This window comes from Topomyia yanbarensis, chromosome 2 (assembly GCF_030247195.1).
Source record: "Topomyia yanbarensis strain Yona2022 chromosome 2, ASM3024719v1, whole genome shotgun sequence".
Lineage (NCBI taxonomy): Eukaryota > Metazoa > Arthropoda > Insecta > Diptera > Culicidae > Topomyia > Topomyia yanbarensis.
In genome coordinates, this window is record NC_080671.1 from 322,672,462 (window position 1) to 322,816,640 (window position 144,179).

The window sequence follows — 144,179 nt, forward strand, 5'->3', positions numbered from 1 at the left end:
CATTATTTATCTGCGTTGAGGATAAGTTTGAGTATTCCAACACTGTTTATTGGACATTTAACAAAAATGTGCACTGTTGGGGTAAGACCGACAGTTTTAGGAGGGGTAAGATCGACACGCTATTTATTTTTGGTTGAGTTAATTTTTGATTCAATGCGAACGACTTAGAGTTCTATGCTATATTTCACCCTAAGGAGGAAAATTTGGTAAAAACCAAAATTTCTCAATAGGGTGAAAATTTGTTGGTAAAAACCAGTCTTTGTACAGGAGGGCACAAATCCTTATTTCATACTATGTTGCGTTTCGGCTTCGCCTCATCAGAAACCGACACTAACACATTGTCGGAATAGATTAGCGCCGGCTTGACGCAAATCCCTTAAAACTAAAACACACTATGTGTTTCAATCAAACGACTGATCAAACGTGATGTCCCGTTCGAGCAGAAGTTCTGTTTATGCCGATGAGACACAAGTGAAGCCGAAACTTGTCTTGGCTTAGCAGGCGTATGCGAAAGCACTATGCTATATTTCACCCTAAGGAGGAAAATTTGGTAAAAACCAAAATTTCTCAATAGGGTGAACATTTGTTGGTAAAAACCAGTCTTTGTACAGGAGGGCACAAATCCTTATTTCATACTATGTTGCGTTTCGGCTTCGCCTCATCAGAAACCGACACTAACACATTGTCGGAATAGATTAGCGCCGGCTTGACGCAAATCCCTTAAAACTAAAACACACTATGTGTTTCAATCAAACGACTGATCAAACGTGATGTCCCGTTCGAGCAGAAGTTCTGTTTATGCCGATGAGACACAAGTGAAGCCGAAACTTGTCTTGTGTTAGTGTCGGTTTCTGATGAGGCGAAGCCGAAACGCAACATAGTATGAAATAAGGATTTGTGCCCTCCTGTACAAAGCCTGGTTTTTACCAACAAATTTTCACCCTATTGAGAAATTTTGGTTTTTACCAAATTTTCCTCCTTAGGGTGAAATATAGCATAGTGCTTTCGCATAGGCCTGCTAAGCCAAGACAAGTTTCGGCTTCACTTGTGTCTCATCGGCATAAACAGAACTTCTGCTCGAACGGGACATCACGTTTGATCAGTCGTTTGATTGAAACACATAGTGTGTTTTAGTTTTAAGGGATTTGCGTCAAGCCGGCGCTAATCTATTCCGACAATGTGTTAGTGTCGGTTTCTGATGAGGCGAAGCCGAAACGCAACATAGTATGAAATAAGGATTTGTGCCCTCCTGTACAAAGACTGGTTTTTACCAACAAATTTTCACCCTATTGAGAAATTTTGGTTTTTACCAAATTTTCCTCCTTAGGGTGAAATATAGCATAGTGCTTTCGCATAGGCCTGCTAAGCCAAGACAAGTTTCGGCTTCACTTGTGTCTCATCGGCATAAACAGAACTTCTGCTCGAACGGGACATCACGTTTGATCAGTCGTTTGATTGAAACACATAGTGTGTTTTAGTTTTAAGGGACTTGCGTCAAGCCGGCGCTAATCTATTCCGACAATGTGTTAGTGTCGGTTTCTGATGAGGCGAAGCCGAAACGCAACATAGTATGACTTAGAGTTGTTTACGGTATTCTACTTTTATAACATCATGTTAATATTCGAAATATACGGAAACTCTGGTATTTGCATTTATTCCTTGTCAGTATTGTCTCAAGCCGACCAAAAAATTAAAAATCAAATTGAGCGCGAGTCATAGTTTGATTATAAAACGAATGGAAAAAGGATAATCTAATATGAGATTCTAAAATGATATTGAAGAACAATTTCCATCGACTGCCGGATTGTTGATCAACAGAGTTCCGAAAAATCATAACACGAATAGGATAGCTTACTACAAAAGCGTATGTTACTTCTAAGTGAATGATTCTTAGTAACAGGGGATATATTCTTCTTGCAGAACTGATCCTACTTCTTAGAATGGTTTCACAAGCGTTAGTAAAGCTTGAAATGATTAAGAGGGAAAATCTTTACCATAATACAAACCAAGTGTTGAACATTATTTATTCACACCACACATTCGAATGCTTTTCCTCTTGCTAAGCGATGAAATTCCAGAAAGCATGCATTTGCATCACATATACTCATATACACATAGTTACACTTTATCACACATACACAACACATTTTTAATGAAAAAAATTGGACAAAAAGAAAGCTAACAAGGGTGTTGCTCTTGCCACTTCGGGGGTCGGTCTAACCCGCAGCTTTTTTAAAATGTTATTTTTCTCCATTTTTTTGGCAACCAATAATTTTTAATGAATACAATTTTTTGAAACACTTAAAAAATTTTATCTTGTTAAGAACCATCTAAACAAGGATTACGCAAAGAATATACAATTTTTGGAGCTTTGTGGTATTTTAGAAAAATGATTGCGCTTAAGGTGTCGGACTTGCCCCCAGTTCCCCTAACCTTAAATACATAACACTGTTTTAAAACAACAATGCGAAAAACATCTCAAAATTATCGCAGTAATGTATTGAAGCTATGAGACAATTTTCACAATATTAAAAAAAATTGATTTGCACCTATGGGTTAATATGACTCCCATGCTTGGAAATGGATGTCAAATGTGATATAAATGTGGAAATGTAGTCAAATGTGATATAAATTGATACAAAAAAATATCTTTTGCACATTTCTAAAAGACTTGTTAGGACCAACAAAAATGTTGCCAAAAACGGAACCCATTTGTTGCCAAAATCGGAGTGTGCCAAAAAGGGAGCATGCCAAAAACGGAACGTGCCAAAAACGGAATCTTACTGTAGTTCATTTTTAAAGTTAACACTGTTAATGAATCATTTTATAAAATAGGTGATAAGGGATGCGGACGAAAATAGCTGACGACCGCCTTGGGAGAATACCGCATCACTTTGAACTGACTAACCTTTGTAAACTGACAAAACAAATTCCAAGAAAAGCTGAACTGATGAAAAATGTTTGCACACTTGATAGGTTTTGACTTTATAACCAAATGTAATTCAGGCTGCAAACTATATGACTTCTACCGTCCTAACGCAATGCTACGAGATGATGAAATAGTATAGTGCCAACCTTTAGGCATACGATATGAAAGAGTACGAATTCGAGCCTAGATAGGATTATTATCGTGTAACGACTCAACAAAGCTGTTCTACATTTCGGGCGTTGGTTTTACATTCCGTCTTGCATTAGTCTTACATTTACGCTTAATTCTATTACTTTTTGTCAAAGGCCAAAGTGCAGTGTTGCAAGGGATTCGTGCATTACACTGGTACTCTTTTGCTCCTAGTTAAATTTGAGTGTACAGATTCTACAGCTATCACGATATTTGTATTTTGGAATTACGAGCCAACGAATTTTTATATTGCAGAGCTAACAGGTTACAGAATTTGGCTTCATCATTGGTTAAAATTCATCCATTTTAGAGATAATTATTGCCACGTGCGAGGGGTACTCCAATTATGGTTAGAAAATCCGGCAAATGCTGCGGTTGCGAGTTCAACGATTTTCCCATCTTGCCGCAACATTGTGTATGGCCTTTAATTTCTAATGTGAGTGTGATTTATCGAGCCAAAAAAAATGTTTCAAAGCTAACAAAAAAAATTAATCACAACAGTCATCAGAGAAGCAATCTAAACGACATCTTTTTCAATAAAACCGTTGTTCAATGAAATCAATTTTGCCGAACGTGCTTTTAGTATGAACAAGCCATGCTATAGAGAAGTTTATCACACCGAAAGTGGTGTGACTGACTAGAATGTTAGCTGAAATAATCTTCGATAGAAGAGTAATCTCACGTTCTAAACTTCATGTTTTTCAATCTTGCTTTTTCGAGTTGAATTTTGTCCTTGATGGCACTATCAATTGCAAATGAAAAATTTCATAATTGGAATATCTATTGCATTGTTGCGTTCAGATGAATGAAGGATTGTAAGTGTCAGTATGATCGTAACACTACCCCGCAAGTGTCGTTGATACGACAGGCCTCAATCCCGCAAAGGAATTGCGCTAGATAGGGGCGAAGGGGGCAGCCGCCCCAAGCGGCAAAATTTTGGGCTGGCATTTTTCCTCAACAAATTTCACTTTAATTTTTTAATAATTGTTTAAAGTTCAGTAATTGCTATAAAAGTCAAATGCGAAAGAAACTTTTGAATTTATATTATTTGGGCGTCTGTTGAAAATTAAAGAGGGGGTTCCGATCCGACGGTTGTGACGAAGTTCAAAACAAATTTCGAATGATGTGTCGTCTCTGGAATTATATACCGGAACATGTTGAACTGAGATGAGTTACCGAACGCACTCGTAGTAGTGGGAATATGCAAACTAATTTGTTTGAATTAAACAAGCGAGCTTAAAAATGGTCTCCTGTTTTAATCCACCTAGTGATGCAATTGTGCCTTTTACATTTGTCCTAACTATGATTCCATAGCTGGTAATGTTCAGTACAATGGTGGAAATGTATATTACATATTCAGTACGATTTTCACATAGTACATACAATGGATCGACTGCCACGATTTTGAGATACTATGTGTTGACACTGAAACATCGCTTAAAACCAACGGCGGATCAAGGAAGAAGATCCGTTAAGAAATTTAAACTAGTTATAATATTAAAGTAGCAACCCCTTACTGTATACTCCTACCTAAGCCAATACAAGCCAAAAAAATTAGGTTTTAGGTTTTTAGAGCGATTGCATAACCTTTCTATATGAGAAAGGCAAAAATGTGCCAAAGTCAAAAAAGTCAATTTTCGCCAAAAAAATTTTTTTTCGAGGTTGCATCAAATCTCAACGTTTCATGCATTTTAAAGTCATTTGGCATCCAAAATACAAATTCTATTTTGAAATTTTCCCTTACTCCCCCCTTTGAGATTGTTTCATTTCCGTTTATATGGGAATTTACTGTGTGGTCGCACTCTTCAACCCCTAATTCCGGAACCAGAAGTCCAATCAACACAAAATTCAATAGCAGCCGATGGGAAGGTTGTACCTTTCATTTGAGACTAAGTTTGTGCAAATCGGTCCAGCCATCTCTGAGAAACAGAAGTGACATTTTTTTTCTACATACACACAGACATTTTCCGATCTCGACGAACTGAGTCGAATAGCATATGACATTCGGCCCTCCGGGCCGGGATTAGGTTGACGGTTTTTAGAGCGATTGCATAACCTTTCTATATAAGAAAGGCAAAAAACGATTTCTAGGAAACATCAAAATATGACGAGCTATAGCAATATAGAGTCTATTTAGCAAAAAAATTTGAGAAAGCTATTTCCAAAACTTTGCTCAGATGTCGTCTATTCTATACTTTTCTTTCTCTCACTGAAATAAAACCTTCTCTATTTTCATAATTGCACATTTTTCTTGTAGATTTATATTAAAGAAGTATATAGAAAGATCAGCTCATGTTAAAAAAGGAACATAACCACAGAACATTGAATAACTACAAAGATTGCCAATACAAGAATAAATAACCAGTATTCGATTCATGACAAAAATTAGATTCATCTATGGATTTCTCTAGTATGTTAATTCAGATAAATAGAATAGCATTCGGCCTAATTACTCATTCAGCTAAACTGCGTTCGGCCAATCGGCATTCGGCTAAAAGGCACCTGTTCATCATAGTTGTTGCATATGAAAATATGGGAAATAGTTCGATCTTTTGATACATTCGCCGCCACTGAGCTTAATCTCACTATTTAGTTCAGTTATTATTATGTTCATATTAATTCAAACCTAGAAGAAAAAATCACAATACATTTCAACTTCGAGTCAATAATTTGAGATACCTTCGTCAATTACGGTTTGTTAGATTGTGGCAAGTTTGGAATTACGTCAATGATAAAATTCAGATTTTTTTGGTGTGTAAATAATGTGGAAAACAAAATTCGGATATTACTATCCTTCTATAGTTGAATCAATTGAATAGAAACAATGATAAACACAACGTTTCATTGAAAATAATATTTTTGGAGCAGAAAACAAATGTAATTTAATTTTTTATTTGTCGAGTAATTATTTTATACATTTTCTTTTCATCTTAGAAATTTAACTGCAGGTACAATAGAATAATAATATTTTAATATCCTGTTTTTCACTGCTCGTCTTGATGTGCTCCGATTTTAATGAAACTTTCAGCGTTTGATTTTCCATATGTGTAATGAACTTTGTCCAAATATCAGTTTAGTACTTAAACAGGAAGTGGTGCAAAACGGGTATTGAAAATTAGTCCGAAGAAACAGGTCGAAATTTTAATATCTCTCTAATTCTGGTTCAACTTGATGAAATTTAATTCTATTTAGTTTTTTTATCAAGAGATAACTCTTTGCCACATCCTAATTGAGATTAGGTTTGCATGGATTAATTTTGGAGTAGACTTATGGCTACAAGCTTGTAGTATTAACTTTTTTGGGTGTATTGAAATCCGCAAAATATTGCATTTAAAAAAAACTTTATATTTTCAAAACATATTTTACTCAAGGTTCCTTTCCAACACATTTTTCATGTAAAATTTTAAATTTTCCGATTCCTAATACTACATTAATTTCATGTATATTGGTCTTATATTTAATCGAAAAATATTAGGTTTAGTGCGATTGAAAAACTTCCATTAGAAAAACTTATCAGAGCAGCTCTTATTCAATGAAAGAGATTTTTATTCAATAAATTACGTTTAATCGAAAAACTTGTTCATTCTATCTCTTTATTGTTTCCGAAAGTATTGTTAAGTAAAACAATACTTTCGAAGACTATAAACAAAATACAATGTATAAAAATAATTCATTGATTAAATTTTAATCACTACTGGACTACGAGCACGGCTGCGTTTTTCAAAGGGAAGTCTTTCGATCGTGCTAAATCTATGGTTTGTCACTGAAATATAGGACATTATACACGTATATCAAAGTGGATTGGAATTGTCTAAGGAAATCCATAATTCGAAACAAGGTCGATTCGATAGAATTTAAATCTAAATCGAGATGCGGAATTGCCTCACTGCTTTACATCATCGCCTATGTTTATTCCAAACTTTGCGTCAGGAAGTGTGGTGCACAAAACCGAAAACACTGAATATTGTCGTTATTACAGCTAAAAAATGGTGCATTGTTTACTATTGATCTTGCATGTTCAGCAATATAGCGTCAACGTCGGCTCCCAATGCAAATTAAAATATTCCCAACAAATTGCGCTTCAACCCAATTTCCGCTGAAGACCAACGTCGAATATTTCTAATTCCCCATTGGTGAGAAAACGACATAATTAATGTTTTAGATAATTGTTATTAATGCTGTTGGATGCCGCAGGCCAGGTTTTCAAACGCAGGTGATGCGCCGGGTTGTACAGCAGCGATGAATCTTGCTCAATGCTGGTAGCATCAAAACCATCCCGAAAAACCAAACCTAATTCACCTAAACGTAAAATTATGCCTTTCTCATATTGGCTGTCCACCGAGAAAATGATATTGCAATCAAAATGGTCATGTTTGATAATGATAACAGGCGATTTTCTTTTTCATTAAAAAATCGTGTATTTATGTTTACTAATATTTTCAAACGATACCATTTTTTGTGGGAACCACTGCAGCAGTTTTCAAATCTACTGTGGTAAAAAATATAAAATGATTGATATTAAGGGGGGCGTCTAGTGTAATGTGTTCAAACCGAAAGTTATTTTGTTTTACGATTCTGAAGGCAAGGCAACAATGGATTTTGTGTATTATGATTTATCTATACATTCATTGTGCATGAAAAAAATATTTTCAGTCACACACACGATCACTGAAAAAAATCCAAACGTTAATTCTATTTGCTTAAAACCGCTTAAAATTCATATGAAGAAGAAATGCTATTGTTATCACGCGCACACATACCTTCTATATGTCAACTGTATAAACTATGTATGCACACACATAAGTTATATATGCATATTGTTATAGAATGAGGTTTTATGTGCCCAATAGTTATGAAATGTGAATGTAAGATTAATATTTCTTGTAAATACACACATTAGGTTTATGTGCCAGCAAATAGTGTCTATATGCCTCCGTTAATTGCAAAAATCTATGTGTAAAATCAATAGGCATAACGTTTACTTTTTTTTGAGTGATCGTTCCAAGAGTAGACGCTCAACCATTTCCAGGTCGAGGAACGCCGCGGCGAACACGGTAACTCTTGATAAAATTGTCTGGCACAGAAAATTCTATAAAATTTGTAAAGCTTCGACTTGTAGTTACTCGATGAACCAAAAAAAATTAAAAAAAAAATCGAGTTTCGGAAAATATATTTAACTGCAAAATTCGCTTACTTTTCTTCAAAATAATAGGGGGAAATCTTTTTTATTCAGTTTTCTGTGGTTCATCGAAAAGCTACACATATTGTGCATTCTCATAATAAATCTAGTCAATACGTTGATTGGCTTTGAATTCTCGTCTTCACCAATTTGAAAAACGCGGATAGATTGAAATCTGCATGCAAATAGGCACGAGGAATGCATAGCTGTTTAAAACAAAAGAAGTCCAGCATGGCCACCTAGATTTCGAGAGACTATTCTAGAGGTTCAACACTAACAATTAAGCGAATAAAAAATAAATCGATTTTTTGCCTTACACCTGACGCCCCCCTCAAATTACGACCACTTTCTCGGAGGAATTGGAAATGTTTGATAATTTAGCCATCTATACCTATTTGAATTTTTCCACTGCCTCCATAGCTCACAAAACCATCTGTAGTGAGCTCGCAATACTGGTAAGGTTTGAATCATCTAGATATCACGGAGATGCCGATTTTTACGGGAATTATATTTGTAGTTGCACTTATCAACTCATATTTCCGAGTAGAACCATCAACTTCATTCAAAATATCACATATTTTAATGCCAAAGGTCGTGAAAATGCGAACAGCCTTGCCTAAGAAAAGGATCGTTTTGGACATATGGAAGGATCTTGCCTAAGAAAAGGATCGTTTTGGACATATCAACTGTGTCGAGTCGAGTCGAATAATGCCTATAACACATACATTTTTGAACCTTTATAAAAAGTCATGTTTGAAATGATTAAGTACATCGCCTTTCTTGTACGAGAACAACAAAAAGGTTTTCACTTTCACCTACCGGCACCGGCTGAATTGGCTTCCCGAGCCCAAGGAGCGAAAAGTACTCGCTCAGGTATGGTATGATGGTGTTTACGCCTCCGTCACATTTCATTCAAGATTAATTAAACACTCATGCTGTGTGTGTGCGTGAACCAAATTCGAAAACAAATGGAACGTCTAGGTGGTTAAATGTAAAGGTATAAACCCCTGGAAGAAACTCCAGCTGGGCGCATAGCCAAAAGTTTATGAATTTATAATTTATATATTCGGAGCCATTTATATCCATTTACCAGTGTTTTGTAGCGGTACCCACTAATTAAAATGCTCTGTAGAGACGGGAATGGAAGCGTAGTACTTTGCTTGCTTCCGCATTGGATGTGAGATAAATAAATTGAGAAAAATGCATTGTTATGGATATCGAGAGCGACGTAACTCGACATAACCTCCGGAGATATGATCAAAATTCTCGTCAGAGAAGACCAATTTTGACATTAAAAATGTCTTACTCCACTATCTGGGGCTGGGTGTCATTCTAAAATCTAAACTATCTCCCATGTAACGAAACTATGTAAGGTTTGCACGCTTATAACTCCGATATTACTAGATGAATTTTAATCATTCATACACCAACCGATTCAGAAACACCTAACTTAAATATTGGTAATAATTTAATATCTTCCCAATAAAAGTAGACTTTTGGGAATTGGTAAAATTAAAAAGTTCACGAAAAACGGGAAAATTACCATTCGTGAGGCAGATTTCTCAGACACAGCCGTCAAGAGAGGGCAGCTTAGTTGCTCAATGAAACACGAAAAGTCATAAATAGAAGCAACGCATGTCCGTTTAAATCAGTTGTTGCTCTTATCCCATACGAGCAACATCGTCTCCAGGCGATGCAATAAGCGGTAACGATTTTCGGTAACGTTGGCATTTGCACACACTCGCACCTAAGTGACTAAACCATATACGGTTAGTTTATAAATAGAGGTGACGCGTACCCGTTTGAATCAGTTTTTGTTCTTATGTCGAACGGGTAAGATCATGGCTGAAGCGTCTGGGCACTTCAATAAGCGGTAGACGCTATGCATTTTCGGCAGCGGTGGCCGTCTGCGGATTTTTCTGGTAGGGTAAAAGGGTATAATACGCCCCACTGGGGCTAAATGCCCCTCTTCGATTCCCAGGATTCCTGAATTATCTAAAAAGTAAAAATGACTGATAACAGTATCGTTTCATGAAATCAACGTACTAAGTTAATTTGGCATTTTTAATATGTTGCAAAACAACAATATACACAAAAGTTTCAAAAGAGCTACTTTTATGTAAGCTTCCACTTTTTACAATAGCATTACAACCAATTAGAAATAATCGGATTCGATAGAACTATTTCAAGTAGCTTACTAGAAGGTTATAGTTACTATCTTAGTTTATAGCTTGGCTTAAAACTATGTGTGTGTGTAGAATTATTCATGTATTCACAACAGCTCATCACCGGCCAAAACGCCCCACCCATTATTGTGGGGCATACTCACCGATTGCTGTGGGGCATACCGTCCTCTTGTTGTGGGGCATATTACACTTTCACTGGGGGCATTTTGCCCTGGGTGAAAGAAAAAACTAAAATTTAGGCATCTTTGAAAAATGTTTAACTGTACTTGTATCGGGATGTTTTTAATAAAAAATGAAACTGGTACTAATTTCTAACTAATATTAGTTAGTGAGAAGATCATACCGTCGAATGGTGAAATATAGCTATTTTTGCTTAAGGGGGGCGTATTAGACCTGTTTACCCTACCAGCACGGTGTCACAGAATGATTTGCAAAGTGGGTGGGCGGGGTGGTTTGGATTTAATTCAATTAAAAAAATAAAATAAAATTTAATTCACCGTATTATACGGTGTGTGCTGCTTAAGAGTGTTGCGTTTGAAAAAAATATATTTATTTTTATGCATGCGTGTGCGTTGTAACTTGTTAATCCATGTTTACGGCGCTTTGTAGCTGCGTAGGGTAAAGAGCCTATTGGTTTTCATGTTTCATATTTCGGTTATATGTTTTTATCAGTAAGGCATCTGACAACGTGCTTCTGTAGTTATTGCACTGTTCAGCAGCGTAGTATTTTATATAGGAGAGTACACTCAGGTTTTTTACGCGGGTTTTGAAATTTACGCGGTTTTCATCAACGCGTTTTTTTTAATTTACGCGGTTTTAATTTACACGGCCTGTATCCCCTGCGTGAAAAATCTGAGTGTAATTGCATCGGAAACAATCACATTCCCAGCAGAACATTTTGTTTTCTAATTTCAAACACTTTTGTTTCGTACTGCACACAACGGAAAATTTTAAAACAGAACTTACCGTCCCAGCAGCAGTTTAAGCGGGTGTCCTTTTTCGATTCAAATTCAAGCCATGTCTTAAGCGTTACTGGACTTAAAATTGTTTTCACAGTTTATCCAGTCAGAATATCTATCCTACCCTATGTATTTAAAACACAGTTCTAATTGCGTTTTAAAGTATACAACAAATAGAACGGTTGAGTATACTAATTTAAATTTTAAAATAAATCTCTTTTAAATTATGAAACAAACCGCTGTACTGAAAATATAATTATGTCAGTCCTATTACCACATAGAACACCTATATAACGTTTTAACTGGTAGTGCGAACGTTGCATAACAATGTAATTTATCAAATAATTTCATTTTTTCCACCACTAATCGATCAAGAAATACTTAAACTTAAGATTGTTTACTTAAGTTCATTAGTACATTATTGAAAATTTAAATGGAAAATGAAATTTCATATTTCATGGAGAATCTGTATATTTCCGTTGGCGGGCGTGGGCTTCCTCATCACAGCTCTCAATATGGAACTTTTCTTTTGAACATATTTTCTGGACAGACCAGCCTATTTTTACTAGATGGATCAGCTAAATAATGCCAATCACCTAGTGAGATACTTGATTAATTAATAGATTACCGTTAAAAGACCTTCAATAATTTTTTTTTGATTGGGAGGGTATATAGCAAATTGTAACATATGAAAACAGGCGAGTGAACAAGAACGTGAGTCGATATGTGTGATAGATAAAATTCATTTGCACGCTCTTGAAAAAAGCTACATTTTTAATGTCACCGTGGTCGTGTCCTGTACACAACCCTTTAATTTTTTTCGACTCATTAGATGGTAACGAGGATTGAATGCACTGATTAAAAGTATAACTTTCAGTGAAAAAGCATCTTAATAATTAAATCACTCCCGGTAGCAGCTAACAGGAAAAGATGCACTTTTTCAGATTTGGCCTATTCTGAGTAGCTTAGCCCTAGAATGTTGCACTGGGGTACAAATGTACCCCACGCCTTCTTTGAAGCCATGTAAAAACGAGAATTCGGCATTTGCCGACCTGGGACCCTAACCATAATTCAATTTAGAGTTCCTAGTAAGAGTAGGAAAAGGTGGTATAGCCAGTTTGCTTATAGCCTTTGTAGAAGCAGGTGTCAAAGCTGGCGTGGGGTACATTTGTACCCCAGTGTACGGTTGCCGTTAGTATTTCGTGCTGTCACTGACTAGGTTTTTCAAGCAAAACTACTCTGAACATAGTTCTTACTGTCCATGTAAGTTTGAAAACGCAAAACATGACGACATTTAACACAAACTGGCCTCTACAGAGCAGATGACAGCTTTGGTTGGTGAATGAAAAAGCATCAATTTGAAATGAAGACGACCGATTCAGTTATGAAAATCCCGCCAACTTGAAAGTGAATGATTGAGGGAGGCTTTGAATTTGAATCATGGTTGGGTTTGATTGAACTGAAAGTTGGCATTTGAAAATGAAAATTTGCACCACTGGCTGTCAGTGGAAATGTGATTCGTGACAATACCAGTTTAAATACTGGTTGTTTTACTACGTAAGTAACAATTAGTATTATATAATTGTTTTTAATCATTTATTCAATTAATTTAAATTAATTTTGAAGCGGAACAAAAAATCGCTCTCATTTTTGGTGATTTTTATTGTTGTGTTGTTTATTTTTATAGTTTTTCAAAGCAATGGCTCACAAGTATAATTTGCGCACAATTACTGCTGTAACAGTAGCGTTGCGTGTTACCAACGTATTACTGTCCAGAAATATTTTTTTCATTTCAATTTCAACCCCATTTCGTGGTATTTTCCAAAACCCGATTAAACATTCACTCTTCCAAATAATTGCACTTTTTTAAAAATATCGAAATTCCATTTCATAGCGTTTTAAGACCATTCTCTCAACTGTTAGAATCATTTGATTTTTTTCAAATCGGTTGAAAATTCGCAAAGTTATAGTAATGTTTATGAAAAAAGTCAAAAGCGCGATTTATTCAATTTTTATTTTGTTCAAGCCAATTTATGTATCATTGATTCAATAAATTCCGTACATTCACTTACACAGCTGTTTTCGCAATTAAAAAAAAAACGAAGAAATTGATGTATTATACATTTCTTTTGTTAGCAATTTTACCTGTGAAAATTGCGATCAAACGCGTGGGGTACATTTTTACCCCAGTGCAACGTTCTAGGGTTAGTCATCCTGTCGTAAAGTAATAAGTCAAATACCGTCATCAGGGGTTACTTTACAACAAAAATAGGACTGTTTGTACATTACACTCCAGAACTACGTTCACGATCACGCAACTTCAAATGTTTGATGTTTTGCATATGGCAGAAGTACCTCCAAACATAGCGAAAAGAACCTTTGGAAAATCAAGATTGAACATGAGATATAAAGAAATACAAATTGGCGTAAAGTCGATTTTTTGTCCAAAATCATGTTAACTTCTTGATTTATTGCTAAGAAATATACTCCTTATTTATGTGTGAGTGCAAATAAATGTCGTGCTCGGAAAAATAAAAGGGTATGTTCAAAAACTGCGTAACACACATCCAGTAACTTTGTTCTAGAGAGTCTATAAGTCCTTTGTTGAAAACAGCAAGCAGAGAAAAAAGGCTGCTCCAGATATACTTTTTCATTGAGCCTTATGAATTAGACAACCATGTTTTAATATTTTTCTAAAAGTGGTTTTAATTGTGTTCCGGAGTGCGAAGGCATTCTCGACAAAAGTTCGAATGGAACACATTTAATGGAAGGGTTAGTTCATCCATCTTTGATGAGATATCCGTTTCCAATATACTGAAAAGCTTTTATGTTTATTATGGTTTTAACCATAAGGTCATTCGCCTACACTGTAGAACTATTCCCCGCTGCTCTTTCTGTCATTCCACAACGAATAAACATAGTTTAAACACTTCTTAGAAACGATAGCGTTTTTATATTTTTGCACAATGGCAACTACACTACTCAACTTGCAAATTTGATCTAAAATTTACTCTTATTTTGGGATATTTTTCTAATTTAAAGCAGACTTTTATTAGCGTACTAGTTTGACAGTTTTGAAAATAAAAAGCGATCGATCACAGTTTTTTTTAAAGCTGTCAAACTAGTACGCTAATAAAAATTTGCTATGAATTAGAATCAAATCCTAAAATAAGAGTAACTTTTAGATCAAATATGCAGATTGTGTAATATAGACTTCAGAAAGTTCTACGATCAGCCTGCCTCAGAGCTAGACGTAGGATGCAAAGAGCCCGCACCAAGGATGCAAGAGAGAACCGCCGTGAAGTGTTTCGAGCAGCAAAATTGGCCCTTAACAAGGCCAATAAAAGCAGCAAGAGAGCGTGTTTCGACAACCTGTGTGAGAGTGGCAACGCGAATCCGTGGGGTGACGCCTACAGAATCGTGATGGCCAAGACCGAAGGGGGCTCTGTACCCCCAGAACGGTCTTCGGACCGGTTGGCCACGATTATCGAAGCACTCTTCCCGTCTCGAGCCACCTGCACTACGAGACAGTACGGGCACGGCCGAAATGGTGGCTCCGGTGACGAATGAAGAACTACTCGCAGTGGCTAATTCCCTAGCAATGAACAAAGCTCCAGGGCCGGATGGAGTTCCAAACAGCGCTCTCAAGGCAGCGATCATAACGAACCCGAACATGTTCAGGCTAGCTATGCAGAGATGCCTTGACGAGTGCCGCTTCCCCGATAGATGAAAAAGGCAGACATTGGTGTTGTTGCCGAAGCCCGGGAAGCCGCCAGGCGACCCATCGGCGTACAGAGCAATCTGTCTGATCGACACGACTGGCAAATTGCTTAAGAGGATCATCCTCAACAGGCTATCCCCGTACGCAGAAGGTACGGACGGCCTGTCAAGTAACCAATTTGGCTTTCGGAAGGGTAAGTCCACGGTGGACGCTATCAACTCAGTGATAAAGACTGCCGAGATAGCGATCCAACGAAAAAGGCGAGGAATTCGATACTGTGCGTTAGTGACACTTGACGCGAAGAACGCATTCAACAGCGCAAGCTGGGAGGCCATCGCGCTCTCGTTACACCGGCTTAGTCTTCCGGTGGGTCTGTACCGGATCCTGGAAAGCTACTTCCAGAACCGCGTACAGCTTTACGAGACCGATGCCGTTCAGAAAAGGGTTCCGATTACCGCCGGAGTCCCACAGGGCTCGATCCTAGGCCCGGTGCTATGGAACCTCATGTATGACGGGGTTCTGAGACTGAAGTTCCCTCCTGGGGTTAAGATCGTCGGCTTTGCCGACGACGTAACATTGGAGGTATATGGGGAGTCAATCCCTGAGGTAGAACTAACTGCAGAGCACGCGATCAACACGGTCGAGGAATGGATGAGCGCGAGAAGCCTAGAGCTCGCTCAGCATAAGACGGAGGTAGTTATCGTCAACAACCGCAAGTCGGCACAACATGCAGTTATTCATGTGGGAGAAGTCGTGATCACCTCACAGCGAAGTCTAAAGTCTCTCGGAGTCATTATACACGACAAGCTGACCTTCGGCAGCCACGTCGACTATACACGCAAGAGAGTGTCGACTGCTCTTGCGGCTCTATCGAGGGTGATATCCAACAGCTCAAAGGTGTGCGCCAGTAGAAGTAGGCTACTGGCAGGCGTTGCCGTATCTACCCTCAGGTACGGCGGCCCGTCATGGTCAAGAGCACTGTAGGTAACCAGTTACCTACAAAAACTGGAGAGCACCTACCGCGTGATGTGTCTCAGAGTGCCTACCGCACGGTATCACACGATGCATCCTTCGTGATAGCGAGCATGATGCCAGTCAGGCTGGTCATCCGGGAAGATGAGTAGTGCTTCAAGCTACGTGGAAATAGAGGAACCCGCGAGCGCACTAGGGTGACCTCGGTCGCCAGATGGCAGCGTGAGTGGGATAACTCCTCGAAAGGTAGGTGTACCCACTGGCTGATACCCAACATATCGAGCTGGGTGGGAAGACCCGATGGGGAAGTTCACTTCCATCTGACACCATTCCGTCAGGCCATGGCTGCTTCCGACAGTACCTCCATAGGTTCGGGCACGCGGTGACCCCCACCTGCTCTGACTGCCCAGGTGTAGACGAAACTGCCGAACACATGATGTTCGTATGTCCTCGTTTCGACGTCGAAAGAAGAGCAATGCTTGACGTCTGCGGCTGGGACACAACCCCTGATACCCTTAGTCAGCGGATGTGTCAATCGGTGGAGAAGTGGAACGCAGTCTCGACTGCAACCACCCAGATTGCCTGTAGGCTACAGGGAATCTGGCGCACCGAGCAACAAACGACGGGAACGACTAACTAGTGATTGGTTAGTTGGAGCGAAAAAGGCCGAGCGCAGAAAATTGAGTGAATGGTCTGTTTATGCTGAGGCAGGTTTGGCGCAGCGACTGGCAACCGCGTAACGGGTAAACCCAGCCACTCCGAAGCAAGACAGAAGAGCGAGTGTATAGGTCTTTATGTGGACTGCCTCATGCCAAGATGGGAGGGTCGTAGCTTAGTATGTTGGGACTTAGCTATCGATGCCTCGTGGCGTGGGGGAGGAGCGAAAGGGTGAGTATCCAAGTCAGTCTCACACGGTATGTTAAGGGTGAGCCCAAAAGTCAGCCTCACATGGTATGTTAGAGGTGAGCACCAAAGTCAGCCTCACAAGGTATGAAAACGGTGAGCACCCAAGTAAGCCTCACATGGTATGTCAGAGATGGGGCCTAAGAAAAATTTCCCACATGGGATACCAGAGGGAGCGACAGGGGTGTAATAGAGTGGTACGATTGAGAGTGAACCAGGTGATAGGGTGAGCATCCAAGTCAGCCTCACATGGTATGTTAGAGACTAGCACAAAAGTAATACCGAGAGGTAGTCCCAGGGGGGGAACAATGGCGGAGCCCAATGGAGTTTAGTCGGTATTAATGGCGGCGTCACTATGAGAGCCCGACACACCCCCAGTACACCCCGTGTGGTAGCTTGGCATCTACTACTAGCATATGTACTTGGTTAGTACGTAAATTTATTCTCCATTGTGAAAAAAAAGACTTCAGTAAAGCTTGGCGTAAAGAAGTCACATTTTTAAATAAAATGGACATATAGTCACCAATTATCAAACAATCAAAAATACGGGCAAGAACTACTAACACAAATAATTACATTGCCAGGATAATTTTCATCGTGGCGTAAACTAGTTTTCGAAAACACAAATGGTTTCAAGAATATGAGATTTATTATTCATAATTTTTCGTAAACGGTAAAGTTTACGAAATCGTAGTTTTTCATGAATTTTTTAACAGATTTTGCTGGTCTAGTATGATACGGACTCCATACAATGGACAGAGATTCCAGACATTGTCCGCTTTGTTTTAGGAATTTGGCCGTCGATATGTATAGAATAATATTGTATACTTGGGCGAATGGCCCATCGAGTTTAAGGTAACATACCTTTTTGTGCGAAAAATGTCAAGTAAGTTTGAATTTACCTGAAGACATGAAGCAATAATTTCATAACATCAAGTACTTTAGTAGTACATTTTTCAGTGAAAAAACACAAGCATAAGTTTATAAAAATATGTTGATAATTGGCAGGGTTATGGCTTTTCCCCGAAGCTCTTTTTTAATTAGGAAGTTTGCGGTGATCACGATTAACTAAATTCCCAAAACTCAAAAAAATCAATTAGTACATGAGTATTTCTCGTATCTTTATTTATTTACCTTAACGATTAGTCGAATAAATAATAATTTTTCCTGCATTTGTGAACGTTTTTCCTTAAAAAACCGCTGTTTTAAGCTCTAAAAATTGTATTAAAGAATTCTCGTCTGCGAAACAAAAATTTATGCATAAAAAGGAATCGTTAAGGCACGAGAAAAATTAATTACGATCAATCTAGAAAAATGGAAGAAAATCGGTTGAGTGGTTTTTCGGGTATTGTGATCACGGAAAACCTGGTCTCTATAAAAATTTGGGAAAATATTCTCAAGGAGTTGTACTTTGAGATAAAGTAATAAAAAAATCGATCTTTTGAAAAATAAAGGGTATGTAACCCCTTAAGGCCCTAATAAACAATACATAAAAATATTGTATGCTTATGTTGTTGATGTTTCACGATTTTTGTTCAAGATTAATGCAATCATCGCATTAGGGGACAACGCAAAATGAACTTAAACTGTAGCACAGAAAATCTTGTCTCCTAACGCGGATAAAGTGTTTGTTGAGGTTCATACAATGCGATTTTGTAGTAAAAGTACTAGATATAAGAAAACTATTTAAACTGGAACGTCATTATGCATTTGATAAGGTTCAGTGTATATCCAGAAGAAAACGAAAACAGCACTGAGCGCCAAATCACATTGCAAAGCACAAATCGCGTTCGTGAAATTAATCACAAAACAAGATACTGCGAATTGTTCACACTTTCATGATCTAGTTCATATTGATACGTTACTCCAAGTAAAATATCCAATAGTAACCAAAAAATACCATAACAATAACACGAAGTGAAATTACGAATATTTCGATAAAATCTTTCATATCACGAGCATGAGTCACATTATTCCACGTGTCAAATTCAATATCAAGAAAGGTAAAAGGTGACCATATCGAGTGAACGTGAATTGATTCTGAATTTTTGATTATCTTCACACATTCCGTACTTTGAAGTGAAAAAAAAAATATTCCAAACCGAATTTATGACCTTTTTAATAGGTTACACTTCGAGTGCCGGGCCCTGTAAATATCTATAGACAAAAGTATTTCACAGATTCAGATTCAAAAATATTTCAAATTCAAAATCTATAAAACAAGCACCAACAGAAATTGATTTTCCAGATTATCGTTACTATTCGGAAGCACCACGTGCTTTTCTAAGCTATGTCAGATTTTCTGCAACAATCCCCAATCAATACGAATAGGCGCAATGTGTCAATCAGTGAGACATCGCAAAACCTCCCTCCAGCTATTTTGTCCGTTGAAATATTCAAATTTTTCCAGTCATCAATCGACATTTTTCCCTCAAGCGAAATGAAATCTCTTCCGATTTCCATCATGTTACGCGGATGCTCGGCCCGATATTTGCCCTCCTAAATATTCCATTCTCAAGTCAATGCCGCAAAGCATCACCGCCGTGTCTCACATATTTTTCGACAGCACCAACGGAACAAAACATTCAATTGCTCCGAAAATCGTGGAAATTGATTTTATTCAAATCCGTTTCCCGCTGACTATGTTAGCAAAAAGTTTCCAGATTGATTTTTACCGATGGTTTAGATATGTATATTCGTACGCCGAGCTAACGTTATCTTTGTTCCGAAAAATATTGCATCTAAATTTTGTCAAATTGTGTTACTGTGCTGGGCCCGTAACTGTTCAGATTGAATAAAATATCATTAAAATTTAGCTTGCCGTAACACTTGCTCCATATTGTATATCTAAATTGACGTAGGATATTGTTTGGTTTTCGTATTCGTTATTATTCGTTATATATACAAAAGAAAGAATTGGAATAAATTAGTGGATGCGTAAGCAGTCGCACCTTTTACCATAACCAATCCATTTCAAAGTAGCAAGCAGACAAACCGACGATGCTTAAGCCGATTATTGATTAAATTACTCATTTATCATAGTACGCACTGATATCACACAAATCGCATTTTAACGGATTTCGAAGATCGACAACTTTTTCTAACGTGTTTCTGTTCTTGTTCATAGGGATCAGCTCAATCTCTGCAGCTGACACGATGCATATCGAAATCCGATAAAAATAGAAACAAAGTTTTCCCATGTACCGATTCCCACAAGAGAAAACAAACTCCGGATGGCTGCCTACCTACTCTACTTTTCAACCACACAACATCGTAGAAAAAGTCCACAAGCACTCGCGAAGAACTGCTACGGGTGGAAATTTATCGAAAGTAAGGAAAGAAAAGACAACAGATAGTGAGGTTCTCACAACACAAGTAGACGAAAAGTGGTTATATTTATGGAAAAACTTCTGGCTACAGTATCACTCTCGAAAATCGAATAAAAGTTTTATAAACTTCCCAAACTCCTGTGGCTGTAGTGAGGAATGAAATAAGTTCCTTCCAGAATATGGAGTATAGATGGTACTTTCTATTGATTGTTTTCTGTTCTTCGGGATAAATGAGTGTTAAATTTGCTCTGGTATTTTGGGCAGAGCACTGAATTAGCGCAATAGTTTTGTGGTTTTTTCGTCAATTTATCACCCAAACTGTTTCACAGTTTGCTAATGTGATATTCAGAGGTGATATATGGGTCATTCCACGCGAAGAGATAAAAAAAAGATGCAAACTTGACATCGAACTTCACGGATTTGAGCCAAATTTGGAGAAATTGTTCATCAAGGGTCAATATATAAAAACCCAAATTTTTGTGTCAATTCAACCACCCCTCGGGTCATGGGAGCTCCCCCTGCTTTGGCAAATTGCCAAAACCCTTGATTTTCTTTTGATCTTATTTCCGGTTCTATTTCAGGAATCAGAATATATTGGCTTAAATGGCACGTACCCCGTATTTAGTCGGGGATTTGTGCCTTGCCGTGTGTTTTCATCATTTCCTGAGCGGAAGGAAGGGACAAAAAGGTGTGGGGAAGTAGAATTGGAAGGGTGGGAAAAATAACAGCACAAAAACAAAACCAAACAGCAGATAAGTTAATCTCACAAGTAGTTCAACTTGCCTGCGAGTAAGTCTAAAGCTCTTTACCACATTGGATAAGAAACTTTAGTATGTTTCTGAGATTCAGTCGTCCAAACATGGTGTCGTCTATGTAAAGACGGCCGAAAACTCGAAATCGCAATTGCGCTACCGCTGGACAGTTGCATATCAGATGATATGAGGTTCCGTAGTCCGATTCACAAAGATCACATGAAAAAGACTCAGCGCGCTGAATAGTTGCCATGTGATAATTGAGTTTGCACTGGCCGGTTAAAGCCCTGGTCAGCATGCCGCAGTGGAGCTTCGAAAAATGTCAGAGATTTTTCGAAATCACTGGGCACGGTTGATCTAGAAACGCCTTTGTTTGGCGACACGTTTGTAGATTTCTCCAATAATTGCGGTGCTCGGACAAAGCCCAGGACCGTATTTTTTCCTTAACCAACTTGTCGAAATTGGCTGCCCGGGCTCAAGACCAACGAAGTCAATCGCTGAACCTACCCTGGCTAATTCGTCAGCCCATTCATTTCCAGTAATACCGGAATGTCAGGGCACCCAGACAAGGTAGATAGTGTTGAAAATGCTTAGTTCTTTGATTTGGTTCGACACGCGACCACTAGCTTAGACCGTGATTTGTTTCATCTAAGGGCCTTGATTGCAGCCTGACTATCGGAGCAGAAGTTTATAACTTGGCTGAACAAGCTCAATTGAAGGGCCGATTGTACCTCGCACATATTCGCAAAGATTTCTGCTTGGAATGCAGTACAGTATCTATCTAGTGAGTAAGATTGTTCCAATCTCATTTCACGGCAGTAGACACCAGCACCAGCACGCCCATCCATTAGAGAATTGTTAATGTAACAAACCACTTGCGTTTGTTGTTGTCTTTCCATATAGCCAGACAACCACTCTTCTCGAAAGGGGATCTTCACTAGAGGTGTGCGCCGATGCATTTTTAATCGGCGGCGGCGTAAGCGACATATTTGGCCGGCGGCGGCGGCGTTAGCGGCGTCACGCCGTTGGACCCTATCGGCGGCAGCGCGTGTCGGCGTGACGAATATTGACGCCAACGTAACTAAAAAAAATTCTTGGCAGTACAATTCCTTTCCCAAATTTTCGGTTTCTCTTGTAACAGACTTTGCAGCACATACAAACCGACGTTACAGCTTGAAGAAAATTCTAAAAAAATCATCGCATACGATGTACTACCGACATCTGCTTTTTTCAACTGAAGCTCCAAAAGTGCACACCCTGCTTGCCAAATGCAAGATAATAAATAAAAGGTGCAACTATTTTTACAGTTGTAAAATTTGAAGAACGAAATTGAATACTTGTCGATGTCGCATACTACGACTTCGCATGAAATAATGATTGCAATGGAAAAAATTGAAGAATGCAAAGTAACGACTGTATTTCAATGACCCATAATAATTACTTATTGTTCTATATTAAAACGGTAAAAGCTTTTGCTTTGTTTGAGGAAATTAATTCTTGTTGTCGTTTCATTGTTTTTTGTTTCTATTTAGTCTTCTTCACCGTCGCTCTTTTAGAATCCCGCATTACTGCGCAGAAATGTCACTTTTAATGATAGTGTAAGGGCACCTTTCAAGATAGACACATTACTTTATTTTCCAGGCTGACGTTTACTTTTACTTCGCGTAAGCACAAAATCGCCGCGATGATAAGGCATACGATTCCGTGGCACTACATTTTCCTTTCAACGTAAGATTTGCTTCTATTTTGAGTGCAAAGTATGCTCGATGTATTGGAATCATACAGATCTACACCCTGACGAAACCTTAATATACAATTACTATCATTCCTAAGAATTCCACGACTTGATGTTTTAGCTCCTGTGGGGTTGAAACTGATCACTAAATAAGCCTGATTGAAACTGATCTGAGCGTATCTCTAGTTTTCATAGCACCTACACCCCTCTGATTTCTCCAGCAGTTCCGGAGACCAATAAATTCTAATCCATTGCATACATCTAGTTAGATTCGATGCACCGAATCAATTAAATTACTAACATCCTATTATGTGCTGACTCACCGATCGTCATCGTGTTGTAACTTAAGAAATGATTGTGAACAACTCCTGCCTTGGGCACTTCGACAAGAATAAATTTCAAATTTTCGGCCCATTTTCTTTGTTTTGGTTTGCATAAGATTAAAAAGACGGTAACGTTTTCGGGTGGGTGCGGAAATTAAGTAACGCATTTAGCTCTGTGTCAAATTCTATTCACTAACGCCACGCTCGCTGATATGGCGCTTTTTTGTAATTTAAATCGACCGTTTTTCCACGAGTGATGAAAATTCATCTCTTGTTGCGTCTTCTTTGTCTGTGATACCGGGCTGATGCAACTGACACTGAAAATCTTTCCTGAGTAGGGCTAGATCACACGATAAATAATTTATGAGACCAGAAATCTTACCCTCTCTTTTTTTTTTTACAATGGAGAAGACCTTTATGTCCTAGCCCAGTACACGTGCTAACGGTAGGGTCCAATCTACCACACGGGGTGCACTGGGGGCGTGTCGGACTCGAATGGTGACCAGCCATTAATACCGACTAAACTCCATTGGGCTCCGCCATCATTCCTCCCAGGAACTACCTCTCGGTATTACTTCTGGGGGGATGGCTGTACTAAGTGTACTCATTCACTCTCACTCACGCGATCATACATCCTGTATGAGGCTTACTTGGGTGCTCTCTCAATCGCACTTTGATTCACTCTCAAACACTCCCACATGAGGCTGACTTTTGTGCTCACCTTTTACGTTCCATGCGAGGCTGACTTGTGTGCTCACCTTACTCATTCCTTGCTAGGCTTACTTTTGTGCTCGCCCTACCCATCCATGTGAGGCTGACTTGGGTGCTCACCCTATCACCTGATTCACTCTCAATCGTGCCACTCTATTGTACCTTTGTCACTCCCTCTGGCATCCCATGTGGGACATTTTTCTTAGGCCCCACTTCTGACATACCATGCGAGGCTGACTTTTGTGCTCACCTTTTTCATTCCTTGCTAGGCTGACTTTTATGCTCACCCTTAACATGCAGTGTGAGACTGACTTGGATGCTCACCCTTTCACTCCTCTGCCACGCCATGAGGCATCGATAGCTTAGTTCCAAAATACTACGCTACGACCCTCCCGTCTTGGCATGAGGCAGTCCACTTATACGCCTATACACTCACTCTTCTGTCTTGCTTCGGGGTGGCTGGGTTTACCCCTTACGCGGTTGCCATTCGCTGCGCCAACCTACCTCGGCATGAACAGACCATTCACTCTCTTATTTTGCGCTTGGCCTTTTTCGCTCCAGCTAACCAATCACTAGTTAGCCGTGCCCGCCGTCTGTTGCTCGGTTCGCCAGATTACCTGTAGCCTACTGGCAATCTGGATGGTAGCAGCCGAGACTGCGTTCCACTTCTCCACCGTTTGACACATCCGCTGAATAAGGGTATCCGGGGTTGTGTCCCAGCCACAGACGTCAAGCATTGCTCTTCTTTCGACGTCGAACCGATGACATACGAACAGTATGTGTTCGGCAGTTTCATCTACACCTGGGCAGTCCGGGCAGACTGGGACCTCCGCGTGCCCGAACCTGTGGAGGTACTGACGGAAACAGCCATGGCCTGACAGGAATTGTGTCAGGTGGAAGTGAACTTCCCCATGGGGTCTTCCCACCCAGCTCGATATGCTAGGTATCAGCCGGTGGGTCCACCTACTTTTCGAGGAGTTGTCCCACTCACGCTGCCATCTGGCGACCGAGGTCACCCTGGTGCGCTCGCGGGCTCCCCTATTTCCACGTAGCTCAAAGCACTCCTCATCTTCCCGAATGACCAGCCCGACTGGCATCATACTCGCTATCACGAAGGATGCATCGTGTGATACCGTGCGGTAGGCAGATATCACTCTGAGGCACATCACGCGGTAGGTGCTCTCCAGTTTCTGTAGGTAACTGGTTACCCTCAGTGCTCTTGACCATGACGGGCCGCCGTACCTGAGGATAGATACGGCAACGCCTGCCAGTAACCTACGTCTACTGGCGCACACCTTTGAGCTGTTGGACATCATTCTCGATAGTGCCGCAACAGCAGTCGACGCTCTCTTGCACGTATAGTCGACATGGCTGCCGAAGGTCAGCTTGTCGTCTATGATGACTCCGAGAGACTTCAGACTTCGCTGTGAAGTGATCGCGACTTCTCCCACATGGATAACTGCATGTTGTGCCGACTTGCGGTTGTTGACGATAACTACCTCCGTCTTATGATGAGCGAGCTCCAGGCCTCTCGCGCTCATCCATTCCTCCACCGTGCTAATCGCGTGTTCTGCGGTTAGTTCTACCTCAGGGATTGACTCCCCGTAGACCTCCAAGGTTACGTCGTCAGCAAAGCCGACGATCTTGACCCCAGGAGGGAACTTCAGTCTCAGAACCCCGTCATACATGAGGTTCCATAGCACCGGGCCTAGGATCGAGCCCTGCGGGACTCCGGCGGTAATCGGAACCCTTTTCTGACCGGCATCGGTCTCGTATATCAGTACGCGGTTTTGGAAGTAATTTTCCAGGATCCGGTACAGACCCACCGGTAGGCTAAGCCGGTGTAACGAGAGCGCGATGGCATCCCAGCTTGCGCTGATAAATGCGTTCTTCACGTCAAGTGTCACTAACGCACAGTATCGAATACCTCGCCTTTTTCGTTGGATCGCTATCTCGGCAGTATTTATCACTGAGTTGAGAGCGTCCACTGTGGACTTACCCTTCCGAAAGCCAAACTGGTTGCTTGACAGACCGTCCGTACCTTCCGCGTACGGGGTGAGCCTGTTGAGGATGATCCTCTCAAGCAGTTTGCCAGTCGTGTCTATCAGACAGATTGGTCTGTACGCCGATGGGTCGCCTGGCGGCTTCCCGGGCTTCGGCAACAGCACCAGTTTCTGCCTTTTCCATCTATCGGGGAAACGGCACTCGTCAAGGCTTCTCTGCATAGCTAGCCTGAACATGTTCGGGTTCGCTATGATCGCTGCCTTGAGAGCGTTGTTCGAAACTCCATCCGGCCCTGGAGCTTTGTTCATTGTTAGGGATTTAGCCACTGCGAGTAGTTCTTCGTTCGTCACTGGAGCCACCATTTCGACCGTGCCCGCACTGTTTCGTAGTGCAGGTGGCCAGGGGCTTGTGGCTCGAGACGGGAAGAGTACTTCGATAATCGTTGCCAACCGGTCCGGAGACCGTTCTGGGGGTGAGGAGCCCCCTTTGGTCTTGGCCATCACAATCCGGTAGGCGTCACCCCACGGATTCGCGTTGGCACTCTCACACAGGTTGTCGAAACGCGCTCTCTTGCTGCTTTTAATAGCCTTGTTAAGGGCTAATTTCGCAGCTCGAAACACTTCACGGCGGTTCTCTCTTGCATCCTCGGTGCGAGCTCTTTGCATCCTACGTCTAGCTCTGAGACAGGCTGACCGTAGAGCTGCAATCTCGGCACTCCACCAGTATACCGGGCATCTACCGTTTCTTGGCAGTGTTTTTCTCGGCATAGTGGCGTCGCACGCGCGTGATAGAACAGCTACCAGCGCATCCCCGCTTAGACTGTCGGTGTTGGCCTCCAGTCCCAGGGCCGCGGTGAAAGCTTCGCTGTCGAAGTGATTGGACTTCCACCCGCGTACCTGACAGGGATCTCCTGCCCTCGGATGCTGCACACCATAGTTGATCTTAAAGCGGATTGCTAAATGATCGCTATGGGTGTAGCCTTCGTCTACCCTCCATTCCATGCCTGGAGCCAGACTCGGGCTGGCAAAGGTCAAATCAATCCACGCCTCCACTCCGTTTCTACGGAATGTACTAGCGGAGCCATCATTAGCTAGCACAGTATCGAGTTTCGCAAACGCTTCCATTAGCGCTTGACCCCTGCTATTTGTACAACGGCTGCCCCACTCCACTGCCCAAGCGTTGAAGTCTCCCGCTATTACTACCGGTTTCCGGCCCACGAGGTCCGACGAGAGCCTGTCGATCATCTGGTAGAACTGTTCTATTGGCCACCTTGGTGGGGCGTAGCAGCTGCAATAGAACACACCATTGATCTTGGCAATCGCCACACCCTCGGCGGAGGGGTGTATTACCTCTTGAACCGGGAACCTTCCCGTTGTACAGATTGCCACCATTCCAGACCCGTCCGACACCCAATTGCCGTTGCCGGCAGGGATGCTGTACGGGTCTGATAAGAGGGCGACATCTGTCCTCGACTCCGAGACCGACTGCCACAGCAGCTGTTGGGCTGCTGCACAATGGTTAAGATTTAGCTGTGTGACTCTCACGGCTTCTTCTTATTTAACTCGCCGAAGGGACACGAAGGTCCGCCCATAGCATGTTTATGGGCTTGCTTCTTAGCGGTGCAGATAAGGCACTTATATACCTTAGTGCACCCCCGCTCTTTATGCCCCTCCTCGCCGCAGCGACGACATAGCTTGCTCCTATCTATGCCTTTGCATTCGTATGCTTTATGGCCGGATTCTAGGCACCGATAGCACCTGTCCACTGAAGGCGGCTGGGGTATACTAATAGGGCATACCGACCAGCCGATCTTCAGCTTCCCTTTCTCGGTTACCTTTTTGGCATCCGCATTCAGTAGCCTGAGGTAGGCTACTTGGGTGCCAGAGGGTCCGTCCCTCAATCGCACAGAGGCCCGCTCGATTGTGACGCCGCAGTGCTCCTTGACGGCTGCGACGACGTCTTCTGCGGTCGCGAACTCGTCCAAGTGCTTGCACTGGAGAGTTGTTTCCGCACCTAGCGACCTGATTTGGGCGCCCTCACCAAGGACCTCTTGGGCCAAGGCCTTATATACTGCACTTGATTGTGCGCCTCGCTTCAGCACCAGGAGCATCTCTCCCGTGTTGGTGCGTCTTACGCTACGCACATCCTGCCCAAGGGCCGAGAGACTTTCGGCCGCCTTCATCGATTTAAGGACATCGGCGTATTTGTCCTTGTCGGTTTTTAACCACAAGGCTTCGCCTCTGTCCTTGGCCTTCCTCGCAGGCCGCGGTACCTCCGGTTTCGGTGCCGGCTTTTTCTTGGTAACCAGCGTCCAGGGGTTTGAGCCCCCCTGCCCCGGTCGTGCCGGGTTGCTGGTACCATCGCTCTCCACAGCGAGGTCACTCTCGCCCTCGCTTACCTCACCCAGGCGGCGTTTGACCTTGACGGTTGCACGCCGAGTGGTGTCGGTTTTGGCACCCTCGCCTGGCGACTTCCTAGGGCGCTTCGCATTCGATGCCGTCTTGTGATTGCCCTTTCCTTTTCCCTTCGAGGGGAACTCAGTCGCCGCTCCGATCGACGTGGCTGCTCCGTAGAAGGTAAAGGCCACTGTCTGTGAACCTCTATCGACCTTCTCTCTTTCCTCCCTATTGGAGGCCACTGTCTGGGTTTCTCTGTCGGGCCTCTCCCGACATTCCACCCTCTCAACATAGGCCTGCTGTTCCTGTCTTGCGACACGAACAGCTTTCCGGAGCTCCAGAAGGCTCAACTTCAACTCCTTGGCTATGTTCTGCTTTGCGCTAGCGAAGTCGATTATAGAATCGAGTTGCTTCGCTACTTTGCGCATCGCAGCTATTGGCCCCTCCGATGCATTGGTAGGGTTATTGCCTACCGCCGCTGGGGGGTCACTGGTGCTTTCGGATGCAGCACTCATCGCTCCACTACTCTCCCCACGGGGGGGAGACCTCGCCAAACCACCTCTTGCGAAGGGGTTTGGCACATCCGTCTGTTTGTTTTTATTTTTATTTACCTCCATGTATAGTCCCACGAGTAGCGCGAGAAATATATGTCCGCCACGCCAGAGCTCCGCATTAGCGTGGTAAGGGACGCTTACTGTGGGGGTTGCCCAGGTACCCCACAGGCTCCGTTAACGATCGAGCATCTTTTTCACCCCCTCGATCACTCATCCCTCGGCACGGGTCGCTTCACGCCTTGGAATTGGGGTTATGCCCTACCTTGCTTTACGTGGTGATCTCGGCCCGGATCATCACAACCATCCTCCTTTACCAGGGCTTTGGACCTGTAGCTCTGGTTCTCAATAGTTCCATGTACGTATGTTATTACAGACATGCTACTATTGGGATCCGTCATTCGCTAGCGGAGTTAAATCTTACCCTCTTTTTTTTTTTTTTTTTTTTTTACAATGGAGAAGACCTTTATGTCCTAGCCCAGTACACGTGCTAACGGTAGGGTCCAATCTACCACACGGGGTGCACTGGGGGCGTGTCGGACTCGAATGGTGACCAGCCATTAATACCGACTAAACTCCATTGGGCTCCGCCATCATTCCTCCCAGGAACTACCTCTCGGTATTACTTCTGGGGGGATGGCTGTACTCAATGTACTCATTCACTCTCACTCGCGCGATCATACATCCTGTATGAGGCTTACTTGGGTGCTCTCTCAATCACTTTGATTCACTCTCAAACACTCCCACATGAGGCTGACTTTTGTGCTCACCTTTTACGTTCCATGCGAGGCTGACTTGTGTGCTCACCTTACTCATTCCTTGCTAGGCTTACTTTTGTGCTCGCCCTACCCATACATGTGAGGCTGACTTGGGTGCTCACCCTATCACCTGATTCACTCTCAATCGTGCCACTCTATTGTACCTTTGTCACTCCCTCTGGCATCCCATGTGGGACATTTTTCTTAGGCCCCACTTCTGACATACCATGCGAGGCTGACTTTTGTGCTCACCTTTTTCATTCCTTGCTTGCTACCAACCTGTGAGGCTGACTTTTATGCTCACCCTTAACATGCAGTGTGAGACTGACTTGGATGCTCACCCTTTCACTCCTCTGCCACGCCATGAGGCATCGATAGCTTAGTTCCAACATACTACGCTACGACCCTCCCGTCTTGGCATGAGGCAGTCCACTTATACGCCTATACACTCACTCTTCTGTCTTGCTTCGGGGTGGCTGGGTTTACCCCTTACGCGGTTGCCATTCGCTGCGCCAACCTACCTCGGCATGAACAGACCATTCACTCTCTTATTTTGCGCTTGGCCTTTTTCGCTCCAACTAACCAATCACTAGTTAGCCGTGCCCGCCGTCTGTTGCTCGGTTCGCCAGATTACCTGTAGCCTACTGGCAATCTGGATGGTAGCAGCCGAGACTGCGTTCCACTTCTCCACCGTTTGACACATCTGCTGAATAAGGGTATCCGGGGTTGTGTCCCAGCCACAGACGTCAAGCATTGCTCTTCTTTCGACGTCGAACCGATGACATACGAACAGTATGTGTTCGGCAGTTTCGTCTACACCTGGGCAGTCCGGGCAGACTGGGACCTCCGCGTGTCCGAACCTGTGGAGGTACTGACGGAAACAGCCATGGCCTGACAGGAATTGTGTCAGGTGGAAGTGAACTTCCCCATGGGGTCTTCCCACCCAGCTCGATATGCTAGGTATCAGCCGGTGGGTCCACCTACCTTTCGAGGAGTTGTCCCACTCACGCTGCCATCTGGCGACCGAGGTCACCCTGGTGCGCTCGCGGGCTCCCCTATTTCCACGTAGCTCAAAGCACTCCTCATCTTCCCGAATGACCAGCCCGACTGGCATCATGCTCGCTATCACGCAGGATGCATCGTGTGATACCGTGCGGTAGGCAGATATCACTCTGAGGCACATCACGCGGTAGGTGCTCTCCAGTTTCTGTAGGTAACTGGTTACCCTCAGTGCTCTTGACCATGACGGGCCGCCGTACCTGAGGATAGATACGGCAACGCCTGCCAGTAACCTACGTCTACTGGCGCACACCTTTGAGCTGTTGGACATCATTCTCGATAGTGCCGCAACAGCAGTCGACGCTCTCTTGCACGTATAGTCGACATGGCTGCCGAAGGTCAGCTTGTCGTCTATAATGACTCCGAGAGACTTCAGACTTCGCTGTGAAGTGATCGCGACTTCTCCCACATGGATAACTGCATGTTGTGCCGACTTGCGGTTGTTGACGATAACTACCTCCGTCTTATGATGAGCGAGCTCCAGGCCTCTCGCGCTCATCCATTCCATCTTACCCTCTGCATCGCCACATCAGTACACCAGTATCGCGAAAAGTCAAGATCACTCTGGCCAACTATTCTTCGAGAAAAAAATTCAAAATAGGTCACTAGTCAATCAATGATAAATAAACCTCGTATTGAAAATAATTTTTGTGTTTTCACAAACCTAGTTCACGTAAAAAAAGATGGCATTATACTCAAATGTTTAGTAGGTGGTTGTGTCTGAATACCTATGTTTAATATTTTTATGATTCTAGTTCATAACTTGATGGTACATTGATTTGTATTAACTTTATTGACTAAAAAAAGGCAAGAATTGAACGATGTGCAAAAATTTTCGTAAATTCTCGTCGTGTTATCGTGATGTATTAGTCTTGAGTCTTATAGTTTTCTTAGTTATTTCACGGACATGTATTGTGGCTAGGTAATGTATTTTTGGTGCTCAGCGCAGTTTCATTTAATTCCGAACATTACACTGAATCTTAACAAAAGAATAACAATCCCACATAACTCTCCGAGCTCTCGATCGAAGCAGTTCGTTTTCTGGTGCTGTGCATAAAGTGAACAAGAATAAATTGTCAGTGAAGGTCAACCATTGTTCGAGGCAGTCTTTGTTCGCCGGTGCCCAGGCTGGTGAAGTGAATACCAGAATAGCCGGAATCGCCGCTATATAAGCTAAGTATTTTTTTTCTTTCATTTCCCTTTCCCCGATCGGTCTCTACTTCTGCCCTTTCCCCTGAATATAAGTTTCATCTCTCGTTTACACCACGTGTTATCCTCGTGCCTAAATGGCCGAGGGCGAAGTAACATTGGATGGGAATGATATTCCCATGGATATACCGGATAAACCCGAAATTACTCCCTCCCCTGATTCCCCCAGTCCTCCCCGTATTAAAACATACCCAGCCAGTTCGACTGGACCCTGGGTGGTGTATTTCCGGCCCAACACGAAATCGCCCAATATTCTAGAAATCTCACGGGAGCTGACTGCCAACTACCCGTCCGTGGCTCAGATAACACGTGTTCGAGCTAATAAGATACGCGTTATAGTAAATGACCTCGACCAGGCAAACCAGATTGCTCGCAGCGAGCGTTTTACGAAGCAATTCAAAGTGTATGTGCCTTGTAGAGTTGTGGAGATCGATGGGGTCGTCGCCGAACCGGGTCTAAAGTGCGAAGACCTGTTGAAGTACGGGGTTGGCTGCTTTAAGGACCCTTCACTTCAAAAGGTGAAAATTCTGGAATGCAAGCAATTGTATTCCGCAAAAACTGAAGATGATAAGACAACTTATTCTCCGTCAGACTCGATTCGGGTGACTTTCTCCGGATCTGCTCTTCCCAACTATGTCCTCCTGGATAAGGTTCGCCTACCTGTTCGCCTATTTGTACCGCGGGTAATGAACTGCAGCAATTGCAAGCAACTGGGCCACACAGCCACTTATTGTGGCAATAAAAAACGGTGCGGCAAATGCGAGGGAGAGCATGAGGATGACGCTTGCGGTGGAGAAACTGAGAAGTGTATTTACTGCGGGGGCCCTCCGCATGCTCTTAAGTCATGCCCGGCGTACAAGCAGCGCGGGGATAAAATTAAGCGCTCCCTTAAGGATCGCTCGAGGCACTCTTATGCAGAAATGCTAAAAAATGCTTCGCCATCTGTCGCTTCCGAAAATTCCTTTGCTCTTTTGGCTGGCGTTGAGCAAGAATCTGACGACCCACAAGAGGGAACATCATTGGTTAACCCAGGGGAATCCAGGAAGAGGAGAAATCCAGCCTCCCCTACATTGCCTCGTAAGGGTGCCAAGGTGTCGTCCACTCAGAGTGCGCCAACCGCAATCAATAAATCCAACGGAAGTGATGCACAAAAGCCGAAGCAATTTGCTCCAGGACTTGGAAATATTAATTCTAACAAGGAGTACCCACCACTTCCAGGGACACCAAAAACCCCAAGTGTCCCCTTTTTTCAAACAGATACTCAGTCCAGTAGCGGACTAATGAAATTTTCTGACATAGTGGACTTAATTTTCACAGCTTTCAATGTTACTGATCCTCTTAAAAGCCTTCTGATACGTTTTCTCCCTATAGTGCAAACATTTTTGAAGCAGTTGACTACTAAATGGCCCCTCCTTGCAGCGATCGTATCCTTCGATGGCTAAGTCATCGAACGAGGTCACCGATTCGATCACTGTTCTACAGTGGAACAGCAGAAGTATCCTCCCGAAAATCGATTCCTTTAAATTTTTACTAAATAGTTTAAAATGTGATGCTTTCGCATTATGTGAAACTTGGTTAACTTCCGATATAAATCTCAACTTCCACGACTTTAATATAATTCGTCTGGATCGAGAAAACCCCTATGGAGGAGTACTTTTGGGGATCAAAAAGTGCTATTCTTTCAACCGAATTAACCTCCCTTCGACACCAGGCATTGAAATTGTCGCTTGTCAAGTTTTAATCAAAGGTAAAGACCTTTGCATTGCTTCCATCTACATTCCTCCTAGAGCCTCGATAGGGCACCGAACGCTTTGTAATATCACGGAATCCTTACCGGCACCGCGGCTAGTTCTGGGAGACTTTAACTCGCACGGTACGGTATGGGGCTGCCTTCATGATGATAATAGATCAACATTAATCCAAGATCTTTGCGATAATTTCAACATGACCATCTTAAACACGGGAGAAATGACGCGGATTCCTACACCACCAGCACGCGCAAGCGCGTTGGATTTATCTCTATGCTCGACTTCGCTACAGTTAGATTGCATGTGGAAGGTGATCCCTGATCCCCACGGTAGCGACCATTTGCCTATCGTGATTTCAATTGCTAACGGTTCAAGACCATCGGAAACAATCAATGTATCGTATGACCTCACACGGAACATTGATTGGAAGAGTTACGCGACCGCGATATCCGTTAAAATCGAATCCACTCAAGAACTTCCTCCGGAGGAAGAGTACAGGTTTTTGGCTGGCTTGATTCTCGACAGTGCGAATCAAGCTCAGACTAAACCAGTACCCAGCGCGAATACCCATGGACGGTCTCCCACCCTGTGGTGGGATAAAGAGTGCTCAGAGCTGTACGCGGAAAAGTCCACTGCATATAAGGCCTTCCGGGAAGACGGGTTACCCGCTAGCTATCTACAGTACGCGTCGTTAGAAAGGCGAATGAAGAGTCTAATGAAAGCCAAAAAACGTAGTTATTGGCGCCGGTTCGTCGACGGGTTAACGAGAGAAACAGCGATGAGCACTCTTTGGGGTACGGCTCGACGTACGCGTAACCGTAATAGTACCAACGAGAACGTGGAATATTCAAACCGTTGGATATTTGCTTTCGCCAAGAAGATCTGTCCGGACTCTGTCCCGGTACAGAAAACGTACCGCGCCGCGTCTCCTCACGATACCGCGAACGAAACACCGTTTTCGATGGTGGAGTTTTCACTTGCTCTCTTATCATGCAACAATAACGCCCCAGGGTTAGACAGAATCAAATTCAACTTGCTGAAGAATCTACCTGACACTGCAAAAAGGCGCTTGTTGAATTTATTTAACAAGTTTCTTGAGGGTAACATTGTCCCTCATGACTGGAGGCAAGTGAAGGTCATCGCCATCCAAAAACCAGGAAAACCAGCCTCCGACCACAACTCATATCGGCCGATTGCAATGCTGTCCTGTATTCGGAAGTTGTTCGAGAAAATGATCTTGTTTCGCCTCGACAATTGGGTTGAAGCAAATGGCTTACTGTCAGATACACAATTTGGCTTCCGCAAAGGCAAAGGGACGAACGATTGCCTTGCGTTGCTTTCTACAGAAATCCAAATAGCCTATGCTAACAAAGAGCAGATGGCATCAGTCTTCTTGGATATTAAGGGGGCTTTTGACTCAGTTTCTATCAACATTCTGTCAGAGAAGCTGCACCAGCATGGTCTTTCGCCAATTTTAAATAACTTTTTGCTAAACCTGTTGTCTGAAAAGCACATGCACTTTTCGCATGGCGATTTAACAACATCGCGATTTAGCTACATGGGTCTTCCCCAGGGCTCATGTCTAAGTCCCCTGCTCTACAATTTCTACGCGAATGACATTGACGATTGTCTTGCCAATTCATGCACGCTAAGGCAACTTGCAGACGACGGCGTGGTCTCTGTTACAGGGCCCAAAGCTGCCGACTTGCAAGGACCATTACAAAATACCTTGGACAATTTGTCTGCTTGGGCTCTTCAGCTGGGTATTGAGTTCTCCACGGAGAAAACTGAGTTGGTTGTTTTTTCTAGGAAGCGTGAGCCGGCGCAACTCCAGCTTCTATTAATGGGTGCAACGATCAACCAGGTTTTCACATTTAAATATCTCGGGGTCTGGTTCGACTCTAAAGGTACCTGGGGATGTCACATTAGGTATCTGAAACAGAAATGCCAACAAAGGATCAATTTTCTCCGAACAATAACTGGAACATGGTGGGGTGCTCACCCAGGAGACCTGATCAGGTTATACCAAACAACGATATTGTCGGTGATGGAGTACGGGTGTTTCTGTTTCCGCTCCGCTGCGAACATACACTTCATCAAACTGGAGAGAATCCAGTATCGTTGCTTGCGCGTTGCCTTGGGTTGCATGCACTCGACCCATACGATGAGTCTCGAAGTGCTGGCGGGCGTTCTTCCGCTAAAAAATCGATTTTGGGAACTCTCATATCGATTGCTCATCCGATGCGACATTCTGAACCCGTTGGTGATTGAAAACTTCGAGAGGCTCGTCGAGCTTAATTCTCAAACCCGATTTATGGCCTTGTACTTCGACTACATGGCACAGAGCATTAATCCTTCTTCATATACTCCCAGCCGTGTTCGTTTCCTAGATACTTCTGATTCTACTGTATTCTTCGACACATCCATGAAGGAAGAGATTCGTGGAATCCCGGACCATATACGCCCGCAAGTGATCCCCAATATATTTTATAATAAATTCCGAGAAGTCGACTGTGACAAAATGTTCTACACTGACGGATCAAATCTCGATGGGTCCACTGGCTTCGGTATCTTCAACAATACTATCACCGCTTCATTCAAGCTCAATGATCCCGCTTCAGTTTACGTCGCAGAGTTAGCTGCAATTCAGTACACCCTTGGGATCATCGACACTCTGCCCACAGATCACTACTTCATCATTTCGGACAGCCTCAGCTCCATCGAGGCTCTTCGTGCGATGAAGCCCAAAAAGCAATTCCCATATTTCCTGGGGAAGATACGGGAGTCCTTGTGTACGTTATCTGAAAAATCTTATCAAATTACCTTTGTTTGGGTCCCCTCTCATTGTTCTATCCCGGGCAATGAAAAGGCCGACTCATTAGCAAAGGTGGGCGCATTAAATGGTGACATATACGAAAGACCAATCTGCTTCAACGAATTTTTTAGTATTTGTCGTCAGAGGACACTCAACAGTTGGCAAACCTCGTGGAGCAATGGTGAACTTGGACGATGGCTACATTCCATTATCCCAAAGGTATCAACGAAGCCTTGGTTCAGGGGGATGGATGTGGGTCGGGATTTTATTCGTGTAATGTCCCGACTTATGTCCAACCACTACACCTTGGATGCGCATCTGCGGCGTATTGGGCTTGCGGAGAGTAGTCTGTGCGCTTGTGACGAGGGCTATCACGACATCGAGCACGTTGTCTGGGTATGCGCCGGGTACTTGGACGCCAGGTCTCAGTTAAAGGATTCCCTTCGGGCCCGAGGTAGACCACCCAATGTCCCAGTCCGAGATATACTGGCAAATCGTGATTTCCCCTATATGTCCCTTATTTATACTTTCATAAAAACGACAAATATCCCAATTTAGCCCCTCTCTTTTTATTTCTCGTTTTAGAAGCTTTCTCTTGCCTTGTGGGACCGATCAGCTCCAGACTGCAACTATGTAACCGCCGTCGCACTTACCACTACGGAAACTGAAGCGAGAGCGACTCAAGGTCCGATGACTTTTGAAGGATTCCCCGCGGGTCCGAAGAATACCATCCGCCAATCCGACCTACTAGACTGAGGCGGTAATCTTTCGCTGATCTCCCGTTTGAGCGAAAGTTGCAAGTTTTGCTCTTCTCTCCCGGTCACCATCTACGCTTTCTCTCCCCTGTCCTTGATACAACTGCTTCTACAGCCCCCCTCTGAATATCTTGACCAAGCATAAGTCTCCGCTAAAAAAGTTCAAATTTGTATTCTGTATTCCTAGTTTTAAGATAGTTGTAATTTTACCTCTTTGTTAAAACTATTGTCCCCCATCTTGTAAATAGAATTGTATCCCTAGTCTTAAAACACATGCGAATTTTCTCATAAATATTTGTTCCCCCTTTTGTGTACCAAACTATATTGTTAGTTTTAAGATAAGTGTAAATATTTCCTAAAAATTATTACTATTGAATTCCTTGTTTTAAAATTTTTTCATAAAAAAAATCTTTCGCCCCCTCTCTTGTATATAGAATCTTATTTCTAGTCTTAAGATAGCTGTAAAATTTTTCTTTTTTAAAAAAATATTTCAACATTGTAACCTCCTAGTTTTAAAATATACAAAATGTAAAAACAAAAGAATTTGGCACCGCCAAGCTAACGCATTTGTGCCTATCAAATAAACGAAATGAAAAAAAAAAAAAAAAAAGAATAACAGGGTTACAGGTCCTAGTAGTTTCCTTGTATCTAATGCTTGCGCCTATGAGACTGGTTGCTAGCAGTTGTACACAATAGCTCACATAGAAATTTCAAAACCAAAGTGCAGAGCGAATAATCCATTAATAATAGTCTGCGTTCCTTGTAATTGTTTTCGTAAGTATATAAGGATTATGTGGAAAATAATTACTTCATGAACTATATCATGAACAGTTTCTCGAGCTCGACTGGTGAATCGTGTCTAGTACACGAGCTCGAGTGTCATGAATCAGTTAAAAAATCGATGAATAATAAACTACGTTCCAGTGAAATTGATTACGTGCAAAGATTAGTATCAGGCACATAATCGTAAATTTCATTAACTATATCTTGAAAGTGGAAGTGTTTTTTTGAATTTGTGGACCATTCCACGCGCACGAATGGTGAATTGTAACTTATATGCTGGCAACTATAACCAGTTGACGAAGCAAGAATGGATCCATGAATTATATTCTGAGTGTCGTGTAATGCTTTTTGAGAAAATATCAAGACTTTGTTATTATTGTGATCTAATGCATAACCAATAAAAATCAATATGTGATAAATCATGAAACAGTTAATGTCGTATATGTTGTTAATGTTCCTAGATTTGTGGCTAAAATTATGAGTCAACAATTTTCGAGTTCGCGAATTGTCGGCGTATGAAAAAGGCGTCGGCGGCGCGCCGCCGGTCTACCTTTCGGCGTCGGCGTTTGTTAAAATTTACCGGCGGCGGCGGCGTGGCGTGGCGGCGCACAGGTCTAATCTTCACATGGAACGCCATGTAAGGAAAACTACACAATCGCGTATGACTGGTAGTAAGATCAACATGATTACTGTTCCAAAGCCCAGTAACCTGCATTCTGTACGCAAATGATAGTGCTTCTTGTTTGAGGTGTATGTGTAATGGTTTGATATTTAGAAGTGCCTCAAGAGCAGCAGTCGGAGTTGTGCTGAAAGCACTAGTCAACGCCATGAGCGCCATTCTCTGCAGATGGTTTAACTATGACTAGACTGTCATCACCTCTCCCCTCTGCCACCACACAAGGAATCCGTATGACAGTATTGAACGTACAATTGTCGTGTAAATCCAATAGATGTATTTAGGATTGAGACCCCAGGTCTTTCCAAAAGCTCGTCTACAATGCCCGAAGACCATGCACGCCTTCTTGACTCTGATCTCAGTGTGAGCAGACCAATTCAGTTTGGAATCCAATATAACTTCAACGTATTTGACTTGATCTGCACACAGTAGCTCAGAATCAAAGAATTGCAAGGGACGTGCCCCGGTTGTCATTCATGGAAGTTTTGCTTGGGTTAACTGATAATTTAACTTGTCGATACCACTGTTCGACAGCTTTTAATGCTTGTTGCATTAAGTCAAAGATTGTTCCGATGCAAAGCTCAGTAATTATTATTTGGTAATCATCAGCAAACCCGTAAGTTGGAAATCCAAGTTCATTGAGTTTCTTCAAGAAGCCGTCGGCAACCAAATTCCATAACAAAGGTGACAGAACGCCACCCTGAGGACAACTGAAAATACTCAACTTCCGTATCTCAGCCTGTCGTAGTGACGAGCAAAGAATGCGGTTACTAAGCATTGCGTTTATCCAACCCGAGATACATGCAGATATCTCACGACCGCGCGTCGCTTCCAGAATAGACTGGAAGAGCACATTGTCAAAAGCACCCTCAATATCTAGGAATACATCCAAGCTAGATTGCTTAAGTTAGAAAGCTTTCTCAATGTTGTAAACAACATCGTGAAGCAGAGTGATCGTGGATTTGCCACACTGACATGGAAGTATTTTGTACAGTGGATATTCAACTAAACTAACGTTCCTGGTGTGATGATCGATTATGCGTTCCAAAGCTTTCAGAAGAAAAGAATTTAAGCTGATATGCCTAAAACTCTTGGCTTTTTCATAGCTTGAGCGCCCCCTTTGGGAATAAATCTAACAGTTACTTCAGTTATTTGCTTTCGGGATATGCCCGGTAGCAAGACTGGAAAGCAAAATCTTTTTCAAGACATGTTTAAAAATATCAAATACCTTTTGCAGTAGCACGGGAAGTATTCCATCTTTTCCGAGAGATTTGTATGGGGCAAAACTGTCAACTGCCCACTTGACCGATTCAGTAGTAACCAATGTGCGTGCTAACGCCCACGAGTCCGAATCACCAGAATGAGATCTGTGAACATTGTTCAGCTCCGGATCGATACAACCTGGAAAGTGTACGTTGAAGAGACAATTAAGAACATCTCTTTCGTCCGTCACATAAACACCATCTCTGGTTTTTAATGAGTTCATCTGAAAATCTTTCGATTTCGAGAGAGTTTTATTTAACCTGCTAGCCTCGTTCAGACTCGAGACGTTACTGCACAGGTTTCGCCAGCCAGACCGCTCTGCAGATCTAAGACATTTCTTATATTATTTACAATTTAGGAAGTTCATGACCCGCGGTTGGCATTAAACTTATTTCATAGAACATTGAATGAAATGGTTTTAGTTTCTTTCTTCTTTTATTTGACACTACATACCAACTGGAACGTGACCTTCAACTTAATTTAGATTAATTATATTCTTCTTCTCTATTCAATCTAAATCCGTGATGTCCCTTTCCATATCAAGAAGTCATCTACAGCTCAATAGCAGTTTGTCGCCAGCATCTCAGGACACGGAAACTTCTCAGGGCTCCTGCAACTCAGTCCATCCACCATTCTCGCTGCACACCTCTCCTCCATGTAGCGGAAACCGTGGTGAGTTGAAACAGACGAGATTTCAAACAAAACTCATTGCTAACAAAACCATAACGTTAGGGATTTTGCAACAGTACTTGCCATTAAGGCTCAAGTTACTTCAAGGCTTGGTAGTGTGCGTAAGAAAAATTGTGCTCAGCTTTGCCATCAGATTATCTCGGATAAAATACTATTTTTTTGGGTTGTATATTAATCAGGCAAAAAATCTTTCCAAATAATCTAGCAACTATTGAAGAAACTGGGTATATGATATAAAACCACAGAGAATAGACATATAAGGTAGAACAAACTTTCGTGGAAAACCTGCCTAAACATTTAAATGAAAATACATACGTTGAAAATCACTATCGCATACAGGTTCGCATGCATGTATCAGCGTTGTATCCATGTTTGCATGCCACGCCCGTATAGCGTTTGCTGGCCGATCGTAGTGCCGGTTAAGGTTCAAGTTACCTTTTTTGAGCATGTGTTAGTTTTGAACGCTGGGTAGTATGGGTAGGAAAAATTGTGTTCAGCTTTGCCACCGCATTATCCATTAAAACCTTTTCAAAACTCTAAAAGAAGAATATCAGTCGATTTATTAGATCATCACGATTCAATTCATGCAAAATAGCTGCTGGAAAAACCATCGGCTTAGCTGAATGGTGCTTTTGAAAAAGTGGCTGTGGTTCTTTCATTGCGCTGTTGTATTGTCTACCCCAGCACGGTGTGGTAGTGTGACAAAAAATCTCAGCCACTTTTTCAAAAGCACCATTTAGCGAAACCGATAGTTTTTCCAGCAGCTATTTTGTATGATTTGAATCGTTGTGATATGATAAATCGGCTGATATTCTTCTTTTAGAGTTTTGAAAAGGTTTTAATGGATAATCCGGTGGCAAAGCTGAACACAATTTTTCCTACCCATACTACCCAGCGTTCAAAACTAACACATGCTCAAAAAAGGTAACTTGAACCTTACCCGGCACTACGATCGGCCAGCAAACGCTATACGGGCGTGACATGCAAACATGGATACAACGCTGATACATGCATGCGAACCTGTACGCGATAGCGATTTTCAACGTATGTATTTTCATTTAAATGTTTAGGCAGGTTTTCCACGAAAGTTTGTTCTACCTTATATGTCTGTTCTCTGTGGTTTTATATCATGTACACAGTTTCGTCAATAGTTGCTAGATTATTTGGAAAGATTTTTTGCCTGATTAATATACAACCCGAAAAAATAGTATTTTATCCGAGACACTCTCATGCTCATATAAATACCTCACCTAGTTTAGTCGCGTGTCTGATAGTGTAAAAAGTAAAACGCTTTCAGCAAATCATCTATGCCACCAATTCATTTAGCTGCACTTTTACCATGAGTGCATTTTATACCACTATACATATATCGACTTCGATGGTTTCGGGTGCATCACTGCTGTTGGATGCTATGGTGGATTTTTGTCATATACATACCCGTCCACGGCTGGAAGCATGCTTCACGAACGATAAAAAAGGATATAGCAGCATGTTCCACCAAAACTGATTTATTCAATTTGGCCGATAATAGCACCTGAAGCAATTTGCACCAAACCGGCATCGGCTTGGCGTACGTAAAACGTGACGTTCTCCATAATATGCATTGTTTGGAGAAGCTACAGTTATGGATTTTGCCGAATTCATGAGCGCTGCTTCAGTTATCTACAAAACAAGTGAAATTCTATGTGATGTGTATGAAGGGGAGAAATACGAATAGATTATCCAAATTGTTTGAAATTTGCGCGGATATAAAAAGTTGAATATTGTCAACTACCAATTACGCATGAACAGATAAGTTGAAGTATGCAGATGACGTGACGCGTTCCCAAACAAACCATGCACAATAACCGCTGGAGAAAAATACAACACATGAAGCTATCTACAATACCATCATCTGAACTACAAACAATTGCCAACTTTGTAACTGCGTCCAGTGCCTCCAAAATCACAGTCAGCGCCGTCAACGAGGAAGCAAATTCAAAAGACGACGAGTTCACATTGGCGACCCGGAAGTTATTACGCTAACGCCTAATCAAATTAGAATAAAACTGGTTCAATTGCTTTTACGAATATTTCATGTTGTTGATTTTCTGGTGTCGGTATATCTTCTCCCGAATATGTCGTGATGTTCACCAAGAAGTCGTCTTCAGTTAACACGGTGCATGGCTGTTTGTTGCCAGCCTCTCTGAGCTCAAAGTCTTGTCAGATCCCCTATAACTTGAGCGATCCACCTAGTTCACCGTGGACTTCTCCTTATTGTATCTTCGGGCAAGGATCAAGAACCTCTGCATTAGAGTGGCTTGTCAGATTCCATTTCGCAGCATTTTTTTTAGTTCCTTCTGTAGTCTGTAATGACAATGTACATTTTGGAGGCGATTGATTGCTCTTCGGATTTGGGCATCTTCGAGCCTTGCTATCTAGCGGGGAAATTAAAATAGACCAAATGTGATGAGCAGCGTGGACGGTTGTGTGTGATCTCGCCCTAGAGGCAGTAGTACGATCACTGTCGCCAATGCGATAATCATGTGTTTTTCCTGGAACGTCATCATAGCACAGGGATATCATACACTGATAAAGTAAAGTACCCATTAATGCGTAGAAAACTACCCATTTTCAATAAAAATGGATAACCCATTTAATGGTTGTACGTCAACCTGGGTACGTTTCATCCATTACTTTTCGCAGAATAGTTATAAGAAAATGCGTAAAAAATACCCATTAATAAAAATCGCTCGAGAATGAAAAATGCTGAAAATAGAATTATTTGCGAATTTAATAAAAACCATGAAACATCCATTTCACGTTTGTTCTCTCACATAAAAGCATACGAATCTCGATAGGGATCCTATTCTAAAATCACAAAACCAAATAAAACCTGTCGCTGGTTAGAATATTTTGTTAGCTTCCAAAGCAGTCAAAATTTCGGAATTGGCGGATATTTGCAACATTCTCAGTAGTTTAGGGATCATCCATAAATGACGTAGCATTATATGGGGGAGGGGGGAGTTTTGTATTTTGTGATGATGTGTGACGACAGGGGGTAGGGGGTCATGTCATGCTCCGTAGCTTTTTTAAAGGGGAATAACTAACATCGCTTTTTAATTTTTTTTAAATTTAGCGGTGACAAGGGGGGGGGAGAATTACCGTCAAGCTACGTAATTACCAGGGGGAGGGTATTTAGAGGTTTGTGACGAAATGCTACGATGGCGGAGGGGGTGTTAAAAATCACTCAAAAATGCTACGTCATTTATGGATCGTCCCTTAAACTACCGTCGTTTACGGAGCATTGCCGAAATGTTCCGATTCCGCCACCGGTTCCGCTACGAGCCGATAATTTGCCGGTTCCGCTACGATCAATAGTTTACAGGTTAACTCGCTTGAAATTATTCTTAAAAGATTTTTCACCCATTATTAGGTTCAATATACTCATTGACATTACCTCATCGAGTGATTGTAAAATGGATAAAAAGCACTCATTGTTAGAAACAAAAAGTACCCATTTTTTGGCAGCTCGAACAATTTCCGAAAACGGGCAAATTGAATTCATAAAATGGGTAATGTTTTTTTACAGTGTAAGGGTTAGAGAATTTAACCAGATACCCAAAAGTTGGTGGTTCAAATCCTGTACCTGGGGTGGGCGTAAATTTTACTTATTTAGTGTACATTGCACAAATGTTATTGTTGATAACGACATTATTTTTCGTGAGTGAACCGAAATGATACGTTTATTTTAATAAATGTTTGTGTATATTACTAACGATTTCGTTGTCCGCACGAATTCATTTCGTTCATCTTAGGGCAGTTTACGTATTTAATAGCATATTGTTTTGATATTGCTCCGGCAGAATATGGAACGAGCTCTGTTTCTTTGTGAATTATCCCGGAAGAGAGAAAAACTTAAACTTATTCATACAAAACCAACGAACAGTTCGCGATGGCTCAACTGAATCCGTGCTGCTCCGGATTCTGGATCAACTGGAAGCGAAAGAGGTTCAGGAAATCTTGCTGAAACCGGCGAACACGGATACACGGTTACTAAAAGTCAGACCGAGACAGTCGTGATGATCAACAATTATCTGACGTATAACAACAAGGACACCATTTTCAACCACTATTGAAGCTCTTTTGACGTTGACGGATTGACGAATGGTGCTCGTAAATATTATAAAGACTTTCGTATATAGCAGCGAACGATTCGTTTGCCTAATGAAGCCCTTTTGTAATAAACCAACGAAAGTCGTTTCGTGGTTTTTACAAAAAATTCATAATAAAAACTAAAAGTGTTCCAATAGAACTACGAATTATTCATCATATGTTCGAAAAATTCTTATATTTTATGAAAGTTTTCTGTACGAAACTAATTCGATAACTAACGATTTACGAATATATTCTATCAGTGTGCCATACAAGTAGTCTATTGGAAATAGTAAACATTGGAAAGTTCACGAAAAAATGGAAAATTCCCATCTATGCTGTGTGTAAAGCTTATCGTGAGCTCTTCACCCTGCTGAGCGACTTGAAACTTTTCATACTCGAACAACTATGTAAAATGCGATGGGTTCGAATCATATGTACGCATTGGTTTGCAATGTACTCGAGTGGAGTGAGTTCAACATTGCAGGATGTGACGTGCGTGTGCTGCTTGTGAGTATGCATTGGGATCAATTGATTTATTGTAATACTTGTGTGTGCGTTGGGTTGACGAGACGGATGGAATTCTCGTGTCAAAATGTTTTTTTCAGCGGTTAGCAGGTAGTTAGGGTAAAGAGCCTACTTAGCTAGTTACGTTTCATTGGCACACTCTCGACAATTTGGAGGACAATTTGGGCGGCAAACTACAGACTGTTTAACTTACGGAGCCCTTCGACTACCTTGTGCTATCTAGTACAACTTCCTCTTTTAGCTCCCGACTTGTTCGCGAACTACTCGGTCTAGTCTCCAACGATGGACCTTAATTCGACGGGGAATTTCCCCGCGAGAGAAGTTCTCCAGAAACCGAGCCAACCAGCCAGGTGCTGAGGTCAGTTCTGTGATTCCGGTGGGCGTCCGAACCGCTGGTTCCCCGACGACTCGTGTCTGGTGGTGTCTCGTCGTAGTATACTCAGTCTAATCCCCGGCGGTGAATCTAGCTTACGCCGACGGAGAGTTTCCCGGCGAAAGAAGTTCTCCCGATACCGATTCTTCTTTAGTATTCGCTATATTTCTATCGGGCCAACCAATAGGGTGCCGCGGTCGGTGCGACGATTCCTGATGGAATGTGGCCTCCGGTTCGCTGGCGCCCCGATGACCTATACGCGGTACTCTGTCGCAATCTACTCGACTAGTCCCCGGCGGTAGATGTAGCCTACTCCGTCGTAGAGTTTTCCGGCGATGATAGCACTCCGGGTACGATGATGATGTTGCATGTCCGAACCGATGAAGATACTTCCTGAAGCAGACGTAGCCCGACAGGAGCTGTACTCACCATGCTTTCTATTGACTCACGTCCACAGATTTGGGATGAGCCGGTAGGTTCATCCGGTTTCTTCGTATTGTCCCATTCCTGCTGCCACCTCGCCATCGAATCGATTCTCACCATCTTCCTCACGTTTCTGAAGTTTCTCCAATTGTAGCACTCGATATCCTCCGCCAGGGTGATGTAGATGGGAGTCATCGTACGGCCATCAATCGGAACATCCTGTTCAGCTTTTCCCATGTCCGCTTGGTTTTCAGCAGCCTTTTCGGGTCGCCGAAGTTTGGCATAATCCTCGCTATAGCGTTCGTCGCCTTCGCCAAATTGCTTCAGTGCATGCTTTGTTTCAGTGCATGCTTCGATGCGATCACGTGCCCTCCGATGTCGATCTGCATCCACTGAACCGATTTGTAGTTGCTGACTAACAACACCTACATCTTGATGATAGCTGTTTAACCCGTTCATCCAGTTATCGATCGTGTCTATTGACTCTGTCACAGACACCTTCACTTCTTCAAATGTCTCCCCATCACCGTTACTGACACGTCGTCCGCGAAACCCACGATTTTCACTTCCCTGGGCAGCCGCAGTGTCAAGTCCCCATGATATATCCCGTTCCAAAGAGTTAAACCGAGAATGGAGCAATGAGGAATGCCTGTTGTCACTCGCATCTACTTCTGCCCTTCGTTCGTTTGATAGAGCAGCACTCAGCTCTGGAAGTAGCTTTTCAGGATCCGGACCAGATAGTCGGAGGCCGTCATGCTGTGCACCGCTGCGGCGATGGCTCCTTAGCTGACGGTCTTAAATGGCTTCTTCACATCTATCGTGACCACAGCGCAGGATCGATCTCCTCGTCGCATCCATTTATATGCCTTCTCCGCACTCTCGTGCGCTGTCCGAATTGCATCCACTGTCGATGTTTTTTTGTGAAATCCGAACTGCATCTTGAATAGTCAGCGCTCGTCTTCCGTGCAATTTGTCAGCCTGTCATGAATGATTCTTTCCAGAAGTTTTCGAAGTTTGTCCTGCAAAAATATAGGCCTATACGAGGCCGGATCACCCGGTGGCTTCCTTGGCTTTGGTATCATCACCAGCTTCTGTACCTTCAGCATTTCGGGACAGTTGACTTCATCTAGACACTTCTGCAACACCATCCTTAACATGTTTGGGTATGTAAAGATCGCAGCTTTTAGCACCACATTTGGTATTCCATCCGGACCGGGGGCTTTTTTGATTTCAGTCGCTTCAATGCTTGTGGGAGCTCATCGTATGTCACTTGCCGATTGTATGAGTTTGCTCCCTCTCTTGCGCCGTACGGTGTCGGTGACCAGGTAGTTGGATCGTGCTTCGGGAAGAAGCACTCAACACTTCAGCTTACCCGGGGGCATATCACGGCTGGTGTCGACATTCCCTTCATTTTTGCCATCACGACTCTGTACGCATCGCCCCAGGGGGTGGTATCTACTTCTCGGTACAGCTCCTCGTGTACCAACCCTCGATCGATTACGTTGATGTGACTATTGAGGTGCCATTTCATGCACACATACCGGGTTTGACTGTTCCGACTGTGGCTTTTATATTTCATCGATCATCAGTTTCATCGAATTTCTCGTTGACTATAGGTTGTCCTGCTTGCTCCGTAGTTTTACCATTCTTCCACCTCCGACATTCCCTCCATCTTCCTCCCATCACCACCGTTCTTTCCAAATCCTTCCTTGTCGAACGCGTTGTGTAGTGCTCGTGACTACCTTCTCCATAGGGCACACACTACTCCAGACTTCTGCTCCAACTTTATACAAAATCTCCTATGTTTAGCAATTATTATTTTCGTCATTATGCGTTATTTGCTTATTTGATCTACGGTTTTGATAAGTTGATTGCTATAAATTATTATTGTATCATAAAAAACTTATTTAATGTGTTGTGTAATCTTCATTTTTCACCTGCAGTTTACTACATTTATTTAACTATTTCAAGTATAATTTTCATTTATTTACCATTATTTTCTGTCCTTTAAAATTTGTTGTTATATGTAAAATTGCACTTCTAAGTGCATTCATCGACTCGCATTATTACTTTAGTGTGTAGTTTATTTTAAAATGAAAACCGACTCGATTGGCATTCTTCCTAATCTTCTCTTGTCGTTTATATATTTCAAGCAAAACAAGAGTTTTAGTTGTTAGTAAATTTTCCCCAATTCTTTCTTTTTCCCCATATGTTTCTTTTTTCAACATAATTTTTTTCTCATAATTGTGATTTTTTTGTTTTTATAATAGTTTTAAACTCAAGATCTTTTGGATAATGTATTTTTTGTGTTGCTCAAGTTGTTTTTATTCATAATTGTATTCATTTCATAATAATTTTTTTCATTATATTTTTTTTCCTTCATAGTATTTTTTTTCAAAAATGTCTTGTAAAAAGCGAGTGTGTCAAAACAGTGGCTTAGCTTAAGGCTAAGTCTTTATGATGTAAATACCTCATGGAATCAAGCATCCATGGTGATGGCAAAATGATTGAATTTTACCGGGATTGAAACCGGAGAAAATTGGGGATTTTTCAGGATATTTCAGCCGATCAACTACTCGATTAACTGTTCCAGCATTAGGATGAACTGCTCCACTGTCCATCTTGGAGGAGTGTAACAGGTGCACACGAAAACGCTGTTGACTTTGGTTATCACAAAACCTTCGTATGAGCGTTCTACCACTTCCTGTGAGGGGAATTTGCCCATATCTTGTATAGTAGTCATTCCCGAACTATCCGCCACCCAGTTATCGTTACCATGGGGACTTGATACGGCTCTACAATGAAAGTGGCGTTACACATGGTTTCTGTCGTAGACTGCCACAACAATTGCTGTACGCTATCATAGTGATTCAGATTTGTCTGGGTTATCTCCATTCGTCTGTATGTGTCAATGTGTCAAAAATGTAAATAACGTTTCTTGGAGATGGCTGGACCGATTTGCACAAACTTAGTCTCAAATGGAAAGTACAACCTTCCCATCGGCTGCTACTGAATTTTGTGCCTATCGGAATTCCGCTTCCGGAGTTAAGGGTTGGCACAGCAATTTTCCATATAAATTGGTACAACTATGATATCAAGATGATGCAAAACTGTTTTAAATGGGCGCAAAATTACTTGGATTTGTCAGTCTAGATCATTAATGGTATTTCTGTCCACGTAGTGCTATATGAACGACCCCTTTACGGATCGTTCGAAATTGGATGGAGTGGATGTAAGTGATATTGGATTGGAGCTGATCTCGTACTCCGCCAGACATCATAATCCTCTGATTCTTTATTCGGCGACGTGGCTGCAATCATCGTGGTCCTCGCAAAAGAACCACCTATGTACTTTTTTGCCACCGGTTATGAATGTAATCAAGTCAAGGAAATCTAGGCCTATCTATATACAAGAAATTGAAACGACTTCTGACAAGCTCACCCTCAAATTAGGAAAAATGTTGGAACCACCTTTATCATACACTGTAGCAGGTCATCCCACAAAGGTTAAAAATTCTTAATAAATGAATAATAAAACATCACTTACTATCGCATCGAAAAACAGATTCTTTCTCATTACTTTCAAACACTGAAAAATGTTATGTCGATAATGGCTATATGCAACATTTATTCCAACTAACTAGATAGTAGGTGTTTATTAATAATAATTAATGCATTTTTCTTTATGGTAATAGAATCATTTTCTGACCCAAAAATGCTTTCGAATAGTAATGGTTAACCAAAAGCAGTAACTCAAAACAATCCGCGAAAAACTGATAAGGGAAAGCTAGATTTTTTTACCTTCCCACAGACGGAATCGATTTGAAGCCATTCAATTTAGCACTTGCCACCATCATTAAGCGGCGGATTATCATTTTCAATAACGTCCGATGCGGGTGGTCACATACACTCACTTTGTATATTGATAAAATTCAATAATACGCCCTGCGGGGATTATTCTGAACACACAAAAGAAAAGAGAAAATGTGCATTAACTAATGTTCATTCAGACGAAAACAAACATATTGGGTTTGAGCCAACTACAGAGAGTGTCTATACAACCAACCAACTTACCAGTGGATTCGGCCGAAATCGATAAGCAAGCATCATGCGCTTGCGGTAGGCATCGTACTCGTTATCATCCACCTCGGGATTATCTGACTGTGCTACTCCCAAACCTTGATTATTATCGCGCTGCGATGCCCTGTAAAAGAAAATAGAATTCTATCGATGTTTGCCGCGAAAATACGCGCGCGATGAAATTTACTTGTTAATAGGATCAACGATACCGCTGCCGTCCGTTCCGAGTCCCTGTCCCTCTTTCCAGCCCAGTTTTTGCAACATCTGGAATCCAACGTTATCCTCTGTTAGCTTGTATTCTTTGTAATCGCTGATATTCGGCAGGCGATTGTTCTTTTGTGCGTCATATTTTTCCATAAACTTTCGAAGCTCTTCAGGTGGCAGAAAATCTCCAATATGGTGCTTTCCTTCAGATTTTATAGTGAGCTCATTTGCCCACAATTGCGTTGCTTCCATCTCCTGCGACCGAAGTTTATGTTCCCACGTTCCTCCCGTCGTATCTTCATCGGAATCATACTCGTACTTAAACTTCCCACTGGAAGCCAATCTGTCGATTTCCTGTCGCTTTCTCAACATATCCTGATACAAGAGATTTATCTTGTAATGATCTTCCGCTTTCTTCCAATCCTCTTCCGATAGGACTGTTGTTCCGAAATTCTGTCGAACGTAAGCCAGCAGGGCTGGATCCGTGCGCCCTACGGTGCTAAGTTTTGGTGCATTGTATTTCGAGGACGACGGACCACCAGCTGGTACTGCCGGAGTAGTTGCTGCAGGAGCCTGGTGGACCGATTGCTTTTCAACTTGATCACCCCAGCGGCTTTTACGTCGTTTAGCGTTCTTTTCGCTATCGTCCAAAGCAAAACTTGATTGCTCAAGTTCATCCATGTTTTCTACGGCACTATTTTTCACTCCAACGAAATCCGAATCAGTAGAACTGTATTCTCCGCGAGAATTAGTTGAAACGATTTTTGCTTGCTCTAGCTTGAATTTCTTGTAATCTTCAAAATTCGGTTGGCGATCGGTAATTTTACGGAATTTATCTATAAAACTTTCATATTCATCTCGCAAGAGAAACTCTTCAAGGTTGGCCGCCCCGAAGCGATCGTAAAACGTTGTAATCTCGTTGATCCATAGCAAAACAGCCTTCATTTTGTCCGAATTCAAACGTAGATCTTCTTCTGCATCCATCTGTCCGCCACCGACACTGCGCATCAGACGATTGCTCGTGAATCGCTCGTGGATTTGAATCTTGTTCGACATATCCTCGTACAGCAGTCGAATTCTGAAATGCTCCTCAGCCTGCTTCCAGCTTTCCGGACTGACATCCACAGTACCAAAACACTGAAATACAAACTGCAACAATCCTGGGTTCAGTCGGGAATTTGGATGCTGCGGTTGTGCGCCGTATGAACTGGAAGGTAGCTCAGAATTTGCCGTGGTGCTGTTATGAGAAGCATCAGCAGAACCCTTGCTATCGTCAATCAAATCGTTACCCTCTGTGCTATCAACATTGTCACCCCACCGCGTCTTTTTCTTGTGCTTCTGACGAGCAGTCTTACCCCCGTTAGAATTTGCCCCCTTTTCACTATTTGCATCCTGTTTACCCTCCGAAGATTCGCCAAAATCATCATCCGTATCGGTGGTGCTATCCTCTCGCACATTACCAGCATTCATAGTCTTACGCTTCAGATTCTTCAAGTTTCTCTTGCGAGCCTCTCGTACATATTCTGTATCGGAATCAGTCTCCGTTGTAGATTTATCATCATAGAAATGTTGCTCGTCGCCATAGTAATTAGGCCGCATCTGAATCGGCTCGTCATTCTGCTGTTCCTTCTGGTCAACCAGGACATTTGGATCATCTTCCATGTTGGTATCATCCAGAACGTCTTCCGGATCGTACTTGGAATCATCCACGGCAGTTTCAGGCTCAATAAATGGTTGCGGAGGCGGCAGAGCATGCTCTATGCCAGCCGTTTTGAACAGCCTAGCTACAATCATATGCCGGTAGTTTCTGTAGGCCTCTGACTGTTTGTCAAACAAGAACCTACGCAATGAGAAGAAGGTGTAATATAGCATGAAAACAAAAAAAGGGAATTTAACACTATATACATTCAACTTTTAGTAAATTACAGAACATACTGACTAGACGGGCAAGTTTCGATCGTTTTCATTTTTGTGATCATCTTGTAATAAAATCGGCTGTCTGAATTAAATAAGAATAATAATACTTGACATCGTTTTAAAACAACTGTCTTACGTCCGTTTGGACGTTTAATTTCGATGGATTAAATTTTGTTTTGGAAACTTAATTTGAAAAACATACAACTTTACATTCAATACTTTCCATGAATTATTCAATGCAAACACCTGACTCATTGGGCTGGCAAAATCAGCAAAATAAATAGGGCGACTGTTTACTAATTTTCCTTAGCCTCTGTATTGTCACAATCTATTGGAATATGCTAGCTAGAGTAGCCCATCACTTTTCAACACACTGGTGCTGCGATAAAAAGAAGGGTACTCGATTCGATCTTTTACCTCTCTCAAGGAATCAGAATATATTGGCTTCAATGGCACGTTCCCCGTATGTAGTCGGGAATTTGTGCCTCTCTCAAACACTAGTACTTAAAAAAATTATCCCAGTAACTTTATTGAATATAAAAAAGATATTTATACCACTTTAAGCGCAATTAATTGATAGTAGGTACAATCGTCAATCAAAATAGTGATTTATAGGAGACAAAGGGACACATTTGGTACCTTTGAAATCCATGGATCGAAGCAATTCAATTCAAAATTCAGATTTATCACATAGAATGTCCACAATGCATAAAGAGAAGAATGATTATTCAATTTTCGTTTTTGGCATTACACTAGACTAGTGTAATTGGTGCTACACTCATTCAAACTAATAGCGTTTTCGGTTTTTATCTGGCGCAAAAATAGATAGACTGATTACACCCAACTTTGAATGAGTGTAGTACCACCTACACCGCTGTACTGCCCAGAAACGCATAAGAGTCCCATGTGGATTTTGGTCGAAAATGAGTTATCCATTGGATTGTATTCTGTATCACCACTGAATCACACTGCACAAATAAGATTACCGAGTTTGTTCAGAAAATGTAAAAAAAATACCAAAACATGGTTATCCCATCCATTTGGCTCAATGGATGGGACAATCTTGAACAGCGTTTTTCTCGGCTTGCTGTTTTTCAACATGGGACTCTTATGCTGTTATAGGCAGTGTAGTGCACTGTCAAAAACAAAAATGCCATTAGATGTAATGCTGATTACACCCATCATGCAAAACTTTTTTACAATACTTCGGTGTAGCACAGTGTAAAAACGAAAAGACGTGAGAAAGACACGTACTTTTTTTCAACATTATTTGATATTATTTGGAAAAGATAGCCTACAAATAGAAATGCGCAAAATACGGTACGAAGCAGAAATAGAGGTACATGCAGTAAACCAAATCAATGCTATTTTGGTTTGATATTTGAGAAAATCCTCGCGAAAATTTTGCAATTAATCTGCCAAAAGGTGTTACTGCATTAGAAACGACCGTTCAGCCAAATACTTATATGCCAAATACACCACAATCGGAACAAAAAACAATCGAAACAGTTGCCGTCGTTCTGCTAAACCGTATATATGATCCTATGTGGGTCAGCGCTGATGGCTTCTTTCGTTTGTGCGCTGCTGCTCCCGTGCGTGCTTACAGTCGGTTGTAGATACTTGTTGTAGGGAAGTAAATACATATGAATAATTGGAAAAATTACCAAAGCGATGGATGCAATTCATTTTTACGTGAACTTAATTTTTCTTCATAAACATCACCGATATCGGCAACCAATTCAACCAACTCTTCAACTGTTGTTGGTAATTTATCATTCTCTGAAAATACTATACAAAAATTATAACTAAAAGAACAGCAACCTGTCATTTTCAACAGTGACAGAACTAGATGGTGGAGTGGGCAAATTGTAAAATAAACAGATGCGACAACATATTACCCAGATTCGAAGTGGTTAAATTATTTTTCCGGAAAACAAATCATTCTAACAAAGTCAACTAGCTCATTCCACCATGATCCTATCACGATAAACACTAGTATTACTAACCTTTACAGTTGGCTCCCACCTCCGGTACTTGTTCTAAAACAGGTGGCTGCACCGTCTCGACTATATCCATGGTCGGTTCTATCAGTGGGGCAGTATCTGCGATGGTATCTGGAATCGTCGGTGGCGGCAACGGTGCCGATTGCATCAGAGTCATCATTGGCGGAGGTTGCGTGATATTGTAATACGCAGCATAGGCAACCTCCACCGGTATCGACGGTACGGTAGGTGGAATAGGCGGCGCTGGTGGTGGCGGAGGTGGAGGTATAGTTACAAGAACTTCTTCCGTTTTCAACTTTTTTTCACTGAAATTCGCAGGAAAACAATCTTGAGGTTATACAGACAAAATGATTCAGCAAATGAGGTACCTGTTAGACGCATCATCTTCAGCCGCTCGTTTATTTTGATCCTCGGTAGTTTTGGCTATTTTTTCGCTAAGTTTCTTGAAGTTCTCCAGAAAAGATCCATCGTTACTAAAAGGTATCTTTAATCCGCCAGGTTTGTCTGGTTCAGTTTCCTCAGCGCTGGAGCAAAAGAGAGACATATTATGTAAGGCACTACTACTTTGCAAATAACTGTAGATTGTCCACAAAAATATTAATTTTGCTCACCCAGCATTATTCTTACTGGCTTCAGCTACAATTTGTTTAGCCATTTGCAACGTTCGCTGTTTTTCCAAAATTTGCTGGCGCTTCTGAGCGATGAGCTGTTCTTGTTGAGACATCTGCGCTATTCGATCAGTTCTGGTAAAATTGACTCGAGGCATTTTGCAACTTTGTCGTCTATTTTTCTTCGAATTCAATCATAAACACATTCACTTATCGACTCCGGATTGAAACTATTATTATCTAATACGTTAAGCCACGGCAGGAAGTGATTAATTCTAACTGTTTATTACAAGAAATTAACTGGAGAAAACTTTTCAGCACAATTTAAAAATGAAAATTAACCAGCGCACAGAAAGATCAAAAGCATTTATTTTCTGACGTATTGGCAAAGATAACTTTGACAGTTAATGATCAACAAGTTTGTAGAGGGATAGGTAAATGTAAAAATTACATATACGGTAAATCTAGACTACCCATTTTATGACTATATTTGACACATTTTTGAGAATATTAATTATGCGTCAAAAAGTAGATTTTAGTTACGAACGAAGAGTATGTTTTACGCATTTTTGAGAATGTCAACGACAAAGAAAAATGCGAAAAAAGTATATCTCACAAAGAAAAGAAAATTTACGCTTCGACGTGATGTTGTTTGTGTGAATGTGATTTTCATCGGAAGCACCATTGGCGTATAGTGTTTTTCAGCCGACAATGCTTTGCACTGATAAAATAAAGTGCCCATTAATGCGTAGAAAACTACGCATTTTTAATAAAAGTGGAATAACCCATGAAATGGGTAAAGAGTTTGTACCCATAAATAAGTACAGACCTTATACGTCAACCTGGGTATGTTTTACCCATTATTTTTCGCAGAACTGTTACAACAAAATGCGTAAAAAGCACCCATCGAAAATCTTGCCAGAATGAAAAATACTGTCATTTCTGAATTTAAAAACAAAAACATAAAATAACATTCATTTCACATTATAATCTCTTATAAAAATATAGAAAATATGGCCTGTTTGTAACCACAAACCGTTTAGTTGAACTTCAAATTAGTAAAATGCAGAGTTTGCCTATTTTCATTTCAGTCTCGTTTATTCTGCTGTGATTTTTATGCATTCAAGACCGAAAACGTCCAATGCATAAAATTTGCAGCAGAAAAAACGAAAGGCAAACAGAAAAATGGGTCTCAGCGCGAGAAAAAAACACTTCCTTGCAATTTTTGTTTAAACTTTGGGTAAAGCGAATTGATCAAAACTATTGTGAATTATAGTATATCATTTTAATAACATTCTGTAATTTTTTCATGTAAAAATATCGACATTAATGAGTATAGACTTTGAACGTCAACCTAAAAGAGATTATAACTACTAGAGGTCGCGTGCCACTGTTAACACTAATGGTTTATTATCTTGCACTTACATATGGTAGGCCCATTACTTTGAAACATATTGCCATGTCAAAGTTATGGGATACAATATGCTAGAGTGAGACTCCATGTTTCAGTCTGTGATGGAAGCAGTAGTGCTTTGCTCCCTCTAATGGTTATAATCTCTTTTGTCATCCTGGCTATTTTTAGCAGAACAGGTACAACAAAATGCTATGTTGGCTTCTAAAGCAATCAAAATTGCGGAACTGGCTGATACTTGCAACATCCTCAGTAGTTTAAACTGCCGTTGTTTCCGGAACATTGCCCTAATGTTCCGATTCCGCCACGGTTTCGGCTACGAGCCGATAATTTGCAGGTTCCACTATGATCCATAGTTTGCAGGTTACCCTAATAAACATCGTATGATTCAAGAGCCTAACAACCTGTTCAGGGTACCATCAAAACAATATGTGAAATCGTTGCACTATATGAATAGACCTTTCTTGTCAAAAATTTTTATTCGCGGAAATGGTTCCATTTTTACTCCTGAATCGATTCTGCGTATTGCCACGATGGTTTGGAGACTCTAACTATTGAAAAAATCGAAAATGCTGCGAACTGCCCATTACACCCCACATTCTCATGACTTATCTTACCTCGTTTCCCCATATATCTACATCATTTGGATGAATTTCAAGTGGGGAACATACCATATATGTTCATTTAAACCTGTCAAAAACCATTGCTTAGATTTGAATGAATGTTCACCGAAAGCAGGACAAAACAAGATGTCGCTAACTGCTGCGTTCCAAAAGTGAAACTAGTTATGCATAAATTTTTACTTCGGCGATGTTTATTAACATGAAATATTCCGCACACAACGACTGGGCCACCGTCAATCTGGCCACGGATGCGTCCTCAGTAGGAAAAAATATAGACGCAACGAAAATATGGCCAGCAGAAATCTCGTTCATACAATAACAGCTGTCTTAACCTACATCATCAGGCTAGTTCAGATCCTTTGCTTTTATTAGACAGGCCTGTCGTACAAAGCACCCTACAATGGTTTTGCCACACAACGCTCTCGGAGACGCAGTTTAATCAGAACGCAGCTCGTTTGAACGCAAACAATCGATCTTCGTTCAACGCATATTCTGGAGATTGTCCAATGGATACTGAGCCCGTCGTATACGGAGCTGGGACCGATGGACAGCAATTTATGCTTGAACGAGCAAATCGATGCATCGTTCGGGCACAGGTGCAGACTCCGACACGGTGTTTTTTTTTTTTAAATTTAAGACGAATTCAATTCATACACGGATGAAAAGCGGTTCCAGGCAATCTTCGTCCGTCAGTGGAAGCAGATGCTCTACATATGGTAGGAGTAGCTGAAACAGCAATACTTGTCGATACCTGATACCCTCATTACTGTCACCACAAAAATAAACCGATGACGACGACGAGTCGCATAACCAGTACTGCGCTTCTATCATCTCGTCCTGATAACTTTTACTATCCTTTTTTGTTTAAGGTGGAACTGAACCACGTTCTACATCCAACTACTGTCAAAGTCTATGAACTGAGACCTGTTAAGTCACTTGACTCAGTTTTGAGGTCGTGTGAGAACGGCATAAGGATAACTCCGGTACCATATACGACATTCGCATTGATTAAGCTTAATAATTTTCAAAAAACTTGATCAATGGTATTTATACTTGTACTGCTTCAAAGAACTTGTTTCAATACATTCGCTTTTTAAATCTCACTAATGTTATTCTGTCGCCCCCATGCGCCAACCTTCAGGTCTTTGTACACAAGAGTATATACCGTGTTCCGCAGTGTTTAACATACTTGCAAACAATAGAGGATATAGGCTGTAAATAGAGCAAAACGCTGCAACGATTAATCTAAATATCTCGCTCCTCATGTGGGATAGTTTTGTTAGTTTGGCATCTATTACACCAGGGCAATATATGCCGTATGCAGACATTATTGGTTGTATGGGACAAAAATTCAGAGCATGCTGAAAGTATGCTTGAGGTGGACGCAGTTTAATAATTCGATCCGAATGATTCAATAATCCGCATTGAGATGGTTGTCTTTTGCAACCCTTTGTTCGTTCATCATTTCATTTTGTTACTTCAGATTGAGGGATGAATACATAGCCATTTTATTAGTTTATTGATTGATTTTCTCCAAAAACATTATTTTAGAACAAACTACCTACTGTATAGAAGCAATTTTTTTTTGGTAAAATTCGACGAGAACATTTCAAATGGGCCGATAAACAAAACGTAAACAATTCCGGTTAATACTTACTTCAAATGGACACTAACAAAGCTTTATACATACCTTAAATAAGACGATTCTGAAACCTGGCTGTTGGGGAAATAATGGATTATCGAAAAGGCACATAAGCAAAATAACTTGTTTTGCTTATGTTCCCTTTCACTTCCCCTCAAAAATTAACGGCTCATAAACACCAAACAACAAAACGGAAAAAATTGTTTATGGTCCCTTTTCTTAATGAAAAAGACTATACTTGAAAAGGGAACAAAAACATCGCAACACCAAGAAAGGGATCAAAATAAACGTCACATAATCATTTGCTGTAAACAAAAGGGCTCACCCGCACGCACTATAAGCAAACGTCTCGCCGAAAAGGGAGTATGGGAGAGGGCACAAAACCAGTGCGATGTTTCAAAAGGGACCAAAACATTTATCTACAAAAAACGTTCAAAATACAATTGTTTTAATAAATCTGTTATATTATTCGGAAAAAATGGTTAATTTAACACGGCATTGAGTTGTTTGGTACTTAAATCAAGCTCCTGTTCATAAATGGGAATATAAAGTACGAGGTAATTTTTCAGACGCCATTTTCTCAACACGAGCATATTGTATATAATGCCTTATGAAATGTTGACGTCGAATTCATGTATAAATAGAATGCCTCGAAAAGTTTTTCCGAAAAACAAAAAAAAACAAGAAACAGCTGATAATTTTTGGGTATCAGTTTACACCTCATTCAACCCTTGTATTGCAATCATCAGCACTCCATGAAGCAGTGAAAATCATCCCTATGAGCCGCGTGTTTACCGATTAAATGGTCCGTCAAGAAGCAGTCGGTGGAAATATCCCGCAAAGCGCTTTCCAGTAGGTATGCCGCATCAAAGGCATGTTCCGTCAGGACCGACTGCATGGCCTCTATTGATAGTGTCAGCTCAGGCTGATTGAGGAGGAATAGTCGCTAGCATCACCGACAGGTTGTGGTTTTTGGCGGACCGTCGCCCGGCGAGTCATTCCCTAGCGGCGGACGCAACTCAGAAACCTGCTAGTCTGTGTATCGAAGAGCTCGTGATTAGACGGATAGACGTTCGTCGACGAACAGGCAGCATGAAGTGCGCCATCATGCAATTAGCACTGCAGTTCGAAAGAAAAAAAATAGGTCACATATCATTACAACGAATAAACATTTATATTATACTGATTTCGCTCTCATTTTCGAAAAATCCGTATAAAAATGACATTTTTGAGCGAACCTTGAAGGACTCGATTCCAAAAACGAAATCAGTACGATCACCACTGCAGCAGAACTTTGTGTTCTTTAGCATGTGTCCATACGAACCAACCGCACAAACTATACGCTGCTTGACAACTTTTCTTACTCTAGTTCCAAGAACTAGAATAAAATTGAGACAATGGCAAAACTTACCTGTTTTAATTGTAGATTTCATACCCAGTAGCAAATCGTCACCTACGTTACCACCTAGTTTCCGAACGGTAACTATTGTCAGCTACTTTAACCATGTCAGCATTGGACGAAAGCTATGCCGCGGATTCGACTTCGCAGGTGGCTTTCTCCCAGACGTATACTTTGGGGTCAAATGCAGTTGCCATCTGCGAAAGTTTTTACTCGTATGCTGGCGCAATGTTTATCCTCCACGATAAAATACCTCCTCTGAACAGTGATTTCCTGATAGCAGCAGGCCATCGTTGAAGACGGATTCTCTCTGCAAACATACATGTGGAACAAAATTTCGAGACGAGAAAAGGCGAGCAAGCTATTTTAATTCGTGGATTGGATATACTTTGACAGCATAGACGTTCACTCTGTTGTTTACAATCGCGAGTGAACCAGGTATCAAAATTTACCACTTCATTTGCAGTGTTGTCATTTACGTAATCGAAAAATGGTAAAACAGTGCTGCCGAAACAGATATTTCGAGTTACACCATTCTTGCAATGGTGAAAAATATATTCAACATTCTTGCAATTTCAGTATTTGTAAAAATCATTAAAAAATCGGGAAAGCTCCTAAAAATGTATTTCCAACGGAAATGTTCTTGTAAATATGATAACTTTCGATTAAAAATAAAAAAAATGGGGGTTAGGTCCGACGAGAAAGGTCTATTAAAGTTTGCGTATATTTTTTTTATTAGGTGTAGTGTATAAGATATGACATTACGGTACTTAAATTATTCTTAATGAATTTTTCACTCATTATTAGGATCAAAACACCCATTACATTACCTCATCGAGTGGATACCCTAATAAACATCTTATGATCCAAGAGACTAACGATCTGTTCAGGGTATAATCCAAACAATATGTGGAATCGTTGGACTATATGGGTTAAAGTTCGTGTATAGGGTATGAAATGAATAAGAAGTACCCATCACACTTAAAATTCATTACCTACGAGTAGGTAATTTTAATTTGCTGTCCTTATTTCACCGCCGGAAAACAAGCGAGAGGGAATAATTTTTTTAATCAAAATTAATGGGATGAAGTTTAGTCGACTTTGGGGAATATCTCATTATTTTTGGGTAAATTTGAACTCCCTCTCTTTCGTTTTTCGTTGGAGGAAGTAGGATGCACAGATTTAAAATTACCTACTGCTAGGTAATGCAAGTTTTCTATGATTGTAACCCATTGTTAACAATTCGAACAAACTTCCGAAAAGAAAAAATAAAATGCGTAAAGTTTTTTTGCCGTGTATATGTAATATCTGAAATCTAGCCCCTCGTCTCTAAAATGCTTTTACCATTACCTTCGAAATCACAATCTTGGTACTTGAAATTAATTTATAAAAAAAAGTCTGCCTGCAACGTTTTTTTTAAACGGCAGTTGGATCTGTTTCATAGTGCATTTGAGTAAAAATGAATGAAACCAGACATTCACATAGCCAAAGTGATTTGAATTCGTCGTGCTCGGACGAACTCAAAACAGAGCTGCAGAAGTTACACAAATCTGAGCTAATTGTTAAAATATTGAAGCTTCCTGATTGTCCGCTGTCCGTTGAGAACAGAGCTCTTCTCAGTATTTATCAATACGAAGGCTCACTCCCGCTGGGTAATACATAAAGAAATTTTCCTTTTTTTAAGTAGTCAGTACCGTTACTTTGTTAAATTCGTTTCAGGTTTGGACAATATTCGGAACATTGAACTGAGCTATAACGAAAGAGTATCACTGAGTCGTTTTGTTGAGATGAACATATTAGAAATTACACGACCGGTTATTCATAAAGTACTGAAATTGACCGATAACAATTTAAATACTCTTGGCGAGTTTGTATACAAAGATTATGGAGATGTTCTAGAGTTGGAATCAGAGAAACGAAAATTGACCGAAAATTTAATTAGGATCAGAAATCGTAAGTCACATTTTATGAATTTATGCGCTGAAATGCGAACAGGACCATATCAAAGAAATAATATAGAAACGAAGAATGCCGAGTGTAAAGCATTACATATAAAGGTGGAGTAAGTGACTCAAATAATAGTTTATTGCGAAAAAAGAGAAGATGTTTATTTAATTCTATTTCAGGACTATTCAAAAAGTTATGGTTCATGAGGTGATTACTAGCACGACACACGCGGAAAAAGCTGTGAAGGAAGTTGAAGCAAACATAGATGCTCTTCTCAGTCTGAAATAGAGTAAGTCAATTAATCATTCCTTAATATCACGTACAATTTACGCACCTTAGTCGCTAACGAGAGTCACCAGAGCGGTTCCACGCAAAACCCAATAGTCAGGAGGTTTGCGTGTTTCTAACAAAATAGCCAGTACAAAGTTAGTTGAATGACCGGTAGTCGATAGTACTCCTGCTCGTATGCTGGTTTTGTATAATGGTGCTTCATACCGACACCCAACATCCAGTGTTATGCAGGGTTTTAACCAAACCACTGGAAGTCGTGATACAAGCTCCCCGATTCTGGCATCACATAAACCTCCCTCTCTCATGTCCCAGCGACCTGCTTCGACAAACAAACCATGCACTAAAATCCCGTAATCTGGTACTTTGAGATCCTCGAAGAAGGAGTTGCTCTGTGATCGAACGATAGAAATTAAAGTAGGTATATTTGTAATACAAAATCTCAAAACAGTTTATCGTGTAAAAGAAAATGATTCCTGATGACGGCCAATGCCACGCCAAATCACTTCAGTAATTAATGAGCATTTTTTTCATATACTGAAAACTAATCTTCAGACTTGGTCTAATTTATACTAGATTATTAGAAACGAATATCTTGATAGGCATGTATAAGGAACTCAAAATGAAGTAAACAAACACGTATATGGCACCCCTATCCCATTTGTATTGAACTGACATAAGTCAACATCTCAGCGGGCACACAAATTATGGGCCCCACTGACAGTTCAAATTGTTTTACTCGTTTTGCTCGAAGCTCGACCTTCACTATTCAGACACGGCACGGCATGCCTCAATCATTAGATGTTTGTTCAAAAGTTTAAATATTGCACCGCCAATTGATGAAAAGTGTTGTTTTAGACATGTCGGCGAATAACAAAAACTTTTCACCATGATTCACCAACAAATTAAACGAACTCGAGTATCACAAAATTGTGTCGAATGAAATTGTTTCTGTTTATTGTGCATCGACCCTAACGCGACGTTTTAGATGTTGGCATAGAAATCATGGCGACGTAGCAGATACCTGGTAAACAAAGCTTTAAAGTTTACTTACTACTAGTCACTAGGGTTACTGTGTCCTAATATATTTTAGCACCTCTATTCATCTTACTAGTTTGAACGCATTAGATAAAGCATGCTATCCTTATTCAACACATTAGCTCAAATGATAGGAGGAATAAGGGTGGGTTATACTAGATTTTTTGCTTCGTTCAAACGCGAGTATTTTGCCTTTCCTAGTCCAAATATTATTTTTATTATACTAATGAACGAAGTAAAGATTTTGATACCTATTTAAGCGCAATCCAATCATTCCGAACCGAATTATCAACCAAATAATCTGACTTTCTGACTGAGATGAATAGTGGCTCGTCTATCCTACTTACTTTTTGTCCTCGAATTCTTCGTTCATATATGACTTGTTGATTAAGGGTACAGTTCATTATGTCGAAATCAAAGCGCAACGTATCAATGGGAATGTCATTTTTCCTCGAGTAGGTTTGTAGTGTACCCGTTAGGAAAGATTGAGGAAAGAACAATCCGCATATCCATGATGAAATTGGAAGCCCGTCGTCTATCCACGATTGCACAGAGTCGACACGTCGTTGCAGATCTAAAATCCAACTGCCCAGTGACTTGGTAGATAGAAACCCTTTGCTATGCCACAATTGTGGAACTTGATTGTTCGTAAATGCTCGATATATGGTTTCCAAACTTTCTGACATAACAACGAATCCCTGGATAGCTTTTTCCAAATCATTCAAACTGCTGTGAATTACGTGTAACAATTTATCAAACCGTTCAATTTCTTGCAGCAGTACAGTTGTCAACGAAGGTATACGATTTTTGTTATCGCGCTTCATCAGATCTGGGTAGGGGTTGTCACTGTTTATGTTTTTGGCGATTGCTGATCTTATAGTCTGAATCTTATCCAAACACAATTTATCCATTGCTGCCAAAGCAGCTTCGCTCAAGGCTTCCCCGCCACTAGTACTGTTCAAAAGTGTATCAATGAAGAACATCGTTTCGTTTCGATTGAAAATAATATTTGCATTTTCGTGCATTCCAAACACTTCTGGTGAATCGTGAATGGGCAATCCATTTGCGTATGCCTTATACTCATCCAAACTACGGCCTTTTGGACAGTAGTACAGTCCACTGTCACTATATTGGTAGTCATCCGAAAGAATTCTTCTTGAAGAAAATATTTTCAAAATGGATTTCAGACATCTTTGATCCCAGCTATCCGTCACTCTTCCACCGTACGTGATTTCTCCGTTTATGTACTCTAATGCATCCCAAGGAATGGGAGCTTTCAATTCCCGCTCGCAATAAATATCCAATGTTCGCAATGCACATTCCCTGTCACTTTCGCTGAATTCATAAGTTATATTCCAGCCTAGTGGACCAAACTTTCTTCGTTCCAGGATTATTCCATGGAACATACACAGTCCAAATACCATGTTTCTCCAATACTGTCCTAATACATGTAATTCAAAACTTCCCGCATCTAGATCATCTAATGAGCGAATCACATTCGCACGCAGACCTTTCGGTGGCTCATTGGTAACTTTGACGGAATTCTGAAGTACACTCACAGGAAACGTCTTTACAGGCATCGAGGACAGAAATAAACGAAACGACGCGTTAACCGGTTTCAAACTCATAGCTATGTTGGTTACAATTTTTTCCATCGACTCCATCCAAGAGGTGGCCAAATGACAGTTTTGAAGAAATACCCAGTGGCCATGTTTTGTGCCGTTGTCGATTAGTGCTTCTGCGGCAGGCCCTTGACCTTGACCTAATGAAATGGAAAATAATTTTTCGCCAAACTCTTTTTCTTGTGCAAACTTGATTAAAGCTGTCATTGGGTCAGATCCCGGAGATAGGACAAACACGAGAGGCGTCGTGGAGGAGATGTCCTCGTATAGCGATGGTAATGTTGTGTTTTTCGGTGGTTCTGTGTATTGTTTGCCCAGCTTAAATCGAATGAATTCAGTGATGGCGATTACAAGGCTTTCTTCTTTTAGTGCCGCAATGAGCATTAACTTTTCCGATACAGACAGAATGCTATTCCAAGCTATCGTCGATTCCATTGATTTACTTTCGGGTGAGAGATTCGCGGTGAAGTCCTGGATTGTAATTTCAATTAACTCTCGTAAACCTCGAGATAGTCCCGAAAATTTTGTAAAACTGTCTTCCAAATATCTACAACTGTACCATTGGTTATCGGTCACATATTCTGGTTTATCAATAAGTGAATAATTCCGACTAGCGGGGCCTCTAAGAATAAAGTGTAGTTGATCATCAGTAAACTCGTTGTCCTCCTTGCAAATCGCAACAGCCAACAAAAATCCATAGATTATTTTGTGCTTCTCGAGAAGTCCCCGAGAGATATTAGAAAAGACGGTAAATGTTATATCATCCAGTAAGCAGCTCAGTCGCTCAGGAAGCTCCATTTTCTCGTGCGGTCGAGCGATAACCGAACAGTACACGTGCGAAAAATATCGTAAACTGAATTGATACATTGTATCGATTTCTGCCAGCGAGGAAACCACAAAGTATAGAACTGCACCACGCGAAGCCAGAATTCGATATTTTTCCCTAGTTGCGGCGATCGCTTTTTCAGTTTTTTCCGTCTCGATAAGCCGATCAGCAATGATTATCGAAGTTTCTTTAGACTCGTTCAATGCATCTACCAGCTCTTCGTCATCCAGAATGTTTCCCGTGGAACTGTACAGCAATTTCAGTACCTTGTCTTCCAATAGCAACAGCTGCTGCTTGTCTGCATTTATTCGAACAATTAGATTACTACGCTGAGTCTCCATTTCCGGAAGTTCGATTTTGATAATATCACTGTGAACAAGACAAACAGATAAATCAATGAGGAGTAAAGCCAAAAACGCTATAATTAAATATACACATATTTTCTACGGAGGCATCATTGTAGAAAGATTGTACAGCATTATCCCCAAAGTCATCACCCAGAAAATAATGGTCAATTTTCAAAAAATCGATTGCAATTCGTTTTCAACTCTGGCTTTTGTTTTTTGGCTCTTCATCTTTTATGTGATCTGTAAATGCTTTTTGATTCGATACACGTACATATACCAAAACGTTTATTCTTGGATAAAAGTCGACGTGGTCACTATCAAATGGCTTTTTCCGCAGTATAAACCAATGGTCTGGCCGCTCCCACCGTACAGTCAGCATTATCGAGAGAGCGAAGGCATTGGAAGGGAAGAAAGCCCCAGGACCAGACGGATTCCCAAACCTGTGTCTGAAAACAGCGATACTGGAGAACCCGAATATGTTGGCTTTTACGTGGTAGAAATGCAGTGATGGAGGTAACTTCCTCAACAGAACAGAAATATCTAAGACAGAAATATCACATTGATAAGCTTCGAGTGGTGGTAAATTTTTTGAGGCAGGCAAACGATATTGCTGGCTACGGACCCTTTACGAAGGAGTACATAGTATATATACCAAGTCTGCGGGGTCGTCTTCGATTCGAGTCTGTATTGCGAGGACCTGCTGACACACGGAATTGGCTGTTTATAGACCCCATACTTCAGCCAGTGAAGATACTGGAGTGCAAACGTTTGCATTCAGCATCAGTCACAGCTGACGGAAAGAGGACATATGTCAACTCAGACTCCTACCTAACTATCTCTTCTTTGACAAAGTTCGTCTACCTATTCGCCTTTTTGTGTTGCAGATCATGAACTGCACTAATTGCAAACATTTGGGACACACAACCTCCCATTCTAGCAATAAGGTTTGTTGTGGGAAATGCGATGGTAATCATGTGGATGATTCCTCTGGAAGAGGTATCGAAAAGTGTCTACTGTGAGGGAAACCCATATAATCTCCCGATATGTCCTTATAACCTTAGGCGTTCCCTTCAGGAACGCCCTAAGCGATCTTTTGTAGAAATGCCCCAGGAGGGAACATCTACTGTGCCTAGAAGCAACAGAAAATGGAGGCATATTTCCTCTCCCAAGCTTCATTGTAAAGGCCAGAAAGTTTCTTAAAGGGCCCCTAAAAATAATTACTCTTGGAAGTACTGGTGAAAAACCGAAGGAAGTCGCTCCCGGTCTCAGAAACCACAACTCAAAACAGGGACTTCCAGGGACATCAACAACTTCAAGTGTTTCCATATCTCAACCAGAGAAAGAAACCAGTGCTGGCTTAATAAATTTCTTCGACATTGTGGACCGTATGTTTGCAGCATTAAATATTTGTTACCCTCTTAAAAGTTTCTTGAAAAGCTTTCTACCCGCGGTAAAAACATTTTTGATGCAGTTCACTGCGAGGTGGCCCCTCCTTTTAGCGATTGTATCCTTCAATGGCTAATTCACCGAACGAGGTCATGGAACTGATCACTGTTCTACAATGAAATTACAGAAGTATTATCCCGGAAATCGATTCACTAAAAAATTTAATAAATAATTTGAAATATGATTTGCATTTGCATTATGCGAAACAGAGTTAACTAGAAATAGACCTCAACTTCCACGATTTTAATATTCGCTTGGATCGAGAAGACTCCTCCAGTGCACTCGAGCGTCTTAGACTTGTTCCTCTTCTCGACATCGCTGCGGTTAGATTGTATATGGATGGTAGTCAGACCACGCAGTGACCAACTGCCAATCGTAATTACTGTTACGGTTCAGGGCCACCTAATACAATCAATGTTTCGCATGACTTCACACGAAATATTGATTGGAAGAGCTACACAAGAGCTTCCTCCGAAGGAAAAGTACGGAGCAGGCTTTATTCACGATACCGTGATTGAAGCTCACTAAACACGTACAAGACTCGAACTCTTGTGGGCGTCCCTCCAACCCATGGTGTGACAAAGAGTGCTCAGACGTGTACGCGGAGAAGACTATCCGGGACGACGGGCTACCCGCTATCTATCAACAGTACGCGATGTTAGAAACGCGAATGAAGAGTTTGGTGAAAACCAAGACATGTAGCTACTGGCGCCGGTTCGTTGACTAACGAAAGAAACATCGATGAGCACTCTTTGGGGCACGGCCCGGCGCTTACGAAACCGAAACAGTACTAACGAGAGCGTGGAATATTCAAACCATTGGATATTCGATTTCACCAAGAAGGTTTGCCAGGTTTCCGTCTTGGCACAGGAGATCTAAGGCTTCGCGTCCCCTCGCTATAACGCGAACGAAACGCCGTTTTCGATGGTGGAGTTCTCACTTGCCGTCTTATCATGTAATAATAACGCCCCAGGGCCAGACAGAATCAAATTTAACTTGTTAAAGAATCTGCCAGATTCTGCCACGAGACGCTTGTTGAATTTATTTAATAAGTTTCTTGATGGTAACATTGTCTCTCATAACTGGAGGCAAGTGAAAGTCATCGCCATTATAAAAACTAGGAAAACCAGCCTCCGATCACAACTCGTATCGACCGATTGCGATGCTGTCATGTATCCGAAAGTTATTCGAAAAAATGGTCCTATTCCGCCTCGACAATTGGGTCGAACCAAATGGCTTACTGTCAGATACACAAATTGGATTTCGTAAAGGCAAAGGGACGAATGATTGTCTTGCGTTGCTCTCAATCGAAATTCAAGTAACCATGACATGTGTCGTGTGAACTGTTTGGATTTTTTTTGTGTCTAACTAGTGCTAATTTGGGTACTAGTTTATATACATCGTTTAACTAGACACCCAGCTGGTGCTAGTTACTGACGAGATGAATTCGAAACACAAAAAAATAAAACTTAATTTAAGTTAGGTTTTGTGCCCTTAACGCGCAAAGTGGTTTAATCCAATTTTCCCTTATGGGAATTAATATTGCATAATGCCCTTGCTCCCGAGCCAAAAGACAAGAGTTCCTTTTTGCTTTCCCGTCAGCAAACCTGAGCCTCTGTGTTTGCTTCCCGGGACATCATTCGGGACAAGTCAGTTGCTTTGAACGTTCATATGTGTCGTGTGAACTGTTTGGATTTTTTTTTTGTGTCTAACTAGTGCTAATTTGGGTACTAGTTTAGATGCATCGTCTAACTAGACACCCAGATGGTGCTAGTTACTGACGAGATGAATTCGAAACACAAAAAAACCTAACCATGACATCAGTTTTCTAGAATATTAAGGGTGGTTTTGTTTCAGTTTCTATCAAAATTCTTTGTTAGAAGCTGCATCAGCATGGTCTATCCCTTTTGGCTAGGCTTATTGTCTGAAAAACACATCCATTTTTTACATGGCGATCTCTCGACATCACGAAGCTAGCTACATGGGTCTTCCCCAGGGCTCATGTCTTAGCCCCTTTCTCTACAACTTTTACGTGAATGACATTAGCGAATGTCTTACCAATTCCTGCATGCTAAGCTGTCGATTTGAAAGGACCATTGCAAGATACCTTGGACAATTTTTTTACTTGGGCCCTCCAGCTGGGTATTGAGTTCTCCATGGAGAAAATTGAGCTAGTCGTATTTTCAAGGAAGCGTGAACCAGCGCAACTATAGCTTCAATTTGTGGGTAAAACTATTGCTCAGATTTCAACTTTCAAATATCTCGGAATCTGGTTCCACTCTAAAGGCACCTGGAGATGTCACATTAGGTATCTGAAACAGAAGTGCCAACAACGGATCGACTTTCTCCATACAATAACCGGAACATGGTGGGGTGCCCACCTAGGAGACCTGAGCAGGCTGTGCCAAACAACGATATTGTCGGTGATGGAGTACGGGAGTTTGCATTCGGCGCTTATGATGAGTCGTCGACTGCCAAGACTGTCAAACCTCGACGGTTCCACTGGCTTAGGTATGTTCAATCAAAATCTCGCCCCCTTATTCAAACTTAATGATCTTGCTTCAGTTTACGTCACAGAGCTTGCTGCTTTTCAGTATACCCTTGGGATTATTGATACTTTGCTCTCGATCATTATTTTATTATCTCGGGCAATCTCCGCTCAATAAGCTCTTCATTCAATGAAACCTAGAAAACACAATCCACATTTTCTGGAGAAAATATGGGAGCTCCTGCGTGGAGGACGACCTGATTCTTCCTGATGAATGCCGTCCGAGTCTGTAATCTATGCAGTTGATCTCCCGATGACTGAAACTCATCGTTAATCATTTTCACCCCCTTTAAACTTTGTCCACCCTCCCTCCCCTGACTCTGAAGTATCACCAAGTATCGGTCAAGAACGCGGAATGATACCAAGAGGAAGTGGCAAGAGGAATGCAGACATGCTGCGAATAGAAGGTGGGCACTTCCATTGATTGATGAACAGAAAGCACGGAAAAGTCAACTTCACCCTGACGCAATTTCTGTCAAGCCATGGCTGCACTTGCACAGATTTTGGTACGCGGAATCCTCGATAAAGAGAGACGATTGAGCACGTGGTTTTGACTACATACGATTCGGCTCAATGCGAAGCGCAATGTCTGGCGTCAGTTGGGCTACACCATCCCAGGTATCCTCATCCACAGGATGTGTTGGAAATACGTGAAATACCAAATATAGAACCATTATGCAATTTATGTCGACTCTGCAGTGAAAATAGTGGAATGATCAAGCAAGTGTTGAATGGAGTAGCGGGTGATCGACTTGTGGAGTGGGACTAGATCCACCTCCGAGGACTAGATCGAGTAGTTCGAGTCGATCCAATAGTCGAGCGGGTCGTCGAAGCACCTGTGTATCGGACGCCACACTCAACTCGGAGTTACCGAACCATCTCGGCACCCTACTGAAAAGCCTGGGAATAGGCTAGATCCACAGACAGGGACTAGATCGAGTAGATTGCGCTCAAGTGCCAGCAGCATGTCGTTGGGGTACCAGCGAATCGGAAGCTATGATCCATCTCCGGAATCGCTGGCCTAACCACTGCACCAACAAGTTGGCCCGTTGAGTAAGCTTAAATCCATTGCCGGGAACTATCCGAGTAGATCGCAACAAAACTGACAGCAAATGTTTTCAAGAAACGGGAATCAATATCGAGAGAAATTCGGCCTTCGGGAAACTATCAGTCTGAGTTGGGAAGATTCACCGCCATGCACTATGCGAGTAGATCGCTTACAGGTAAATGATTTGAGATGACAGAAACTAAATGGCTCACAGAGATGGGAAGCTAGATGTCTCAAAGGCGTTCATCGCCGACTACCCTATTCGATGTTAGAAGCTCAAATACGCAGAGGGCCTAAACGGTCTATTGTAAATAGTGGTGAACTAGAGGAAAGTCGTGCGCTAAATGGTTCAAATGATGACCAATTTAATTAATCAAGCGAGGCTTCGAAATAACTGCAGAAAACTCTTGAGCAAAAGAAAGAGTTCCGAAAAAGCACAATCATTGATACTTTGATGCAGTTCCAAGAAGAAACGGCGGGAGGAAGAGTGGGGAATATTTTAGTGGACAGCCACGAAAGTAAGTCCCAATCAGTATCAATGCACAACAGGCCTCATGGCATCCGAAAAATTCTTTAATGTTTGAGCTATGAAGAAATGTAAAAACGTCAGAATTACGAAATAATTGATACGCAGTTATCCAATAACATTCGAGTGAATATACTTTATCGCATTGTCTTCTTTTAAATATGAGCTATTTTAGTTTTGAAATCTTGTGTAAATTCGTTTTTGAAATTATGAATCAACCAACCAACTGATCTGAATACGACCAGATTTTTCTACAAATTATAATTATCAGTAATAATACTTACGCCAACAGCTGGTCTTCCAATCCACTTCGTGAAACCAAAAAGTTAACTAAGCAGACTTGAATGCAGATTTCAGGCAAAAAATGGGGATTGGCTAATTTTGTCGTCATGTATAATCTAAAATTACTGTCATAGTCGACATCAACATCACCCAGTTTTATCATTGGTCTTCCATTTAATATGAAAATGCGTTTCAGCAAAACAGATTCCAGAACAGGATCCAGCGTCTCCTGTATATCTTCTATTAGCATTGGAATTCCTTGTCGAATGCTATAATATTTACCAAGTAATAGCAATTTCAATAGAAATGTAATCGTCCACAAACTTACCAAATCTCCAAAATGCGCATCATGTTTGCATCTGTCAGCTTTATTATTCTAAGCTCATTTCCAGTTTCCATGTTACGTACCCAGCGGTTGGCTTGTTCCTGTGGGTCAATCATCAAAGGCCATCTACCACCTTGTGTTGATATGATTGCATTTTCTATAGAAATTTCATCTCGAGGTAATCCGAACATATTCCACTGCCGGATTTGGAACGAATCTCCCAAAATTTTCACTAGGTCGAAACTGGCGCTGCTGGGTATATTCAAATTACGACATTCTTCCACCCACTTTATGGAAAGTTCACGGCGATAGCTCATAGGAAAAGCTCCCAGGTAAGCAACGTATGCCGAAGCCACTAGTACATCACCGGGAACGGCAAACTGTTCAGCCGTAAGTTCCTGAACCGTATCACGCCAACGGATTTCCTCATCTGCCAAGGCGGATGTTAGTCGACCAGCTCGGTTCAAGCGGGTAGTGGTAAGATCGTTGTGATCTTGCAAAACCTTCATCTCACGTCTTTTCTCATCCAAGTTGGACATCAACATGAGAATTTTCGCCTCGATTTCAGCGAGTTCGTTTTGCTTAGATTTCAACAGCTGCATTACTTGGTTTAGCTCCTCTTCGGCTGCTTTTTGTTTTTTAATCTTCGGTTCAACCTGTCTGTACACTTTGGCATACCTTTCCACTGCTATCACCCAGAGACACATTGACTTGGCCACTTTGGAAACTTTTTCAATGATCTATAAATAAAAGAAGCGGTTACCAAGAAATTCACAGTTTTCGCCAATTCTTTAAAACCTTACTTGAGGTTGGAAATCTTTATGATCTACGTATGTCTTGATCTTCTTTAACAATGTTTCTGGGATGTGTTCCTTATCATATTCCTCAAGTTTTTTCAAGAAATTTACATCCGCCATTACCACCTTCGCTGAATTCCAATCAGTCCTATCGAAGAAAGATTGGTACATATTAACTTTCAATCATAACGTGACTGTATGCAGAGGAAATAGAAATGGTTCAGTATGAACCTAATTATATGGAAATGGCTTTTATCTACTGTACTTACTTTGATCCCAACAGTATGAGCACAGCTTCCATGACAAACTGCACCAGTCTAGGCGGTTTTTGAAATACACGCAATTCATTAATATCATTCTTGTTCAATGCTTTGAGGGCATCTTGTGCCGCTTTCAACGTTGGCATTACGGTCTCAAGGTCTTTCGCGGCTTCATCTGCAATCTCCTGTGTTTCAGCCGCTTTCATTTTGGCTTCTGCCTCATCTTTACCCACACTACGTTTAACTCCCTCAGCAATGGTATTATCTTTATCAAGTTTGGCCAACAACTCTTTCATATTTCTTGATTTCTCCTCCAGAATGGGGACAAACTGTTTCAATTCCTCCCCCATTTCGGCCACCACCAGATTTGTTTCGAGAATTTTGCTCAAACCATTGGCAATTCTATCCTTTTTCTGTATGATTATTTCAACCCTCTTGTTTACCAATACTCGATATTGATTAAGCAGCTGCAGATAGCTGCTTGGGGTCGTATAGTAATAGCGTCGCATTTCCCTAAAAAACCTCTCTGAAATCGTTTCAACGCTCTCATGCATCATGACACAAATTTGTGCGAGATGTTTGCACTGAGTTTCATTTTCCGACACATCTTTCAAGGATCCCACCGCAACTGATAAGAGCGCCTCGGCAGGCCATTTCACAAACCAATCAATAGTACAACAATTAACCAACGATGGGAACATTCTGCAACGACGTCTAAACGTGTCACCAACAGGACTCATGCAAATTATCAAGTGTAAGTTTGCGCGGACACGTTTTATGAAAAATTCAAAGATTCCATCTCGAGTCGTATTAGCAAAACCACTCTCAATACATGGCTGTCTTGCGTTGAGGATGATCCTTTCGTATTCATCTCCTTCAAACAAATTAGGAACCTCACCGGAGTTTAGAATATTGTTTATATCTTCCATAAATTCCTCTCGCACAATCTGTGTATCTGTAATAAGGAATACGATGGGTTTGTTCAGTACGCCAGCAATCCAGTAAATTTTCCTCAAATCTTCATGAAAACAGGCGTGGTCGTATCCACGACGCAGTGCGATTTGATGGCACTGGTGGCCATTAATATGTGCAGCCAGTCTTGATAAGCTTTGTTTTCCCATTCCGGACACACCTACCAGAAGACCATTTCCACGCTCCGACCGCAGAAGTCGTGCAAGGCGGACGATGTGCTCGATAGCATCCATGAAAAATACCAAATTCATTTCTTTGCTCCCCAGTGAGTTGTAGTCTTCTAAATAGTCTGCGAGTATGCTTTTCAGTTTTTTCGTATCCTTGATCTCTTCATATACACGGTCGTCGGAGGCTTGTCCAAATATCATGAAATCCCCAAACAACACTGTTTCGTCCTGATGAACGACAGTTGTTTCAAAATATTTTTCGCAACAATCTTGCAAGAGCTGGGTAAAGTACGACTTGTCATGTTCGCTAATCAAACGATCATAAAATATCCTTAAAGATTCATGGTAAAATAAACGTAGCATTTGAATTGGATTAACATAGGAGGATGGCTCTGCTTGTAGAACACCTTGAATGCACTTAGAGAGATCACGTAGATTGAAAACGTAATGCGACTTCTTTGGCGTAGGTAACAATTCTTCTGAGATTCTTTCGTAAACCGCAACAGCAGCTTCTATTATGGGGTCAGCCAGCGGCCGTATAGCCATGCTGAAGTCAGACAAAAATCCCGTTAGAATTGCCTTGAAAATGGTCTTCATTGTGTCACTGTTTGGCGTTGGGAGTGAAAAGAGAGCAAAGTGGCGAATGAACCGTGGCGTCAGTATATTGCGACCTCCGCCTGGTGGAGCACATGCAGCACCGAGAGTAACATCGACGATACTTTTCCAATACATCTTTTCCCGATCGTATACTCCTCGGAAGTCCAAGAACTGACGTAGTAACTCAATAGGTGGCTGACTTCCGTAGACATCCAGTTTGGGCATATTTACGTCATCGATGAAGATTATAATCTTTTTGTTAATTGGAGCCCCTAGAAGTGTCTTTTTGCGTCGTTCAAGTCTCGATTCAATGATTTCCTGGGTGCGGGCACTTTCCGATTGCGCTGAGAAATTCACAAAAATGGGAATCACGTTTTCCTTCATGAGCTTGGTTAAAATGTTTCTGGCTAGAACTGATTTCCCAACACCGGTATCTCCGGTGAAAAGTACAGGGTATTGATTTTTAAATAGCATTTCGGCAACAAATCCGTACTTCGTAGTATCCAGTGTTGGTACCAGCAGATCAAAGTACGCTATGTTAGGATTATAATCAAATTTTAAGTGCACAGTGGTCCAATTTTCCCATGTTTTTGAAGCAGGGTTGATCCTAAAATCCCATAAAGACCCATCAGGTAATCTAAAAAAAGGATTTTTGGGTAAATTGTATGCTCTAACGTGCCAATAGAGAGTATTACAGGGTTGTTTCGTTCTGGTCGAAAAGGCTTCGGAGAAATTTTTCAAATCCAGTTTTCGATTCATCCAGTAAGTTTCCCGCAAATGACCATAATGCACTCCATGTAAATATTTTGAAAATATAATTTTTAGCATCTCCCCGCTCCATCAGATTGATGTTTTGGGTGTCTATCAACAGCAGTAACATTAGTTTTGTCATCATTGTAAGTTTACTAATGTTCACTTGATGAATGGTCCAGCGACATTTTCTGTTCAGATATTTGATCATGTCATCATAATAACGATTGAAAAGTATTTGAATATGCTCTTTAAGGTCTAGATCAAGATGATGTTCCTTTACGGTGTTCAACCATGAAACTATCAATGGAGACCAGCCCAAGTGCAGCGGATCCAGATACACCATGCCGCAGCGAGATACAGTCGCAGGTGAAGCCTGTGCAAGATCTTGCACTTCAAACACCATGTGCACCCAACTTGTGAGTTTTATGCGTTCCGAATTGGCCAAACAAAGCATTTTGTTGTCGTCTAACACTGTGTTCAGATTTTCTATCCAGACCGCATCCACCGGTCCGTCACAGACCACCCACTGATGTTCCTCTTCTGAAATGATAGAAACACATTAATGCATTACCATGTGACTCCATTAAAAAGTGAAATAATGACACCACCCAGTTAGATGTACGTCGTGTCTCATTGCTGCACAGACGGGACATTATCGACTTCCCGTTTTTTACTACTGCTTTACGAGCTTTTGGCATCCGGTGCACTGAATCGTTCACCTTATTTAGGTGTTGGGGTCAATACGGCCCAAAATGAACTTTCAAAATGCGATAACTTTTTAAATTTTGTTCCTACAAGTTTCTTGACGTTTTTTTTCTTTCATGGAAACGATTTCCAATAGAGTTCAAAATTTTCAAAGCACTGTTCAAAAAGTTACGAATAAGGTGTTAGCGGATCATATTGACCCGGCTGATCTGTTCTTTGTATATTTATGTACCTTTTAAAGCTTGTCAGCTTGTTCTTTAGAGTCGGTATTGTTTTATAAAATAAGCTTATTCATTTGTAGATTAATTCAAAACACTAGGGGATGTTTTTAACATTGTAACCAACACTTACCCACAATCATAACAGTTTTTGCAACCGACCGAGACGGTTGTGCCTCCAGGTGGAAGGTTTTGTTCTCGAGAGAGTGACGGAGTGCGAGACGCTGTATGCGTTATTGTGGGAGAGAGAGAGAGAGAGAGAGAGAGAGAGAGACGAGTTTGTTAAGTGTGAGTCGACAGTTGATACGCCGGAGGCGTGGTCAACGGCATCCTCGACAAGTGGTGTTTTGACAGCAAACCGCGGGTAGACGAATTTGCCTACCGCGGTGGCAGAAATCGACAGTGATCGTGCCTGTACACACAGAAAAAAATATAGTGTATTGGTGTCGTCGGGCAATTCTAATCGACGAGAGGGAAGCGTCACAGGTAGACCCATTTGCTCTATTTGTCTACCGCAGAAGTGGTACGACGAATAAGGAAAACAAGTGGCACCGAAAAGTGCCGCATCGACAGTGGGATTTTCGCAGCAAGCCACAGGTAGCCACATTTGTCTACCGAGGTGGTGGAAACGGAGAGAGCGCGCTTGGGGTGGTGATACCGACGAGCAGCTTAATCGGAGAGAGTTTTGAAGTGTTGCAGGTAGGACTATTTCTCTACTGAAGAAGCAACGCGACGAAGAAGGACAGCAAGTGTCACATTGTCAAACAACGGGCACCGAGTTTACAACGTAACACATGAGGTGTGTTCTACCGGTGTCCTCGCCACCTAATAGATAGTAGATAACAGGTATATTTTTCATTCCTTTTTGTGATAGTTTTTCTTACTAGGTAAAATGGATGAAGAGATGGGAGAACGAGTAACAGACCCTCCCCCTAAGCCTTATGCTGAAAATGTAAATCCGACTAGAATTAAAATTTACCCAGAGTCGTCAACAGGACCATGGATTGTATTTATTAGGCGGAAAGCAAAGGCGCTAAATATCATTCAAATTTCTAAAGATTTGACTTCGCGATTCTCGGATGTAAAAGAGATCGTCAAAGTTAATAAAGATAAAATACGCATTGTCGTTGGTAGTCTCAAACAAGCCAATGCAATTGCTTCTTGCGAGCTTTTTACGCGTGGTTATAGAGCGTATATTCCTTCAAAGGAAATTGAAATTGATGGGGTCATCACAGAATCGAGTTTGACTGTTGATGACTTAGTTAAGTATGGGGTTGGTCGCTTCAAAGACACCATACTTAAAGACGTAAAAATACTTGAATGCAAGCAATTGCATTCAGTATCACACGAAGGAGATAAAAAAGTTTATCGACTGTCTGACTCATTTCGAGTGACTTTCGCTGGGTCTGCGCTGCCCAACTATGTCATTATCGATAAGATTCGTCTCCCTGTTCGCCTTTTTATCCCTCGTGTAATGAATTGCCTTAATTGCAAACAGCTTGGCCACACAGCCACTTACTGTTCCAATAAGGCACGGTGTGGCAAATGTGGGGGTTCTCATCAAGAGGATACATGCAATGAAAATTCAGAAAAATGTTTAATGTGCGGAGAAAACTCACATGAGCTCCCTGCATGCCCCATTTATAAATTGCGTGAGGATAAAATTAAACGATCCTTGAAGGAGAGGTCTAAGCGCTCCTATGCAGAAATGTTGAAAAATGCTACCCCTAAACCCATCTTCTTAGAAAACACTTACGCATCTCTATTTTCGGAACAGTCTGACTCTGACGGAGCGTGCGAAGGTACATCATTTGTTTTACCCGGAAATTCCAGAAAAAGAAAACAGTCTTCTTTTCCCAAGCTGCCAAGAAAAGGCCTTAAAATTTCTCCACCAATAGATAAACTGCGCCCAAAACCGAAAAATTCCGATTCAAAACCAAAATCAATTCCGCCCGGTTTTGGGAACGTACAATCCAAACAGAACACCATTACTGGAAATAATAAAATTTCGACTTCCTCTGAGCCTCAGCAGGGGGTAGGATTATTGAAATTTTCTGAAATTGTTGATTGGATTTTTAAAGCATTCAATATTTCTGAACCACTAAAGAGTATACTTTCAGCTTTCCTCCCAACAATTAGAACATTTTTAGAGCAGCTGATTGCTCAATGGCCCATCCTTGCAGCGATTGTATCTTTCAATGGGTAATTCACCTCCTCAAATGAAAGATTCCATCACTGTTTTACAGTGGAATTGCAGAAATATCATACCTAAAATTGATTCCTTAAAAATTTTACTGCATAATTTAAAATGCGATGCTTTTGCTCTATGTGAAACATGGCTTACCTCAAACATTAATTTCAACTTAAATGATTTCAACATTATTCGCCTAGACCGAGACACCCCGTATGGAGGAGTGCTTCTAGGAATTAAAAAGTGCTATTCTTTCTATAGAATTAACATCCCCTTGTTTGCGGGCATTGAGGCTGTAGCTGTCCAAACGAACATTAAAGGCAAAGACATGTCTATCGCTTCTATATATATACCTCCCAAAGTTCAAATTGGACAACGTCAAATTTTTGAGGTAGTGGAATCCATGGCTGCTCCGCGTCTGATACTGGGAGACTTCAACTCGCACGGAGTATTGTGGGGTTCCCTCTACAATGATAATCGATCCTCTTTGATATACAATGTTTGTGACGAATTTAATATAACAGTTTTAAATACTGGCGAAACAACACGCATCCCCAGACCTCCTGCACGTCCAAGTGCATTAGATCTATCTCTGTGCTCGACATCACTTCGGTTAGATTGCACGTGGAAGGTTGTACCTGATCCTCACGGTAGCGATCATTTGCCAATCGTTGTTTCAATTAACAGTGAATTAGGCCTTACGAATTCAATCAATGTTCCTTATGACTTAACACGAAATATTGATTGGAAAACATACGAAACATTAATTTCCACTTCTCTTGCTTCGACAGAAGAGCTACCCCCTACCGAAGAATATGAATTCTTAGCGGGTTTAATTATTGAAGCAGCAGAACAAGCCCAAACGAAATGCAATCCTGGAATGACAATAAATAGACGCCCCCCTAATCCTTGGTGGGACAAAGAGTGCTCTGATGCATATGAAGCTAAACAAGTTGCCTACAAAGAAATTATGAAACAGAAAGGGGGTATACGTGAGAACTTTGAAAATTATTTCATTTTGCAAAACAAATTTGACAGTATACGTCGTGCCAAAAAATCTAGTTATTGGAGACACTTCGTTAATGGCTTGTCAAGAGAAACATCAATGAGTACTCTTTGGAACACAGCCAGAAGAATGAGGAATCGAAACGTGACTAATGAAAGCGAAGATTTTTCGAATCGTTGGATATTTAATTTTGCCAAGAAAATTTGTCCCGATTCTGCTCCTGCGCAGAAAATCACTCGCGATGCTCCTACAAGTAACGATTTCATAGATTCGCCTTTGACAATGATGGAATTCTCAATTGCACTCCTCTCATGCAACAATAATGCTCCGGGACTAGACAGAATTAAATTCAACTTGGTGAAGAATCTGCCTGACCTAGCAAAAAGACGCTTGTTGAATTTATTCAATAAGCTTCTTGAGCAGAACATTGTCCCGCACGACTGGAGACAAGTGAGAGTTATCGCAATTCCAAAACCGGGAAAACCAGCCTCCGATCATAACTCGTATCGACCGATTGCAATGCTATCCTGCATCAGGAAATTGTTGGAAAAAATTATCCTACGACGTCTCGACAATTGGGTTGAGGCGAACGGCTTGCTATCAGATACCCAGTTTGGTTTTCGGAGGGGAAAGGGAACGAATGATTGTCTGGCGCTACTTTCGTCAGAAATCCAACTCGCTTACGCAAAAAAAGAACAAATGGCGTCTGTGTTCTTAGACATAAAAGGAGCATTCGACTCAGTCTCCATTGATGTTCTCTCGGAGAAGCTACATCAATGTGGTCTTTCACCGATATTAAATAATTATTTATACAATTTATTGTCAGAAAAGCACATGCATTTTTCATATGGCGATTTGGCGACACTCAGAATAAGTTACATGGGCCTCCCACAAGGCTCTTGTCTAAGCCCCCTTCTCTATAATTTTTACGTGAATGACATTGATAATTGTATTGTCAGCCCATGCACTTTAAGACAACTTGTAGATGATGGCGTGGTTTCTGTTACAGGACCAAAAGCTATAAATTTACAACAACCATTGCAAGATAGCTTGGATAATTTATCAATTTGGGCTTTAAAGCTGGGCGTCGATTTCTCTACGGAGAAAACAGAGTTGGTCGTTTTCTCAAGGAAGCGTGATCCAGCTCAGCTTCAGCTTCAGATGGTTGGTAGAACGATAGCCCAAGTCATGACCTTTAAATATCTCGGAATTTGGTTCGATTCTAAAGGTACATGGGGAGGCCACATTAGGTATCTGATAAAGAAGTGCCAACAAAGGATAAATTTTCTGCGAACAATAACTGGATCATGGTGGGGTTCTCATCCAAGTGACATGATAAGATTGTATCAAACAACAATACTTTCAGTAATGGAATATGGGTGCATCTGTTTCCGTTCAGCTGCGAACACTCACATTATTAAACTGGAACGGATACAGTATCGTTGTTTACGAATCGCCTTAGGTTGCATGCAGTCGACCCATACGATGAGTCTTGAAGTACTAGCGGGAGTTCTTCCTTTAAAATACCGATTCTGGGATCTATCCTCTCGTTTACTTATTCGATGTGAGGTTATGAACCCACTGGTAATTGAAAATTTTGAAAGACTTGTCGAGCTTCAACCCCAAACCAGATTCATGACAGTGTATTTCAATCACATGTCACAAGAAATAACGCCTGCTAGGTATGTTCCCACATACGTCAATATACTAGATATTCCTGAATCCACTTTATTCTTCGACACGTCCATGCAAGCAGAGATTCGTGGAATTCCGGATCATCTACGCTCGCGGGAGATCCCTAAAATATTCACAAGTAAATATCAACACATAGACTGCCTTAAAATGTTTTACACTGATGGGTCACGAATCAGTGAGGCCACTGGTTTCGGTATTTTCAACAATAATTTTTCAATTTCTCTCAAACTTGCAGAACCCGCCTCTGTTTATATAGCGGAACTAGCAGCAGTTCACTATAGTTTTCAAGTAATTAATACTTTACGCCCGAACCATTACTTTATCCTCACTGATAGTCTCAGCACAATTGCAGCTCTACGCTCAAAGAGGATTGATAACCACGATCCATTCTTTTTGGGGAAGATACGAGAATCTCTGAGTAACCTGACAAGAAAATGTTATAAATTTACCCTAGTGTGGCTCCCCGCCCATTGCTCTATTGCGGGCAATGAGAAAGCTGATAATTTAGCCAAGATTGGTGCACTAGATGGTGAAATATATGAAAGACCCATCGCTTACAATGAATTTTATAGCGCTTCTCGACAGAGGACACTTGCTAGTTGGCAAACATCTTGGGACAATGGAGATATGGGACGATGGCTACACTCAATTATCCCTAAAGTATCAACGAAGGCATGGTTCAAAGGATTGGATGTAAGTCGGGACTTCATCCGTGTGATGTCTAGGCTCATGTCCAATCATTATACTTTAGATGCGCATCTCCGTCGTATTGGGCTCGCTGAGGGTAATCATTGTGCTTGTGGAGAAGGTTACCATGACATTGAGCATGTTGTTTGGTCCTGCACTGAATATCGTGAAGCCAGATCACAATTAGTAGATTCTTTACAAGTCCGAGGAAGACCAATCCATGTTCCTGTTAGAGACATCCTGGCGTATCGCGATCCTCTATACATGGAACTTATCTATCATTTTCTAATAACAGCATCTGTCAAAATTTAATTAAATTCATCTCCTCATACTCTCATCCAAGGCTAATCATTCACCAATTACAGTGTCCTAGAATATTTAGTTTTTAATTTCAGACAATAACAGAAAAAAAGTAAATAAATACACCCGAAAATACTAGATCATTATGAAATACAACAATGTAAGGAAAAAAGCAAACAATAAAGTGATTTCAGTGTTAGTTTTAGACAAAGTACTAGTATAGTTAAAATTAGTCTTAAGGATTTTTGTAATGTGCTATGTAAAAAAAGAAACTGGCGTAAAAAGCTTTTGCAAATGCCGTGTCAAATAAACGTATGGAAAAAAAAAAAAAACACTTACCCACAACGTTCACCGCAGCTCGTATGGCGAGCCCTAGCAATCCATCTTTCCATTCCATTGTGGCAAGGTTTACAAAACCGTACAACTCATCCATAGTGATTGCTTTCGGATTCAAAGTTTGAACGTTGACCGGTCTGTAGTACGGGCCATCCACGATGTCAGTATACAATTTTTCCAGTGCACATGCTAACGTATGCAGCACACTGGTTTTCCCGCTTCCAGTAGGTCCAACCAACATGACTCCCCATCGTACAACCATCGTTTCATATAACTGTAGTGTTTTTAGAACTAACTCCGGTACTCGTTGCAAATTGCTCTGCTCCATACAAGCTTCGATAGCGCCCTGAAGACTACCTCTTTCTGGCTCGGGCAGTTCTACTCCCGGGAACAAATCTCCCAAAATTCCATTAAAAAGTATAGCATCATTTGCCAAAAATTTGGGCAGGTTTGAATCTCTTAAAGCACAAATCAGTGTTATGTTCTCGGGTTGGTCGGGAGAAGCTCGTTTCAGAGCACCTGCCATCACCAAAACACTTTTTACGGCCCGCATTCCAAAGTCATAGTGATCTTGCTGACTAAGCTGTTCGCTGCAGAGTTTGTACATCTGTACCATCTTCTTAGCCAGAATTTTAGAGGCTTCAAATCCTTCTGAGTACAAAATAACTTCCGCGATCAGTGCGTAATCGGGAACCATCATTGATATTGGTCGAAACAGGGCTTTCAGATTATCTGGAAGTTCTGTTCTGCCTGCATAACCAGGATTCATTGTGATAAAAGCTGCACACGAGGGTTTTAGCTTTATTTCCCGTCCCTCAAAAAGAAATCGCTTCATTTTCATAGCTTTGGCATTTCTGATTGTGATTAATTGCTGCGCAATTACTGACAGCACTTCAATGTCGATTCGATTGAACTCATCGAAGCAGCACCATGCTCCTGACTGAGCAAGACCAGTGAAAAATCGACCCATCATTTTATAATCCAGACCATCCGAGCAGTTGAATACTACACACTGTATTGCCAGAGCTTTTGCAAGATCTTTGGTGGTTTCCGTTTTTCCTGTGCCCGCTGGACCTGCTGGAGCTCCACCCAAGTCCATTTGTAGTGCCCCCATCAGACACAGATAGCAGCGATCGGTAAGAGGTGTAATGACCAAAACGCCCCCGGCACCTAAATACTCATAGAAATAGGGTAAATTGGCAGAAGCCATCTTCGTTTCAACGGTGTCATTTTCAGGGATCCAGTAGTATCGCAGCATTTTCAGCCATTCAAAATCTGATCTAAAATGATATGTCAACATAAATACTGTGGTGAATTTGGAGGATATCGAATGCATTCGTCTTACGAATTTGTAATTTGTTTATCAACCATGTGGCAAATTGTGTCCATAGCATGAACATCGATGGTTATCAGTGCACACAAAACTTTACGAACAAGTTTCGATATGTTTGTACGAGCAATGGACGCAGATATCGCTAAATTTTTCATCAGTTTATCCCTGAAATTTTCCATCTGTCTTGAGATATTCCCAGTTCCATCGAGAATGGAATGCACATCCGCACACCACTGCTGTTGCGAAACAGTAAGTACCACCTGATTGGGATGTTCCTGCATCCAAAATGATCTATCCTTCATTGGATAGCAACGATAACCCAGCCGCATATATCTTTTTACCGCTAAGAACATGGCTTCCTCAACTTTTGATAACCAGTCTTCAACGGCTCCTCGTGCTTTTAGACCAATTCCAAATGTTAATCTTTCACCTTCTGGGGACACCATTGCTACAATGTCGTTAGTCATCACAGACTCGCCGGTTTCAGTTTTTTTCTTGCCAAACTCTATGCTTGATATTGCATCAAAACACTTCCGCAAATGTGGCTGCACCGCATGGGGATTTTTAGTCTGCGCCAAAATTTCCAGTAACTCATCGTTCGAAAGGAAATAGAATCTTGGGAATGCCATTCGTTTCACCTCGAGGTACGCTTCCAAACATCGAGTTACTTTGTCCAACAAAATATTGTTAATCTGAAGTTGATCCAAGACCCCTTCAGCAGTCATGGCACTCAACGCCAACGGAGATTTTTGAGTTCGTCGCATAAGATCTTTCCAGCTCTTATCAACTTGAAGAAACATTTGCGTCTCATGAGGAAGTTGACGTTGAATGTCTGGAGCTGAGAAGATGGCCTCTAAATATATCCACGACTGCTGACAGACCATCCATTCATCTAACGTACGTGAAAATAGGTCCAACTGTGTACTCCAATCGTCTACCTTCGGTTTGATGGGACCAACATGCCTCGAAGCAGCTATGGTACTAATATTAATGCTGGATTCGTCCAACACGGTTTGCAGCTCGTCAACACCAGCGAGAATAAATACATCCCGTGCATCTCTGTGACTTACCACAGCCAACTCCAACTCCTTCCACGCATTTTCTACCTTACTAAGCAGTGTTTCTAAGCCTGCCTCAGCGCTGGCCATATTGGCAACCTCCATTAGCTCATTGGCGTTTTCTATTTCGAATGCGTTTGCATCTTCAAAAGTGTGCAAAAAAATATCTTCTTCCCCGGCGACTCTTTTATCCAAAATTTGTTCAATTTTTATCCAGTGCCGATTCTTCAAAGCTGGATTGCGGAGATAGGTTAATACGGGTATTTTCTCCTTGAAGTCTTCTGCTTCAAGCTTCAACTTGGGAATTATGTCATTTTTTGGCAAATTCTTATCTAGCATTGCACAATTCTTCAGGACCTTGGTATTCAAAGCTTCCACTTCTTCCACATTCAATTCGAAAAATTTTATCTCATTCCATAGCTCTACACTGTCTTTCCACTGCTGAACGCTGTCCCAAAGAGTCTGTCGCAGCTTTACTTCATTGATCACGATTGTTAGTTTATCAAATCGGGACACTTCCAGCCGGAATTCTTTTTGATACTTTTTGTATTCTTGCGCTTTGCGATAGCACGAGTTAAGGCGCTCCGAAAGATCTATCAAAAAGTCGCGAACCTGAGCCGGATCTGAATTGGCATCCAACAGCCATTCCTGGAGGACTTGTTCGCTGATCTCTTCGACCTCGGAGAAGATTTTTGCTATATCTGTCTGGAGACAAAGGTCGAATTTGTTGATCAAATCTTGTTTCTGGCTACGCTTCGTGTTCATAATGTCCGTTATGTGCACCACCAACTCTTCCATATCTAAAAAAATGTTTTAATGTTTCTAAAAAGTACTTCGTAGGACTAAAACAAATGTCTACCTAAATATTTATCCTTATCTTCGTCTCTAAAAGGCACTCTGTGAATTTTCATTATTTTTAAAGCCTCATAAGCATAGTTTAACTCTTTTTCCAAGTTCTCAACGTGCTCGTGGCACATTTCAAGAAAGTTAAAATAATAAATGTAGTGGTTCGTCTCTTCGGGAATTATTAAAAGTTTAGTCGAAATTTCTTCTCCTTTTTGTTCGACGTAGTTAATTTTTTCCAAAGCAAGTCTGAAAAAGAAGTGGTTTTAAAAAAATAATAAATTCATCAATCCTCATATACTTTGGTAAAGTCTCGTCAAGTACTGATAATAAATCTTGACACACAGGAATAATCTCTTCACGAAATGTTGCTTGTTTGACTTGCAATAATCCCAAATGTTGAGACTCCTGTATGTTCTCCAACGCGGCCATTTCGGTATTATAGCGCTCACAGAAAACCTGCAGTTTGCTCAAATTAGTTTCATTTCGAATTATGTTTCGGTCCATCAATAGTGCCTCTTGGAAGTTATCTCTGACCTTATCGAACTGTAGTATGTATTGATCAACCAAATCGAATGCTTTGTTGATATTGACGTTGATGGATTTCCTAAAACAAATAAAGTTATTGCGTTTTGTTGTTCTATAGACTATTTGTTGTAACTTACATATTCTCAAGCAGCTCGTAGTCATGTTCTATTATGAAGTCAAAACTAGGAGGATTTCCACACAAACGATCTTCTTGACGTCCCATGATGACTGGCCTATGGAAATTCGCGCAGATAAATAAATATACTCTTTAGCGGGTTATATAACCTTAAACTTTGCAAAAGGAGAAAATTTTTCGAAGTTTCTCAAAAACCAACAAAGGAATATATTTTCATGCATTTGTACAAAATTGAATATACTGCAAGTTAACGAACTAGCCCCGAAAGTAGATAATTTAATTTGATTATATTTTTATTCGATGTAATAGTTTTTATGTTGGTTGGTAACTTTTCATCCCTAATTTTATAATGATCTGGTTATTTGCTAATAACCTTCCAACGGTAGCGTTAAATTTCATTACACAAGTAAAGGCGTCGTGTACAAAGTTGTGTGTGCTGTGTGAATCGTGATGTCTCAGCCTGATTTCAATGAGATTGAATTTGAATTTCTTGAAGTGTTGATTTGCTATTGTCATTGACATCAGAACCTATAGAATTCGTCTGCTAGTGCGAGAAGTGGAACACATATTGAAAAATGTAAGATGAGAAATGTGTATTGTAAATTATAAAGTTTGATTTATTTAGTTCCAACATTTACGAAATGTGGTTCTGGTACAATTCAAGTAGATGGCTCGTCTACAAGTAAAATTGCAACACTTCGCTAAACATTATAACGTTAAGGTCGAGATACCAGTCCAGAAGATAATGTAGCCGATGTATGACTACACGATCTGTTACCGGGTACACTGCTGTTCTACGCATAATTGTCCCAGTTATACACTCTATGGAATATTGTGCGTGGAAACCCCACATTTTTGTTGCATTGCTGTTAACGAAAATTGCATTCTATTAGAATTTTGATATTGATTGCTGATTGGGTAAATCGTTTACGTGTAATGGCAAATCTTTCAGAAATAAATATGTTCGACTCCTTTTCATTAGTTGCAAAATCCATTAGAAGCATTTAAGTAATCCAATGCGCCAGTGACAAAGTATTCTATTTGACTGCTTACAACAGGCCCGCGCAGAAAATTCTCAAGAGGAGATTTTTGATTTTTGCGTTTCTTATAAAGGAAAGGTATAGAAACCCTCATACTTTAAAGATTTATCCCGAGTCTTGTGACCCAATCGACTCAGTTCAACAAATCGGGCATATTTTTTGTTATCGAGAAGAATTCTTCAACAGACACCGCTGCTTGCTGGCTCGTGGTAGTGTCGGATTGGTTTGTGGTAGTTAAACCTACCTCGTATCTCGCAATCCTCATCCATCCGGGTTAACCGTTAGTAGAGATGGGCGGATAAGGGTATTTTTACCCGATACGCGACGCGATCCCGTACCCGTAGGAATCGGGGCGGGTTCGGGTTTTGTTATTACCGGGTACGGGTCGGGTCGGGTATATTAAAAAAAATATTCCGGGTACGGGTCGGGTCGGTTTTTTTTCGAAACATTTCGCATTTACCCATATAAATGTTTTTGAAAGTTTGAATGACCTTTTTCCGCCAACATCAAAAAGCGATAAGTTATCCTCGTAGAAAAATATTGAAACAAGCATAATATTACCATTTTGACATTCATTCATCCTATAGGTCAGCTTGTATCGGATGAACAGGACTATCCATAGATTATGAACTGGAAGTTCAGCATCTAAATTTTGGTGTACTCTTAAACAGAGAAATATTTATCGCTTTTTGTGAAGCTTCTCGAACATTTTTGAAGTTGTGAATTTCCTTCATCTTTCCGACGTACAGAAAGAAAAAACAAGTATATGGGAAAGATATGTAGCTATGACTTCTATCGATCTGTTTAAGGAAAATAGTCTAAATTAACCATCAAACATAAAAAATTTGTAGATTGTACACGAGATTATTCAAATTAATCAAAATTATGCAGATAAATTGTACCTTTTTCAATTGCAAGATCACTTAATAAATTACAAAATAATCGTGACGAACAGATGTTGAGCGTGTTTTAAATAAAATTGATGTTTGTTTAGATGATTTATGGAAAAATTGATCTTATCGAAAATTTACTTAAATTTATTGTTACACGGGTGCGTTTCGACTTCGCCTCATCAGAAATCGACACTAACTTTTCGTCGGAATAGAAAAAAAATAGCATAGTTAAATTTATTTACATTTGGTCGGCCATCAGCTCTACGAGAGCTATATGGGCGAAAATTTACTTAAAGAAGTCTCATATAAGCTCAAGTGTACTCCGATTTTAAGGTCAAATAGTTTCGAAAATAATGTACTCGCGTCTCGCTAACTACGTTGTGATTAGTACCGTAAAACGGGGTATCTTTGATCACCGGGGTAAGTTTGATCAAATGAGACTTTTTTCAGTAACGTACGATAAGATGATTCCCTCTAACAAAATCATCAAAACAAAATACAAACCATATTGTAAACATGTTCAGCATCTACCAGCAACGATTACTTCGTCATTTAATGTACCTTTTATGAACACAAATTCAAATTGAAAATGATGCAACTTTCATGCATCGTTTAAATCTGTTCAAACAATTCCTTGTATATTAATGAAATCAACCAACTTCAACTGAACAGATCACTTTTTTAGAAACCGTAAATATTTTTGTCCATTAATTAATTTAAAAATCCGAGATTTTTATTGCTAAACATTTTATTTCGAATATTTTCCCGAAAAAGTTCGATAAAGTCGGCCGTATCCTTCCAGGCAATTTTGTTTTCTTACGAGACGACACAATATCGGGTCAAAAAATCGCCTGCAGATATGCAATCTACACAACATTTGGAGCGTCATTTTTCATTTCGATGCACGTATTTTGCTGATCAAAGGTGCCCCGAAAACAACGAATGAAAATTTACAACAAACTTATTTTATTGTTATAGTAAAACGAAATAAATTACCAAACAGTTTGGACGTTTTCAATCTATGGGTACCAGTACTTGTTTTAAAAATGCAAACAGTTACATCTACCTTGTTTGAAGAAAGTTATTCGAAAAAATGTAGAAAAATTGATCAATGTTCCCCCGTTTTACGGTAGCAGTTTCCATGTTAGGTCTTGTCACCGAGACGAATCTGAAGCTGTGGTATTTCTGGTTTCGTTCACATGTAAAGTTTTATGTCGAAAGAGAAACCAATAATAGGAGATCCCGGGCCTAGTTCGCGGAAGGCGTAAGTTAGCGGAGTTCCTTTTTCTTCGTTTGTATTAGGGATATGGAACTGTCTTTCATTTCTTATCTCAAATTATGTAAAATATGTTTTCATATTTTGCATTTCATTTTGTTTTGTAGAATTCATGGGTGACAGTTTTCGAACGTAATAAGCGCATTTCCTTAATTTTGTGAAGTTTGTGTTATTTGAAATAGTCCACAATCTACTTAAATCAAAGAGATGAAAAATGAAAATACTGCCAACTAGCCCCGAGCTCCTCTACCTCCTTCGAATCAAATAGGTTAAATTTATTTATTGAAAATCGGGTTCAGGTCAGGCACGGTTTAAATTTTTTTTTAATGCGGGCACGGGTCGGGTTTTGTATATTAATAAAATCCGGGTTCGGGACAGGTTCGGGTGAGCTTACAAAAATAATATTCGGGTTCGGGTCGGGTCCGGGTACGAAAAATCCCATGCCTGCCCATCTCTAACTGTTGGGCACTGTTTCAGCAGGGGCCAAGGTACGGACTGTGTTCTTGCTCTTTTTTATTTTATTTTAATCGTTAATCGTTAGTCATGTTTTTTCCAATGTTGCTTTTCTTGCTTGCAGTCCAACCTTCGCGGTATTTCTGACTTGCTGAGGCCTGATGCAAGTATCGTCACCTGTTGAAACACGAACCGATCCGGAGGTGTCGATCATAATGATGCAGCGCTGTTCGAAAAAATAGCTGCACAAATATTTTTCGAGTTTAATGTAAAATACTCCCACACGTTCTACAGTTAACTCTCTCTATGTCGATATTGAAGGGACCATCGACATAGGGAGAGATCGACATATAGAACACAATGATTTTCTTTGAGACAACTTTTCCTTCAGGACATCACAATGCATACTGAGAAATGAAGATAGATGCTCGTATTGGGGGGAGTAGGGTAGTAGACGTCGAGGTAAAGTGCACTCGCACTGCAAAACATCAAGTTTGCTGTTTGAGAAGAAATCCCTTATTTGCAGTTTATCATTCTGCCCCACATGTAGGGGAACATGGGGTGACTTAACCAGGTTTTCAGCCAAATCTGCATAAATCTCCAAAAAAAATTTCAATCCTTCCAACGTCATTGAGATATAATGTAAAAAGGTATTATTCGTGTTCTTAATTTTTTGCGGAATTTTTAATTTACTTTTTCAAAAGTTATAAAAGTTTGTCTGACATCGTTTTTTTGGCAAAGTCTCCCCACTGCGGGGAGACTTGACCAAGGCTTGGGTAGACTGGACCAAGAGAATTTTGAAAAATCAGAACAAAAAATAATGAACTAAATAATACTGTAATCCTTTTTTTTCCATACTGGCGAGGTCATTAGGTAGCAGTAAAAAATATAAAAGGGTTGCATTTCATAAATTTCGACTGTGTTTAATGCATTTCCTTTTAAGGATTAACTCTCGACAAACATATGATTACGGCTTAAAAGCCAACTGTTAAAATTCTCTTTGAAAGGAAACTCCGGACAAACCGTTACTCATCAATAACATATGTTGGTAGTAAACAAAAGAGAAAAAACTTCTCTTTCATTAACTGCAGTAAACTGTGTTTAGCCAGGTTTGTCGAGAACTGTACTGGTGACATTGCACATTAACACGTCACGAAATAAGCCATATTACTACTAACTTTATTTACTAGTACAAAAAGATATAGATATAAGGATTTTTTGTGACGTGATTAACACTAACAGTAGGTACGACAGCATAGTAAATATCAGAAAAAATTTATCTTTCTTCGGCTTATTGCCACTTGGTCATGTCTCCCCATAAAATATTGGTCAAGTCTCCCCAACATTAGTTATTGCGTTCAATCTCGTGCAAATTTTAGTAATAACTATTTCAATGTTCCGAGTTATGTAAAATCATTGCACTAGTTCATAAAGTATAAAATAATGTATGAGTACTTTAGAAGTAATTATTAAGCGAGTATATATGTCCATACAAAATTTGATACAAAATTTCATAATTTAACGCAAATTTATTAAATACGGAATCTTTTCTATAAGGAAAGAATTTTTCATTCCAAACTTTTAAAATTACCTTGACGGAACGAAACTAGTATAAAAATATTTTTGAAATTTTTTTAAGAACCTAATAGAACACGGGTTTTGTATATTAATAAAATCCGGGTTCGGGACAGGTGAGCTTACAAAAATAATATTCGGGTTCGGGTCGGGTCCGGGTACGAAAAATTCCATGCCTGCCCATCTCTAACTGTTGGGCACTGTTTCAGTAGGGGCCAAGGTACGGACTGTGTTCTTGCTCTTTTTTATTTTATTTTAATCGTTAATCGTTAGTCATGTTTTTTCCAATGTTGCTTTTCTTGCTTGCAGTCCAACCTTCGCGGTATTTCTGACTTGCTGAGGCCTGATGCAAGTATCGTCACCTGTTGAAACACGAAACGATCCGGAGGTGGCGATCATAATGATACAGCGCTGTTCGAAAAAATAGCTGCACAAATATTTTTCGAGTTTAATGTAAAATACTCCCACACGTTCTACAGTTAACTCTCTCTATGTCGATATTGAAGGGACCATCGACATAGGGAGAGATCGACATATAGAACACAATGATTTTCTTTGAGACAACTTTTCCTTCAGGACATCACAATGCATACTGAGAAACAGTGTTGCCACAATTAAATCTGTACCGGGAGTTGAAAAATCTTTCCGATCTGTACTCTTCTAGAGGAAAGTCTGTACCGGATTCTGTACCGAAACAATAACAAGGTTGTTCTAAAAACATTTTTCTTATACATATTTTTCATTCGGGGAAATCAAACCAGCAATTAGGACTACGTTTTTTTATTTGAGCTGGAATTCCGCAAAAAAACAGTCAGAATTCCGGATGAATTTGACTGGGTAATGTCAATATCTGCTCCAGCTCAAATACTTTCCGCCACTTCGTGTGCAATCTATGAGTGCTTACAGAGTGGGGGTGAGAAGCTGAGCAGGGGCTGGTACTGACAGTAGGGTGCGAGAAACCTGCTTGCAGCAAATCAAATGGAGCATCTCAGAGTAAACGTAGCCCTAATAGACATCATTAAAGAGCCTAACGACCTGTTCAGGGTATCATCCAAACAATATGTGGAATCGATATTTTTTCACGACTATATGGGTTAAAATTCGTGTATAATATTTTTTTTTATTAGTGAGGTACTTCGAGAAGACTCGTTCGGCTCTCACTCAGACACCATCCCGTTGATTTGCTGGAAGCAGGTTTCTCGCATATCGCATCCTAATGTCAGCTTCTTTTCAAGCTCAGTCAGTACCAACTCAACTTCAGATTCTCGCCATCACACTGTCAGCGGCCTAACTCAACGTTTACCTGCTGTATACTGGGATACATTGCGGGGTTAAATTATTTTGCTATGATGTCATATAAAAAAAACTGTACCAATCTGTACTTTTTTACAAAAATCTGTAATCTGTACCGTACAGAATCTGTACCTAAAAACATTAAAAAAATCTGTACCTTTCTAGATAAATCTGGACTTGTGGCATCACTGCTGAGAAATGAAGATAGATGCTCGTATTGGGGGGAGTAGGGTAGTAGACGTCGAGGTAAAGTGCACTCGCACTGCAAAACATCAAGTTTGCTGTTTGAGAAGAAATCCCTTATTTGCAGTTTATCATTCTGCCCCACATGTAGGGGAACATGGGGTGACTTAACCAGGTTTTCAGCCAAATCTGCATAAATCTCCAAAAAAAATTTCAATCCTTCCAACGTCATTGAGATATAATGTAAAAAGGTATTATTCGTGTTCTTAATTTTTTGCGGAATTTTTAATTTACTTTTTCAAAAGTTATAAAAGTTTGTCTGACATCGTTTTTTTGGCAAAGTCTCCCCACTGCGGGGAGACTTGACCAAGGCTTGGGTAGACTGGACCAAGAGAATTTTGAAAAATCAGAACAAAAAATAATGAACTAAATAATACTGTAATCCTTTTTTTTCCATACTGGCGAGGTCATTAGGTAGCAGTAAAAAATATAAAAGGGTTGCATTTCATAAATTTCGACTGTGTTTAATGCATTTCCTTTTAAGGATTAACTCTCGACAAACATATGATTACGGCTTAAAAGCCAACTGTTAAAATTCTCTTTGAAAGGAAACTCCGGACAAACCGTTACTCATCAATCACATATGTTGGTAGTAAACAAAAGAGAAAAAACTTCTCTTTCATTAACTGCAGTAAACTGTGTTTAGCCAGTAACGGTTTGTCCGGCATTTCTTTTCAAAGAGAATTTTGACAGTTAGCTTTTAAACCGTAATCATATGTTTGTCGAGAACTGTACTGCTGACATTGCACATTAACACGTCACGAAATAAGCCATATTACTACTAACTTTATTTACTAGTACAAAAAGATATAGATATAAGGATTTTTTGTGACGTGATTAACACTAACAGTAGGTACGACAGCATAGTAAATATCAGAAAAAATTTATCTTTCTTCGGCTTATTGCCACTTGGTCATGTCTCCCCATAAAATATTGGTCAAGTCTCCCCAACATTAGTTATTGCGTTCAATCTCGTGCAAATTTTAGTAATAACTAATTCAATGTTCCGAGTTATGTAAAATCATTGCACTAGTTCATAAAGTATAAAATAATGTATGAGTACTTTAGAAGTAATTATTAAGCGAGTATATATGTCCATACAAAATTTGATACAAAATTTCATAATTTAACGCAAATTTATTAAATACGGAATCTTTTCTATAAGGAAAGAATTTTTCATTCCAAACTTTTAAAATTACCTTGACGGAACGAAACTAGTATAAAAATATGATGTCCTGAGAGAAAAAAAAACACATCGACATAGAGAGAGAATAATGCAGGCAAATATAAAGCCAGGTACATCGAAAGAGGGAGATATCGAGATAGAGAAAATATCGACATAGAGGAGTTTTTATACGTGCGATCTGAAGGGACCTACAAAATAATCGAGATAGAGAAAAATATCGACATAGAGAATATCGACATAGAGAGAGTTAACTGTATTCTCCAATAACATTATATGTTTTTGTAAGTGACCTATAGTACGAAAGTAGAAGACGCCACCATTTGGAGTCATTGGCTTATTGTTTACGAAACACAGCTGTCATTTCGGAAGAAAGTCGATGTAAAACTGTTCGTGAAAATAGCAGCGCTACCACAAAAGATTTTCAAATCGCTTAAGTTTCCAAAATTTTCAGATTAGTCAATCTATTTTGTTCGGAATAGTATTCCTACGCTTACAATTAACCCGAAATTATAAGTTTACATATTGTAGTATTCCACGAAAATGGGTCGTTCGAGGCACTGTACATTCGAGGAGCGAAATCTCATCAAACGGTTGAATGCTAGTGGCAAAACATACCGTGAAGTTCAGGAACTTTTACAGTGTTCTGCCACGAAGATACACAATGCATTGCACTGGACAAACAAATGGTCGGTGTTAAGTCAGACCGGACCAAGTCGCAAAACATCAAAAAATGAGTTAATGATAGCACTGGATAAAGAATTTCTTCATCTACATTCCACTTTTACCAGATTTGAAATATGAAACAATAAACAAGAATTATGGTAAAAATTATTTTGCAATTATAATGCAAAGGATGCTGCGATTCAAACTTTAAACGCGTTTTTCAATCAATGCGCTGTCACTTAGTCCGGTCTGACCTAACACCGACCAAATGTGAAACTAGCTATAGATAGCGAACAACATCCGCTCAAACTTAACAAACTGATGGGTCGGATGGCAAAATAATATTGGTTTATCTCTTCGAGAGAATTCTAGAAAGACCTGGGACATTCTATTGCAACGTCAACGAGTAGAAAACGATTTATTAAGACAAATTTGCATGCAGGAAGTCCGAGAAAAGTACCACTACTCACAATACGGCACCTAAACAATCGTCTGAACTTTGTCGAATTTCACGCCAAGTGGACCGTCGAAAAGTGGCTTACCATTTAGTGAGCTGATGATAGTAAAGTGGTATTATTAAAATCGAAAGGTAGGCGTCAGTAGGTTAGACGACCACCAGGAACTGAATTTTTCTCACTATACACGATGCGAACATGAAAAACATATTCAATTATTATTTCGAACAGCACTGTATGTATCTCTTTACAATCACCTTCATAGGGTTTCTTATAAATCTTGGCGCTACTCGTTAATATTTATCTGCTAGCCGGGGGAAGCAAATTTCACGGCTGCGGTATTTCTTCCGATACTGATGCTTGAGACTTTTCGCTATCAGTAACTCCGTTTGAGAGATCATCGGCGGTGAAATTTCTCCAGACAACGATCGATTATTGTCTCCGATTTCGTGTTTTCCCCCTTAGCTCCTGATGCTAGTCCTCTGACCGACCTTTGCTGAGTACTCGCAACCATGTATGGGAAAAATCGCATCACGAACCGTTCTTTCGCCATTCACAAGAAAGCTTCCTTCAGTTATGATGCATTCTGTGTGCTTAGAAAATTATGCATAGGAACCTGCAGGTTGGTGCTGCGAATACGCACAAACCAAAGCTATACCAACCAATGAAGAAGCACATCAAGCTTCGCACGCGAAAATCTTCTCGAGCTGGTCGCGGTTTGCATTCTCATAAAACAGTTTTATTTTAGTTTTTCATATTCAAAGATTATATTATATACTAGAGTAGAGTGGAGTCAAGTAGGTCAGTTTTTTTGCGAGCTCGTGCGATGGTATTTTTTGCACTGATTTTGACAAACAAACACTTATTGGAAAGGTTATATTGCGAATGTTTTCTTAAATCCACATTGCGACTTTTCAGCCATGCGCCACCGGCCCGTGCGTTGAGTTACGCGCCCATCTAGTTCGCATCAGTGCGAGTGAAAAAAAGTTTTGACGTTTGCGGAAGTGGCAATGAAACCGCGAAAGAGAATGTTGAAAAAATGTTGTTTTTTCAGCAGCTGCGTGTCCTCGTCATCGCCAAAGTGTGGAATTGAAGTTGTGCTTTCCGGCTCACGTGGTTGTTTGCTGCGACGATCACGTTTGCGCTTCGTAGCATAGATGATGATAATCAAAGAGTTTCGAAATTTGTAAAAATTCGCAGCTAACAACGGAGTCGCAAAGAACACTAAATTCCTTCTAGGGTTTCCCAAAACTACCCGTAACATAAAATAGGTAGTAGGGTGATGAGCCTATTTTCGCGATGTTTCTATTATCACCCTACCCATTTGAACCGTTGGTTAGAGCAGCGTCAGCCATCTTTGTTCAACGCATTGAGTCAAATGGTAGCGCAACAATAGGGGCACTCGATTCGAGTTTTCACTGCGCTCAAACACGAGAATTACACTGTTTTCAGGGTAGTTGTGATATAAGATTGTTTCTTAACAATAACAACGAAGCAAAGCTCGTGATACCAATTTTTATGCATTCATTTGATTGTAGGCCGAGCAATTAATGAATTAGAGAGGCACACTCCTTAGTATGGTGAAAATAGGCATCTTACCCTATGTTTCATTCATACATCAAGAAACCTTTGTGAGCTTCGCGAGGCTATGCGACAAATATTCACGAAGAAAAATTTGACGTTGTTCGTAGAATTTCAAGCATCATCGTTCTTTCGCAGTTTGCCCATCAAGTGACCTACTGTGACGCTTTTTCGGTCTTGCTGCTTGGTGCGTTATTCATGGTTAATTAGTGAGCAGTAAATTTTGGTTACTTTGTGATCCACAGTTAGCAACAGTCGCGCGAGTGAACTAATCTTTCCATGCCTGCACACAACTGTTGCTTATATCGAAAACTGTCGAAGCGTAAACTGATCCAGAGACCATTCTAGCCACCCTCGCAATGTCTCTTTCCTGGTTTCTTCAATGGCTTGTTTTTAGAGTGACCGAACTCGAATGACATTTTATGTGTCAAAACAGCTTGCAGTATATTTTTTTACTGGACAGGAAGTTTTATGATTTTTTAAAAAGTACTTCAAAAAATCATGGGAGGGGATTGAACCCCAAAACCCTGCCCTTGCGTACAAGCCTGCCTTACAGGCCCCAACCAGAATGCTTCGACAACGGCGTAGCGTTATGAAACTTAATCGGTGCTACTTACTCGGTAAATAGTGTAAAATGTGGATCACTTTGAAACCTCTCAATACTTCTAGCAGATTCGTCCACCATAGTGCACATTTGATGCAGGAATGAAACAGCAATTTCTCTCGAAGGATCGACGGCAATACCGGTCGATTTCAGAAGCAACTCAACATTCATGAAAGGAGGATTTTCATTTAGCTTGTCAGTGTTGTAGCGGTTGAAGACGTTCGATAAATTACGAAATGATTCGCTCAGGATTTGATGCAACAAATTTATCATCATGTGATCAACGTATCCTAAAAACCTTGCCAAAAGTGCGCACAGTTTTCGTTTGTTTGCTCGTTCTGTAAAACTCATAACATCTTTCATTTTCTTTTTGTTAGGACAATTTAGTGCTTCATCGTGCGGTGAATATCCTCGATCCACGAGAGTGTTGGAGCATGCAACAACTGAAAGAAATATTGTAATTTATGTATTTAAAAATTGTCTCGTATCGCCATCGGGGGCTACTGCATTACGCAATAATCGAATAATGATCTTTGAGCTTGTCGTTAAAATGTTACGTTGTTTTATGACAAAAGTACAACATTAAATCAACGAATGTTTCACTTTTGTTAAAAAACAACATGCAATTTGGGCTACAAGCAGCAATATCGTTCTTTAACTGTAGCGTGAAATAGCCCCGATGACATCTTTGAAATCAAAAATAAGACGTCCTAGAATTTAACAAATATAATAATACTCACATAGCACTTCTCTCAATTTCTTGTTTAGTTTAATCAGCAGATCGCGAACCTGTTCGAAAGTGGCCATTTGGGTCTCCACAAAGTACGGCAAGTGCCAGTTTTCCGTTACTGATACATCAAAATAACGAAAATGTACCAATTGCATGTACTGCTCCCGCATGTACAGCAGTGCTTGCGCCAGCCGCGGCATCACTAGAAACAGACTGGAAGACAGCGTTTGCCGCGCACTTTCATACTTTTCCCATTTTATATTTTGGCGCCACTGCCGAAAAGCTTTTGCATAGCGATAATATCGGAAGAAATTAAGCTTCGACAGTGTTTTATACTTTGCGTAGTCCACTAACCAAGCGTCTAGTGGACTGAAGTGATTCTCTGCATCGCTCCAGTATGTGACACCATGCCGACTGACGGTGAAGTACTCGTGCTTATCGACCTTGGAAAATGGAACCTCCCTAAAATAATATCTATGAGATGATATTTCAAATGTAAATTATCGCATTACAAGAATTTATATGCTCCAAAGTGTTCACTACTTCTAGGAAAAGCATAAGTAAGAAAAATAAAACTGTTGTCTCGTAACTTCCTAATCTTTTTCTCGATAAGCTCCTCAATATTGATGGGCGTTGTTTGATGAAGTTGCATTGTTCGTGCCGCAATTCGTTTTTTCCTATCACTGAAGATTGTGTTTGTTATTAAAAATCAACATCTAAGCTTATTATTCCACTTACTCATTAGTTATGCTCGGCAACTTAAATATAGTTTTCGGTTTGGCCAAATTAGCTTTAACCTTCCGTTTTTCCATTATCTTAAAGCCGGTTAGTAAACTGTATCGTTTGAAGTTCTTGAAGAAAATAACAAAAAGCGTAGTCAAGTACACTCTCCATAGAAACGGATCACTATGTGCAAGGAAAGTGCAATGCAACACGTGGTCGTTACGGAGCACATTGTTTCTAGGCTTGATTATCCTTTACTCAGTGTGTTAAGTGTGACAATAATGGAGGGCTATAACCTCCATTTGAAATTACCAAAAGACAAATAAAGCCCTTGGGACATCCCGACGACAGGAATCACATATTATATTTAACACTAGGCATACCCTAGCGTTTAACGAGTTTTTTATAGGGGATTAATCATAAATGGATTCTCTAGCTAAACTAAAGGAATGTATCAGTGCAAAGTGGATAACCGCCCCGAGCGGCGGTTTTTCGCACTTAACAAATTTCTATTTAATTGTTAAGCAATTCAATACTAATTCGTCAAAAGGGCGAAACTGTTTTTTGTAAACAAACTTGTTTCGCTCATTAGTCTGCTGCAGAGTGGAATTTCACGAAAAATATGCGTTAATGTAAATTTTTAGCCTTTGTAGAAGTAATTTCAATTGTTTTCTGCTTTGAAATTATAGTAAATTAAGAGAAATCATCAAAATAAAAGTTTGTTTACAAATCTTATTCGCCCTTTTGCAAATTTAATATGGAATTGTTCAAGTTTCAGTAATCACGATAAAAGTCAAGCGCATTGGCGCCTGTTGATGATTAATGGTGTTTGATATCAGGGCGACGGATGCGATCTAACAAAATTATGTATATTAGGGTGGGACAAACATCAGATTTCTGCTCCGAGCAATTTCTCCAGGGGTGATAGACCAACCATTACAGAGTTATTGTACCTCTTTAATTAATCTGTTTATCTTAAAATACCACTAACGCAAAAGTGTACTTTGTATTTAAAATTTTTTATTTTCATTGGAAAAATGATAATGCTTTGTCCATTCAGTTAACGAATCTTCTTCTCGAAATAATGTATTATTACTGTAACAGTACCTATTATCCAAAAGTTGAGTTTTAAGACATAATTCATAATTTACTGTATCGATTTTGTTGGCTATTTTCGGCAAATTTAAGATTAAGAGAAACGAAAGCAAATGAAATTGAAAGACGGATAGGTATTCTAGAGTGAATCAGTTATTAACTTAGAACGGAAAACTAGGACTAGGTAGGCTCATATGGACATGATCGAAAGGAAATGTGAAGAATCCTTTGCCTTCTGCTAAGTAGGAGTTGGGCGTGATTTCCAGCGTGAAGAAATAAGTGTATCACGCCAGAGAACAAATTATGTGGCTTTTTAAAACGAACAATCTGCATGATTATAATCACGATGCTAACTATTTGGATTTTCGAGAAATGAGCGAGAACTCGATTAAAACCACTAGGTTTCAATTTATTCACTTCTAAAAGTTTACCTGAACTTATTGATTAAAAGATATGAGGGCACAATTTAATAGAATTTTTTTCACTTTTTCAATGGAAGAGCATTTAAAACAAACAAGTTGTTTACAGAAAAAGTTCAATAGCTCAGTAACAGTTGAGATTTGATGGTATGTGAAGAACGATTTTCCCCTAAGCATGAATCTCTATCACTCCTCGAGAGATTCTTTATCGTGACCTAAACTTCCTGTATGCGATAGAGCTCCCTGGTTTAATCCAAACAAATTAGTCTGCATACTCCCACTACTTAAAGTGCATTCGGAAACTCATCTCACTTAGTTATGGAAATTGCGTTTTGACTTCGTCTCATCAGAATTAGTGACAGGACTAAGCTAGTCCTGGATTCACGCTAGTTCTAAAAAAAAGGAGAGGTTTACTCAAAAACAGAAATAGTGTTTTCTTTTTTTGGAGCTAGCGTCAATCCGACGCTAACCTACTCCTGCCACTAAGTTAGTGTCGGATTCTAATGAGACGAAGACAAAACGCAAATTCCATAACTATTTTAGTTATAGATGTTGTGCTGATGGTTTTAAACAATTTTCTCCTTACTTGAGAAAAAAAATAATTCTGTGTTCAATACTCGGCGGCACATGAGCATGATGACCGTACAAATTTAGTACTTAACTTGGCGATCTTTATTACTCACTTATGCCATGGTCGAAATAATGTACAATGTGGGTTTTGGGCCAGGTACTCTCTGGAGGCACCTTGGGCTTAGCGACGAGCCCCGACCTGGGACTCTCCTAAATTTGGACTGTGCCATGTCAGCGCTCCCGAAAATGACAATATACCAAACAATCTTTGACAGCCCTACGCGATAACTCATGCACACCTACGCCCGCGATCTCCAAAGCACGATAGTACCTCGTTGATAAAATGATCGTGATAGCATTCACAAATTTACAAACGCTAACCCACAGGCGCCCGCGTTCGCGCGGTCACGGTTCGATCACGTCCGGAAGTCTGCTCCATGGCCGCACGACTACAGAACCAAAGCTATACTCGTGAAGCTGCATACACGCCATCACACGGGACATACATAGGCCCACGCGATCGAATACGCTACCATACAAATGTCTGAGTCGTGAATTGGCCGGGGCGAACATGTAAATGCGATCGTCCACTAATACATCCAAAATCTCGAATACGCGAAAGTGATATGGAAGAACGTACTCTCTTTTAGCATCTGAGCCATACTGCGAAATTTAAGTATCAAATTCACGGTCCGCGCGCGATCATCTAAAAACACACGCGAATATGCGAATGGAAACACGGTTATAAAATCGTATTTATACATGCGAAGTTACATGCACGCTAGCACACGCGATCAAACACGTTAACGGACAAACGCTCGTGATGATGCATGCGATCGTGACGTTCCTGTGTTTACACATGTTTGTACCGTACAACAAATATCATTTAGAATCACTACCCGCTGCAATTGATCTCGTCTGCAATTGTAGCGAGTGATTCTGATGGGTAGCTCTTCCGACACCCTAGCTCTACAGGTCCAGTAGAACAACTCTCGAAAATACATCCACACACTCTTACGCAATTAGTGAGCATCCACGCCAACTCAGACAAGTATGCACCCCTGGACTCGAACGCCAAAACTTACACATTCCACGCACAAACCACCACAGTAGGACTCACAATTACATACATACAAAATCACACGTAATAATTACAGGTATTCGTCTGGCAACCGGGTGAAGTACATCTAAAACGCAGAACTTATCATTTAAATAATGGCCTTGAATCTGCGTTGCCTGTGTTCAAGGCACCATTCGTCCGCTAGGTCAAGGATGTATGAAACCCGCTAGTCACCACCCTCGGCCCTAACTGCCCATAAAGCGATAAAAAAATATATATTGGTAATTGAGGGAGCTATGGCTTTTTCCCAAAAACCCTTTTTAATTTAAGAGCTTTGCAGTTATCACGATTAAAGGAAAATAGATGAACTAAAATAACAAAGCTCAAAAAATTCCAGAGTATTCCTCGTACCTTAACGATTAGTTGAATAAATAATAATAAAATCGTATCTAAAAATTGTCATCTATAAAACAAAAATTTATGCATAAAAAAGGCATCGTTAAGGTACGAGAAGAATTAATTACGATCAATTAAAAAAAAAATAGGAAAATCGGTTAAGTGGTTTTTCGGCAATCGTGATCACGAAAAAATTATTTTTGGAAAAACGACATTTCGAGAAAATTGAGTTTAAAATTTCAAGTTAGCACTGCTCTTAGTAGACGAAGCGCGCTTGGAAACGCTGTAACATTCGATCTATTTCTCGGATCTCTATAAAAATCAGGAAAAATATTCTTAAGGAGTTGTACTTTCAGATGAAGTAATAAAAAAAAATTCATTTTTTGAATAATTAAAAGGTGTGTAACCCCTTAAGATAGGTTCTTCTTTCACAGTGCCGGAAGTTGCTTAAAATTTGACATTTAATGTCAAAACTCCATTTTTAATGTCGAAACTCCTAGGCAGTGGATTGCATTTGTGTTCGCTTTTCGGTCACTTTTTGAAACTCCAACATCACCACAATCCACTGCATGGAATCTATTACTAAAAAACGTTGGTTTTCGTCGATTAAACTAGAAATCAACTAAAGAAAACTAAGTTTCAGATTTTTGTCTAAACAACTGCTACGCGCAAATAACTTCATTTTTGCCTTTAACTTAGAATTCGGGACTCAGAATTTGTTTTCGTCAAGCAATATTGAAACTAACGAAATATTATACATGCATTTTTCTAAAAGGATTAACCGGGAATTTCCTGTAATTTTTGGGCATGTTATACATAAAAAATTAGGAAGTATTTTTTCGACTTTATTTGCATTAGAAAAGAAGGTATTGTCATTGTTTTTACATCAGTAAACGGATAGTGAACATCGTGTTACGGGAAAAAGGATGCATATTTGTTTTTTTTTTCAAATATTTTTTACAACGCATAATTTACAATAATTATATTCTTGTTTACAAACATCTCTATAATCACTTGTTTGGACACTGAATTCTGTGGCGAAGTACTATCAGCATTGCTGTGAATTTGACAATTCCACTCTAGTAGAAATACAGCTTGAAGATGTTGCTCAAAGTCCTCCCTCATTCCTAGTTGAATAATTTGATTATTCCTTCGTTTGCCTGGTACTAGGCTTTCTCATAGTTTGTGTTTTGGAATCAGCAATGGTACTCTTCTGATGACATCACATTCTTTTATCTTGTGTTGGACTCGAAGACGCTGCTGGCGGAACAATGGTTGGTGGAATATTTGCTGTTCCATTACCAGAAACTGGCGGTTTAGAGTCAATATCACTAGAAATGCTAGCAGTGGTTTTAATTTGTTCCTTTTTCCTTTCGGCAGCTTTTTGTTGAATATAGGTATCAAGAATTGGTTCGCCGAGCTGGTGAAGAGAAGGGTAACATTTACAATTTTAGCGTCAGATAACCCAGATAAGCAATTGAGGAAAGCTATTTCGGTAAACATGCAAATAAATGGTAGCGATGCAATTGATGGAATGTATTTTGAATCTCACTTTAACACATGTGTTGGTTTTATGGACCGACCTTCGTTTCGTTTCCTTTACTTGCTTGACCCTCGACAGGTGTAGTCTTGAGACTCAGATCAATTGCTTTGTCCTGCAGTTCGATCAGTTTTTCCTTCTCCTTGCTTTCCTGCTCCTTTTGCTTCTCTTTGGCTTCCAGACTCTTGCTGAGTGCTTTCTCGATTTTATCCTCGGCTTCCAGAACTTCTTCCTTGTCAAGCAAATCGATCAGCTCATCAACCTGTTTAGCATTCAACTTAACATTTTCCTTGCCGATTGTTTCGATCACCTACAAATAATGGATAAACATACGTCACATGCCGTTAACACAGATGCATAATGAAATGATCTTTCTGTAGTGCAAAATCGTTACCTTCAAAACGTCTTCCACTTTAATGTGCCCATCGTGATCATCGTCAATTTTGCCAAGGATTTTTGAAATTTGGTCTAACCGGGAATCATCTGGGATCTGCTGAATCTGAAAAGGAAAGATAAAGATGATTAATCGGAATGTTTCACTACTCGGTATTCGTTGTATTGTCTATTTTCCAGTGGTTACAGTAGTTTTTGGACACGACCCTGCTTGCGGATCGAGAAATTTTAGGAATTTTCATCATTTTTAAACCAAGATAGCAAAATTTTACTAATCAAACTTTTTATAAACTTGAGCGTTCGCCCGAAATGCTACTATATTCATCGCTTGCGGTGAACATTTTACGAATCGCTCAACTGAATGAATGAATTCAAAAGTCATTGAACGAATAGTTTCCGAAAAAACATCAACGATGGTGATGGTTTTCCGTGAAATTTTTGAATGCTTTTTATTTGCTTTTTTGTCGAAAAGATTAAATTTCAATCACTGTGTTCAATCACTACCTATTGTTATTATAAACCACCCCCTCAAAATTTCGGATCGATTGATTCAACGGTATTCAAAACAAGTTTCTCTCACCACGAGGTCGGTTTTCAAAAAATTCGAAACCAAGGAGCCGTTAATAAACCACGCGGAAAAAAACTTCATTTTTGACCCCCTCCCCCGTGGATAAACGCGGACAATTCCTGTTCCCCTACCCCTGCCGACGGTGTCCAATTTCTAAGATTTTTGTTTGGGTAGTTTCATGGAAATGAGTTTTTAGAAAATTTTCCAATGTGTTGGACTACTATGATGCTGAAGGACTTAATGAAAATCGTTCAAACTTAAACTTCTTTATAAGTCTTTTGTGAAATTTTCATGGAAATATCTTATTTCTGAACGGCATTATGAATTTTTATATTTACGTTTTAAAGATTCATCATAATAACATAAAATTGAAGTAACCTATGGATCCATGAATTGGCTCGTAATTTCAACCACAAGCTTTAAAATTCAAAATTATTTAAGTTTCAGAAAATCGCATCAAGTGATTTGGGCATAATTTTTTCTCAGATTTTGTTTTGTATGATTTCCTCTAATTTAAAAAAATGTTACCATCGTGGTATATGGATGGCATTCAAGATAATCGCATTGAAATTTGAACACGTTACTTGGCGCGGATTATTCTACTTTCATAGAAAACACGTCAGAACGTGGAGCAGCAAGGACTATTAAATGTTCGCTGCTGTTGTTTTAAAAGACGACATAAAGTTTGAAATGTGTACGGAAATGCACCCTGACTAATGTAGCGCGTGAACGGCACCTTCCTCCACCGATAGGCGCACGGTGCTGGTCCGGAACAAACTGTGTTTTATTCCTATTTCGTTGAAGTCGTGGCAACGCGTGACGTGTATTAGCTAGTAATGGACAAAATCTTCAATGAGCATTAAACAATCTTACCTTCCTTATGGCTGACATCAATTCATCGATGCGCACCAGTTCCTCACTAGCTATACTCGCCGGCGCCTCGTCTTTCGATGCACTTTCTTCGGCTGCACTCACTTGCTCTTTCAGTTCCTGTTCCTTTTTCTCTAGATCAGCAAGTACCGTATCCATTTTGCTAATCATTGAGTTGACATGCTTATATAGCATTTTAGCAGCTCGCGATTCCTTCACTTTAACTTCTCCAGGAGCCGCAGTGATGACCTATTGATAAGAAATCATTAAAACGTTCCGAAATGCCACGAATTCTAATTTCCTAATTCACCTCTTGAAGTTCCTGCACATCCTCTTGGTAGTCAGCAATCTCCTCTTTCAAGTCCTTGATTTCTTCCTTTTCTACGAGCAACGTCTTTTTGTCCTTGCTCAAAGTACCGAGAGCATCACCAAGGGCTTCCAAGTCTTTGCTGGAAATTTCTTCTGTAGCTAAAATCACAGGCTTATCCGCGACAGGCTTAACCAACACTGCAGGTTCTTCTAGGTGGATAACCTTTTCTTCTGCGATAATTGGCGCTTTATCAACCAAAGTTTCTGCAATTTCTTTCTGTTTCTCCTTTTCTTCTTCCAGCTCTTCTTTGATCCTGCGTTGTTCTTCTTTGATGACTTCGATCTTAGTTTTGTTATCAATCTTTCCTTCCCGTTCGCCAATGGCTGCCTTTGTAACAGTAGCAACCGAATCAGGAAGGGCAGATATAGTAGCCTTCAGTTTATCACTAGTAGTAACATTTTCTGGCAACATCAGTGCTCGTGAGAGCAGTAACAACGAAGGAGGTACTTTTTCATTTAAACTAAGATTAATCCACTCTCGAAGTTGCGATTGTAAACGTTCCTCGGTCGCACCATAAGCACGCATTCCACGTGCACGACAAGCTGCCTGCAGCTCGGATAGATTTAACGATTCAATACCTTCTTTCTGAATAGTGCGATCGTCGGCAGCTAAACTACGCAGCTTCAGTCGTAGCTGAAAACGCAGCAAGTTAGATGTACCAATCGGAGACATCTCCAGTACCCGACAGAGCGCTTGCAGTTGTGGCCTGGATAAGGAGTCTAGAGTTATCTCATCTTCGAACAACTTCGAGTACTTGATGATGTCCTCATTAGTTACAGTAAATTCGTCTGAGGTACGTGACTTAGCGAAAAACTCGCTAAAGTCTTTCGCTGCTTGCGAACGATGTTCTTTGTTTTGAACAGTCATGTCATCTAAAGTCTTCTGCAAAAATTTTGCCATTTCTAGCTTCACCTTAAGGTTTTGCTTGATTTTGTCCTCCTGCTCGGTTGCAGTCTGGAACGTTGACGGTAACATTCCTGGGAACAGTTTAATCGCCAGCGGGAGCAGCAGTTCCATAAAGGGCACTATGATGAACACCGAAAATGGCAGCAACCGGAACATATCCGAAGTTGTTCGTACGAGCAGCCGGTGTTCACGTCGCGTTAATGTTTTTCCATTAAGTACCCGCCAAATAAGCTTCCGACTGACGTTGATGTCAATAAATAGTAACCGAAACCCGTGGTAGTAGTGCAACACTTCGGCCCATATCCGTTGCTGAAGTGTTTTCTTTACCGGTGCTGTTGCAACTACTTGCGTCGGAGGAGCAGCTGTAGCAGCTTTAGTGGCACTGGTTGTAGTGGTATCGGTTGTAGTAGACGTCGTGGCAACAGCTTCAACGGTTTGTTGTTGCTCTTGCTCTTTTTTAGACTTTTTGATCGTTTGAACTGTTACCTCCACCTTGGATGACGGTTGATCAAAGTGCACCACACTCGTCGAAATACATCTAATAGCACCATTATTACTAAAGCTATACCCTAGTGCATCTATTAGCGTAGCGTTGGAGGGGGAAACTGCCAACACAGCCACGTTTCTGCTGCTAATGGGAAAAGTACTGTAACATTGCTGATACAGGCCTGATCGTTTCGTTCGATAGTTTACGAATCGGTTTCGCACACCGGCTGCAAATAAAAAAGAAAAATATATGCTTATTAGACGTGATGGACATAGGATAAACTTGACATATGTTGTAGAATTTGTGCTTAGATCGAGAATCAACAAAGATTATTAAACAATTACCAAGACTTCCAGGAGCTGCAATGTGACCCAGAACAATCAACGCCTTCATGCTGACAGCGAATGTTGTTGCGCGGTCTGTCGACTTTAAAACTATAGCCCTTGGTTATTGCATACGGTAGAGACAGTCTTCAAGCGTGTATTACCAAGGAAATGGAATTTTCCTATGCACTCAAACCGTAGATTCGATTGCAAACCAATTGAAGAGCTGTAATACCTTGCAAACAGGCAGGCAGAGTTTTACAGTGACACTAAACAGCTGTAGACACTAAATACGTACAACTGTGACTTGTCGTCAAAGGAGGAATGAAAGCGAGAGAGGTGAAAACATCAACAACAGAATAAAGGAGGGTTACGCTGATTCGAGTGAAAATATCACAAATACAGTGCAACGATTTTGACTCATGTTCTATTATTATTAGTAGTATTTATTTCGTTATTGTATTGCCGGTGCGGTAGCTCTCTACCGATCGTCGTTTCGTACGAAATTGGCTATGTGAACACACAACTACCCAGATAATAGTTTGGTTAAACTAGAACATGTTGTTGGTGTAGGGATTGATTCTGCAAGTGCATGTTTAGTTTGTAGATGCATGACGAGATTGAACCATTATTTTGGCACTTGTTAGTTCCGGCATTCAAATGATTCCGCTTCTTTTAATCCAAATTCCAATTTGATAATTTCCTAGCATCCATTTTTTTTATTTCAGGCGATTATATTGGCATTTTCGAGTTCTATTTATCTAAAATATATTGTCTTGTAAAACAAAGCAATGCCAAGTGGAGGTGATGCACTAATCCAATCTTGTCTATAGATCAATATCACATTCGTTTATAAAATTGGCTACAACTGAATAATTCTGTATCGTTCGCTTTTAGTACTAATCCAATATCTGGTAGAATGTGCTTTCTAAGAAGAATTCGCCATAACTTCTCTCCTTGTCCATCGAACCTTTCGCTGTTGAAAATTATGATTTAAATCTAACAAAAAAGGTCTTTTGATCCAGCCGTCCATCCATGCTACTTTTTTCGTTCGAATTGTGCCATTTTCGATTTCGTGTCGCGCCGGGAAGGAGTCCGACTTTTTGATTTGTACCGTTTTCCCGTTTCTGATACTTAAAGTGTGAAGATCAGTGAAGTTGTACAATAATGGCGAAAAAGACAGAAAAGAAACTGCCAGAATACATGATCAAGCGGAAAAGAAGTTTGCGGAAGGTTTCGATTGCGATCGGGATGCCTGCCAAACTCGATTTCGCCACGATTCACTGGACCGAATCTACAAGGAGTTCCTGGAGGTACAAGGACAGATCGAGCTGTACGATAAGTCATAGATGTTAGATAACCACTTGGAAAAAACGAATAGATTTCGAAACGCGTTATTGCAGGGTCAAAGGTTTTCTATTGTCCAATTGCGCTGCTGATCCCAACCAAAGCATGCTGAACAGCTCAATGACGACCCCTGCCCACTTTTCGTCCTCTACGCTTACCCAAGATCGACCTACCTAAGTTCAACGGCAATTTCTCGCGATGGCTCGCATTCCGTGACACGTACACGTCGATGATTCACAGCAACACAGATATTCCGACGATTGCGAAGCTGCAGTACCTGTTGCAATCACTAGAGGGAGAAGCCCGAAAACCGTTCGAGTCCGTAGACGTAGAAGCGGACAACTACGCATCGACTTGGGAAGCATTGCTGAAGCGGTACGACAACAAGCGGTTCCTGAAGCGTCAGCTCTGTCGAGCTCTGTACGACCTCCCACAGGTCAATCAAGAAAGTCCCCAAGAAATTCACGCTTTGGTTGATGATTATGTTTACCTCCTCGTTGTAGATCAGAACGGTAAGGAGATACGTGCACTCCTAGATTCCGGATCCATGTGCAACCTTATCACCGAGAAGCTTGCAAAATCTCTGAATCTCCGTCACATCTAGGTGGATATCGCAGTAGCTGGTATCGGTGAATCCACCAAGCCGATCAAACGCAAATCGACTGCTATGATCAAGTTCAAGTCGACTCCGTTCCACCAAGCTTGAGTTCCTGATCCTCGAGAGACCGACGGTCAACCTTCCGACCGTTCAGATTGACATTTCTGCGTGGAATTTCCAAAGTTGTCGCTGGCAACCCCATTATTCTATATTTCATCCTACATTGACGTGGTTATCGATGGCGAAGCTTACCACGAGCTGCATTCTTGTAGCATGCTTTCCCTGGGAGAGGGACTACCGTTGCTGAGAGAAGCAGTGTTTGGTGGACGGTTTTTTTTTTTTTATCCCTTTATGGGCAGCTAGGGCCGAGGGTGGTGGCTAGCGGGTTTCATACATCCTTGACCTGACGGACAAAGCTATGGTGCCTTGAACACAGGCAACGCAGATCCAAGGCCATCATTGAAATGATAAATTCTGCGTTTGAGATGTACTTCCCCCGGTTGCCAGACGAATACCTGCAATTATTACTTGTTGCTTTGTGTGTATGAATCTAATGTTCAGTCCTGGGTGGTGTATGCGTGGAAGGTGTGGTTTTTAGCGTTCGAGTCCAGGAGTGCATATCTGTCTGGGTTAACGTGGGCGTTTACTAATTGTGTAATAGTGTGATCGCCAAAGGCTCGAGCATTTGAATGCTAGCGTGTCTCTAACTTTGCGTGCATAAATTCGATTTTAGATTCGTGTGGCCATTCGAATATTCACGTATATTCTTGAACGATCGCGCGCGGACCGTGAATATGATAATTAATTTTTAGTGTATGGTAGAGGAACGTGTTGTTTGGTGAATATGCATCATTCATTGCATCATTCTTGATTGGTCCAACTGAAGGCATGAGTCGAGAGTAGAAAATTCCGAACGTAGCTGGTCTATGATCGCGCGAGTGGTGGGTTAATGCTTGAGACCGCGGTTGTAAATTTATAGGTGCTGAAAAGTTCACTTAAGTAAGGGGGTGTTTTAATGTTGGCGAAATTGCGAGCGTAGGTGTGTGTTGATGATTGAAATTGTAATGTAAATTCGCGTTTTTGACCAGGTTTGTGTTATCGCGAAAGTTAGGGGCGTTTGTGCGCTTTGGATGTGAGTGTATATGGGAGAATATGCTATTGATTGTGTTAGTGAGTATGAGAATGAACCTAACTTAAGATATAGTAATAAAAGGAAAAATAACATGCCGAATGTTTCTTTTATTAGGTCACTAACCGTGCATTGCAGAATGCCCGAAAACTCTGAACTAGGCCTCGTCGAGTCCAGTCTGTCAGTCGCGTCGTGTCGTGTCTGGGGTTTCCAGGTTACATGCATTCACCAAATGAGACTAGCTTATGTCAGCTTACTTGTGCACTGGTTTCGTAGAATCGAGGCGATCATCGAAATGATAGATCCTACGAGTGAATGCATTTGGCCTAGTCACCTGTCAAGCATTTGTGTATTTGTGTATGTTGAGATATGTGTGGAGCCTGTAAATAATATTCTAATACGAATAATAATTTATACGTCAAAATAAGAAATTCGTTATATACTACTTGCAGTTTGTTGATCGTTCCTACTAATCTGATTCCATCAAGTATTATTCTCATACTCATCTCCATTGTTCTAAAACCTGGCGACGTCTGATGGCAGAGAAGAATCATTGTTGGCAGCAATGTTGCTCTTCTTGGATGTATGAGCTCGAGAAGGTCATCACAAGAATAAAACGCATGAGACCGAAAATAAATAAAAATAAAATAAAGAGAAGAGTTAGTATTGTTATTGAGTATTAATAATATTACGATTTTTTTTCGAGAATTGTCCTACTGGAGCTGTGGAGTTATTTGATTCAATTAAGGCGTGGACCTAGACTTCTGGGATGGAGGATAGAGACTTCCGGACGTGAACGATTCATGAATGCGCGAGTGCGGGGGACTGTAGGTTCACGCTTGAGACTGCGTTTGAGTGATTACAAGTGCTGAGACGTTCATATTATCACCGGGATGTTATAATGTCTGGAAGAGTGCGAGTATAGGTTGCGTGGATGGTCGCGAAGGGCTCAAGCATTTTTATATTTGTTTGTCGCGTGTATGTGACTTTGTGTGTATACATTCGATTTTATGTAGTTTAGTGGATATGAGCATTATATTTTTGATTGGTCCACCTGAAAGCATTGGACTTATGCTACTAGGGCCGAGAATAGGGGATTCCGGACGAAACCGATTCATGATCGCGTGAACACAGGCATTTGGAGGTTCACTCTCGAGACCGGGATTGTTAATTTATAAGTGCTAAACCATTCACTTAATCACTGGGGTGTTATACTTTTTATGAGATCGTGGGTGTGTTCGTGCGTGGATGATCGCGAAGGACTCGAGCGTTTGTATGTGGACGTTTTTGTCGCGTGTGCTAGTATGTATGTAACTTCTCGTGGACACATTATTTTTATAATCGTGTGGCCATTCGCATGTTCGCGTATTCTTCAATGATCGCGCGTGGACGTCTTGTCTAGTTTTATTTCTATTGGTCCAACTAAAGGCATCAATTTGGGCTGCTAGGATCAAGGGCGGAGACTTCAGGAGGTGACCGATTCATGATTGCGTGAGCTTAGGTTCTTAGGTTCAAACGTTCACCTAATCAATCGGGGTGTTTGAATATTGGCGAGATCGCGGGCGTTCGTATTTGTGACCAGGTTTGTGTTATCGCTTAGGCCACGTTTGTACGTTTGGAATGAGAGATTGTTAGTGTATATGAGAGAATAAGCAATTTGTGTTAGTGAGTGTTAGCATGGATCTAATTGAAAATATAGCAAGAAAAGAAGGGTGCCTGCAGAGAGAATTGGGCCCTAAACCCACATTGTATATTATTTGACCATGGCAGTGGATAATAAAGGTCGCCAAGTTAAGTACTAAAATTGATCACAATGTAGCTTAACTAAAAAGAAATTAATCGTATCCCAAGTTTCTGTGATATAATCACTGTAATACTGCTTTGGTGGAAAAGCCCCCGGACCACATCAAGGTACAGTATCATGCCGAGGGAGAAGCAGTGTTTGGTGGACGGTTTTCTGGAAAAATATCTATCGATCATCCCATCGTGCCCAGTGGCTGCCATCTCTTCACTGTCGACCGACATCTAGGACGAACACTGCAGAAGTTCTGGGAGCTTAAGGCTGTTGAGCCGTGTTCAGAGACCATCGCCGAATGTCGTTTTCTGAGCCATGGGAAAGAACTAGGACGTGACCCACCCACCAAGAATTGCAAAACAATGGACGAGTTCGCGCAAAAGGCGCACCAGAAGAAGCTCGTCGATCCAGACGACGTGAACCCGCACTGCTACCTTCGGCACCATCCCGTTTTCAAGGAATCCAACACAAAGGAGGGTCTGCTGTAGATCGTCATGCGGTTCCGCACACACCCGATCGCCATCGTAGTCATCATCGAAAAAATGTACCGCCAGATCCAGTTGCTCGAGGACCGTCCGTTTAAATGCATTCCTTGATATCCCAATCGCGACGAACCGCTCGGATTGGTTGATCTGGTAATCATCGTAGCTCGTCGCTGTTGTGCTATCTTATGACAAACGCCATTTTGGGGCAAACTGAGTTAGATATACCACATTACTTGTCTGAAAAATCTCTACAAAGTGGCGTTTTCAGAATTTTTAAATTCTACTTGGTAACTAAGATATAGCGAGAAACATGATGAGAAATTATGAGTTTTTTGCTTCAAATCTTTGTATCTTGGGATTTACTCAAGTTTTATTGAAGTTTTAGATGTTTTTATATGTAAAAATGTCTGAGGAACACAATGGCAATTTTTTTCAAAAGAAAAAATACACGAGTTGTTAGAAAAACACATTTTAAGTTTTAACTGGAAATATAGCATTTTTGGCAACACTGTAACCAAAAGTTAATATTTTTTCTAGATTCACTGATTCTTTTCCTTAAGAATGCATCTAACCTATTGTTTATAGACCAAATTAAACCAAAGATATGAATAAAAGTTTGTAATTGATGCTTTTTTTCTATGGAAAATTTTCCATGCACTATTATGACACGCCATACAAATTTTGTCATCAATACACGCCTATGACATGTATGAGTGCGACTTTTGTTTACATTTTTAGTAAAAACTCGCAATGTAGTTTACCGATCTTCGTAATATTTGGAAGATCAATACAGAATTGATAGAAGCATCAATTGTATTCTCTAAATAGGTTTTACCATTTATAAGTTACAAGATATTCAATATCAAACTTTAAAAATCGTTTTTCTCGAAATGTGCTAAATGGCGCTTGTCATAAGATAGCACAACAGCGACGAGCTGATACATTGTTTTCCGATCGCTTGTTCACCCGATATTCCAGCTATACCATCGCGTAGTGGCCGCAATTCCATCGCGTAGTGGCCGCGAAATTTCCGCTCTCAACGAGCTTTCTGCAAGAAGATGAAACCAGAGCCATTTGAATATCATTCGACAATCGATCTGCTCGAGGCTGATCTAGCCTTAATGTTTTCCAAGACGCTTAACAATGTAGCTCGACGTGATCCCCTTCCCACTTCGTTGATGTGGCCGACATCGCAGCTGCACAACGTTTTCCGAGTCGGTGGGAGACGCAAACCCATCGTAGTTCCCGACGATGCGAAGCATTCACCGTCCGTGTTGTTGACCGAAGCTCTGACCCCAAGCCATTTCCTGGTAGGAATCAGCCTACAAGCCGTTCCAGAACCTTTGCTGTGCGATGTACCGGGCAGTCGAATGACGCATTGGCAGCTCACCTAGAAGCGTGTCCAAAGGAATTGGGCAAGGCGGTATTCCGAGTGTCTTCAGCAGCTGCAATCACGATCCACGAACATGCACCCCAAGGTCACCATTAAACCGGACCAGTTGTGGTGATCAAGAACCAATGTCTGCCACCAACTAAATGGTTACTCGGAAAAATCATCTAGGTACATTCTAACAAGGATGGAGTGCAGAGGAAATATAAATTTCAACAAACATGTTTGACGTCTAGCTAATTCGTCGGCCACTTCGTTACCCTCGATTCCTTGGTGTCCAGGTACCGGGAATATCATTAGTTTATTCCGAGTCGCCAGTTGTTATAAAGATGTAATGCACTCCAAAAATAGATTGGATTCACATTTCGACGACCCTAATGCCAACAGTGCTTGGCTGTCCGAAAAGATTGCGATTTCTGCATGTCCGTAGTTTTGTTTCCTACAGACGTCAGAGCAGGTGTGCATTGCAAATACCTCTGTCTGGAAAACTGTAGCTCACCCATTTTAGAACCATCCGTATAGAATTGTACCACAATTGTAGTATTGTACCTTAAGGCAGTATGGGACCCCCTACATCCCATATCTAACGATCCGCTATGTGGACCTCATATGAGATATCGAAGTTGGGTTTCGCCTCCATCATATCTTGAACTGTAGTCAAGACAGGGTTTACTTTGAGTTCTTTTTTATACTCAGGTTACCATTTAAATCCCCATTAAATAGTGACAGTTGATAATAATACGTGGAGCAAACCAGTGTGTACTCCTGTGAGCAGTCCGTCGTCGCGAGTGATAATTGGTAAAATATTGGCGTTGTGAGAACCCCCGATAAACTCCAAAAGGCTATCAAAAGGTGCAACCGGACAGTGTGGATCTCTGAATAATCCCCGAGAGCAGTGAAATATCGAGGATAGTTTACCAAATGTAGTGAGAAGAAATTAGCTGTGTGCGGTAATCGCGAATCAATTTGCTAGATCACCGACGATCATTCTGGACCGTCCTACCACAGACGGAAGAAAAACCTTCGAACGGAACCCCATCAAATAAGTCGCCCCAACAAATGGAATAACGAATTCATTCACTAGGGCATAGCCAACATCGTTGTTATCTTTGGGTCCATCAGTAGCAAATATTGTAACGTTTCCATATTGTTTTATAACTTTTTTGTTAACAATGTTAGATGTATCGTGCTCTTGAGAAAGTTGATTCTTGATGGTTAAATCAGCTTCCAGTCTCTTCTGACTTATTTCCGAAGGGAACATGGATCATTGCTTAATTGGCAAGGTTGATACTCGTTATCTGTAGAACCGTGTGGTTTATAACTGTGGTATTACAGTTTTCGCGGATCGCCTGTGCTGCGAATCGCTCATACCTTTACGAAAAGTGTTTATTTCACTAATCATATTACTGCTGACTCACGTCGCAAGCCAAGTGGGATCAGGCTCGCCAAGACATCTAAAGAACCAGTATGAGTTACTCGAATAGGGTTAAACCTGTGCACTATTACGAAGACGACCGATAAATCGACTCACTGCGAGCCGTGTTGCCAAACACTGTCGTTAAGCTATTGAACAATGTTTGCAAACATAGCCCACAGAAAAAAAAAACAATCAGCGGCAACCTGCCAGTCGGCCGGCCACGCCAGCTTGCACAGGCTAACGGTTCACCGTTAGTTTGGGCTGGTGCAGAGTATGAAAAAACACAACATGAAAAAGACCCATAAACCTGCTCGGTGTTGTCGTTCTCTTATCTCAATATCCCCTCGAGGGTGTTGATATATCCGCTCACTGTTTAAATAAAAATTCTAAATACCTTCAGAAGCTGCAAGTTTTATTCTTGCTATTGTAGCACCTGCAGATCGTTTAGCATTCTTCCGGGGGTGCAAAATGCTCTGTTTTAATTGTTCTGTGTTGTGTAGTGTGAAAGATACTCTTTAACCTGCATGTTTAACATGCAACCAGTACCATTTATTAGTCAACTGCCCAGTAATTGAAAGGCTGCCTTTGGAGGATCGGTTAAATATCGTCAACACTTGAAAGATTTGCAGCAATTGTCGACCATATGCATTCACTTTTTCTTGTCATCTATGCCAAAAGCGACACCGCACATTACTTCATCCAGGATTCGAGACTACAAATAGTAATGAAATTTCAAACGGGAAATTCACCTCATCCTCGGGCAACCATTATCTCATGTTGGTATTGATTGTTGCGATCCAGTGTATATTAACCCTCCGGCACTCGCGCGATGGCTCCCCAAATGAGCAGCTGTTGGTGCTGGAAGAAGATTTCGCTAGAGTTTCAGAAAATGTTGCACAAAATACAACGGCGCGAGTGCCGGAGGGTTAAATGCACTACAAGTCGTAAAGCCTCCATCGAAGAGCTTTTATAGTTTTATTCGTGTCTTTCAGCACAAAGGCAGTACACATTGAACATGTTAGAGATTAGTCCGCCTGTTTTGATGCCTGCATGAAAATGCCGCAAAATCATTCCCTTTATCAAATGCTTACCAAGCACACCGAAATAGACCGGATCGCTACCAATCTCGTAACGGAGGGCACATGATACCCCCATGTGCGTCAAATTTCGGAGGTCTCTGGGAGGCAGCCTTGAAGGTCGCCAATCCTCACCTCGTTTGTATTGTTACATAAAGACTTGCTGACTATTCTAGCTCAGGTAGAGCTGTATGACCCCACGCTCGCTTGTTTCTCTATCAAAGGATCCCAACGATCTGCATACCCCAACACTTGGCATGTTCTTATTGGTACTTCTCTTCAAGCCATCCCTGATCCAGGTTGAAGAGATGTGCCGATAAATCGATTCAGTTGATTTCAGTTCGTTCAACAGAAGGTTCAACACTTTTGGTACCGATGAAGAAACGCATACCCCCCCCCCCCCTCCAACGCCATGCTATAATAAACCCAGAGAAGCTCAACCTCAATGTCGGCAGGTGGTGATCCTGCAAGACGAGCTTTTACCTCTAACTCGGTGGTCATTGGCTCGAACTGAAGAAATTTTTACTGGACAAAACGACGTTTCCAGAGTAGTGGGGGGGGGGAGGGAAGGGGAGGAGTTGCTTCTCTAATCTTCCGGTCATCACATCGCATGCTTTGGTATACTTAGTATGTATAACAAACATGAAGATGTGACACAAGGTGCCAAGAGCGCACTAAAATCCTGTCAATCCTATTTCTCATTGGATTGTCTGCTCTAAATATATCACCAGGGGACCATTCATAAATGATGTTGGATATTGACAATAGGGAAGAGCGTCACGTAACGAGATAAAAAAAAACTAAAAATGAATTTTAAACGTATCAGCGGATCAGGGATAAAAAAACGCACAACATTGTTTATGAAGGGCCCCCAAACAAAGAATATTCCATAACGAATATCACGTAACATCGGTGACAGAGCATTGGGATCAAGGCCAAGTCCCCCCTGGGTCGTGCAAAACTGAGAAGCAACATCAATTTAGGCACAGATAGCAGACGTCCATTTATTTTCATTTTGTTTTGTTTTGTCTTTTCATTTGTTTCTCCTGCTACGATGTATGCGGGAGAGCGGGACGGCCAAGGAAACGGAAAGCCAGTGGCCCAAACAGATCAGGAATAGGAGGGAGGACTGCGAACAGGGAAACCGACAACAGAGGAGAAATCGTTTATTTATTTATTATAGCTACGATACTAATCACAATTGTTTTGCTTTTCTTGTTTCGTTTCAGCAAACCAAAATCTATACGGACTAGCACATACGAACAGTTAGGCTTTGTAGGTTCTCATCTTGAGAAATGACAATGACACTGTACGAGATGGCGCTGGGCCTGTGGCCTTCGACTGGCATGGTCCATTCTCATTGATTCGGAAGTCTTCTTGGCTGGTTGGTAGATATGTGCTCCTACTTGCAAGTTGATCAATTCGCTTGGGTGGGGGACATGTGGATCCTACTAGTGGTCGACTCTTTTGATCGTGAGTATGAGGCTAGTTCAGGAAAGGAGTGCAGGACTGGCACCTAAGAGATAGTTAATTATTCAGGACTTGTTCTTATGATTACTAAACTCGACCAAGCACACCGGCTCTCAGAAATGATAAGCAACCCTTTCGGGTCGGTGTGGTCTATTCGAGTCGAACCAGGCGGACATTCGGTTCGAGCAAACTTTATGGTTAATAGTGGATAAATATTTCTTACGCCTTTATTGGCAGAGATTCTTTTTGCGAAATCCTAAAATACCTTCACTGGTATAGCTACTCAGGAAAATAATAATAGAAAAATTAAGGGTTTGCCTGGTCCATACTGTAATGAATATGTATATTGACTAGAACAGGGATAATCGAGTTATGTTATAAGATAGAGAAGAAACAGCACAGTTGAAGGAAAAGTATTCGCGAGTAAGGACTAATACTGCTAGTATGTTTACCGTTTCAATTAATAGTCGATTGATCTGCTTCGGAACTAGCAGACAAAAAGGAGATTAGGAAGAGACAGAAGCGGATTCAATGCAAAACGACGTTACACGCTCTGAACTTGCGCCAAATAGTTTGTATGTATGTATGAAATTCGCGGACATCACGGCTGACTGCGATCTCTAATTTACTTAACAGTCGATTGATCCGCTTCTGATCTAGGGGACCCATGAGGAGATCAGGAAGAAAATAGAAGCGGAATCAATGCGAAGTTTTAATTGCATCACTGACGACTTAGCACGCGTTGTTAGGAGCAGGATACATTGGACCAGACAAAATAGAGAACTTGACGTTACGTTAAGCTGCAGTCCCATCTGCTCGATAAAAAAAAACTAATCACAATTATTTTGCTTTTCTTGACTCGTTTCAGCAAACCAAAATCTCTTTACTATCTCTTCATTTTCTGTCTCCAACTATCCTCTATGTAATGTATCTGAAACTTGTGGGACTGGTTAACAGCCGGCGCCTGCTTGTGGAAGAAACTGGTGTGCTATACGGACTAGCACATACGAACAGTTAGGCTTTGTAGGTCCTCATCTTGACAGAGTCTAGATGGGCGGATGAACGTCTGCCAGGGTGTGGGCTGAGAAATGACAATGACAATGACAAAACGACGTTTCCAGAGTAGTGGTTCTGTGAACACCGCCCACAACAGTCAAGCGGCCCGCCTCCAAGCTATGTCCGTTACCTAATACGTTCGACGAAGATGAAGAAGTCAGCGCAACCCTCAACCAAGCGGACGACGCCATTTGTTCGTCAAATTAGTTGAAGAATTAATGATATGTATTGAATGAAATATTGTTAGAATTGAGCTGAAATCGATCATTTCAGGTGGCCGGTCATGTTAAGATTGAGTTAATTTAAATTAGAATCCGTCTAAAAATTGATTGCGAACACGCCCCAATCAATTCATTGCTGGTAATACTACTAAGTGCATTTTCTCAAGCTCTATAGAGCCCATAACCTTTTACCACTCTCTTCTTTCTACCTATCGATCAGACCGAATATACTGTTTCGGAGCAATAAAGTTTTTTTAAGAGATCGCGCTTTTACCGTCAAAAATACACATCTCCTTCACAATTTACTGCCGATGTCAATTCCCGAACGATTCAAAATAAATGAATTATAATTTAAACGAAATCTTAAATTGAATCTCCGCAAAAACATTTTGAACAAGAAAAGGGTTAATCATTCATGCAAACCAAGGTTATGCATGACGCTTACAGGTTATCGATTGAAAGATTCGTGATACTGATATCAGTTCTTTATCAAACGACTCGGCCATTCGCGTGGTAGGTACGAAGAGCATACGTAAGAAAAGCGATACGGTACAACTACAAACACATTCATTAAATCAGCTGTTCGACGAAACCTACCGCCCCACATCCTGTTTCGCCACAACTACAAGCAAGAAGCGCAAAGACCTACTTTTGTCGCACCGGTGTACCGTAAGTGTTATGGGCGCGCGAATCAGGTTTTATAACTAGTCTTCCTACACTGCCACTCATTTTTGCAGGAGCTACTGTAAGCAAGTTCAATGGGGACCATTCATAGACCAGGTCACGACCTAGAGGCTTTAATTTCAAATTTAAACTTAGCATACACTAATTTATACTTAACAAATTGTGTTACGACGTTTAAAATTTTTGCGGAGATCTGCTAACAGTGGAGTAGGTAGGCTGCTATCAACGAATACAGTCTCAACTTAGCGTTGTATGGATAGTAATAGATCTTCTCCATTCTGATGATTTCTTGCAATAATATGAAGGTTTTGTGTTTCGGCAATTGGATAAGTAATCCAAGTTACCTTTTACTTCTGTTTAAGAGATACAGATTCGTATTGCCGTAACTTTACAGTTATTACACTATTGCACTTTTAAATTTCAAAGCCATACCCATTCAAATAAATGTGATTTAGGTGTTTACAATACACATCAATACATGTGAATTGAAGTGCGTAAGATAAAACAACACCGTGCGCATGTAGAAACAACGATCGTATGATGTTTTCAGCGCGACGCGCATTTCCTAGTGCAAACTAGTTTTTTCTGTATACTTTTGCACACATCTATCGCATATAGCAGTGGTTCCCGTAGGTTAGAACACTGCCTAGAAGGTCGCAATTAATGTACAGATGTATAGACGCGCACGACCAGTGAGCTACGAACGTGGCTTTCACAACTCACAGAAACGCGAATCGGGAGCCAAGTTACATCAGCAATGTATAAAATAAACCTAACCCTGACGGTCTGCCGGTGCTTACCGTACGTGGGCAGGTTTTATTTGGATAGAAAGTTCATTATAGTAGAATCGAGCCAAATTTGATTTTATTTCGAATTGTCAATGTTACGTAAACATAATGTACCTACTTAGAACGTATTAGCATTTGCTCAGTTATACAACTAATGATAGACATAGATTAAAACAGTACTTACAATCCAAGTAACGGTGATGCCGGCTCAGTCCAAGCACCTGTTTCGGAACTCTAAAAAATGCACTCATTTCGAATTTGTTGCTGTGGAGTACTTTAAATTTTTTGGTTCATCCAAACAAGTAAATTTTTGTTTTCTTTAGAAAAGAAACCAACACTTCCGACAGCTTCAGTTGTGCACACCAAATTATTCGCAAAAATGCCACAATATAGGTACTTTGTTGCCAACGGTAAATTATAGATCTCGCTCTATCTCATAAACAACTTTTTCGCTAGATATCAAGAAATGAAAGTTTTTTCCATTTCCAGCTAGAACAACTGCGGACAAAAAATCACGTTTGGAAGCCGAAAAGTTGAAACAGATAATGATGATGATGACATGACTCAATGAAAATTTTTTTTCCTCTTGTCAATTTTAACCCCACTGGTAATTAAATGCATGATGCACGCTTATTCAAATTTAGTAAAAAATGAGCCCAAAGCGTTCCATATTGACCTTTCTATTGACTTTTCTGCCTCCGTTAGTATTAGTGAGTGGTCTCACTAATACATGCGATTTACTGGTTGAAAATAGTAAACAAACCGCTGTCGATTGTTCCGACTGTTCCATGGGCTCTGCAGGGTCGAGGGTTCAACAGGTTTATGGTGCTTCGGAATCAATGAAAAATGAAATAATTTAAGAACTCGTAATTCATTTCTGTTATTCTTATACTTACCGATGATAAATTGCGGATCAGAAACGTCGTTTACTTCATCCGCTTTCGTTTCTAAGAACGCAATTTGTGAAACAAACTAGTTTATTCAAATATATGGCTGGACAGTACTGCCCATAATCGCAAGTCAGTCCCATGTTCTATGGGATTCCCTATCTACATGGGACTGACTTGATATTGTAGGCATAGGCATAGCCATATAATGACAGTAATTTTGAAAACAAGTTGTGTTCAGTAGAAAACACTGGTAAATCCTTTCATTATTACCATACTCATGGTAAAAATGGTACAAGACGGCAGAGCTATAGCAAGTCGAAACCAGAAGCACAGTGAAATTGAAAATTTTAGTAGTTATTTGAACCATGGAATAAAAATTATGTCAAATGTACAAAATAGTGAAAGCCATCATGAGTGTTTCTTCGATCCACATGGTAGTTTCAAGCACTTTCTGGTAGCTTAAAAATTATTCATGGTAAATTTAACTTTTTACTGAAAATGGTTCTTTCTACCATGACTAAGGGCCGATTTCTTCACCCTCGCTTAGTGCTTAAGCCAGGTTTAAACGTACACTGAAAAAAATCCAAACGTTAATTCTATTTGCTTCAAACCGCTTAAAATTCACATGAAGAAGAAATGCTATTGTTATCACGCGCACACATACCTTCTATGTGTCAACTGTATAAACTATGTATGCACACACATAAGTTATATGTGCATATTGTTATAGAATGGGGTTTTATGTGCTAATAGTTATGAAATGTGAATGTAAGATTAATATTTCTTGTAAATACACACATTAAGTTTATGTGCCAGCAAATAGTGTCTATATGCCTCCGTTAATTGCAAAAATCTATGTGTAAAATCAATAGGCATAACGTTTACTTTTTTTTGAGTGTACTGGTGAACCTGTTAAGCGAGAATAAAAAAAACCGACTCACGTCGTTCCTTTCAGTGTATATCAAAAGGCTAGTCGTAGTCGCGACAAAAGCATTGGCATACAACCCATGTTAAGTGCGGGCGTAGATTTTTCTAACCCAAAAGGAGGCAAATGACCCTGAGATTAAAGCCTTTATAATGGAAACAACCAAATAACCAGATTTTATTGATATTGGATATGTACCAAGTTTGTGATTGGCATTACCCATTTTTGAGTAACCCTTCATTTATTCAGTGCCTGGTAGAATTTGTTAAGCGTGTATATAGTTTTCGGTACGCTCGGCAGATGGCGTTTCTGGTGAATGTGTTTTCGTTTTGAAAACGAAAAGGCTTTTTTTCTGCGGGATTTTGACACTAATGATCACGTCGGTTTAAGAACGGCGAACGAACTTCTGATTTTCCAAATCCGGTTTGCAAAGTATTCTTTGCAAAAATAACTATCAAGTGATTAAATTTGAGAAAGAAAAATGCTTCCTTTCGTGCGGTGGTTAGACAAAGCAATCCGAGCGAAGTAGGTTCATGTGTCGCGTAGAAGGCGGTAATAGAAATCCTTGTTTGTTAGGTAACTTGGAATAATGTTGGTGCAGTGCTCGTGAAGTTGTTTTTCTACTTTATAGTTTGATATACAAGTAGTCTAGATTATGTGCGAATCGGAAGAATCGATCCTGCTAGACCAGGAGATTGCGCATCGATTGCGAAATGAGCATCCAGAGCAGTTCATTACGCTTGTTCGCATGCACCTTTCATTTGAACTAGATCTGAACACGGATACAGAGTAAGTGACTAGGAACTGAAAGCAAAGCTGAATATATATAATCCGCCGATTTATTTGATTATAGGAATGACCCAACGGGAATTGAGAAAATCAAAAGTAAGAAATGGAAGGGGTTTCATAAGAAGGCTAAATCTTGTGCTTCCACCAAATCCACATCTCCAGAAGCGGCTAAAACTGTACTTACCAAGCAGAACATACGCGACTTGCAACAACTCATCAACTTCCTTATACAGGACAAAAGTATTGCTTTTCAAACACTGCCTGTGTTTGTTTATTTGAATTATTATATTTTTCAGATATAACTCAAGAAGGTATTTTTCGGAAAACTGGTTCGCTCAATCGACAAAACGAATTAAAGAACGCTCTAGTCCAAGGCGTTCCAATATGCCTCGAGAAAGGAGACTTTACAGCACATGATTGCGCCAGTGTGCTGAAGAGTTTTCTGGCTGATCTCTCTGAACCTTTACTGACAGAGCTGTACTACTCAGCATACTGTCAGGTTGCAGAATTTTGCCATTCCAAAGAATCCATAGCGGTTCGCGAGGATAGGTTGCTCAATGCGATTCAGCTTCTGTTTCTTTTGTTGCCAAAAGAAAATAGTATTTTGTTGAAAAGCATAATTGATATGCTGCATACAACTATTCAGCACGAAGCAACAAATAAAATGTCTGCTGATAACTTGGCCACGTTATTCACACCACACCTGATTTGTCCACGAAAGCTCTCGCCGGAAGGACTGCACGCAACTGCCCAGCAGATGTGTAGTATTATTAGTTTTATGATCAAAACGGGTCCGAGACTGTTTCATATTCCACCGAAGTTGACAACAGATATTCGAGCGTTCTTTGCCGAGAGGAAACGACGGAAGACGATGTCACCAGATCACATCCTTAACGAATCGATCACCTCGGACTCGGTTGCCAATACGGTGTATACCTTTGTGGATCGTGAAAAAACGGCCGAAGCCCATGTTATGAATTCTACCGACACCGCACTTGCACAGTTGTACGCGCACATTCAAAGTCTTCCGGAGTCCTCTCGCAAGAAAAAACTCATCAAACAGTTCAATCGGGAAAATGGCCATGGAACGCCTCTACAGGTGTTAATGCTGAGGGAAAAAAACTCGGGTGGGTCGACAGCAAAGGCGCCGAAATCGATAGGCGATTCCATCAAGCGGCACATTTTTCACAAAGGAATTGTATCAAAAACTCCAAAGCGAAATAGTCACACTCCGGTGTGTTTTCAGGTAAGGATCGTTAAATGCGTATGCTCATAGAAATTCATATAACAACTTTCTTCTTTTTGCATGTCATTCACTATCATTGTCGCTAACGCATGCACGATTTCATACCATCAATTGCTTTCGCATTGAACGAAAAATACAGACTCCAAGCGGAGCAGTATCTCATATCCCCAAGCAACGAGTACTTTTCCAGACTCCAGTGTCCTCTGCGTCGAATTCACCGATTGTGCTAGCTAAGCGCTGTTCGATTGTATCAAGTTCATCGTCGTCATCCTCCGAGAGTGGTCTCACCACATCCAGGTCGTGCTCTTCTTCACCAACTACAAGGGGTGCTGTTATTAGGAGCAACAGCAGCACTTCAAGCTCAGCCATGAAATCCAATCGGCACGAAACCAAGCGAACGGTTGAATTTGCTGACAGTGAAGAAATTGGGATTAAAAAAAGTCGAATTGATACGCATGAAGGCGAGGAGGAGCCACCACCTCCAGAAGACGACGATGATTTTGTTGAACAAGAAGGAGACGACATTGGAGAGGATGATGAAGACGAAATTCGGGAAGCGGGCAGAACGCTAAGTGACAATGAAGAAGATCGGTATTGTTCACCGAATTTGAGTGACAGTCGATCGAAGTATAAATCCGAGCCAAATTTAAGCACGATTGTTAACGAACAAAGGCAGACGCGTGAGGTCACCGGTAAGGAGAGAAAAATCTCCTTCCTCAAGAATAAACTAATTAAAGGTGTATCAATGGGAAGCTTGCGATTGCCATTTGGCCAAGAAAATCGTTCGGGTAAAAAGTCTTCTTCCTCAACATCTCTGCTTAAATGCTGCTTTGAAGATAATCTCAAAAGTGCTAAAAAATCGATGGAAGGCTGCTCAATGTCTGGTTCCATTGCCTCTATCGCCTCACCGGACTGTCGTTTGATGGCGATATCATCGTTGCTTGGCAAAACCACCGGCCAAGTCGGACGGGGTAACGAAGAGTATGATCTGGTCAATATGATGAATGAAAACAATGCTAATCTGGATGCGAATAGTTGGAATCACGGTTGTCTGACTAGCACGCCGGCACTCAGCGGACGCGAATCAATGTCACCGATCACTAAATCCACTCAACGGATGCCGAAATCAATGCAGGTTTGTAATTGCTTTGGCATTTTTAAAACTCACGTCTCATTCATCAGATGCCATTTAGTTGGGACCTTGTCCTGTCTCTATATTGTGGGTAAATTTTCAACAGTTGTCTTCGGTTCACAGTCTTCAATTGCTTTTCTGAGAATTCAGCTACTACAACTCTCGTATTCAACATTCTATTGTTATTAATTGTACATCGATGATTGCGTGGTTCGATTGCGAGCATCCGCTTTGATCTAGAATTCGATTCCAATCTATGTTTATCCGATTATTATATGTTTTATTTTGTTCGAATACAATACAATAAGTTTTCTGTAAATGTTAAGGTTGGACAAAGAATGGGCAAAAATCGAAAACGAAAAAAGCAGCTTTTTTCACAACGTGTGTTAAAACATCATAAAAATCAATCAGCTTATGTAGAATATTGGTTTTTATGAAGATCTAACACACGGTGCGGAAAAAAACTGATCATTTCGTTTTCGATTTTTGCCCTTTCTCTGTTCAACCTTAAGCTTGATGAAAAAAGTATAAGGCAAGCTTTTAATTTCTATTTGATTGAATTTCTTCCCTTAGGAATCGATTATGACCCCACGCTCTCGCAAACCAGTAATGCTGCTGGCAGGAATGAATGCCGGAGACCAGCAGCAGTCTTCATACGCCAATCAGAACAGCTTCTCCAGTCTCCGAGAAGAGGATGAAGAAGAAGCCACTGAAGTTGCGATAGCCACGTACCCACCACAGAACAGCGAGAAACCGATCCGAACAGATTTTTGCTCTCGACCAGAAAGTAATGCGAATAGAAACGATACTGGGGAATTGTCTAGTATGACTGAATCTGGCACATCGACCAACGACTGTGCCATGAATTCGGCTGGAAACTGTATTGACGAGGAATCCACTTCACTAACCAGTACCTTTAGGTAAGTATCGACCGAGACACGAGCCTTGCTCTGAATGAATACCAATGTTACGCCGTTAATTACAGAGACTATTTGTTAAGTCGTAGTGTGATGACCGATGATAGCCCTGCAGATCTATCGTTTTCAAGTCAACCGGACGACTTCGATTCCAGTGATGAGTTAGACCATTTAAGTGAATCGAAAATGAGCGAAAGCCTTCTGTTTTGTATGAATGGAAATAGACCTGTCGAGATGGACTCCGATGCAACGCTGATCAAACTACAAAAACGTGATGTACAGCAGGCTGACACCGAACCCCTATACGAAGAAGACAGTATTTCTTCTAATAAGCTTCCGCTGAGCAGTGGAACAGAGCTGGACGAAACTTCTCTTTGAAGAGTTGCGATTCATACCGGAAATTGGTTCTATCAATTTCTCTTTTCTACTTTATAATGTTGCAAATAATCAAATCGTGAATAAACACAAACTTTTATTGTTCTGGGAAAACAAAATTATAATATACCTTAACGATAAACTGAACCGCGTTCGCGTTATCCATAGATTACATTGAATAAACGCAAGTTATTAAAATTCGTCTTGTGTTAGCTCGGAATTCATATTTAGACCTCGTTCTTTCAAGGCTTTCGAAATAAGTCGATGTTTTTCCTGTTTTGCTTCCTGTTCGCGACGCTGGGCATCTAAGATGTCATCAACGGAGATTTCTTTGAGAGGAAGATTATTTTCCTTTTCTCGGTCCTGAGATTTATGTTAAAGATATCAACAGTGCTCTGATACTTGACTGCGTTCAATATACTTACAATTTCCCCGAGGAGCACTACATTTTCACCTCGTATGATAAAGACTCCTCGCTGAATATCTCCATACTCATTTCCGACATGTATCCGCTCAATAGTACGGTGCAAAACTAGGTTGGCGAATTGATCGACACTTCTTAGGTAACCAATAAGCGTGCGACCATCTCGTAACAAAACCATTAATTTTTCTGTGGCGATTAGAAAATTATAAAAAGGTTTCTGTAAAGGAATTCTATGGGTAACACTTACTATCAACTTCATCCAATAAGTGCGCTGTACCGAATAAAGGGTTCTCCATTTTCGTACCACTCGTTTAAGAAAAGGTTCAAACAGGCAAATAAAATCCAATAAATTACAAAGAAACGAGAACAATTTTAAAAATTTGTATACGAACAAATATCATCAGTAGCGGCGTTGATCTACGACCGGCAACTAAATAAATAAAGTAAGTTTGACGTTTAATTACAAGTCAAAAGGCCTTCTTACACGCAACCGTAAAATAACCTACAGAATAAGTTCTTTTAACTTAAATTTGGGTACTTTTTGAGCTGTGCGTCGCTTTCGCACTTATTAGTGTTGTCAAAAACAAAACGAGAGATTCGACTCAGTCGAGGTCTTCCGTGCAGTAAGGTGCTTTTGAGTTGTTTGGGGCAGAGTGCATATAAGGAGAGTGACGACACTGTCAAAATTGGAACAATTATTATTTGTCAGTGTCATTCCAAACGAGTCAAATTCATGTATTTTGACGGGTCGTTTGTTCGTTTGGAATATCACTGACAGATAATCATGACAGTTGTCTTCACTCTCCTTACATACACTCTGGTTTGGGGTATACTCAAAATTAGGTAAATTCAACTTAAATTTAAGTAAATTAAACTCAAGGTTGAGTTATTATTTTTGCCGTAGTTAAATGGAAACTACCTTCAACGCGGTTTACCTAATTTTACCTTCCTGCACGATACCACAAGATTGAGTCAAAAGTACTGAATTTTAGGTAGTTTTTCGGTGGCGTGTACCTAACAAAAAAAGCTATTATGCTGGAATATAGGGCTGCCAGGTATAGCCATATCCTTAGTTGAATGAATTTAAGCGTGTACGTAAAATGTACACGGAAACGAAAAACTACCTAAAATTGAGTTCCTTTGACTCAATCTCGTGGTATCGTGGGGGAACTTAAAATTAGGTAAACCCAGAGTTTTTAATAGTAGAGTTGCGTAAAGAGGATTGGCAACATTGGACCAATCATTGGTCTTTTTTAAATTTTGGCAACCTTTAATTTTTAGTTAAATTTCAAATGACTTCACCCGAACGCTTCAGTTAAAAGTTAACTTTGTGCATTTAAAAATTTAAAATTACTATTATTTTGTAAAAATCAGTACGATAAATAACATCGTATAAAGAATTTAATCTTTTTCCGGTTCTCAACTGATCCGCAACTAAGAACGAAATGCATTGATTTTTACCGCTTGCCGTCTGATTGGGGTGTGACAAAAAACAGTCGAAATTGCAGCTTAAGATAAATTTGAATAAGTACATATGTATAAGTGGAATGCATACACAAATTTGTCAAAATTTTAGCTGCACTTTAACTATGAGAAATACCTTCATATTTCCACTGTCGGTAGAAGATTATTAACACTACCCAGAGCTGTTCCGGTGTTTGAAATAGTACCAAATTTGAATATCAGTGAACACATATTTTTCAATAATTGTCGTTAAGCGGAAAATTCCTGGTTTTAAATAATGTTAATATTACATCATTGAATTTTTTCTCATAATTATAATCACATAATAACGATACTCCCCACGCATTCGAGCATTGTTATTCTTCGTGTCCGATAGGTAGACGTTTTGAGTGTTCAATAGGTAGATTTGCTTCAGCCTTTGCGCAACTGTTCTTTATAAACTGTGGGTAAACCGTGTTGAAGGTAATTTCAATTTAACCACAGCAAAAATTACAACTCATTGATAAGTTTTTTATACTCAAATTTAAGTTGAATTTACCTAATTTTGAGTTCACCCCAAACAACTCAAAAGTACCTTCCTCCACGGAAGACCTCGACTGAGTCGAATCTCTCTTTTTGTTTTTGACAACACTAATAAGTGCGAAAGCGACGCACAACTCAAAAGTAAGTTAAAAGAACTTTTCTGTAGGTTGTTTTATTTAACCGTGTATTGTCAAAAATGTAAACAATGCTGAAAATAAGATAAAAATCGTACTAGGACTACATAATTAAATTTTGTTAGAATTAAATCAAAGTGAATCTACTTTATATGTTATTGTTTTCAAAGTGCGATTGCTTGTTTGGATGTAGTCTACTAGTCCAGTGTTGTGGTACACATTAAAAGTGTATTAACAATCATCGTATAAAATATTTTGTAGAACACGAAGTTTTCTCAACATTTCCTAGAGGTACGCTCGGACATCCTGATAATGAGCTTGATAGCTCATTAACTCAAGGCTATGTCCGGATACGAATCACTGACCGGGATCAGTTCTACCTCCAGTCGTTTCTGTAACTGGTTCAAACGTATGAAGCTTTACCGAATAGGAATCATCGTTGCTGCCTGCTTACTATTGGTTCCTTTTGTGTTCTACAGCTTGTTATTGAATGTAAGTTTATAGTGTTTCTTTAAGTAGCTACTTAATTATTTACAAAACTACTTTTATTTAGGATGAATCTAACGCACCGAGTAATGATATTCATCGAACGCGATCGCAGTTGGAAGCGTTCGAGGATATTAGTCCGCTTAAAGCAGCTGATTTGAAGCTACGCATAGACGAGATGCTTAGGATAAAGGGAACTGTTTCTTTGGAGTTGCGTGATTTGGAAGCAAGACGACAGAAGTTGCAGTCGGATATCGGACTGTACAACCAGAAAATAGATGAGCTCAAGCAGGAATTGGGCAGACAACAGACTGAGTTAGAACGATTGAAAATATCCGTGGAGCAGGCACAAGTTGCTCAGCAAGAAGCAGTTCTTCGCAATACACCCGAGCTTGCGTTACCAAAACCACTGTTTTCGGCATCAGTACCCGATTTGAAACAAGCTATTCCAGTCTCGCAAGTACGTTGGTGTAAAATGAGTACCTGTTTTGATCATTCCCGGTGTAGTTTAACATCTGGATTTCCCGTGTATTTGTACGATCCGGATGTCATTTCGGTTGTAAGTAAAGGGTTCGACATCGATGGATTTCTGAAGACGACAATCAAGCAAACACTTGGTTATAATGCTCACCTAACCAGTGATCCTAAAAAAGCATGCGTTTTCTTTGTACTTGTGGGAGAAGCGCTATCAGACCAGGAAACTATACGTAATAGTCGATATGGAGTCACCAATTTGGAGAATTCAAAACGTGTTGCTAGTTCTAGTTTGAATATCACGAAGATAAAACAACTGCCATATTGGGGAGGAGACGGTCGGAATCATGTGTTGCTAAATTTTGCTCGACGGGATTTGAGCCTAGGGGTTGGGAACGTGTTTCGAAATGTGGATACTGGCCGAGCGATGGTGGCGCAGTCGAGCTTCGAAGAGCAACAATTTCGCCGCGGATTTGATATGATTGTACCTCCAATTTTGGGTCCTCCGGGTGGGGACGTCTGGCAGGACTGCAGTCCAATGTTACCGGCTAGGAGAAAATATTTGCTAAGTTTTCAAGGAGAGATAAACGTACATCAGAACCAGTCGGTTTCAAATAATATCGACGAGGAAGCAGAAACTGTCGACGATTTCATAATTGAGCACATGAAAGAAATGTCATCTGGGCATACGCAAGATCGTTTCTTATTACAATTTGAATGTATTCCAGCTACAGAACTACGAAGTTCATCCCATGTTCGAGACTGGTCACTTTGCGGAACGGACAATTCGCGAAAAAGTGTATTGAAAGATTCCACGTTCACACTTCTGCTATCCCCCGGTGGGTTTAGCGTTAGTTCCACACTATTTCAGGCACGTTTATACGAAGCCTTGCGAGCTGGAGCCATCCCTGTGATCCTAGGAGGCGATCAGGTGGAACTTCCATATGGAGAAACGATCGAGTGGCGGCGAGCTGCGGTATTACTGCCTAAAGCCAGGATTACTGAGTTGCACTTTTTGCTACGGGCTATTCCGGATGCGGATCTTTTGAGCATGCGTCGCCAAGGTCGTCTTTTTTGGGAAAGATATCTCAGTTCGGTTCAAGCTACTGTTGACACCATAATTGCAAGTCTGAGAGATCGTCTCGGCATTCCACCAAAACCAGTTCTGCCGGTTGTAGCACACAGCGTATTCAATGCGAGTTTTATTCCGCTGAAATCTGATCCGGTGTTGGACACGGAACCAGAAGAATCCTTAGGACCGATTGAGCCGCCCTACCCAAGTCCAGCATATCGAAGAAATTATACTGCTCTTTTAATACAGTCTCGTGAAGCCTGGAATGATTGGGCAGATCCCTTCGCTCTTTATCCACAGCTTCCGTTTGATCCAGTGCTACCATCCGATGCAAAGTTTATTGGTTCGCACATGGGTTTCCGTCCCATCGGTAAAGGGGCTGGTGGCGCTGGCAAGGAGTTTGGTGAATCTCTCGGCGGTAACTATCCTCGGGAACAATTCACAATCGTAATCCTAACATATGAACGTGAACAAGTGCTAATGGATTCACTCAGTAGACTATACGGACTACCCTACCTGCATAAGGTTATTGTCGTATGGAATTCACCAAAGCCACCCTTGGAAGATTTACGTTGGCCTGATATAGGAGTTCCTGTGCATGTCGTGCGTGCTCCTCGTAATTCACTGAACAATCGTTTTTTGCCGTTTGATGCAATTGAAACCGAAGCAGTTTTATCAGTCGATGATGATGCTCATTTGCGGCACGATGAGATACTTTTTGGCTTCCGTGTATGGCGTGAGCATAGGGATCGCGTTGTAGGCTTTCCCGGACGTTTCCATGCTTGGGATACTAATACCCTGGACGCGTGGAATTACAATTCCAACTACAGCTGCGAGTTGAGCATGGTACTGACCGGGGCCGCATTCATACATAAATACTACACCTACTTGTACACATACGTACTACCACAAGCCATTCGGGACAAAGTCGATGAATATATGAACTGCGAGGACATTGCTATGAATTTTCTCGTATCACACGTCACTCGGAAACCACCAGTTAAGGTTACTTCTCGCTGGACGTTCCGCTGTCCAGGTTGCCCTGTGTCTCTAAGTGAAGACGATACACACTTCCAGGAGCGACATAAGTGTATTAATTTCTTTACTAAGGTATTGTGCAATGTTTTCATAGCTTATTTTCGCGGCTGTTTTATAATAACAAAGTTTGTTTTCTGTTTCAGGTGTTTGGCTATACACCCTTGCTGAATACTCAGTACCGAGCCGATTCCATACTTTTTAAAACGAGGATACCCCACGATAAGCAGAAGTGTTTTAAATTCATATAGACCATCGCAGTCGTGGTCGCCATTTTAGGGTTTACTATGCACCATCACAACGCGTCTCATCCAGTTTACTGGGAGTATACATTTCCGTAATTAGAGTCTTGTCCAGTTGATCTCTATTGCCAGCACCACGCAACAAGTTCGCTATAACAGTCGTAGTGCACAGACGGAAATCTATTAGACCAAACAAAACATAATTTTAAAGTTAGAACACTAGTTGCAACCAATTGTACTCATATAGGTATCCTATCACTGTATTAGATGTGTATATTGAATTTATTTTACGGCAGCTTTTATCGGCGACTTTACAAGAATTATTTTAAGATTTTAATTCGCAATATAATGTAGAATTATACTTACCCCGTGGTAGTGTAAAACTGTGCAAGGTATACTTTTATGTTTTTAGTTGCTAACATATGAGTTGTTTCAGTTTTTTTTCCAACAGTGCCAGATTATTTTTAATAGCATATTAAATCATAATAATTCTACAGATATGATGTTTTATTTTAATTTTATGTTCGGTCAAATTTTCCGTCCTCGCCAGGTTTTCATCCTAAAAGGACAAATCAGAGATGATTGGTTATTCACAATACTGCCCATAATCACAAGTCAGTCCCATGTTCTATGGCATTCCCTATTTACATGGGACTGACTTGCGATTATAGGCAGAATAGTAATCAAAGGAATATGTTGGAACACTGATACTGTGTGATTTTCTTCTTATCATTGGTATTACTAAGTGGGTGAATGGACAACAGTGGGTCTAGTTATGTAAGGTATGCAAACTAGGCTCGATGAACTATCCAAGCCTGCAACTTTACACTTGAAGCAACATCAGATGTTGCTTCAAGCTGTTTACGACCCTTATTCGGAAGTTTTCACGCTGTCACCCGCGCTACAGCTTGGAAAGGCCAAACTGGTGTCGAAGGGGGTCAATTAAGATTGTCTGACGCATTCTTGATGGTCACATCATAAGTGTTTCTATATTGAAATCAGTGTAATGATGGCGTAATTTACGTCAAAAATCCATTGTACACTATTTTTTCCACCGTAAGAGCTCGAATATTGTCAATTAACAACTTTCGAGAAATCCGTTTGTTTATCTCAACGATTTCTCTGACGTCACCGAAAACTGTCAATTCGCGGAATAGCAAGCCTCCTTTCTGTGAGCCGTGATTGAAATCAACAGACAGCATTCGCTGATCAAAAGATTAGGAAATATGTATAACGTGATATATAATGTATTTTTCGCTTTAGTTGATATTCGTTAATATAGAAACAGCGCGAGATTTAACCATTAAATGTATGAAATTCATTTTTCATTGGTACTCATTTTTCTGTATGGATACGATATTTCCTCTTGTTGAGGCTTCATATCACAGAATTCGTTATGTTGCCAATTGGGGCGGTGGTCAGATATTTTCGTCCGCGTCACCAATTTTTATACAGTGATTCATCAGTAGCGCTATCTTTGAAAATGAACCACCTTGGTTATGCAACTAATTTTTTCCGATCTTTTTTAAATGCAAATAATTAAGCAATCTTCATTTCGTTATATTCTGAATTGCACATATTTTGTCGTATGTAATTTTAAATGTAATTTCATTTGATGACATTGTAAGGGAACACGTATCCGCCGGTTGAGGCCAATCGAGCTGACATTTCTTTCGACTGAACAAACTAATTAACCCATTATGTCCTAGCGTATGAAATTTCATACGCAAAAACAACACATTTCTGGATCATACTTGTTATACAATAAAGCCGTTTTCAAACTTCTGGTCTTCTGTGAATGTTAACTAATACCTTATAGTTTATAATGTGTATGCTCAATAATCATTTTTTATTAAATTCCATTGTGTTTTCGAATGTCAAAGTTGGATAAAATTGAAACCAAAATGTGAACAATACATATTATTAATTTTCTCTTCTAAATCACTAGTTCTTGTTTCGGATTGTGAACGAATGGCCATAAGAGATGTGAAAGATGTGGCTCAGTGCGAAAAAATGGAAGAAATTGGTGAAACAATTGCAAACATTCTGCTGGTAGTTCAACGTATGAAATTTCATACGCTAGGCTGAACCGATATCTTTTTTCCCAAGGCAAAATTATTTCCTCTTTAGGATTAGGAGGAGATTTACAATTTTCTCGCTGATTTTAAAGTTGAATCAGTACATTTAAGGCTAACAAATGCTTAATACGTAGCAAATCATACCTGGTTCTACCCGGAATATTTTTTATGTAAATTCTCGTAAGAAAATGTTCTTTTTCTTAAAATAATTACTAAGTTTGAGGGAAAGATGGTTTGATGCAACGAACCAATCATGAGACGAAACGGCACGAGAGAGGAGAGTAATGTTAAAATCATTCAAAAAAGCTGCTAAATGAATGATCTCGCAAGGTTGAAGATATTATTCGATTTTATGCTGAGTATAAAGATTTTAGCCGAATTTTCTCTGTAATGATTTTTTGATACCCTATCAGCCCAGCGTATGAAATTTCATACGTTAGTTTTTTTCGCAACGAAACGGTCCAAAGTGGTTATTTTATTTTTCCCATACTTAATTCGGCATAATATGAGAGCTCACGAAGTATTTTATAAATTACCAAAAGTTTTAACATAGCTGGGTTATAATGGGTTAATTTGTTTGTTTAGTGTTTATTTGACCAACTAGGAAACGAATATACTAGGTCTTTATTGCGGGTGCGAAATACACATGGTCTTGTCTGAGTGAATGACTTTTGAATTATGTATGAGGGTGGAGAATTGACAATTCACAAGATGCATTCAAATCCAATTACCAAATTGCGGCAATCATTTCAGCACGAGGAACATATGATTTACGGTCATATTTAATGCTTTACTTTTAGTCCATTAACTCATCAGTCAATTATACTGAGCTAAGAATAAGTACGTACTATTTGGAAACGGGGGGTGTTTGATTTGTGCATGATGTTACTATCGTTTAGGAACGCAGTATTTGTATTTTTTCTGTTTCGCGTCTTCATTGTAATATCGGAACGTTTAACTCGAACGAGGTGGAAATTTTTTACACAGAGAACAGACGACCATCTTCAGCATTCAACTTGTGAAAAATCTCTAACGGTTTCGAAGGTAGTTTGGATATCTAAACCAGGTGCGCTACTGTCGTCATGTTTTTGTGGCTGAGTGCGACAGAATTGACAGCGGTTATTCCTCTACCCAGTCAAACTAGTCCGGAACCGATTCGGACTTCCAGTATGAATTCCAGCTCAAATGCGTCAACCGATAGAGTCGGAATCGGTTGTTTTCTTTGAGCTAGATTCCATGCAGAATCCATCCAGGATTTCGAACCGGTTCCGGAATCGATTTGACGGATAGTTGGGATAGGTTGGTGTGGCGGCGCTAGTGTTTTTAGTATATTAATTCAAATGTTTACACACGTTTTTTAAATATTTTTGTTCGATCATGGATGTCTGTTCTCTGTGATTTTAAGTTACAGGATCTCAATATGCTTGTGATTATACCAATAAGGACCATTTATAAATTCTGCCACGCTATTATAGGGAAGAGTTATGAATAATTGTAACATAAATGGAAGGGGAACACGTCATGTGCTTTGACGCAATCGGCCGTTTTACGCACGATTGCGCCATGTATCCAGCTTTTTACGTGCCATAATGGCAGTCTAAATTGTTTAGTTCGTAATATGTTTAATTGCCCTTTTTTGACAATAATCGTTTACGTCAGCTTGACAGCAACTTCCAGTTGAAGATGTCGGGCGTTCATTGAATAAACATCCAACGCATTGGACTAACGTAGGATGACTTAATCTCACTGGGCGGTTGACGTTAACGATTATTGTCAAAAAAGGGCCATTAAACGTATTACGAACTGAACACTTTAGTCCGCCATTATGGCACGTAAAAAGCTGGATATAGTAAATTCCATAGAACATGAACACTTTTGCTAGTAGCGGCATAAAAGTGCTACTACAAAATGAAGAAAAAACTAAAATAATTTGATTCGTATTAGACCAAGGGGAAAAATAACGTGGTAATATGACAGACAGTTAGTTAGTATTGGGTAATCTTTGCGTGACATAATTTTTGAATGTTCCACCATGCCACTTTTAAACTCATTGTTTACGGTCCATTTTACATTGTCGACAACACTCCCGACAGCCGGCTGTCCGGAGTTCAAGTTGTTTCGATGAAACAATCTCAATAAACGATTAGCCAGAGTTTAAACGCCTAGAAGATTTACGTATCCTACAGTCAATAAACTATTCAAACATGCACGAAAATATAGTCTCCAGTGGCGTAGTCAGAAATTTGGTTTGGAGGGGGTTTTGATGAAAATCGCAAATTTTTTGAAAAAATGCTAAAATTTAATATGAGTTTGATAAATTATTGAAAACTCAAAAACATAAGTAATCTAACAGATGTCATTCCAGTCTACAAACAAGAAGGATCAACATGGAACAGTTTTCAAACCTCTATAGATTATTTTCTTGTATAATATGTCAATGAAGTCAAAAATTGCGATCTTTTAAAGTGGGATAAATGATCTAAAAAATTTTCAACGTTCAAGATCACCTAATATAATAATCCTTGACTTTGAAGGTTTGACAACTTCGGGAAGTTATCAACATAAAACAGCGCCTGCTTTGATATAGAAATTTTAGTGATTAACTCTCATAGAGGTAATTATGGTGAATTAATTTTTCAAAAATATTAAGAGACATGGTGCCTTCAGCAAAGTTTTTGATAATGTCATTTCAAACAATTTTGTTGAAAATATGAAGGCTACATGAATTCAACATATAGGGATTTAAATGGACTGGGCCTGCTATATTTCTTCTTAGTGAAGAAAAATTTAGGTGAAAACTATTTTTTTCTGCGCTACGGATAAAATTGTTTGAAACAATCATTGCGAGTTGAGAACACAAAACCTATAACTAAATTATGGATGGATGGAACTGAAACTTGCGTTTCGACTTCATCTCATCAGAATCCGACACTAACTTGGTGGGCGGACTAAGCTAGCGCCGAATTGATGCTAGCTCCTGAAAATGGAATCACTATTTGTGTTTTTGAGTCCTTTTAATATCTGGGAATGATTTGTTTTAAATCCAGTTCCCTTATTTTTTTGTAAGCTTCAAAGGCACCTTGAACGCAATGTGAATTTATTATTTAATTACCGTTATCAAATACAGTAATTTCAGAATAGCTTGTTGTAAAGGTTTTCTACTATTATATTTCGATACTCTGAATATGTGGGATATTTATGTCTTTGACAAAGTTGTCTGAAATAACACTTTCGAAAACTTTGCTGGAGACATTAAGTCTCGACCCAAATTTGGTTGAAGACTAATTCTTGTCTATAATTACGTCTAGGAGGATTAACCGTCAAAATTATTCTATCAGCAGATGAACAGTTTTACGTTTTGAAATTCTTCAATATCACTTAACATCGAAATTTGGCAGTTTCGAATGAATGTGATCGTGACCGTTAAAAATTTATCGAGAATTAATTTTACTTTTCTTCCTCATAACTTGCAGTACTAGTACGTAGCACACAAAATTTTAGTACGCCATTCATTGCATCCTGCTAAGAGGCTATTCATATAGTTGATAATACAACAAAAATCCAATGCTCATAAAACCAATCCTGACCTGCTAGAGACAAAATTACATCAGCTTTCAACTAGTTTCTGAAATGTTATTCTTGTTGTTAACCATATTGAATTGTTGTCTAAACTCTACACAATCTAAAAAATACATTTTCAGCAAATGTTGAAATGTATGTAAGTTTTCGGTAAACAAGCTTATATTTTATATGCAATCAACCTATTCAAATTTAGATTCCCATTCGAAAAATTGTCTCTAATTCATATTTTGAAGCATCTTTCTAAAAATGAGCTCATAATAATTCGATAGACGTGTACTTCTACTTACAAGTGATAAGATCAGTTCGTTTGGGTTGGAGACATGTGGATGCTGCTAGTTGTCGACTCATTTGACCTTGAGTATGAGACTAATTCACAAAAGAAATGCAAGACTGGCACCTAAGAGATAGATAATTATTCAAGACTTGTATTTATGATCATTAAGACTTGTATTTATAATTATTTAACTCGACCAAGCACCAGAATCGAGAAAATTTTATGGGGACTCGTGGATAAATAACTGCAAATATTGACTAGAGCAGGGATGATCGAATTCTGTTATAAGATGAAGGCGAAACAGCACAGTAGTAGAAAAAAGTATTCGCTAGTAAGGACTAACACTGCTAGTGAATACTGTGTACAGTATTCATCAATAGTTGATTGATTCGCTTTTGACCTACGGGACAAAAAGGGGATTAGGAAGGGACAGAAACGGATTCAATGCGATGGTAGCATAATTTTCCATACAATTGGAAAGACTAGATTACACGACATTACACGCTCTCTGAAACAGATTTGTGCCGAAACGTAGGTATGTATGTTTTTATAGTAAGGTTTAAAAGTTTTAAAAGCCTGTCCTGTAGTTTATTGGCCGTGTGTGGACCAATAAACTACAGGAACTCAGGACTCATTTTCGTACCTAACCACTAAAAGCACCCTGCTCTTTTTTACCCTTCTTCCCCACGGGACTACGTCAAGGTATTGTTTCATCGGGGGATTCGTTGTGCTTTCGTAGCACCTCTTTCTTCTGCTATATCTCGGAGCCTCACTTGATTCGTGAAATGGCTCGACCTTTGAGCTTTAATTTAACTCTCGATTCTTCTCTTGCTTTCCGTCTCTATCTATTACTTCGCCATTTAGCTTTCATCTCAGTAAGCTGTTTAGCCACTGATTCCATGAACCATTTAGCTCCTGTTTCCGTGAGTCATTCAGCTCCCAGCCTTATCTCGGTCTACTCGGAAAGTCCCCGGCAGTGAGCTCACCTTTCTCCGACTGAAAGATCCCTGGCTCTCTGAATTTCCTTCGTTACCGATGTCGTGAGGCAATTAGTTCCCATTTTGTCACGAAATAGTAGGATTGTCTTCAGTGACGAATCTACCCTACCGGGAATTCCCCGACGGTAGATTTGTACCCGATACCGATGTTCGTTTTCGTGAACCATTTAGTTCCCCGCTTCGTCCCAATCCACTCGATCTAGTCCCCGGTGGTGGACACGCCTACTCAACGGACCAACCAGTAGATGCTGAGGCCTGTCCAACGATTCCGGGTGGAGCGTAGCTTCCGTTTCACTGGCACCCCAACGGCCCACTGCTAGCTTTATAACGCGATCTACTCGCTCTAATCTCAGGCTGTGTATATAGCCTACTCACGAGCTACGACGCACGGGTGACGCAGTCGTTCCAGCGATTCTGTTGAAGTCTGACCTAATCTACAGCGGCGACGGACCTACACTGTTAAAATCCAAACGTCGATTCTATTTGCTTCAAACCACTTAAAATTTATATGAAGAAGAAATGCTAATGTTATACAGCTCACACACATTCTATGCAGAGTTAAAAATATTCAAATTCATTGAATGAAAATTGATCATATTCAGCCGCATTCATTTTCAATATTCAGTGACGCAGCTGAAAACGTCAAACGAACAAACCACCCATTCATCTATGCAGATTTTCATTCGTCTCCGATTATTACACGAAGCGAACGTGCAGCAACGAATCAAACGCATCAAAGTAGGCCTTGACACAATGTAAGCGATGACAATTGTTGTTTTATATGCTTTACCGGCATTTGAAAACATTTTCCTAGATAATTAGTGAAATGAATATATTGTACGATATTCAACTGAATGAATAACATGGATATTTGAATGAATATTTTTTCTATTCACCGCGAGTAGCATCAGGTTCATTTTCAGCCGTCAAAAAAGAGCTTCGATTATTTTTAACTCTGATTCTATGTGTCAACTGTATAAACTATGTATGCGCACACATAAGTTATATGTGAGTGTTGTTATAGAATCGGGTTTTATGTGCCTTATACTTATGAAATGTGAATGTAAGATTAATATTTCTTGTAAATGCACACATTAGGACTATGTGCCTGCAAATAGTGTCTATATGCCTCCGCTAATTGCAAAAATCAATGTGTAACACCAATAGGCATAACGTTTAATTTTTTTGAGTGTATTCTACACCGGCGGAGAGTTCCCCGGCGACAGAATTTCTCCCGTGAGTCGATTTGTGGTTTTACGGCGGCTTTCTAGCCGGTGGCACTAATATGTCACTTCGTCACTTTCTCTGCAGCTCGGAGAGTATACGATATTGTCAACTGTCATACCAGGTATAGGTATGGGGAATCCCATAGAACATGCGACTGATTTGCGGTTATGAGCAGTATACCCCATCGAACTTCTTCAAACCTAGGTCATTCGAAGCCCACATATCCCGGTATCTCTTGCACGTTCACACACTTCGGGCAAAGCGGTGACGAAGCATGTCCAAGCCGATTCAGGTACTTCCGGAAGCATTCGTGCACGGACGAAAACTGCGTCAAATGGAAGTTCACCTCTTCATGCATCCTATGAACCCAAGCCGGCACATTTGGGATGAGTCGATGGGTCCGCCTTCCTTTCTCCATGTTGTCCCACTCTCGATGCCGCTGTGCCAACATGTCCGCCCTGACCAATCTCCTTACATTTCTACGCTGGTAGCATTCGGATTGCAGATAGGGATCATCCCGGTAATTTCGCATATCGGCTCTGCCAATATCGCTCTGTACGCACTCGCGACGCAAACAACCATTTGGCGAAAAGTGCTTGTCAGCTTCGTCCGGTTCCGCTTTGAGTACAGCGCAGCAACCAAGGCCAGTACGCCCTGGTATTGACTTCTCGTGCTGTATCTTGCTCCTGCAATGTTCGGAATGTTCCTTGTCACTGCGTTAGTTATCCTTGCAGCTCACAAAGATGGTCGATATTTCTGTTCTAATTTAACCAATCGTCGACCATCACACTCAAGTGCTTAAATGCATGCATCGATGGAATTGAGTGTCCACCGATACTGAACACGACGCGCTGGATTTTTTACGGTTGCTGACCAGCACTCCGTCTTGTCGTGAGCCAGATGCAACTTGGTGTCAGACATCCATTTCTGATGTCCAATGACATAAAATATTAATTTTTAATTTTTATGGTACGTTTTCCGTTGTTGTTCTCCAAACACTACTTTCAATCCATTGTATAACGTGATGGTTTGCTGTAGATTTTCCAATTATCTTGCACTGAACACCATGCGTTTCCATATCAGTAACAAACTCCGACCTGTTTTCCCTGATTGTACAGAATACATTAGTGAAAAAAGTATTTTTGATCAGACCACCTCAACATAATTAAACGAAAAAGTCATAGTTCCAAACAAATTTACCGAATATAGGGGGACCTACCTAAGCAAATCGTCCTATTAAATGGATACATGTTGCTGCCATAAAAGCTTATTTGCACCATTCCATGGCAGCGACGCGACGATTTACAAAACTCTACGTTTTTCTATCCTTTTACAATGGAGGTGTAATTCGGACCTTCCTACGGGGTAATTCAGACCGTCATTTTTTCATTTTTTTTGCAATGAACCTATGTTTACCTATGAAATATATATTAGAGAAACTCCTTAAGAAGCAAAAATAAATAATTTTCTTTACTAAAACTTAATCTGGTTAGTCACAGCTGTCGATTGGCGCATCATGTACTTTCTTTGCTGTGGCGTGTGCAATCGTCTGCGTAGCCGCAAGCCGCTGAACGGTGGTTGATGGAATAGGGGGTCCGAATAGCCCCGTATGCGCACTTCACACAAAAGTGGTGTGCTTCTTGAAAATATCTGTGTTTTCACCCAAACAAAAGTCAATCCATAAAATAGGAGCCTCAAGCTTTCTAAAATACTTACCTGTTATTTTTTCACTGTTAAAAACGAGCTCTTATCCAATGATTAGAAAATTTTGTATATGTATCATTCAATACATGAGAAATTTAAGAATAATATAAAATATTAATATTTCAAACATAGCTGTTTGTGGTTTTGTCCGGCCTCCAGCCACTGTGCCTTGAACCGAGAATGGAACCCCGAGGTATTCCCGCTGTGACCCTAATCGACCTCTGCCCCATGTTCGTCTCATAGACCAGTACCCGGAT

At 40.6% G+C, this 144,179-nt stretch overlaps 7 protein-coding genes across 12 annotated transcripts; 3 read left to right on the forward strand and 4 right to left on the reverse strand.

Annotated features, from left to right (window-relative positions):
• Positions 1-49,651: 49,651 nt before the first annotated feature.
• On the reverse strand, positions 49,652-55,242 carry LOC131683759 (SURP and G-patch domain-containing protein 1-like). The gene is made up of 7 exons (XM_058966021.1): positions 54,868-55,242; positions 54,625-54,780; positions 54,260-54,561; positions 53,918-54,041; positions 50,320-52,176; positions 50,127-50,256; positions 49,652-50,011 (listed from the first exon to the last, which is right to left on the reverse strand). Exons 1-7 carry the CDS (start codon positions 55,020-55,022, stop codon positions 49,985-49,987), a joined length of 2,751 nt encoding a protein of 916 aa, XP_058822004.1. The 5' UTR covers positions 55,023-55,242; the 3' UTR covers positions 49,652-49,984.
• A 6,114-nt stretch (positions 55,243-61,356) lies between these two features.
• On the forward strand, positions 61,357-62,227 carry LOC131683760 (uncharacterized). Its single transcript, XM_058966023.1, has 3 exons — positions 61,357-61,591; positions 61,659-62,001; positions 62,066-62,227. The coding sequence occupies exons 1-3, from the start codon at positions 61,399-61,401 to the stop codon at positions 62,172-62,174; spliced, it is 645 nt and encodes a 214-aa protein (XP_058822006.1). The 5' UTR covers positions 61,357-61,398; the 3' UTR covers positions 62,175-62,227.
• LOC131683761 (dynein axonemal heavy chain 6) lies at positions 62,027-99,596 on the reverse strand. The gene is made up of 17 exons (XM_058966024.1): positions 99,495-99,596; positions 99,269-99,439; positions 98,767-99,218; positions 98,040-98,469; positions 86,766-86,861; positions 86,402-86,707; positions 86,117-86,349; positions 84,212-86,057; positions 82,870-84,146; positions 75,671-76,268; positions 73,249-75,612; positions 72,986-73,127; positions 72,186-72,922; positions 71,860-72,126; positions 63,560-66,029; positions 62,221-62,566; positions 62,027-62,165 (listed from the first exon to the last, which is right to left on the reverse strand). The coding sequence occupies exons 1-16, from the start codon at positions 99,566-99,568 to the stop codon at positions 62,222-62,224; spliced, it is 11,808 nt and encodes a 3,935-aa protein (XP_058822007.1). The 5' UTR covers positions 99,569-99,596; the 3' UTR covers positions 62,027-62,165; position 62,221.
• A 4,289-nt stretch (positions 99,597-103,885) lies between these two features.
• Positions 103,886-122,498, reverse strand: LOC131683762 (mitochondrial proton/calcium exchanger protein). Of its 3 annotated transcripts, none has more exons than XM_058966025.1 (6): positions 122,117-122,498; positions 106,701-108,379; positions 106,394-106,639; positions 104,954-105,058; positions 104,603-104,869; positions 103,886-104,439 (listed from the first exon to the last, which is right to left on the reverse strand). In XM_058966025.1, the coding sequence occupies exons 1-6, from the start codon at positions 122,181-122,183 to the stop codon at positions 104,242-104,244; spliced, it is 2,562 nt and encodes an 853-aa protein (XP_058822008.1). In that variant the 5' UTR covers positions 122,184-122,498; the 3' UTR covers positions 103,886-104,241. The 3 variants fall into 3 exon arrangements, with proteins under 3 accessions (XP_058822008.1, XP_058822009.1, XP_058822010.1); XM_058966026.1 differs by lacking the exon at positions 122,117-122,498 and adding an exon at positions 108,498-108,766; XM_058966027.1 differs by having other exon boundaries at positions 104,300-104,439; positions 104,572-104,869.
• Positions 122,499-124,100: 1,602 nt separating this feature from the next.
• Positions 124,101-128,404, forward strand: LOC131683763 (serine-rich adhesin for platelets). Of its 4 annotated transcripts, XM_058966029.1 has the most exons (7): positions 124,101-124,323; positions 124,379-124,536; positions 124,601-124,776; positions 124,833-125,782; positions 125,922-126,917; positions 127,488-127,834; positions 127,900-128,404. In XM_058966029.1, the coding sequence occupies exons 2-7, from the start codon at positions 124,403-124,405 to the stop codon at positions 128,207-128,209; spliced, it is 2,913 nt and encodes a 970-aa protein (XP_058822012.1). In that variant the 5' UTR covers positions 124,101-124,323; positions 124,379-124,402; the 3' UTR covers positions 128,210-128,404. The 4 variants fall into 4 exon arrangements, with proteins under 4 accessions (XP_058822012.1, XP_058822011.1, XP_058822013.1 ...); XM_058966028.1 differs by having other exon boundaries at positions 124,101-124,536; XM_058966030.1 differs by having other exon boundaries at positions 124,101-124,536; positions 127,915-128,404.
• LOC131683765 (U6 snRNA-associated Sm-like protein LSm1) lies at positions 128,284-129,055 on the reverse strand. Its single transcript, XM_058966034.1, has 3 exons — positions 128,878-129,055; positions 128,632-128,816; positions 128,284-128,569 (listed from the first exon to the last, which is right to left on the reverse strand). The coding sequence occupies exons 1-3, from the start codon at positions 128,924-128,926 to the stop codon at positions 128,399-128,401; spliced, it is 405 nt and encodes a 134-aa protein (XP_058822017.1). The 5' UTR covers positions 128,927-129,055; the 3' UTR covers positions 128,284-128,398.
• A 1,767-nt stretch (positions 129,056-130,822) lies between these two features.
• On the forward strand, positions 130,823-134,555 carry LOC131683764 (exostosin-3). Its single transcript, XM_058966033.1, has 3 exons — positions 130,823-131,242; positions 131,304-133,892; positions 133,964-134,555. The coding sequence occupies exons 1-3, from the start codon at positions 131,093-131,095 to the stop codon at positions 134,066-134,068; spliced, it is 2,844 nt and encodes a 947-aa protein (XP_058822016.1). The 5' UTR covers positions 130,823-131,092; the 3' UTR covers positions 134,069-134,555.
• The last annotated feature ends 9,624 nt before the right edge of the window (positions 134,556-144,179 follow it).

Bases quoted from the DNA above. Each gene is read 5' to 3' on its own strand.
- LOC131683759 (XM_058966021.1), bottom strand. From the start codon at position 55,022: ATGCCTCGAGTCAATTTTACCAGAACTGATCGAATAGCGCAGATGTCT. The intron at 54,042-54,259 runs GTTAGTAATACT...ATTTTTGTATAG, and splicing joins GGTGGGAGCCAACTGTAAAG to TATTTTCAGAGAATGATAAA. The intron at 50,257-50,319 runs GTAAATTTCATC...TTTCTTTTACAG, and splicing joins ATCGTTGATCCTATTAACAA to GGCATCGCAGCGCGATAATA.
- LOC131683760 (XM_058966023.1), top strand. From the start codon at position 61,399: ATGAATGAAACCAGACATTCACATAGCCAAAGTGATTTGAATTCGTCG. The intron at 61,592-61,658 runs GTAATACATAAA...AATTCGTTTCAG, and splicing joins CGAAGGCTCACTCCCGCTGG to GTTTGGACAATATTCGGAAC. The intron at 62,002-62,065 runs GTAAGTGACTCA...ATTCTATTTCAG, and splicing joins GCATTACATATAAAGGTGGA to GACTATTCAAAAAGTTATGG.
- LOC131683761 (XM_058966024.1), bottom strand. From the start codon at position 99,568: ATGGAAAAACGGAAGGTTAAAGCTAATTTGGCCAAACCGAAAACTATA. The intron at 76,269-82,869 runs GTAAGTGTTTTT...CTATCATTTCAG, and splicing joins AGCTGCGGTGAACGTTGTGG to AAGAGGAACATCAGTGGGTG. The intron at 62,567-63,559 runs GTAAGTAGGATA...GTTCGATCACAG, and splicing joins GAAGAATTCGAGGACAAAAA to AGCAACTCCTTCTTCGAGGA.
- LOC131683762 (XM_058966025.1), bottom strand. From the start codon at position 122,183: ATGAGTGCATTTTTTAGAGTTCCGAAACAGGTGCTTGGACTGAGCCGG. The intron at 105,059-106,393 runs GTAAGATTGTTT...TTTCCTTTTCAG, and splicing joins TGATGTCAGCCATAAGGAAG to ATTCAGCAGATCCCAGATGA. The intron at 104,440-104,602 runs GTCGGTCCATAA...TCTCTTCACCAG, and splicing joins GTAAAGGAAACGAAACGAAG to CTCGGCGAACCAATTCTTGA.
- LOC131683763 (XM_058966028.1), top strand. From the start codon at position 124,403: ATGTGCGAATCGGAAGAATCGATCCTGCTAGACCAGGAGATTGCGCAT. The intron at 126,918-127,487 runs GTTTGTAATTGC...TTCTTCCCTTAG, and splicing joins GGATGCCGAAATCAATGCAG to GAATCGATTATGACCCCACG. The intron at 127,835-127,899 runs GTAAGTATCGAC...CGTTAATTACAG, and splicing joins TCACTAACCAGTACCTTTAG to AGACTATTTGTTAAGTCGTA.
- LOC131683765 (XM_058966034.1), bottom strand. From the start codon at position 128,926: ATGGAGAACCCTTTATTCGGTACAGCGCACTTATTGGATGAAGTTGAT. The intron at 128,817-128,877 runs GTAAGTGTTACC...TAATCGCCACAG, and splicing joins CTTATTGGATGAAGTTGATA to AAAAATTAATGGTTTTGTTA. The intron at 128,570-128,631 runs GTAAGTATATTG...CATAAATCTCAG, and splicing joins TAGTGCTCCTCGGGGAAATT to GACCGAGAAAAGGAAAATAA.
- LOC131683764 (XM_058966033.1), top strand. From the start codon at position 131,093: ATGTCCGGATACGAATCACTGACCGGGATCAGTTCTACCTCCAGTCGT. The intron at 131,243-131,303 runs GTAAGTTTATAG...ACTTTTATTTAG, and splicing joins TCTACAGCTTGTTATTGAAT to GATGAATCTAACGCACCGAG. The intron at 133,893-133,963 runs GTATTGTGCAAT...TTTCTGTTTCAG, and splicing joins GTATTAATTTCTTTACTAAG to GTGTTTGGCTATACACCCTT.